We start from the raw sequence: 142416 nt of genomic DNA, 5'->3' as shown, positions 1-142416 counted from the left end.
AGCTCACATGCCAAAGTTAGCAACATTGCTGTAGCCAAGCTGTGCTGAGAGTTAAGCGTGCACTTAAGAGCTTTGCTGGACGGCAGCCATTTACAGATTTACAATTCATCCAGAGACATGTAGGCAGAGACTTCCTTTATTGGGTCCACTGAATTCTCTTCTTGAAGATGCAGACATGGTTATTTTGATTAACATATTTATAAACACAATACTCCTAATTACGTCTCAGACACTAGCACATGTAGCATTTTGCCTGGAGTCCTTTGTTTACCACGCTTATTAAAAATTCAGGGCCAAAAAATCCAAAATCAAATGCAAAAAGCAGCTGGAATCTGATAATACAGAACTCTCCCAGTTCCTGTTCTCTTGCTTCGTCCTTTGCTTGTTTGCTTTGAAGATGCTCGTAGATGCTTGTCTGCATATAACAATACCTACTAACAGCAGCTTGATGGATAAGAGAAGAGAAAGTGGAAGAAAAACAATAGAAAAGGAACTAAGGGCACTAAGTCATTCTTTCTGGGCTGGGCATCAGACATATGCTCACCACTCCAGTCCCCATGCAATCAAAGCTGTCCTGTACCACTGCCAAAAACTGCAACAGGTGCCAAAAGATTACAGTACTGGTTAAATCCACTCCTAAGGCACCAGCGCAGGGACTGATCCAAATTCCACAAGCCAATGAACATCTTTGCCCAGACGTCAATTGTTTTCAAAGAGTTCCCTATTCTTTCCAGTGTGATGCTGGGTGCAGGGGGGCACAAAAACTCAACTGCCAGGAGGCAATCCTCTAATTTCACCACTGCAAGTCTGGACAGATGCCAGAGCCACACACGGCCTCCGAAACGCATTTGTAAGGTAATTAATATTTTATATTCACAACAATGAGAGATCTTCATTCATGGGGAACTATTAAGCCAGTTTCTGGTTCCATTCTCCCCAGCACAGTACAATGACAACTCCATGCCAGCAGCAGCCACACGGCCTAAAGGTGCCAAGCTGGCAAGGATACTCTCTCTCAGCATTTGGCATCTAACCCCTTGGCAAAGCCCCCAGCAGTTGTGCTTGGCTGCTTTTGGATCCGTCATGTGGTTAGGCTGCTGATAGCAGGGGAGGGTGCTGCGTCCTCTGGGCACCATTTCACTTTAACACCTGTCTGATTCAGAGGAATGCGCGCACATGGAGAGCAAGATCCCCACGCAAATCCTCCCAGAGACTCAGAGCACATGCTCCATTTGTTACTGAAAGGGGTCGTTTCCTCAGCCCCACAACTGCTTTTTCCCCCCCCCCCCACTTCTTTTCCCCTTCACATATCTGTATGCAGCCCTTAGAGGGTCCTACATCCTGCCATGCATTCCACATGTGTTGGAGGTTTGCTCTGTGAACCAGGAATACAAAACATAGCCTTTTTGTATATAATGAAATCTCATATTTTACTGTGCTCATACAAAGCCATTTCTTTGTGAATAAGACTTTTTTATTTGTGACATTTTAACGATCTACAAATGTTTGGTATAGATGAAAGGAAATGATTATTTCCAGGTCACCTTGCAGTAATACTTTTTGATAGACACCATAATTCCAATTAAATTGAGTAATAAGGGAGGGGGGAAACCCTTCAAATATTTAAAGTGCCACTGAAGCAGAAATACTTTAAAAGGAAAACATAAAAAACAAGCATACATCATTTACCACAAGCCACAAAATATCAGAGAAGAGCATAGATAAGAAAATTCAAAGCCCTTTTTCCGGTGGGGATTACTCAAAAAACCATGGCTCTTGCAACTTGCTGACTTTCAGAATATAACCCTGTGCCCCACAAACACTATGCAACCTTCTAGGGAATGCAGCAGTTTTTCACGTCACAGGATTGGGTCTGACCTGGGCCACAAACTTAGGGAAATAATCCCAAGCCTGGTACCCGAGGGGTACTTGTCAAAATCACATCCCAAACTCGGCAGAGGCAGCTCTGCGGTGGGGCCCAGGAGCGCTACGGCAGAGGTGCGGTAGGCGTGCGGAGAAGCGCGTTGAGACTTCGCATAACGCCTCTCCAAATCCGTGCCTATCCGAAAGCACTACATCCACCTCACGTTTGCACGAACAACGGCCTGCACTGATTCATCTGGTACATTCTGACACTTCTGAGCGCGGTTATCTCTGGATCAGACACTCTCTAAAGCCTGTGAAATAAATGCAAGTCTTCGGTTGCTAAGCTCGTGGTCACAAAATAACTGCTATCGCTCGCTCCAAGGGAAGGCTCGGTGTACTCATTTCACCTCAACTGGAATGTACAAATAAAAGCCAGGACTCCTGTGTTCTACTTCAAGCCATACCATTTGCCTGTCACGTTGTTACCGCGATTTTTGTTTTGCATCGAGCTTACGGCCCGCAGACACCAGCCAAGGCCTCGCTGTGCCAGGCAGAGTACGAGCACAGAACGCAAACGCTGCTCGCTGCACGTAGCTTTGCATCTATCAGTATTCCCATGTTTAGCCATATGAGTTATTTTATGTAAATAAAATTTTTAAAAAGCAAACAAAACGCAAAGAAATTGCTACAAAATATTTGAGATCTTCAAACTAGAAGTAATAGAAGGTTAAACATGACACCACTACCAGAAGGTCACTGGTCTGCTCAGATGTAAAATAACAATTTTAAACTTGCTTGAACAGGAGATAGGATAAAGTATTTAAAAATTAATCTTCTTATACTCTACTCTAGCATCAGGTAAGAAACTTACTTTATTTTGAGGGAGCTGACTTTAGTTTTGCTGTTTTGGTGGGGCTTTTTTTCCCTCTCAAACAGTTCTTCGTTATTTATTAGGAAAAACATGTTCTCTCCCTCCCCTCCTCTGAAACACGTGCTTTCTTCAGAACTCTAGGGTGACGTACAGGATGGACACTGGGACCATGACAGATTTAAGATCCAGCATCTTGGAGGCTTTCCTGGCCACAAGCCAAACTTGTCTGGAATGGAAAAAAGCTTTTCAATGAGGCATTTTCAGTAACAAATTCAGTATTTAAGTCTTGGGAGGTAAGGAAATACCCCAACTTAAAACTGTTATTTAGTTAAATATAAAAAGGCTATTTCAGATAATTTTTCAGGAGTTTCTGTAATTACGTTATTTTCTTTTTCTTTGTGACCTGGGCAGTTGATTTCACTGTGATTAAAGCACCTGGCTTTTGGAGGAAGGGAATGAAAAATAAGTACCAAACAAACATATAAAAAACTCTAGCAGCATTCCTGGAATAGTTTTTCTGTAAAGTACATGGCATGTTCAGAACACATGATTTTGTAGTACAAAGATTTTATTGGCTTCACTGCTCAGTGTGGTCATCTCAGATTCATGCCAAATAAACTTACCGCACCGTATCGTCATTTATTTTCTGTCTCTGTGTACATATATACTCCTTCTAAAAACCAAGTTCCCAATTTCTGCACAAATTCACAATCTGAATGCATGTTGTATTATCTTCCCTTGAAAATGATAACCTAAGAACAGGGCATTGTGTGTTACTCTTGGCAACTGAAGCAGGAACGAACAAGTACAGGATTTGAGAAGAGCCAACAAAAGAACAACGGCCGAGGAGGAGGATTTGCCTGCGACAGGTTCCTTGCACCTCCTTTCTGCAGCAACCTGGTGTTTGGTACGAGGAGCAGACTTGTTCTCATATGAGTCTCAGCTGGACTGAGCGCTGGAATTAATGTACCATACAGCATGGCTTATACACAAATTTACAAGTTAAGTCAAAGACCAAGAAAATAAAGAAATTTAACATCAAAGTCGGAAAAGCCTCCAGTTTCAATTACATATACGCAAACCTTCTACATGAATAGACCTTGCCAGATGTTTCCTTATCATAATACACTTCCCCTTATTAACATGACTAAATAAATACAACTTACCCAAATCAAATCCTGACCATTTCCCCATTTTAAACTTAATGAATTCTCTCAGGTTTATGCACTTTTTCAGCATGCAATGTAAAACGCAGAGCATCTTCATGAGAACATGCCTGATTGGGGATTTATTTATTTATTTATTTATTAACAGTTATTATGCCATGACATAAGGGTAGAACACTGTTTTAAAGGGCTGCTGACTCTGGACAATTTATATGCTAATTTCAGAAATGATTCCTCCTACATTAAATAAGGAGCTAAGGAATGTTCCAAAGGTCTAGACAGACCACACCATTAACAGATTGGGTAAATCAATGCTAATACTGCCCACAGCCTATTACACCATGTGAACTTTCTTCACTGCACACACTTTACTAATTTTAGTTCCACGTGGTTCCTCAGCTGACTGGCCAAAATATAAACGACACCAGCTCCCTAAAGCCTCCCCGTGCCCATCTTGACCTTGGTCTTGCCTTTAATATTAAACTCGAGGGAAAAAACTGAATGGTCACACTTTTTTATTCAGGGTACATTTATAAATGGTTTATAAAGGGTTAACAAATGATTAATAGTAACGTATGGACAGCTATGAACAGTAAGGATAGCTGTTACACACCTGATACTAAAGAATGAGCATTTAGGAAAGTACAAGGCAGACCCATGGCCCGAACTCCAGTAGTGTAACAATTCTAATATCTTCAAACTTTTTTGAGCACTGACAAAACCCCCAGCATTTTATTAGCAGTGTTCTGAGGCTATTATTGTTTTAAAGGAGAAGTCAAATCTGGCTCCAAATTTAGACTTTGTACAAACAAGTTGTTATAAAGCCTTAGAATAACAGAAATATTTCCAGTTTTTATTTTACTCCCAATAAAAATGATCTCTAAACAAATTCTCATATGGCTTATGTAATCCTAACAACGCAGAACTGAAAAATTTAAAATGAAACAAGCACCACTAAATCAAAACAGAATGATCATAAAATACTAAGATCAATTGAATTTTAAAGATTCTTCTGGTTTTACATCCTAGCTTACTAGCCATGCTGCCGAAACAAGGCATTGATGCGAAACGTGATGCTGAGTCTAAGCGCTTAGCTGTCACAGGGGAAGGAAAAAAAAAAAAAAAAAAAAAATTAAAATAGTCATGAGATTTTGGTTTTAGAAATTAACTCAAATCAGAATCCAAAGCATTTACAGCATCTTGTACACTATCATGATGTGACAAGTTCTTGCAATCTCACTTACTGGTAAGCTCTAAGGAGGCTAAATACTATGAGGCACCTTCCCATGCCAAAACTCTGATGTCTTTTCAACTGAAGTAAGAGCTTCAATACTTCGTTTTCCTTCTTTCTTTTTTTTTTTCTTTCTACTTAACTGTCTGAGGATTATACAAGATGCATATAACTCACAAAATCTTATAATATCTGTTGGATACTGTAAAATTTTGGGGACACAGAGTTGACTATTAAGTCAAGACAGCACTGGGTATGCACCTTCTCTCGCTGAATTCAATAGCTGAACTTCCACTGAGTGGCAAGGAATTGGATTAGGTACTCTGTTTATAGTGTGGGTGCCAGGAAACTCTTCCCTCCATCACATACCCTCCCCTCAACTAATCAGTGCGCTACAACTTAATTATATCATGGGAGCTCTCTCTCAGCAAACTTCAATCAGTTATGAAGTGCAGCCTTCCGTAAACCAGTACAAGCAGGACCCCAAGACCTGGAAGAGCTAACACATCGCACACAGCCAAGAACACGCCTTGCTATACATCAGACACCTCAGTCCAATGACTCCTGATAGTGATCAATGATGGTAAATTGGCAGCTGGGCTACAGGAAAAATTCCAAACTTCACCTTCCCGCTGCAGGAATGAGGAGGGAGGATCTATGTGAATATGATCTTTGGCAGGGAAAGGTACATTGTTTCACTGTTGAGGGAAAAAAAGCTTAATGCTCAAACATTTCCTTAAAACAAGATTACAGTGAAATGTTAGACTGTGATGGTTTAGCCCAAATCACCACACAGTTTTCTCGCTCACTCTCCCCCTCCCCAGGGGGATGGGGGAGAGAATTGGGAAGGAAGGAGAACTCGTGGGTTGAGATGAAGACAATTTACTAAAATAAAAGGGAAAACTACAATAATAACAGAATATAAGGATATTAAAAATATACAAAGTGAACAATATGTGTTTTCTCACCACCCAATGTCCCAATGACCAATACAGCCCGTCCCAAGCAGCCATCACGGAAACAAAACCGAGCAGCAAGCAAAGGAGCAAAAGGGAGCCAGCAAGGTAGGGGGAACGATGCCAGCAAAAACAAGCAGGAAGGATGGATGCCAGGAAGGCAGATGCCCACCCTCGCTTGCCCCCACTTATATACTGAGCATGACATTTATGGCATGGAATACTCTCTTTGGCCAGTTTGGATCAATTATGCTGTCTGTCTTCTTCCCAGCTTCCTGCATCTGCAAATTAGCGAGACTTGGAAAGCAGGACGGTGTCCTTGGTCTCATTCACAACAACTGGTATCATCAGGGTGTTTATGAACATTCTTCACACACAAAATCCAAAACATACCAGCTACTGAGAGGAAAAATTAACTCCATCCCTGCCAAAACCAGGACATAGAGGTAGCATTATTAATGATAATCAACTTTTCTGGCTAAGTGAAAAAATAACTCCAAACCCATCTCCAATCTGCTGGGGAAAAAAAACAAACAAACAAAAAAAAAAACAAAAACAAAACAAACAAAAAAAAAACCAACAAAAAAAACCCCCTACTGTTTCACGTCCTAGCTTTTTTTTTCTGAGCACTTCAGCAGAGATGCTTATTGCAAAGAGAATAGGCCCTTGTGTGCTTTCATTTTTGAAACTCAAGAAAGTTCCCAACTTACCTGTTCTTTTTCCCCCAAGAATGAATGAGGAGGAGATTAATCAACATTTTAAAGTTAGACTACAGTACTTTTGACATATTGAAAACAAGAACCCTTATAACCCAAATTTATTTCTGCATGGTAAACCTTGTCCAGGAAATAACATGTCTGAAGAGAGATGCAAAGTGTATACAGCTTTAAAAAGTATTTGGGCATCACAGAAAGCAAAGTTGTTGCTGAACTCAGAAACAGACAGAAAAACTGAGCTGGCTTTATAAACTTGGTGTCAAAGCCATTGCCAGAAAATATTCCGTTGCCTTACACCAAGTCAGGACTTCCCCGCAAACCATGAGATATTCCACCACTGACCATGCTGGAATTTTGCCTTTGCTACTGTTGGATCAGTATTTCACCTTGCGCCACAACACAAGAAGCACTAAGGAGGCACGATATGCTATGGGAAGCTAGGTTCAGAAAAGCATGTTTCTTGGATATTCTGTCTTTTATGATTTTCCCAATAAAAGAATAAAAAACTAGGACAATGATAAGAATGTTGCTAAATATTCATACAGATAGGCTTCCTGAGAAACCACAAGTAAAGCACACACAGACAGATGTCTGCTATTGAGCGCACACGTGCATAAATACACATAAATGTATCTATAAAAACACCCCAAGCTTCTCAACAGAAAGAAAAGTGAGCTCCAGTCAGATCACTCAGGGCCTCTGACTCAGTATTGTCCACGCAGTTTACAGTTACCTTTCTCCCTCTTTTTCTCATTTTCTTCACCTCAGCTTCATTCCGTCATCCATTCAGACAGTTCCTTTCCTTCATCAATCCATTAAAAGTATCTTCTGGGGGAAACTACCTCAAAAATAAAAAAAAAAAAAAAATCACTGAAATAAATGTTATTTTGTTGTATCATTAGTATCATTACTTCTCTGTATGTCCCTTTCCTCATGCTGTCTTTTTAGATCACAATTTCTTTAGGACAGCTATTATTTACTGTTGCGTGTACTAACACAACACAGCCTTGGTCTTCACCACTCTCTAGTCTCTACCAGAAGAAGTTGAGAATAAAAAAAAACCTGCCTTTGCCCTTGGTAAATGCTCTCCACAGTCATATCAATCATATTTATCCATCTTTGCAAAAGGAACCCCAGAAAGCACATTAAAAAAACCCAAACATGCCAAACATTATAAAACCTAAATCACTAATTATTTTGAAAAATACTTATTTCAAATAAAAGTTATGCCATTAAAAGTAATCACACTTTTATTCTAGGCATCTCTGAAATATTAAGTCATGGTGACTAATTTGTTTTTATTCAAGTCTTGCTCACTTATCTTTTCAGGGTACTTAGGAGTAATTCATACCTGTTCACAGTCACTCCTTTCTCTTCATTAAACTGCCTGGATACAATTAGGAAAACATTCAATTTGTAAAAATTGCCCTATCAGAGACCATATCTGGATATAGAAGTATCTCAAAAGACTCAGGAAGACGTCTGGAAAATAATTTTTAAAAAATGTTTCTGAACATGTTCAGCATCTAAGTATTTTTTACTGATAATTTTATAGCAAATATTTACTTAATTTTCTTAGTGGCAAAGGACTTGGAAAATATGAAAAGCTAGGCTATAGGTAGGTTGCAAATCTGCTTTTAGGGTCAAAAAAACCCACAGTGACATTCTCTGCAATTTTCATAATATATTACATGTCTGACCAAAGGCCACTGAAACCAGTGGAAATATTTCAGACTCTTCAGTGGACTTAGAATCAACAAATAATTCCTTCTTCTGCAGAACAGCTCAAAAGCGACTTACCCACAAATTCTGCAGAGTAGTAGATTCATTTCTACCACTCTTAGGAAAGCAGGAACTCTGAAGCCCAGCCTTCTAGTCAGGAGAAATGTACTGGGTTATTGCAAGGACTAACCCATTCCGAGATGCCAAAAGGGTCTGTTTTCTTTCCCATGAAGTTCAAGTTTCCACCTTTGGCTACATTCTCAGAATACAAAGTCCTGTTTTTAACCCAACTCAGTAGGGCATGCAGCAAGGAGAGTGGAAGAACTTCCCTGAGCACTCACCGAGCAGTCAGCCAAGGCTGCTGCAGAAAGAGACGTCAGTTTCAGATTAAGATGGGCCATTACAGCCACCTTATCTAATCATCTCCCTCACGCAGCCCACAAACTATCAGGCAGATCTAAAAAGCTTAAAATGGCACATTCCAGAAAGGAATCCACTTGGCAGCTCTGAAGTAGAACAATAATGCTTCAGAATGCCATACTGCTTGAAAAGGGACATTTGAAGTTTCTGCTGTGAACGTTACTCAGATACGGAGAGGATGTACCTTCTAGCTTAGTATGGTATGCAGCATACGTCAGGCATCAGGCACAGAGTGTTTTAGATCTATGGTCAAAACCTGGCAGGATTAGTTCTTTCAGGAGGAACATTTGAGAAGTTTACCCGCGAATTTAAGCTAAATTAAGTAGGTGGTAAATCCTCCAGCCCTTTTCTGGTGAATTGAGGGGGAGAAAACAGATAAAATTATGGAAATGTTATTTTATGAATAATACATAATTATTAATTTCCTATAAGACCACATGAAATTCCAAAGGTCTGTGGTACACTGGAAAAGAGACATAAAACCCTGATTTGTAACTGGGCCATCAATTTACCACTGAGTCAGGACTTAAACAAGAACATTCAATATGCTGAAGAAAAAGAAGCTCAGATGCTTCTTTGGGCATCTATGACCAGAATTTATCTGAAATGTCCTAGACTGTATTACAGCAGAATTCATAGAATTATTGTAACCACATGGTTTATTGACAGCTATTTACCATGTCCAGAGATAACTGCACCACTACCTGTCAACATTTTAGTGCATACTCAGTGTAGATTCAAGCAAATTACTCCACAATTTTTAGATTTCAGTTTTCCTGGGAAATCATGTCCACCATGAGGACAGTACAGGTACTTCAACACTAGAGCACCTCAGACTGCCAGATGCTACTAGTGCTCATGTGATCACATGTATGTTGCTTTCCTGTCTACACAGAGATGTCACTGCAGAGTAACTGCATTTCACCTCAAATTGCCCCAAAAATACACAAATGCTTTGTTGACCTAGGTTGCCCTTCTTCAAAATGACAGTACCTTCTTTCCTCTTTGTTTGCTCAAGTATTTGTGGAGAGTCTTTTCTCAGTACCCAGTCAGAAGCTTCCTAGCTAAAATGAACTTTCCTTAAAACAGGCAAGTCATGGAGCCTAAAAATCACCCTTATAAACACGTGAGGTTTGGACGCACTTTCGTTGAATCCAAGGCAGATCCAAGGGAACCTTCAGGAATTCCTGCCGGCATTACTAGCAAATCTGACCTTTGGTTGCCGTCACTGAGGCTGTAGGTACTCTACACACTAGTCAGCACTTATCTTACAGTCCTCATGCTATTACGTTAACATGATGTTTTTATGTCTCCAAGAAATTTGCCTTAAGATACCGTCCCTTTGCAACAGCCTGCAAAGGTACACATGCAATTATCAGCCTGCAAACTGCCCTTTTCCACCCACTGGAAACGATCAAATATCTTTGACATAGGGAAGCTTAACTGGGAGGAAATGGTGGTTATCCTCTTGAAGTAACCACTAGAGAAGAAAAGAATGTCACTGCCAAGTTGTGGGAAAAAGAAAGTTTTTCCATTGTCAGCGCATAAAATAGGCACAGGACAATAGGCACTGTGTTTTTTTCTGCAATCAGGTTGACAAATCCCTGAATGGGAAGAAAATGAAAGCCAGGGGTGATTTGTTCCAAAAAAAAATGTTAATTAACTAAGAGTTATGAAGTTGAGATTTAGAGAGCTGACTTCTCAGAGACAGAAGCAGCACACAGTCTTGAAAAGGACATGAAACATCAGGACTAGAACATCTAATAAATAGCCTTGTAAGTTTTTCCAGTATCAGCCTCTTTCCTCAACCAGTGTCTTCGTCCAGAAGAAAATAAGAAAATTCTGCTACATGTACTACAAACAAAAAATTGACAGTGCTCCCATTATCCACTTTCATTTTCAACCACTAATTCTCTTCATCACCACAGGCTGACATAATCCCAAAGTAGCTTCAAATAAATTCTCTACAGATAAAAAGCTCAGTGTTGTTTCTACCATCATGTTCTCACTGGTGACTGCATTCCTAGTACGCATGTTAGTGCCTAAGAGGGGTATCGTCAGAGTTTGCACACTTGGCCTTCTGCACCGTAATTCCTGTCATTTGCGGTCTACACCTTAACGTTCTGCAAAAGTTAACACAAAGCACGGAAGCAAAAAATGAAACACTGCATGAAGGGACATTTTCCCCCATATAGGCAAATACAAGTTAGGCACAGAGCTGTGTGGATGCAACAATTAACAAGGGAATTATTTAAGCCAGTAAGAGAGAAAACTGCAGGGATGAACTGAATTCACTATAGTTAAATCACCGCAGATACAACGAACAAGATCGTCTAATGAAATTACCTCATGACATCTGATCCAAATACAAGGAACAAAGTCTCATTGCCATCACACCATCACTGCCATCTTTCCCCATTCTCTGTTTTATGCCTTCCTCTACGCAGCTCCCTCGGTTATAACATCAGCCTCCTAAGTGCTCCTTAAGTGATGCAGTAGCTTACGTTTCTCGCAGAAATCGCGTTACATCATTATCAAAGAGATGTGCTCATTTTAACCTACCAAATCAGTGCAGATGCCTCAAAGACTGCCCCCTCCCATGTTACCATGGCAGTTGAGGTCACCTGAAACATTTGCACTTGCTCTGATGCACGGCCCTATCTCCTTCCCGAATTCACGCACAAACACACAGAGGCAGGGTTTCATCGTGAAGGATCAAGACTGGTCTTCACTTGGAGAAGAATGAAACTGTGGAATTTGTTTCCTGCTCCATGTTTTCCAAAGTTCACTTCCATGCCATGTCTTCTTGCCTGGAATGGGTGAGTAAAACTAAATAAAACAATAACCAGAGCTTCCTATAATTGAACAGATTTCATTTCACACGTTGGTTCTTGCCTAATTTTGTAAGCTTTCCCTTTCCAGGGCAGGGGACACCTAATATCTTTGTCAACTGATGTGTTAACTTCTAAGAACTGTCTCCAGCAGTAATACATACAATGAAAATAATATAATTTTAGAGACATCTTTTTTTCCAAAGTTGCCAGCAGTACTCAAAATAGAGTGTAAAAATAGGCTTTATTAAGCTCTGCAGGAGTTAACAGCCCTTATTCCTTGAAAAGGTCACGTGCCACCGGTGAACAAGGGTCTAAGACTTGTAGGGAGCTGGGATCTGGAAAATGCTGCCTCTTACTGGTACAAGATAATAACTTTTGGAGATGTAGGAGCAAGCCCTGAATTGTGAGCTCAGTGAGAGCTTGGAAATAGGGCAGCTCTTCTTCAGATGCAATACCATTTTTCCCTGGGTTGGGAGCCTTGGCTTCAGCAAGGTCTCCCAAGTCCAGACAAGTCCTGAACGAAACAGAAATCAGTGTAGCTCAGGAAAAAAAACCCCAACCACCACCACCAAGGCAAGATCTTGAGTCCAGAGTGTAAGGATTTGGCAGCTCACATTCAGCTCAGCAGGAGCTGTGAACTGTAAGTTCCTCCCTGTTGCAGGGGCGTGCAATTCTCAAGCCAGCCTGCCCGTGATGCCTGTAGGAAGTCTGCAGGGCCAGCCTCTTACACTTCCTTCGAGTATTCTAAGTGTGGACATTTGCCCCCAAACTGCTTATGTGCTTATCTTCAAAATAAAATCGGGCTCTGTAGCATAGCATTGCACACATTGTAGTTCAATCTGTGCTTCTTGGAGGATTGCTTCCAGCATAAATTTTTAGTAGGACCTTCCAAACACAGAAGAAATTAAAACCTGATTGTGGAACACTTCTTTTCTCCCAGGCAAAGTAGCAAAAGATAGATGTTAAATTCCTTTCAGTCACCAAGTTTCCGCATTTGCAGTGATACTGCCAATAGTGTATTAGGTTGACAGCATTTCCGTGGTGGTGACAGTAGAAGGGGCAGTTAGAAGGTAAGATATTTATTTACAATAGCAGCAACTCACAAACAACTTCGTAAAAGCTAGCAAACAAAGCTGTGACTTCATAATGTGCATGAAAAAAAGGAAACATGCATGTTTGTACATATACATGCTACGGTTTGTGCCCTCCTTAAGGCCATAATACATTCCTTTGTATGAACTACATCATGAAGTGTACAGCATCAGCTCTCTCCAGGGCTGATATTAAACACAAACCAAACAAAACCAAAATTATCTATCTCTTCATGGAAATACGCTAATATTATATCTAATATACCTAAAATATGCTTAGCTTCTAGTCCAAAAAAAAAAAAAGACTAGACAGTATTTTCTAAGTCCTTCAAGCACCATCCACATCATTTAGCAAAAACCCTCAATATTTACATTGTAGAACAAACATGGAGAGGTAAACTCCTTCCTAAATGGATAATAAATACTAACTCTCCTGCTTCTCATACTTTTGCTACAAAGAGCCAGACAAGACTAATAAAAATTATCAGTTTTTGTGAAAGTGGATATTGCTGGTCACATTCACAGAGCCACTGGATTCCTTCCAGCAGAAAATTAATTTAGAACTATTACATGGCTTTATTCACACTGGCACCAAGCTATATATCTTAGGAACAAGCCTGAACCGTCAGGGATATGGGATCTAATTCGGGAGCTGGTGGTTGTAGTAATCACATTAAAGCTCCTCGCTACTCTATCACAGAGCTAAACCCTGCAGACGCCACACAGAGACACAGTTTTTATGTGAACATGTTCATATATGTTTATAGCGTATATGTACACTATAGTGTATAGTGTATATGTTTATACACTAATATATTGCATATATGTACATATACATATGCAAACTCTTTTGGAGAGAAATCTCTTGTCTCAAACAGAGTGCTCTCTCACCATAGATACCATTTTGAGACCTCTTTTTCAATTACCTATATCAAAATCACGTAGAACTACAGCCCTTTCTGCCTTTATTTGCTGGGATGCCTTGGTAAGTGTTAAATGCTCTGCTGCCACCCAATGACTTTTCCCGGTATTGTCCATTTCCTCCCATTCGGTAACTAACCAGATTTTGAAAAAAAAAAAAAAAAAAAAAAAAACCCAAACAAGGTAAATTAAAGGCAGCACTGAGAGCTGAAGGTCTGTGCATACCTGCGGTGCCTTGGCTTCTGTGGAACACGGGACTTCGCCGCCTTTCTTCACCTGTATGCAAATGGCCCCCGTTCTTTTTATCATTCTGCCAACAGAAGCAAAACTTTATCTGAATTCCCAGTCACAAACCATCATTGTGCTCTGGCAGTTAACTTTTACTGGTTTACAATGTACTTTCCTTTACACAAGAGATAATGCCAGGAACCACAGCAAACCTTTCACACAACTGTTATGCTTTATAGTTGATCAAAGCATCGATTTCGCAGTATTATGTCAATGCCAGACACGCTGATTCCCCTCACTGTTTCCACTCAGGGACTGTTCAGTTCCTTTCTTTGGTCTCTTTACAAAGCACAACTTGTTTTAGTCCTTCCTACTACATCTAAATTAAGATTGCAATGGAATATAAACACAAGTGGTAGCCCACCAGGTTTAAGTGAAAAAGGGAAATGCTCTTACTTGTATCTTGAGATTCACCCCATCTATAATTAAGTCTTCAAACATTTATTTGTGACATTAGCAGAATGCTGATTTAAAGAAACTGAAGAAACTAGCAAAGAAGTTTTTGTCAACATGTATTTGCACACGAGAACAAGCTTCTCAGTTCTGAAGAATTTGTGCAGATTGCTAGGGCAGCAACATGTGCGTCGGCTCAAATGAGCATAATTTAAAATTTGCAAGACCAGCTTATACAACAAATTATTTTAAAATGTGATTTAGATTTTCAGTTATCATCTTGAGATGGTGTAAAAGACCCTGACTGCTCAATGGATGAATGCTCAGTTGAGAGCTTGTTGTCACAGAGGAACCACAATTATAGGTTTAAAGGAAGCCCAGCAGCGCTTGATTTATTTTCATGTATTTAGTTATTATTCTTGTTTTGGCACGTAAGATGTAGCAGGAAGTCCCTGCCACCAGAACATACAGGTTCTAGAACATATACTAAAAATCTAAAGAAGGAATTAACTTATTTCCTGAGAACTGTCTAGGAAAAAAAATTGATCGCTGTATTAAAATACAGAGATTATTTTCAAAATGTTATGTCCACTGCTGCTCTCTGGGGTTCTCAAAGATCAGAGACTGTTTTGAGACTCATATGCAGTTAATGGTTTTTAATATATTTCATTCAGATGAGACCATAAAACTGGACTTACCAGTTTATAAGTTCCTTACTTCCTTACTCTTACATTTTCATACTCTATGCAGAAGTGTTCAAGATACAAATATTTTGATACAAACAAATGTGTATTAGTGATAATTCGCTGCCTCAAAACATACCTTTTTACTTTTTGCCAGAAAAAAAACCAAACAACAAAATCCGTTTGTATTCCAACCCCTTGATTCAGGCCCCAGCACTTAACTATGCTGAGAATGTTCCATAAGTGCATCCAGAAGTGCTGGTCATACAGCCCAACCTGCACGGCTGGAGCCTAAAACGGGGTCTTGAACTCCCTCTGCTGGCTACAATCACAACTAGAGAATTTTAAAAATCCTGTCATGCCCAAAAAGAGGAAAGGAAAAAAAAAAAAAAAAAAAAAAAAGAAAGAAAGAAAGAAAGAAAAATAGTATGTAAAAAAACTTAAATTAATAAAAAAAATAAATACTATCTTTATATCTTCTTTCAGGATTTTAATTTTTTTACATTGTCCTGGTTTTTAACGTCTTCTTTCTCCCTGCTTCTCCAACTTCTGTAATAGTTAGGGTTGAAATTCAGCTTACAAATACACGTTAAGTACAAACTCACAAAGCTAAGCCTTAAGTCCTCTATACATCTGTGCTTTCCAACTTCTACAACCTCACATCTCCTCTCACACCCTCCCAAAAAGCATTCTGCCACTCCTGTGTTCTCCTGCCCACAGCTGGCCTCTCCTCTCCAGCTTACTGGAGGCTACGGACATCTTCAGTGCTGCTAACTCCCAGGGGAAAGACTGTCCTGGGTTCCTGCCTCTCCCATGGGCAAAGGAATGCATTCAGATGCACTCGCACTCGTGTCCTGCTCCCCAAAGCTTACCAAGCTCTGCAGGTTGGTGTCTCAAAGTGAGATTACAGCACCTGAAATGAAAACTCCTGATCTCCCTCTGTACTGCTCCCATGAAGCACCAATCTGTGACTGGGAAGCTCTGCAGATGAGTCCTGTACAATTTTCTTCTTAAGCAGTGTCAACAGATCACAAAAAGCATGGTATCTGTGATGAGACAACCAAGAAAATGAGAGGACCTTTACAAAAAAAAAAAAAAAAGGTGAGAGAATAGCTGGAAAGAAATCCACCATCACAGCAGCAAATTAAGATGAGTTTGCCAAGGATCAAAGTTACAACTTTAGGTCAAGCTTACTGAGGAGAATGGTCTACTAAAGGTAATGAAGTGGTAAATGTAGGATTTGGGTTCAGCCCACACTCCTGAGAGAAATTCTTGTGTCCAAAGTCGTTTTGTCTCAGTTTCTTCTCTGGAAGGTGTTCTTTCTTTGTCTTCTTCCCTTCCTTTTGACCGCAAGAGATAAGATTGCTGCCCCAAGGAGCTTACAGAGCAGACTTGGTGCCTTTTGTGATAGGTCACATAATTCAGCTTTTAAAAACTTACTCCAAAAGTATTTTTAGAGCACTGTGTCTGACCCACCATGATCTTCCACAGGACTATTGTGGACCTTCCTACGTCACAATTAACCAGCTAAGATGATACAGTACAGATAGAAAGACTGTGCAGTGCTGTGACCATAACCTTGTGAAATGACTTGAAGCATAGCAGATCATGTCAGTCAGAGGGCTCCAGTCCCATCAGTCTCACTGGTGAACCCACGTCTGCAGTAAGGTACCGCCAAATTCAAATGGCAGCATTTTACACGTCTTACTTGAGCCTGAACACCATCACAAGGTACAAGACAACCAGATCTAATGACACAATAGTCATTCCCTACAATGAGAAGCTGTTTACCTCAATCATATAAGGTAACAGTGGAGCCACCAGCAAAAGCCATGGAAAAGCAGTGTCAAGGAAGGCCATGGGGCACCATAACACCCCTTGATAGTCCCACGTAAGGGCACAAGCTCGTGTAAACTTGCTGAGGGAGAAAGCAACTGTAGCAATGAAATAATAGGGCTAGATCCTCACAAATATTCCATCAAGAGTTTGTTCTGTAAAATGACACAGTACAGTGTTCTGTAAAACATGAGTTCTGTTTTCTGGTAAATCTGTTAGCATATCAACACACTGGTGGACACAGAAAACTAAGACATAACATAGTTGGCACAAATCTTGCAAAATTCCTTCTTAAACAATGAAACGGCCTTCCTCTCAGTGGGATTCTTACATACATTGATGGGTCTCAATCCCTTTTATCTGAACCATTTATCTATATGGGATTTCATTCAACCCTTCGTCATTTAGTAAGCTAGATGTGGTCCTCCCAAAAACACCTGCTCATGAGTGTCTGGTGAAAAGCTAGGTAACACCTCTCTCTGTGCAAATCAGAAATCTCATGCATGGAACTTTGGGGTTGAGCTGAACATAAGGTTCCAGATCTAAAAGGATCTGGATCTAAGGCTCCAGATCTAAATTTCATAGTGGCCACCTCTACAATGCAGGTAAGTTTTAGTAAATTTAAGCCTAAACCTGAACCTTCAGCCCACACTTAACTTTCCAGTATCTGCACAATTAGGAAGTGCAGCAGTCTGCTTTACAGATCTCTGGAGGACTATACCGGGGTCCCTCAGGAGACTAGAAGAGAACCAAGGACTTTGGAAAATGTCAGAGGCAAAAGCTTAATAGTCACTGTGGAGGGTCTCGATCAAGCAGATGTTTCAAATGCATGCCTAATTTTAAAGTTGCTGAGTTTGATGTCAGTAGATATTACAGTGGGCACCAACCCAAGACAGAGTTAAGGAGGAAAGTCTGGTGGACAAAACAGGAGGAAAAGCAGAGCATGAAAAGCTTTTTTTTTCATGTGGTCTGTATCATCTACCCTACAGAGGCCTCAGCAAGCAAGTTAACTTCAGACTTCAATTACAACATGTGGGCAATTTTATTGCCCAACAAAAAGTACATTAGACATTTATTATCTCATTTTATTAAATTCTCGTACTTATGACAATCACTATTGGGTGTGTATGTGTGCAAGGGTAATACAAAAATCTATACTATATTTGTACATTAACAAGTCTAAAAGCTCACCTGCATGGCAGGTGTTGCTGTGGCCACGTACTTGGGTTATGGATTAACCAACTCCTATCAAAAACCAGGGTCTATCAACCAAGTCTAAAGCAAGAAAGGCAGGTGCTTTTGCTGCTGATCTAGCTAAGGGCTCTGATTGAATTACATCAGGAAAGAACAGCTTTGCTTTCTTCGTGAAATTTGATTAGAGAGAGGTGCACCTTACACAACATGGTGAAGCTTAAAGGACAATCTGCTCCTCTTATGGCCCCTTCTGCTGGCTACTTTGATCTAGGTTTTATTGTCTGAGTTTAACACCTTCACCTTTGATTTTACACAGAACTTCTTTAGAGCTGTTTTTCTATACCAAGTAATTGTTCAAGTCTTTTCAGAGAAACCACCAATTATCCAAGATGCTAGAAACCAAACACTGGTAGTTTTAGTGAAATACAAGATTATTCTCACTGGTATTAAACAGGTAAGGGAAGACACGTTAAGACTGAAGTTTTACTTTCTAAGATCTTTACTTAACAATAAAGAGCACTGGCAACAGCTCAGCACATTATGTGTGGAACCAAGTCATGCCTAAATGCAAGAAGACCTAACATAATAAAACAATACAGGCTAGACTGGCTTTTCGGCTCACCTCAGCAGGATGCTCGTTGTACAAGGTCATTGTTCTACTACCACTACCCAGTTCAATGCTATAGTGTTACAGTTTTGCATCACACACAGAATTGTAGTTCTTTTCTGGAAGCTTACCGAACCCAGACTGATTTTAGCCAGGTTATCCTACACGATAACCCTTAACACCAGAAGCTATTTTGATTTTTATGTTTACCTGATGTTACAGGCTGTGTAACATAATCCTTACAATTTGCCTCAGTAATTTCTGCATCCAGCCTGGCAACCTGTAGTCATATTAGAGATTGTATTTCACATTACACAGGCATACATCTGCTATATGATACAACTTGGTCTTAAAACGCACTCCATTTTCTATTTTGACATTAATTTCCCTTCTTTCAAATGCTGATGATCCTTTGTCAGCAAGATCATGCAGGGCAACAGACCTCTTGGACAGTTTTCCAAATGCAATATGCTGTTGCAAGCACCCACCAGCTCTGAAAAGTCGAACCGTTCACTCATCTCAAAGAACAAAATACAAGTAGTACAAAGGAAGATGAGGCTACAGAAAAACTCGAGCATTCTTGAAGTGAGTTTCGGGTCTGAGGGAAATGAAAATTGAAGCTGTCAAATAACTGCTGTTTAGGATGGTCACTCTATTTTTGTACAGCTACCTTATTTACTGGGGTCTAGCAGTCTACTTATATTTATTAAACTTCCAGCACATGTGCTAGCCTCAAATCATCCCTGCTAAATACTTATAAGTCAGATGGCAGATCAGTAATAGTCCTCCCTCCTCTTTCTATAAGGTGGGAAATAAGCAGGGCTAGAAGTTCAGAGGTTCCAGGGTTTTTTCTGCGATTTTAAAGCAAAGTAAACAAAGTTACATACAAGAATAGGCAGTAGCAAAATTATAAACCAACTGATGTGGAAATGTCAACATCATCTTGTAAACATACAACTGAAGTTCACAGCTGTTGCAAAAAAAAAAAAAAAAAAAAAAGAAAAAAAAAAAAAGAAGGCAGTATTGTCTCTTAGCAAAGGCAGTAAGTAGGGACTGCAGGTTTTATTCTGAACTCTCCCACGGATTTCAAGCTCGGCTGTGGGCAGATCACCAAATATCTCAGCTGATCATCTACAAAATAAGGATAGTAATATTTTCCTATCCCACCAGGATGTTTTCAGAAAAGTACTTGGGAGGCACTCAAATAATGCAATGATAGGGGCCATGAAAGTATCTGTAGAGAACAAAGACAACACCTGCTCAACTCGCTTAATGGAAAAAAGATGACTGAGACTGTTAAAAGGAACTTCTAGCATTAAAGAAAAGGACAAGCTGCAATTGTCTTCAACTCACAGTTCGAAGTTAAAAAAAAATCAGCATCAGTAAACCATTTTTTATACAATCGCTGTGGAAAAACTCTAAGTATAGGACTAGATATGAAAATCAATGCAAATAAACTACATAAATGGCTGGAACTGTAAGTGCGAAGACATTTCTTTAAGTTTTCTCTTACAGTAGGCAACACGGGTAATTCATGAAAAAACATCATTGTGCTATCTTTGGCAAACAAGTGCATATATGATGGAGATAACTGTATACCACAGTTTTTCCTCCAGAATTGCAACAATTTCAGTTAACAAAGACACTTTTTAAAAACACACACACTTATTACGTCTTGTAACTCCATTTTACACACAGTCTTGAAGTTCTTCTCATATTCTTTACGGGAGATAATGACAGGTCACTCCTCCAGCAGTTTGCTGTACACATCACTATACACTTAGCATTTGAATAACATCATCTCAGCCTTAAGGTTTGTTCCTAAACATTTTCTCACACATTATGCTGCAAAAATACTGGTTCTACAAACGTAGAAGAAGATTTAAGTACAGGGTGAAATATGAAGTTTATGATTAAGGAAGTCTGAGGATCTGGTGTTTATGCCTGAATTAGCAACAGACTTCCCATGACCTTAACTTCTTCATTTAGATACTCTGTGATCTATTTTATCTTTTAAAAAAGTGATGGTATCTCTGGAGGACACAAGAAAGCAGAGTTCAGAGTTCTGAAACACATCAGTCCATACTTCTACAAAACTGACTAATGATGCAGAGCACACATAAGTCTCTGGACCAGCTCCTTTTCTCCCCATTGGAGCCTAAGTGTTCAATTCTCATTGAAAGGCTTCAGACCCTATGCTGCTTTGGATCCAGTGAAACATTAGACCAATTTCAATTAACATAATTCCCAGCAGTACAGCATTACCTTTCGTAAGGTTTTCCAGCTGCTTCTAGAAATTACACAGCATCTGTCCCCTGGTAATAACTTAAATTCATTCACCAAAACAAGTCTGATAGAAGATCTAAAGTGTCAAAGGTTTAAGTGTCACACATTTTGTGACAACTGGTAGCAAGTAGAGCAGAGCACCCAAATTAAGTGTTCTTGCCAAGGGAAAGATCAAGTTATCGGATCTGCTAAGCTTGCCAGCGAGCAAACAAAAACTGAGAGAAGGGCAGCACGTTCCTCCTCTTGCCCCAAAAGGTAAGGGATGTAGAAATGAGATTAAAGGGAACCCAGTGGAGATAGCTGCACGGAGAACTACAGGTGATAGCGTAGGGACCAGGGGATACTGGTCGAGTATTAGCAACAGAGCACATACAAATAATCCCATCTTCCTGTTTACAACGGGAAGCTGAAGGAACTTTTTTTTTTTTTTGCTATTCCTATTTGTAAAATGTTGTAAACATTTGTAAGCCATTAGCTAGAACCAACAGCAGATGCTGTAAAAACAAAAGCAAGGTTTGTTACAGCCATGGGAATTCTTCCCAGTGAAAGCACAGAGAGGTAGGCGGGACAGGATCTCAGGGATCAGCTGAGGCATCAACAAGCAGAGACAGGTTCACAAACATCCAGACAAAGCTGTAGCAGGTGACTGTCAAACCCTTCCCAAAAGGCCACTCAAGCAAAGGGGAGTCTGTGACCTCCTCAGAGGCAGGAAGCATCCGTCGTATCTAGCAACTCTTCTTCCTGAAATCCAAACTACAATTGGCACACAGAGATACAACAGGAACAGTCCGCTCCTCTCAACCATTTACACACTTGAAGACTGTTTAAAAAAAAAAAAAAAAAAATTTGCCTGAACAAATTATTTCCTTCAAAGGTCTTCCCAACTCAAATCTTCCAAATTCCTTAAGACTTCTGTTACTGTCCTGTAACAAACACCTCCCCTCACCTGATTATTTTAGCATGCAGAATTCAAAATGGGAACAGTGGGGCCTAAAGGGAAATACTATTACAAATTACAGCAAAGCAATTTCCTTTGATCTCTTTCAGCTGGTGTTAGCTCATTCAGTTTATAGTACATTGTAAGTCCTAAAATATTTGTCTTGTAACACCACTTACTCCGTTATGTACTTCCACAGTTTATGCTTCTGAACTGTAATGATCCACATTCATCTCTCAGATTTTACTTTGACAGTTTCCTGTAGTTTATCAAGGTAATTTTGAAACAATGTCCTATATAGTGAAGTGCTTAGAGTTGGATCAGAAACTAAGCCTTATCCCTCCCCTCCCCCTGAATTATTTCTACTCAGAGTTCACATAACAAGTGGCTCTGAATGCTTATAAAGACTGCAGATTAAGTCAAAATCATTTTATTTGTGGAAAGCTCCCACCAGCTGAATGGGCTTTTAATTAGGAAAAAAAAAAATTAGGGAAATAAATATCATCAACACTTATATAAAAAAGCAGCCAGACACCTATTCTTGTTTTGTTTTCAATAAAAAGCCAAGACAGATGTAATACTGAAATTACTTCATCTGTCTAAATAGCAGAAGCCATGGTAACACTAAATACTGCCCATGACATACTGGCAGGTGAAAAGATAAACCATCTAACGGGATAAGAAATACCTTAACCTCACATTTCAGATACAACTAATCGATAAGCTGCATCAGTTTCCTACAGGCCCCACTTTTTCTTATAGTTTTGTATGCCCCTATATTTTTGTGCACATTAAAGAGTGCCGGAGGGATGAAAAACCAACATTCCCTGAAATGTGTCAAGATGTACAATATCACCACAACAAAGAGAGGCCAAGAAAGCAGCTATTGTCAGAGACATGAGAAAACTTAAGCTTTTAGCTTGACTCAGAACTGATTTTGTTCTGTTCTTAAAGAAAACATCTTCTAAACCAGAACGTGTTTCAAAACAATGTCACGGACTGTGCTGCCTTATATATGAAATCTGTCCCACTTGAAATGCTTACTGTGCTAATATTTTCAGAAAAAAAAAAAAGATTAAGAAATACCTAGTTTGCAGATGCAAAGACTGAAATGCAAATAGAAGTAAAGCTGCTCAATGCTCTCAGCATTCAGTTCCAACAAAGCTTCACCTTAAAAATCAAGCATATCAAGTACCTACAGATAACACCATGCATCTCTAGAACTGGAGAATAACAGAGCAGCATACTTTAGGTCCCACATTTTGAAACCAGGCAGTTACATCCCGCATGTAATCTCTTCTGTGGGCCCAGCCTTCAGCTAGTAAAGATAACAGGAGCATAGATGCTGAGCACAACAGAAATCAGTAGCAGTGGGAAGGGAAAAACAAACCACAAGAATAATTTCAACACCCCAGTTATTTTCATATTTTAAGAAGAAGGAACTTTTTTAATAATGCAAGCTTCAAATTTTACCCAGTTACATACATCCATTTTCATTATTTATACAATTATTGCATAAGACTTGTGGTCATTTACATCTTCCAGTACAAGTGACATCAGGTACCACAATTTTGTATTAAATGCTAGTTACACTTTCAGTCAATTACACAAATGTGAAACCAGAACCAGACTGAGACTATTCCCTTCAGAAAGCCTTCTTCACATTTGTCCAGATGCAAAGACTGCGTAACGGAGACATTGGTGATGTTTATGACAATCCCACACCAATTTATGTTGTTTTGGTAGATTGTAGTGGAATGTAATGACAAAAAAAAACCAACCCAAACAATCTTAAGAAACGAAAAAAAATTAAACTTCCACGCGGATAAGAACTGGCCACTTCCTTTTCGGCAAGGCAAAGCTGCTCCTCCAAGTATTCAGAAAAGTGGAAAAAATATTTTCAAGTAAATAGGTAAAATAGAGTCTTGAATGTCTTGTTAGTAGGTGCCAATGACAGTGGTTACATCATGCTAGAAGCAGCAGAAACCATCCTGACATAAAACCATCTTGGAAAAACCAAACGCAAACCAGCACCAAACTGTGTGCTGATGACTTTATCTACTTGCCATGATGTATGTTCTAAGCGTACGACTGGAAATAAGCATGGTAATGCCACTGAAACCAGTGCAGATGAGTTACTGGGCAGATTTTTTCTGGAACAGAGACAGGAGCCTGAACACAGACAAGAGCATGGCTTAAGAGACAAGATTACAAAAGTAAGGAAAGATTGCTGGAGTGGCTCAGAGCTCAGTTCAGATTTGTCCTACACATATGCAAGCTACAACATATATTTTGTTTCACAGCATAATGAAAATATAAGCAGAGGATAAAGAAATAGACAAGAATCACTACATAACTTCTAAACAAGCAAGACAACAATGCAGAAATATGCTTTTGAGCTCAAATGCACCATCATCCCAGATATTTTCCTCTCCCATACTCAGGAAAGAAAGAAAAGACAAATGACAGAAAAAAGAGGCGGAAAAGTATACAGGATGACTGCTTGGCACTTTTCAAAAATGTTTTGTTTTCTAAAAAGGAAGCAGTAGCAGTGTTTTATGGCCCATTACCTTCCCCAAACCTTTGTCAATGCAGAGATGAAGAGAAGAGCACAACATCATCTATTTTGGCGACAAGTGTCTCAATGACAAGGCAGCACCCAAAGGGTAGTTTCATTTTCACATATAAGAAGAGCAGTTGAGATTGACTCTATTCTTTGTAGTGATTTAGTAGTTATGTGATAAAGATTCAAACAAAATAATCTTTTTTTAGAGGAATACTAAGGGATAATGAAAAGCATGTGGACATGGCTTACTGTTAATTCTCCACTTCAGATTTGTTGACAAAGTTATTTACCCAAAAAGTATTACTCAGGTGAAAATTAGTGGTACAGAGCATGTGGTCATTAAGCCATAAAAGAATGTGATCTTGCAATACTAGTTGAGCACTTTCAATTCCCACAGACTCGAATGAAAGTTTGAACTGCTAAGCACTTTGATTATCCGGTTCAACCTTCCCCACCCCCCTTTAAAGTTGGAGACAGTGATCACAGTGCTACATTCCGGTCAAAGTTCATTCCCCTCAGCTTTTTCGTGGAATATGATATAGTGTAGAACAGGACTTGGAAGAAAGTAAACGGAAGAGGTTCACTAAAAAGCAACATGAGAATATTTACTCTAAAGAAAAGCTCAATTTTACCGCATTGAAAACCACAAGTGCAATTGCTCCATTCAGAGTTATAACTGCTCTCAAAGTTACCAGCATGATGCAACCAGCATCAAAAACAAAGAAAAAGAGAGCATGTGCGAAGTAAGCACTCTCTGTTACTAAATTGAAATTGATTGTGTTCTGATGTGATTAACTCCTGAAAATTTGGTAAGATATGCTGGTGTCATATTTCAATAAAAATAGTTTCAAGTCTCACTACAACAAGATTAAGGATTTTGTTCTGGTCCTGCCTAATCCATTCATGAATTGCAGGGCACAGCCCTTGCCATGCTTGCCTACCAGAAAAAGCAGTTCCATTTTCTTGTGCTGAAAAAAGTAGCAGGCTTAGTGGTTACAAAGTTCATGTTTTAAAGTGCACTGTCATTTTAAACACACTCTCCCTTCTTAAAAAAAAAAAAAATAAAACATTCTGACATCAACAGCTTATAAAAATAACAGCTGCAATAGTCCTCTAAAATTGCAACTTAAAATCAAGTCAAATTAGCAGGATTCAAATCTTTTTCAATAAAAGATATGAACCAAAAATAAAAAAACCTCTTTCTGCGGAGAACTGCCAAGCAAAACCCCACATACTGTCCTCTCTCCTAACAGCACCTCACAGAAAACCCGTTCAGTTTCTTCCAGCTGACAACCTCAAGAAAACAGAGGTCTAAATAAATCAGTCCTTCCCACCAGTCACCTACATAACTGCAGGTGTGGATGCTGGTGCAGTTTTTCCATCAACTCTTCCTCTGTAGGTTCTTCCAAAACGTCTCTACAAAGAAAAAGTATGAGTTGTTAGGGGCAGCAAAGGGAACTTCGCAGCATTTGTTTTTGCAATGCACGTACTGAGATGTAACGTGTGTTTGTTTCAAGAACGAAACAAGGAATTAGTTACAATAAGTTGATGCTCCCTAAAGATGTATCTACTTGCAAGTGATCCATCCTTTACAGATGTGTCACGGAAACCAGCAGCTGTTTTCCCATAAGAAGCAAGGAAGCAATTTCCTGCATACAGTACAAAATACAACTGAAGGTCAGTAGATGTTTTCCTGAAAAAACTCCCAAATGAGAACATGTTCCCAATGCTACTATTGAATATCCAGCGTGCACCAGAAGTTCCACTCGTGCATGATCATCAAGTATCAACTCACCACCCACAATTTTGCAATATGCCAAGAATGTGTATCACTTTCCTCATCTTCCCTTTTCTTCTCCCTCTCAGCACAGTCTCTCCCCCCCCAGCTTCTAACATCTCTTCTCCCATCATGCTGTGAGCAGAAAGCATATAAAGGTTAGGCCACCGAATCAGCTTAAAGCATGCCTAATGAAAGTACTTACTGAATTCCTCCAAGCTAACAGATGAAACAGTTTGCTTCATAGGGAGGAAATAAAAGGCAAGCCTTTCATCCTCTTGAAGCCAGCACACTTCCTTTCAAACAGATGAACATAAATACTAAGATTGATTACCAAGCCTAGTTCAACCCACCTGAACATTAGCTCCACTGTCCTCTGGTATTCAATGTCTGAAACTGGCTCTCGATGACAGCGCCGGTCCCACTTGTGAATAAAGTTCTGGAACGTAGAAGGAACAGGAAAAAAAAAAAGAAAAAGGCTGCTTTCTAGTGATATCAGAAAAGAGGTTATATCAGCTCAATATGTTTGGCGGTAAGGTTTGGGAGGGGGGTGAGGTTTGTTTATGACACAGGGTGGCAGAGCAGGGATTTACTTGGGCATCAGCATATTTATTGGTTGCAGGTCACTAGTCTATTCAAGCTTGTTCAGGAATGAAATAACTTTCCCATCACACACTGAAAGAATAGTAAAGGAGAAAAGAGTCCTGCTGCCTTCAACTCCTAGCAAGGACTGCCTCCCCAAGATACCGTGTGAACTACCCACAAAAGTTCACCTGCTTTGAATTTTTTCCTCTTTAAAAAAACCCAATAATATATAAGCATAATCTTAGTCCAGGCATCACCACTTCAACTCAGCTTCTGTTTTTGTCATGTTCCCTTATTCATTTTGAATTAATCTGACAAATCAATATCTAGGGAGTAGACAGACAGCTAAAAGAAAAAAAAAAGAAAGAAAGGGAGAAAGAGTGACATCCTGCTCTCTTGCTACAGAATCCTACATCTTGGCTCTTACATCAAACTTTGGCCACAGCCCTGTGGAAGTAAGCAGGCAGGAGACTTCACAGGATTAGCCTCCAGCTAGAAAAAAAAGTCTTTGCTGAAACACTCGTAGGCAAGACTGAGGCTCAGCATGAGACTCATACCTAAGTTTCAGTCTAAAAGTTCATCATTCTGTCTAAAGTAGTAAATTCTAGTTCTCAATGCAGTCAACGAGAGCATCTCCAAAAGAAGTTTCCAAAAGTTTTAAGATGGGGTGAAGTGCCCTCTACAGGTACTCCGTTTCTTCCATTACTTGTAAGAGAAGTGTAAAGCGATTAACCTGGAGAAGATAGCTATGATGAACATTTCCTTCACCATCAAATATTCAAAAGATATTTGCATTTCCAGAGAAGTATGCACACACAAAAAACCAGCAGAACTACATTGCTGAAGTATCTACATTTCCACAGCTTCTAAAATAAAAAAAAAATTCTAGAGGATGATCTCTTCAAAGTAACCAATCCATTCCACTCTTGTACTGTGGAACTGAGCAAAGGTAACAATTCATATTGGGGTTGGAAGAAACACAGGACAGCCAAATCAAACAAATGTAAATCTTAAAATGCTAACTTCATTTGCTGACTAAATCAAAATGCAAAAAGCCTGCAGCTTGAACAACTAATGTTGAAGTTAAATGCTAATGTACAAGAGACAAGCAATTTTATAACACTTATAATATTTTTCATCTTTATAGAGAGTTGAGCTATAATGACAAATGTACACACCCAATTAAATGCAGACAGATTTGTGACAAAGTTGCAAATAAAATACACAATTGTCTAGGAAAAATAAAATGCTTCCTCAACATCTCAGAGGAAGGAAGGCAAGGAGAAAGATTAAGTAAGCACATGCACAAAACAAACATACTTTTCCCCAAAAAGCTGTCTAGGTTATTTCCATTTCCCACACAAATTAGAACTTGTCTTCAGGATCTAAACCAGATAAACACATTTCCTTACCTCTAGAAGTAAAGCTATGAAGAGATTAACCCAGATGACAGAGGAGATCAACCACCAGGCTACAAAATAGATCTTTGCCCACCTGCAGATCAGATTAACAACAATCAGTAAAGTAGGCAGTAAATAATGTCAGCCTGAAGGTGACCAAAGAGAGCCATGAAATCACATTTTTCCTTGAAATATAATACTATTACTTTCTTAATGTAGAAGGAGGTCTGGGACAAAAAAAATAATGTAAAAAAAAAAAAAAATTTAGCCTTTCATTAAGCTAGACAAACAGACCTGCTGCCCCCACTTAACATACGTAATTGAACTCTGAAAGGACAGAAAAGCATCCTGGCAGGTGTTTTACTGGATCACGGCAAAAGATCCATCTAGGCTAGTATCCTCCCAGAGTGATCAAAAGCAAGAAGCACAGCAAAAACATGGCAAAATACCTATGATGCTACCCCTTAAGTGCTCTCTTAATCTCCCACTCTTTGCAGCTCAGAGATTTCTTGAGCTAGAGGTAGCTTCCATTCATTGCGATCCCAATGGATTTCTCTTTCACGATTTGTTCAGTGATCACCAGGCCACGTTAAACATCTATCGCATACAACAGCCTATAGAAGAGCATTCCACAACTTAACTACATGCTGGGTTAACCAGCCACGGATCACTGGAACAGTTCATCCCAGAGGCTACCCAGTTTATTCAAACATTCCCATAAAGTAATTATATACAAATGAAAGATATGTCCAAGGTTTTAAGTCTACAAAAAATTATTCATCCACAGGTAAAATACAGAAGCAGCCTAAACTGAATTACAGCAATTCACTAATATCCCAGTTCTGTGAAAGTCATTCACTCTTTTTTGGAGCAAGATGACTACGAAGATAGTTTCCAATCCCTTTTAAATGTGACCACAGATTTTGTGGCATCCTCCAAGTACAAGACCAACCATCAAGGTACACAAGCTAAAGAACAGACAGAGTATTAACTTTATTTCCTATATACCTGATTTGACCCAAAAGAAAAGTAAACAGCACTCCTCTCCCCAAACAGTAGGAACCGTGCTATGTGTATAATTCCTACTCAGTTACCTTATAAAATACATTTAGATGGGACTTTTTCAGTATTATTACTGCTACTTACGGACTTGAATATCTTGAAAACGCTTCCAAAAAGACTTGCCAGTTGTTTACCACCATCACATCCCAGAGGGTCACCACTGCTGCCTAAATAACATGAGCAAAACAGAAATTGATTGGCTATATCACACACGTAAGCCTCAGAAAATGAGGGGAAGAGACAAGCAGGGAGGGAAAGAGGAACGGATTCCATCAATCATCAGACTCACAGCAAAGTCATCGAAGTTGTTCGGCCAATATTCCAGCTGTTCGTAGGTCCCACACTGCAGAGTGCCATTGCCATACGTTGTATTGACAGCACTATAAGAGAATTAGAGAGGCTGATGGGAGCACAGCTTTCTACACACTATACTTGAAAAATAAGATTCTTCTGAGTGCCTTACAGAAAGTGTCTCAAACTGGCAGAAAACAAAGGAAATCGTTTAAGTATTCAAGCTACAGCAAGGTAAAATTTCAAGCCACAGATAAGCATTCCTGCAATTTCAATACAGCAAGAAGAAACAGAAGGAGTAACAGGTAAAAAAAAAAAAAGTCTGTGTGATTTAACAGTAAAAGAAGAGTGGCTCCAAGAATAAGAGGAAAAAAAAAGCCAAAACAAACCAAGCACAAACAACTCAAAGGTACTGAGATGCAGATGCTTTTGAAAAACAGATCAATTCTGAGCAGTGATGTTTAAAACGTTACCTGGTATTTCCCAAGGGAACAACAGCACCTTTAAATAGCATTATGCCAGTTATAGCAAATGCATAGAAAACCACCTGGAAGGAACACAAGCAAGTATGAGTTTTGAATATTTCTGTCACTAAATAAGAAAACAATGTACTTAACATGGAATTCACATTAGTACCACAGTTAAAGGAATTTGGTCAAGAAGAATGCCTGAAGCTATTAAAGTTACAATATTTCCTAATGTCTGTATTACTTAACTGTTTGCTCTTGCTTTTTCATATTCTATTTAACTTTCAGTTTTTAAAATGCATTAAATCATTTTACCTTGGGATGTTTTACTTTTCTGTGTCTCAGAATGCTGATATTTAACTATTAACACTGCAGAACAGGGACTTAAAAAACAAAACCAAAAAACAGTACCTGTATTTACAAGGAGTAATCTAAATACCTAGGGAGCTTTCTGCTACATTGAGTGAAAATAAGATTTACTAAACTTAACTGAAAGACAAAATTAAGTCGGTATTTTATATTACATCAGCAACTTCTTTTAAAATGGTATATCAGTCTAAAAATAAAAGTTTCAGTATCACAAAGGATTTCTGTCTTTTACTTGTTAGAAAAGTAAACCTCTTTTTAAAGAGATACCTTTCCCAGTCTTCAGCAATTGCCTAGGTGATTTTGCAATTTTTATCCTAAAAAGATTATTCTAGAAATAACCTACAACTTCCCTCTTCTGAGTAAAGAGCCATTTGTCCTAGGACAGCTTGAAATAAGCCAAGTTGTCAAATGAAAATTTCATTAGTCTTATTTCCATATTTTTGCTACGAACCAGACCCAAGAGTGAAGTCTGGGAGAAGCAGAAGAGAAACTGCCCTGATCTATGGACCACAGCACTTCAAAAGCTACTGGAGTAAGTTGAAGCTGACATTCCACAGCCTGCCAGAAGATGGAGTATCTGGCTTGGCAATAATAAAGTTAAATCTATTCTTCGATAAGGATATATCTCGCTATTTTCTCAGGCAGTGCATGTTTTAATCAGTTACATTACTTTATCAGCACATGTTCCAGGCTAACATTAGGAAAGATGTTTTGCGTCAGCTGGTAATGGAATCAGACTTCACTATGGTAGAAGCTCAGTGACGGCTTCTACGTAGCCTCAAGTAAAAGCAAACTAACTTAATGGAAGAAGCAAACACCGTGGCAGACTTGCCTCACAATTGGTTCAAAACCACAATTCACACTCCCAGTACTAAGGACAATCATCAGCAGAAATTTAAACCAGTTCAGGAGCATTATATCTTACAAATATGGGTAGGGACACCACATTGAAACTCTTAATGCGTAATTCTTAAAAATAAAATCATGCACATTACTACAGGTTCTTGCCAGCTTAGCTATGTCTTTCAGGAATGAAAAGAGCTTCCAGAAGAACGCTACAGCCCAGGTGCAGCCACGCCAGTAGCAACATAGCTTTGGGGCTCCTAGTGTAAAGCACAAAACAGCTCACCCCGTAATTACTCTCTCCCAGGGCTCTGATGAACAGGCTCTGTCAGATCCAGCAGCAGCAGCGTCAACCGCTGCCTCCCTCACCCACCCACAACACAACCCTATCAGTCTCTGGCAGGGGTGACAAGCAAACGTGTGATCTTTTTGCATGGTAACCACAAACTGGTAAAATTAGCAAAACTGTAGTCAGCCTTTAGACAACTCATTACATTGATTAATGGAAAGTTTTTCATTATCCTAAAACTGTTTCTATCATATGCAAGATTCGCATTTAGGCTCTTAAGATGTATTTTCAAATGCAAAGGCTAACTTCCCAGTTTGTGCACCGCCAAGGTATTTCTCAGTTTCCAGAGTAGCTTCCAGTGGCAAGTGTGACTTGTACAGCACAACAAAGTTGTTACCAACTTAGCTTTGCACAAAACAGTATCTTTATTTCAAAATGCAACATAAACCTTTCCAGACTGCAACTTGAGGCCTCTCCCCTACACAGCAAATCCTTGGCCTCTAACCACGACCTCAAACTAAGGGATCCTAAACAAAAAAAAATCCACAACAACCAAACACAAACAACAACAAAAAAGCCACCCAGGCACTCATTCTCAGTTCCAGGAAGACATCATTGCAAAGCCAGAAACTCAAGAGTTGGGAAATGGAGGATTTATGTAATGGACATCACGCACTGAGATCTACCCTTTAATTGCATGTTTACAGACTACTGCTCCACACAGACACACCAGGCTTCTAAAAATCGCGTCCAAACATGCCATCTCAAGACCTTCTCCACTAAAAGCAATTTTAAAGTTGTTTCTATTTACCCTAACATAAGCAAGCCAGGGTAAGGAAAACCAGGCTACTTACAGCATCAGATAAATTTTTATCTGAAACTAGATTATGCAGCCTGAGGCAAGCACTCTGAGGAAGGTTTAACAATCTTCTAAAGGCACTCCTAAAGGAAACTGATAAATGAGGCACTGTCACTGTGCACAGCCCACAACAAAACACTACTTTGTTTCAGCTTTGCAAGACATGCTCTAGAGAAGAACTGGCTGATTAAGATGAAGTGTTACTGTTAATGGTGATTGTCAAAGAACCTGGTTTACTTTGTGGAAGACATTTCCTTTTTATACTGCTAACCATAAGAAAGGAAATTACAAACTTGCATCATGACTTACCACAAGGATTCCTGCAAAGGCTCTCAAGTTTTTTACCAGATCCAGCAATGTGGTAACAACCAAAGCCATGAACTAAAACAAAGCAGAATTTTAAATGCATGGCACTCATCACACTTCCAATCCATATCAAATTATTTTTACTAAAAGGAGAAAGAAATACCCATCAGGAAAGTGAGCCACACCTAAATGTAGGTCATAGTTTATACAGTGGTATTTCCATGGGGTACTTAAGATGAATGAACAATGCTGTAGTCCTTTTCATGCACAGACATTATGGTAAGCTTTAAATATACACACACACTGTGACTTAAAGGGCTATGTGCCTAGTAAGTCCAGAACAGGGGAAAAAAATTTAAAAAAAAAAAGGCACCCCACAGCTCCAGATTGATTGCTTCATATTTGATCTACAAAATTCCTAGTTTATGCTTTCTGCTAACATTATGACCTCTGATTACGTAAGGCAGATATTTATGGTATATTGAACTAAGATACAAGTCCTGCACCTGACATTAACTTGGGCTTAGCTTTCAATCAAGTCTGAATGTAGGATTATAACAAACAATCAAACAAATCAAAGTGACTTCAGATTCAAGTGCAGGTATTCTGGTGGAAATGTCCACACTTGGAAAGTGGGATCCATTCCAAATAATCCTTTGTATAACCAAAACGTCTGGCAGTATCTAGTAAAAGCAAGTCTATCACCTCCTGAGCACCAAGTTGTTCAGGGATATCATATCCACTCATCCAATTAAGACTGAAGCACTCTGCAAATTGCAGAAGTGTTTCTGGATGCATTTGCCCACTTTAGAACACCAGCATCAATTGCAGTGACATCAACAGAACTTCCCTGCCACCTCAAGGGAGAAAACCAGCTAAAGAGAGAATGAGTTTGTGAGGTGCTGTGCAATAGTCTGGACAGTTAGAGTCGAGTTATAATCCCATCCCAGCGGAAGAGAATTGCAATTTACATGTTATTCTGAAAGGCTTTAACAAAATTTATAGTTTGACCAACAAAGAAATCAGAAGTGTGGAGGGATAAACAATCACCTTCATATTAGGAATAATCCGCAGGAACCTGAACACAATGAACATGTTCACCAATCGCACCATATCCCACAGGGATAACAAGCCCATGAACTCAGGTCTCCTAGGAAAGGTGGAAGAAAATAATAAATCAGAGAAACAGCCCATAACAGAAAGACACAGTTAAAGCTACTGGGCTGCAGGTAACAGTAAATTCCCCACAACCTTTGGTTAAGACAAGACATCATTTAAGACAACACTTCATTTAAGACAAGACTGCACAGAACACATATTCTAGACTAGTAGCCACATCTTAGTCCTGTCCTGAAGATGTTACATCTACAGACAAAGCAATATCTCGGTTATCATCTGTTTGCAGTGATTGACACAAAGATCTAACAAGCATCACTAGTGCTTCAAGATACTACTATAGTGTAAACAATTGTCTACATTGAAGAATCAAAGCGCAGAATCAAACCCAAATATAATCAATTGCAAGTTAGATCAGTAGTTAACATCATTAGATTGTTAACAATTAATATCCTTATGGCAACCATCACTTGTGAGTGATAGGAGTGCAAGAAGTGTTCAAAAATAAACTCATTTCAAGCTGTAACATCTACCAGGTCTCTTTACAGATAATAGTGCAAATTAAGTTAACTTCTAGATGGCAAAGTAACAAATATCTTGAAAAATTAGAGAGAGACAATGTCTTAGGAATGAGCTTGTATAAAGAAACAAAGTATCAGAATGTATTATGAATCACCCCTGAAAGTAAGATTCAGGAAATCTTCTCAAAGTCCTTCACCTTCCTCTTTTGTTGTGGCAGCAGTTTTCAAATTTAAAGAGCTAAACCAACAATTTTTATGGTTTTGATCAAGATAGTTATCCAAGAACTGTTTGACCTTAAGAAAATCAAAATACAACTGCTTGTTATTCCAGTATAGATAAGTAGCCTAAGTCCAGGGGAATTTTTCTACTAGATTTTACAGCACAAAACAAAACTCAGACTTCATTCGACATACAGGGTTGAAGTGGCTTCATCAGCTGTTTAGGAATTCTTATATTTGGGTTTATAGACAAATCTGATACTTGAAACATATTAGCACACCAAATTTCCATTCCTGCACCTTTAGAAAGCATAGGTCTGCTAAGATATTATTTTACATCAGATTACAAGTAATACATCCTTCTCAGAATAGCTAAACAGAACTCCAAATTTTATGAAAAAAAAATTTTCTTTCACTTATCCATATTGCACGGCCTCTAGTGACTACAAGGGCGAAAAACTCTAGTAGGTTTGGTAAATTATGGAGTGGTCTGACAATCATAGTGTAATGACATAAGCGTGAATGAACACGTGTGTATACTCCCCTGACCCACCCCAGACACCGAGCAAAGTGCAACAGTTCGCAGAGGTTACATACCAACCAGGATGAGGAAATCCGTACACAGCAAAAGTGGCAATCTCCAAAATCTTTAATTAGGGAGGAAAAAAAAAAAAAAAAAAAAAAAAAAAAAAAGGTCAAAAAACTTACTTTGTAATTCTGAGTTTCAAAACTTATGTAAGTTTCTTGACAAGAAGCACTTTCAGGAGATTTAAGCTGCTAATTTGACTCACTTTAGGCTCTGAAATTGTCTTATTTGACTAGGAATTCCTCAAATGAATCCAATGGCTTCATCTGCCATATAGGTTTCAAGCATTTACCAAATAATGATAATAGTCTTCTGCCACGTTTTTTTCTGTTAAATTCAAAATGCAAAGTGATTTTTAACTACGTAATAGAATTCCTCATGTAATTACTCCAAGAGCCTAATGTTTCCAAATAACATTAAAAAGGCTGCTTATAAGAAAGCTCACCTTTTCCATCAATTTAAAAAAGCCTGCCTCCAGAAAGGACAGCCTAAGAGAACTATTTGCCACCAAAACATTGCCAACAAGCCACTGAAAACCACAACACTGACTCAAGCTATTTAACTTGGCATATTAGTGCTGAGTAAAAAGCAATTCCACTAGCTCTTGCAGTTACTAATCATCCTAGTCAACAAATCCAGGGACACAAAAATTAACAAAAAGCTTACCAGCAAAATTACAGTCAGAAGTCCATCAAATCTATTGCTTGGGTATGACAAGTATCTTTTCAAGCCCATTGCTATGATTTTCAGCAACATTTCCAGCACATAGTACAGGATGAAGAAGCAGTTGATAGCCTTCACCCCCCAAAATAAAAACAATTATTAGAGTTATTGACACCTCAGGAAACAGCAGTAACTGTAGGAATACTGTTGCATCTTACCCCCAGGAAGAAGTCGTCTCTTTCAGATGGCTGCTTATCTGCATCCATCACCAAAACCACCTTAAACATAAAAAAATATTTTATGAATCCACTGCTTTACTGCTACATAAACCAGATCTTTAAGCAGAAGAACAAAACACAGTCTTTCATGCTTTGCACAGTTCTTTTCAAGCAGCTCAGAATGTATTGTTTAACTGCAGGTATTCTCTCCTAAGACTTTGCATGACTAAAGCATGCCAGACATGGACATCTGCTACAAAAAGTGGTTATCGGGACAGAGACTAAAGAACAAAAATAGAACCGAAGTTTGTAGCACAGTGGGGAAAAAAAAAAAGAAACAAAAAAAATAAACAAACAAGAAAAAAAAAATCCAGCGAACAGAAAAACCTTTTACTTACACAGATAGAAACAATGTTTGCAAGGGCTACAACATTCCCCAAGTAGCCGAAGTAGGGATGGCCAAAGACAAACTGCATTTTCTGCATAAAATGGGATTGGTACTCTGGAGTGGGAGGATGCTGAAAAGAACACAAAGGATTTGCTGAGACACAACACGTAAGCATTTTAATAATGATGCAGGAAAAACAAATCCAATCTCAGATTTAAGGAACCGACATCATGAAAGCAAAACTTCAAGGCCACGTGCTAATTTTGACATTTCAGTAGGAAGGTGTTTTCAACCTCTGGCTATTAGCAGCAAGAGATCGTTTCTGATTAGCAAATGGGTTGAAGATTAAGGCACAACACAAGATAATTCCCTGCTCCTTGCAGGGGGGTTGGACTAGATGACCTTTGAAGGTCCCTTCCAACCCTAACCATTCTATGATTCTATAATGGCAAAGAAGGGAGATATTCCAACCTCAGTCCAGTGCCCCAAGCAGGTAAACTAAACACCAAGCTATTAATCGTACACTTTCCTTCCCAACATTTAATCTCCCCTTGAAAGATTCAGAAGTCTTAGTTACATGCAAACATAAAAAAAGAATATTTCCTAATCCTCAAAAAGGTTGATTTTTTTTTTTGCTTTCTTTCTTTCTCCAAGTGGAAAAGATTGCTTTCTGCCCATCTTCATCTGAGCACTTGAAGAATCCACATTGCATTCTTCATTCAGGGACTGAAGAAAAGACTTTGCCTGAGTACACTTAAGTGTTACCCTGCAAAGACTAATACATAGCAGAGATGCATTGCTTTAATACAGGACTGTCACAACAAGACAAATCCCCTGCATTTAATCAAGAACAATACACTACTGAGGTACTCATTTCTCCACAGCACTCTTCAGAAAGTGTATGCTATAAGTCTAACTCTGAGTTCTTGTTTCCTTGTAATGAATCTTCCTATTAAATAAAATACAAATGCAGAGCCCTCATCTATTTTATCTAGCCAAGGTGCTTAAAAACGCTGACAGAATAAACAGTCATGCATTTTGTATATTTAACACTACCTGGCCACCCCAAGCTAATGCTGTAAAAGGCCCCAACGCAGTGTGATTTGTGACTATAAGAGCAATTGACAAACAAAAATCAATAACACTTGACCATGCCCCACATTCAACAAGTTGTGAAGTTTGTTTATAAGCTTTAGAGCAGAATACTATCCCTTGTTTTTGCACAAGACCACACTTAACTCATGACACTTTATAAATGATTGTCAGATACATACTTGCTTAATGGCATCTTTGTCTAGTTCTTCGAAGAGTTTCTGAAACTGGGCAGCTGACAACTGGTCACAGGAGCATATTTTGAGTGACTTCACATGAAAGAGAAACATACACATCAACACCTGCAATAAGTGCATCTTCAAACAGTGCCAACACCCTCAGACTATCTTCAAAGTCTAGGAATAGAGATGTAATATCACCTACACTGAGGAACTGGAGGGAGCTTCAATACTGCTTTGCTTTAACACAAAACTGCCACGTGACTCTGGGATTTGCCTCACCTTTTCTATTTTCCCCCTCTGGGATCACATGCTGCTTAAGGAGGAGTACGGTTTTTTGATATATTTAAATTTTGAGTCTCATCTAGTATTGCATCATTATGCTATGATCCAAGGAATGAAGATACTATGTCTGTTATCACTGTTCTGCAGAAGTTACTACCCAGAGGAATGGAAGTATTTTACAAACTGTAACATGAGGAAGACGCTGCCACAGCATGCTAAACACTAACTGCAACTGTAGCACACATAGCAACAGAAAGAAATGGAAAAAACCCACCAGTACCAAGAAGAAAAACTAAAACTTGGATTTGCATATCTATCTAACAATGCAGTGGACAGCTCAGCATAAATACAGAGCAACATGTTTATTTTCAGCCAACTCTGTTTACACAACCCCTATTCCAGACAAAGGATACACGTATACCTCTTCATTCCACTTCCAGCCTTCACGCTGTAGCCAGTCAACAGCTGACGCTATAACCATCAGCTCTGAATTGCCACTTCATTTTGGCAGAAGATCTTACAATACACACTTCCAAATCCTGCTGCAATGTTGACTTAAATAGCAACATTACTTTTAAACAGATTTTCTGAAACCACAGTAATAACCTCCGCATCTGCTACTAGAGTTAAGTAACTTCACTAATCTCTGAAAACCATGGCATGAACTGCAATGTTAATTAAATCTTGAATTAAGCAAAACCACTCTCCCTGTAGCCTAATACAAGTATTAACACCTAGAAGGAACAGCATAACTAAAAATCCAATTAAAAAAATATACATCTTCAAATGGTAGAGGGAAGCTGCTACAGACAGCAGCTCACAGTGAGAAATGCTTTACTTCCAGAGAGAAAGTAAAGCAAATGAAAAAAATAGCTCTGCAAAATAAGACTTCTCCTTACTCTGCACTTCTCTACAGGTAAATGCATTCCTCATCATACCAAAGAGGTAGCAATCTTGAGCCAAAATCATTGCCTAGAGACAGTTCTTGTTCTGAAGACCAGAACATAAACAATGAGCTGGGCCTCAGTTCACACTTAAAGAAAGCAGCATAAAGCAAGCTGACTTGAAAGCTACTACTCCTAGATCAATGGTGTGATTTAAGGAAATTTCAGTTTCCAAAGCTGCCCCGTCAGAGGGTTTCATAGTCACCAACACGAAGTCTAAGAAAAATCCAGTTCTTACTCTTATGATGGCTTGCTTGCAGCGAGAATCCATCTCAGCTTTCTGCAGCACTTGTAGTAATGCCCCAGCGCTGACATACGACCTATTTAAAAGAAAACAGGATGGGCTCTGAAACAGATAACTGTCTTGATGGCAAAAACAGCTGTTCCAAATGTATTCTTGCCTCTTTCTTTTTTCGGAAAAGCAGATAAAATTAGAAGTAGAAATAAGAAGGAAACAGACCCCATAAGAGTCCCAAACAGTGTGTTACAAACAGCCAATTAAAGAAAAAAATACAACATGAGCAATGAACTGTCATTTTTCAAAAAGGGATTCTCAGTAAATATACTAAACAAACAAGATGACCAGAAATCTGCTGTTTTCTCCTAGATTATCTCCTGTTTCAACATTTTTCACTTACTGTTGTGCATTAGCAGGAGTCTCCTTCAGAGAGGACAGCACTTCAAATGCAGCCCGGATTCCTAGTCGTCTCCTGAAGAGGGAGGACTGAACTGATTTCTAATAGAAAAACACCACAGAGGAGACAATTTACTTACACTTGTCTAAAGAAAATACAACTAGAGGATGCAAATAAGACCTGTAAATTATTTGTCCAGCCCGTAGACAGAAGCTACTGCAAGCCACAGAAAGGGCCAGATCTGTTCAACTAAAATAATTTTTCAGGAAGGCAAGACACTGTTTTCCTTCTGCCACCACCAAAGTCCCCATCATCAGCCAGCAGATCTAGCTGTCAAGGTATCAGGTCCAACCGGACAGACAGGGCACAGTTTAAAAGGAATACCAGAGAGTCATAGCCTGAAATCAGTCAAGACTATTCTGACCAGAAGGACTGGGGGAAGATCAGGCTTACTCAGCTCCTCAGGCAGTACTATATCCTATGGTCAGATAATATACTGATCCTCTGGCACGCACCCTAGATGTGTGATTAGAGATCAGGATAGGAGACTTCCCTAGGCCTCCCTCTCTTCAAAAATTCCCTGTACAAGAAGGAAGGAAGCAAAGAAACAAGTCTCTGGAGTTCAAGTAAACATCCATGTCATAGTTTATGTTTAATTCTGGATTGCATAGGTACATGTCTGCTCTGGAGACAATGGCAAGAGCAAAGCTCAAGTATTCACAGAAATTAATACTGCTGCGGAAAGAGAAGAGTTAGACAACTAGTCCAGCTCCAGCTTCTTGCCAAAAAGGAGAAAGTCAGAGCCACAGTTTTTCGTGCTTCGTTTTTCTCACAGTAACCACTTTCAAACTCAGCTACTTTTTTGAGAGTCAGATTATGGCATGCTGTCAAATGGAAAAGAGGAAAATGGAGAAAGAAGGGAAGAAACAGAGCAGGAGGAAAGGAAAACAAAAATTCCTCATTGCACATACTACATTTAAACACCCTTCTCCCACAAGAGGGTGGGGGCCACTCCTTCTGTCTAATGTTGCCTAAGGCTTTCTATCCAATAAACTTTACCTTCTCTCTGGAGCTCTACTAGAGCAGCTATTAGTTCACTTTTCCCTCAAGCCCTCAACTCCCTTGCAGGGCTAAATGAACTATAAGACTAAAGAGGAAGGAACTATAAGACTACATGTAAGTAAGCGGGGAATTGCACTCAAAGTCACTGAGTTTCCCCCACCACCAAACCTGAGGGAAACAGTGGGCATGAGAAAAGACCAGTTGGAATGTAAACAACTGGGAATCACCATTCTTTCCAAGCTACAGAGGCTGTCACCATACTGACACAAAGGGAAAAGCGCTAACCTACAGCCCAGACACTCAGCTGTCTAACTCCAGTGCTTTTGCATAGCACTACCTTGACTCAGCTTTACCAAAAACATTGCTGTTGAGCTGTGAAGTTTTTGAAACATGCAAGAGGAAAGTAAAAAACACAGATGGAAGTTAAACTGTCAAAGAACTAACTCAAGAGGAAAAATTTCACCATGGAAGTTACAAAGATCAAAAAAAAACTCAAGCAGTTTGATGGCATCTCAGTAAGATCAAGATTCAGCCTGTTCTGAGGAGCAAGAGATTGACAGTTCCCCCTTTGACTGATGACTGCCTGACAAAAGGTCCTGTTGTGTGCCATCAGTGTGATAACCACTAATACTTAGCCTAGCATTGTGTTATTTCTACTAATCTACTACATGTGTTAACTGCTAGGTAGCTGTGGTGCACCTTGGATGTTCTGTATTCGTTGCTGGAGATAAACCCAGTTCTGGAGATCTCCAGCTGCACCCATGCAGCCTCTTCCTTCTACTACCTATTCAGTCAGTTGCTCCTTTTTGGAATAGCAATAGGAAAGTCAAATTTAATCTATTGGATGAAGTGCATGTTATTGGAGTAACTGAGATGATCTCTCATTTGACTTATCTTGTCTCTGCTTTCTAAAATCCTCTTGCCTTAGCTCATTACAATTCCTCCCAGATTGTTCAACTTGCACTATCTCATACAGAAAACAAAAGCACTTACACTATTTCCTGCTAAAGCAATCCAGACTACATTCCCAGTTGAAGACTAAACAACTGGTGTACGTAATGCAACAAAGCACATCGCACAGCTTGTTAATAAAGGAAAACGAACTTCTGGTGAGGACTTTAATCATCACCACAGACTGCATGCTCCTTGAACAACATGCAAAAGTACACTTACTTTATCAGTTTTTGCTTCTCCAATATAGACACCTGAGTCAAAAGAGGTCATTACACTACACATCAGATCCACATTGCACAAAATGGAGAGAATCACACTTGATCAGGCATCCTCCAGAAGCACCTTAAATTATTACACAAATGAGACACTGCACAGAGTAAGCACAGGTTCCTTTTATTTGAGACTGAATACTACCAAGAATAACTACTATACCTACCGGCAACTGCTTCTGGTACGAGCCAATCACAAGGCTAAAGTCATTCTAACATCACACCTACCCATGGCAAGGATGAATTAAAAAATACCAAATGTGAAGATGTTTTAGTCAGTGATTCTTTTTTATTGAAGGCTTCTAATGCTGTTCTACTCAGAGAAAATTAAGTGCTAGGATTTGCAACAATAGCTATTTAAATAGTACAGCATGTTTTCTTCAGAGAGACAAAGTTTAAGTTACTTGTTCACTTGTCTTGTTCACTTTTATAATAGTTTTTTTTTTCCCCCTCTGTAATAGTCAAAGCTGCAGATCCACAGCATATATGGAAGTATACAAGCAGGTAATTTTGTCATGGAAGGAGATCAAGTTACAACAGGATGTAATGGGAAAATTATCTACATCAAAGCACCTTTAATATCTTAAAACTCTATCTACAACCAGGATGGGCATACTGCTTTAACACACAGTTGAAACTTTAATAACCAGGGCTTCACAGTTTTAAGGTTACGGTAGAACACAGAAATTAGGAACGCTTTACTCACCAGAAGGTATCCTCGAAACTGGTTGTATATTATTGCTGTAAGCAAGTTCATCAAAAACAAGTTGCCTATTGGAGAAAGAGTGGCAGTAAGAACTACTGAAATACATGTCTGTTTCTCAAAGAAGTTCCAATATACATAGTAAAAGTTCAAAAATATTCATTTTCTTGTGTTTGATTTTCAAAATGCTTTTAACATTCTATATCCTGTAATGTATCCATTCCCCTATGATACATTATTGGAAAAAAAAAACAACCAAACCATAAGTATCTTTCATGAAAATTATCCAAGACAATACACAGTAATTGGAAGCAACACAAAAAGAAAGATAAATTTATCATTAAACTTTCCTAGAAATATAAAACATTCTGTACCTGGCATGCACAAGTATTAAAGTGCATTTAAAGTACGGACGACAGGAGGTAACTTACCTAATACAGTGAAGAGTATGAAGAAAATTGAATATGCTCGATTCTTAGAATACGCAGGAATCATCACTGTAACAGATTTAACAAAAAAAGGAAATAAGAACGCTTAAAATGAAAACTGGAGACCTCTATCAATTTTGGACAATCGGTAAAATCGCTTATATAACTACTTCAGAGCTTCATATATAATTACACCAAAGGAAAGGCAAGAATCAAGTTACTAAAGGCATGAAAAATCTTTACATAACCTTCCTCTGGCTGTAGTAAGAGCTATCAGCTGAAAGAATTGTTATAGTCATCTGAAGATAATCTTACTCTATTACTCTCTGAAAAGAGAGATAAGAGTTATTTCTGAAAGATTGCTCACCATCAGGATTATTTGCAGTAGTTAACAGGACTAGCAGTGACGTCAGCGCATCTGGTAAATTCCGGAAATACGCCACCCACTCCTTATCCTGCTGGCCATCCTAGTCAAAGAGATGTTCATTGTTAGATAAACACTGAAGAATCACTAAGACTGTCTTACTAAGGAAGGGGGAAAAAAAATTAAAAAGAAATATCAGTCAATAATCAATTTCTTACACACTCAGTCAAATCTACCCATGAAAAAAGCACGACACAAGCATAAAAATTAGGACAATGTGTACGAATACAGTGCAAGCACTTCACTTATTAACAGCCATTAAAAAATATCAGTAAAAACAGCAAGCTAAGACAGACATAGGAAGTTCAATATAGAAGTTACGTCTCGCTAACACCTCAGACCCAGGAAGAACACTGTCAGAAATAGACAATATAGGAATCTGAAGCCACCCTTGATTGATATAAAAAGCATTACCTCTTACTCTGCAAGAGTGTATTGGAGTTAAAAGGACTCCCTAAACACAAATTAAAAAAATAAAATATACTAAACCGCAAACAGACTAATACCAGCTTCAGTCTCAACTTGCATCATAAAAATCAGTGCAGAGCAGAAGCTGCTTTCTTTGTTGTTCCAGCTACACCATGCTGTACCTCAGCACAGAAAGAAACCTAATCAGCCTGAATTGTATACTCCAGGACTTGTCCAAAAGTAAAATACAACTTAAGGACAATATTAAAATAGATCTATACTGAAAAATAGAAACAAAACAGCTTCCTCAGTAATGAAGAGCTGCCTCAATTACTACTGTGTTACAAGAGATCCTTGCCTATAGATTATGAGCTCCTCTGAAACACCTACAGCTCTACTAGCATACTCACTGAGTGTGGAATGTGTCTCTCACTTCCTCTTTCACTTGCAAATAGAAAGCTTAACATCCTCTGAATTAGTTATTTGCACAAAAGTTACTATCACTACTTGGAACAGAAGTTTTCCCCTTCCTCCAGTCATTCCCTTACATACTCAAGGGCTTCTGTTTAATTACAGTAATATCAACACAGAACACACAGCCAGACAACTTTTAGGTCTCTTTTCAATAACGTATGTGAAGATGTACTTAAAAATACGAGTGCAAGGAGAGTCCTCATCTTACTTTAGAGGAAAGAAATATTTACACAAATAAGAGTGCACAATATAAAGCAATATGCTATAGCCAGCATTTGTGTACATTACAGGAGTTGTCGGGCAGGTGGAAAACATGCAACTGTGCTGTTTTGAAAAGAATGAAGATTCAAAATGCTATGAACAATCTCAATGAAAACATCACATGGAGCTTAAACATCTTGGTGGGGGTGGGGAAAGATCAGTGCTACAGTCCCCAAAAAATATTTGCAAATATTTTGGTGACTGAGGTCATAAAAATTATTTTGTGACTCAGCGGAAACATCAGATGATCTGCTAAAGCTCTGACGGTATCAGAATGTTCAGCAAAAATACATTGGGTGGCTGATCTTGCATCACCCACATATTTATTTTTTCCCCAAGTTCAAGCAGAGACAGCTAAAAAAGGCTCAGAGTGCAAACAATGCAAACATGAATCATGCAGTACCGAACAAACAGCCCTTGAATCTCCTGCAAAGACTGGGAAAATGTCCCTCCAGAGGACAAACACAAGACAAAGCAAAAATATAGAGGTATGAATTTCATTACCAAATGTATTTTTAGAACTTGCTTTCAGTATTTTCCCTTGTTAAACACAACTACTTCGCATGAGCATTGGACTAGTAAATCCAAAATGGAAAGAAAGACTGCTCCCTAATTTGTTGTTCTTCACCTAAATATATACAAAATTGGTTCAGGTATACAAGTTACATTCCCACCTGCTGGAAAAGCTCATAACTGAAATTAGATGAGACATACAGAAATAATACAAAGTTACAGTATGCATCTAAACAAAGAGGAGCTCTGCTTCTAATTCCAGAAATTCTATAACATGGGAATTCAATGAATTTGCAAATCATAAGGAAGACTAAAGGCAGGCTCAAGTGCAAACTGCAGTAGGAATGAAGCTCCAAAACTGAGATTAAGGAGAGGACTAAAATTACTGGGAGAAGTACGCAACAAATCATGTGCTCATAGGAACACATTTATGGAAGGCCTTAGAAAATAAGGACAGAAAAAAAAAAAATTAATCTGAGCAAGACACATTAAGATACAGGAAGTTTAGGAGAGAGAGAACATACCAAGTGAGAGAATACAAAAGTGACTTTAACCACAAAAATTCAAATTTGCTTTTCGGAAGCAGGAAGAGAAAAAATAAAAGAGATTAGAAACAAAAACATCGGAGACATGCAGGCAAAACCAGTCAAAAACCTACCAAGGCATGGCCAGGGATACCAGTATTGGAAGATAAGAAAACATAGAGGAAACTAAACTTAGCAAAGAGCTAGATAAGGAAAAGAGAAAAGAAATGAGCGATAACGTAAAAAAGTTACAAGATTAAGAGCTTCAGACACAGAACAGCATAGCAGGTTTCAACAAAAGCAGAGGAAGTAACTCAAAGGATTAAATTGGAGAATAGTATAAGGAAACCTTTTGTATAAACAGACTTCAAGTTTCTCTTCTGTTACGATGGCAGTAACACCAGTAATACGTAGGCCCATTAATAAAGACATCGACCACACTTTAGAACAGAACCATATAGCTTCGCTCTGGGCCATAGAGCTAGACCAACAAAACAACATGGCACGGCTTACAGCAAGAGTGAAAGATTTCAGTTGTGCAGTAGGAAGGAGTGTTATCACTCAAGAAACAAGGTGCAGTCCAGAAAAAATTCTTCACTAAAGGATGAAAAGATTCTAACACTATTCTGAAACACCTTCTAAGGCACACTTAGATAAATAGCATCACACATGGACACTATGCACACATTAAATCTCTCTAAAGGGACTTGAACTTATCTTGGTAAGTTTGACAAGGTAACATGACTTTTTCAGGGGAAACAAGCTTCACCAGTTTGATTATAAAACTAGACACACAGCAGCTATACGACTAAAGAAAAAAACAACACCAAGATCCACCAAAGCATAAGTACAATGGGTTACCTTTGTTCGAGCAAACAGCAGCATGGCAAACATGGTAAAGAGAGACAGATGAACAGCTAGTAGTAGAACAACGCTGTTGGAAAAAAAACATATCATACACATTAATACCAACTTTATCTTACTCTTAATATCCTTTTGGAAAAGCGCAAAAGGATGCCACATAAAGAAAACCAGGAGTCTTTTTAAGAAGCTATATGGCAATAGCAGAAGATTATCTAAGTTTTGATTCAGAATAAGAATCCCACTTATTCAGGACTCCTCAGCACGAGCTTAGATAGTTGTGAGGTCAATGAAATTCTAATACTTGTTTTTTTCTAAAGTTAGGACCATATTTATACCCTCCAAACAAAATACAGCATCTTGACTTGCACACACCTTTGATTCTCCCGGGACTTGTTGGTTATAAAGTAACAGGCAAGGACAGTGAGTTCTATAAATCATAAATATACACGACGCCTGTCACAGGAAGAGATATCTTTCAAAAAGCATCATGCTGTCTTCGTTACGACTTCACCAGCGGGGCTTCCAGTTCAACATTTTTAAGGACAGTAAAATTTAACACATATATTGCTAAAACCATTTAGAAATGAAAGAGCTGAAGTAAAACACTCTGAAGGTGTAAAGAAAGAGGTGTCTTCTTGTGTGGCACTCATGACTGGAAGATAAGCACATGTGTCTACCCATACGTCTGAGAGGCTACCTTGGAGAAACGCAGCATAGACCTCTGCCCAGATGATGCCTCAGTTATTCCCTTACAAAAGGGCTGTATGTAACATACACAAAATTAAAAACTCCTCTCAACTAGCATCAAAAACCTTATCTGCCACACACAGAGTCACATCACATGCTTTCTAAAGAAATTTTACGGTTGAAAGGAACGAAAAAGTTAACACAACGCCCCATTCATTACTATCTGATCTCACCAACCACTTAGCTAGACCATCAAAAGGGAAACTACTGAGACGCCACACTCCAGACTACTAAGGGTAACTACATGCTTGCTGTGAAAGAATATTTTCTATGCTATTACCTACCTTGCCATTTCAGGCAATGTGCTGTTGATACTTTTTAGTGTTTTCTTCATCATAGAAGAATTCTGAAGGAGAAAGAAAGGACGAAGGATTCTTCTTATTCTTAGATCCTGCGAAAAGCAATGGATCAGATACTGAGTTCCCATAAGACTAGTGCCACAAATATTTTTAATACAAGTCTGTCAAAACACACTGACACACAAAGGAACAAAGTCAACAGTGTAACATGAAAAGGTTGTACTCAGAAGCTAAATTTGTCCCACAGAAGTCACAAAAGATGCAAAAGAGATTTTATACACATGGGTGCCTTGTTAAAAGAGTGAGAGATTGCTTTCAAGATGCATATTGACATTTCAATAGCCTGACCAGACCACTCATTATAAACAACCTAACTTTACTGCTGGGAGGACACAACAAGCAGGTCAAGAGGTGGCATTTTCATATTTTTTACCGAGGTCCATTTCAAGAAGGGAGGTAACAGTGAGGTACTTTCAGTAAAAACACACACACATTTTGAAAATAAGTGCTTGATTTAAATTTTCAGCCTTTTTTTTTTATAATTAAAAGGTCTGCTAATTACTAAGCATTTTCTGCTTCTGATAAGACTCAAACAGGTGATTGTCTTTATTTTCCTTAACATAGACTAACACGATTAAGCTGTTTGATTCTTGCATTCAAGACACTTGCAAGCCTTCAAGACATTTCTGTGACTTATCAGCTTCCAGTATTTCAGCATCCTGTATTTCAGAATCAGTCTTCTCAGGGCCACACATAACAGCAAAAAATAACTTTCTTCCTCCCTATTGCCTTGTTCATAAATCTCAGCAGTTAAAACTGCTCCTTCTGCCACTGCTTTGTATGAGAGGCTCCTGTTCAGACTACTTGTCCACTATCACATCTAAAGATTTTACAATCACTTCTTCCCAAAAACACGTTCCCCATGTTGTAAGCACAATCTTCATCCTAAATAACTACATACAATGCAGCTGAAAGAAGTTATTTTGCCTGAATATGAAAAGGACATATGTATTTTTCTTATAGTTAAACACTTATAAGCCTTTCTTACACTCACTTTCTTAGCCAAATTGATTTCACTTATTCCACACAAACAGGAGTTCATGTTCCTTTGGTTAAAAAAAAAAAAAAAAAAAAAAAGTGACGCATGCTTTCAACATTTTAAGATCATCTCTTTGATGCTGCATCACATCCTGTTCAACGGCGACCAGTGGTCAGCGATGAATGAACACTGAAGCATGAACAACTAAACAGTGGGTTACTAATAGCAACAACTGCACCCAAGCTAATGTCAACTAATAGAGATAATTAATCTGAAATAGGTTTGAAAGTTATCTGAAGGCAACAGATAACGGCTTTGACACAAGAACTTACACAAGAAGCAAAATTCAACATCTCTGCCTCATTCACTTCCCAGCATTTTTACCACATTCGTATATTCTTAATGATGATTGTAAGCGAACAACAACTAACTTCATGCAGATTTATGTCACGGCAGAGAAAACCAAATGGGAGATTACTATTTGAATGTTGACAGACTATAACAACAAAGCTTTATTTATTTTTACCAATGAACTCTCATCTTATATTAAGAATCAAGCAGAATCCCTTGAGAAGTTACATTACACCATTTTCTGTGTTTCAGTGTATTATCCAGCTATAAAAGACCAAAAGTGAACCACCTCACCCTCCCCCTGTTAGTTCTCCAATATCTCACATAGGCCCAGCTGACTGTCCCTTTGCAGGTTCTTCTCCTCTGCCACTCTCCACAGCTAAGCTGCTGATTGTTTCTGCAGAAAGCAGTTCTTACCTCTGCACAGAAAAAGCTCAGCGACACAATCCAGTCAGTAAGGGAAACGATTAATGTCAGTATATAAGCCATCAGCCATTTATTTTTCCAAAATTCTTCCCATCCAATTAAGTAACTCTGGAAAGCAAAGAAAAAGCAAATGAACAACTTACTTTAATAATAAATTCCAATACTCTAACAAGTCAGTACCAATTGTTTTCCAGGTACTTGTAGTTTTACATCAGTGCTCACAAAGGGCTCCCAGAAATCCAAACAAAAATACACTGATCTGAGAATTTTTTAATGAGAACTAAATAGAGGTCAGTAGAAGTGAGAGGTGCACACAGGGCGCGAGAGAGGAATCCTTTGAATGCAAGAAAAATGTCCATTTAATAACTGCAAAAACAGATTTTTCCAGAAATAAATATGCAAAGAGTTCTGTTTCTTATCATTTTTAGTTTGCTTTGTTTAAATAAACTGGCATATTATTACTATATATCCCTATTTTCATAGTCTATACAAGCAGCTAAGCTAAAATCATTGTATTCCTAGCCAAATTTATTTCACTTATTCCACAAAAATAGTTCATATTTCTTTTGGTTTTTTGTTTTGTTTTGTTTTTTTTTTTTAAAAAAAAAAGTGATGCTCACCTTCACGGATACATCAATGGCAAACACAAGAAAGCAAAGCAGCTCAATGCTTTCTGTTAGGCCACACGGAGGATTCCACGCAGGAAGGCGGTATCGTACATCTGACGTGACAGTAAGCGAAGAAGGCTTTTCAATGAAAGCCAAAGCCAGGATTATAGTAATGGTTAAACCCAAAATCCTGTTTGCATAGAGATGAAATTAAAAAAAAAAAAAAAAAAAAAAGAAAACAAAAGCCAAACTCCAAAAAACACCAAACCCACAAAATGATTCAGAAGAATAACAATATACTTAGAGTGAAGATATTTTCTTAGAAGTAAACCAAGCTTTATAATATCATACTTAACGTAAACGAGTTAAACCACAACGCAGCATTTGATTAGCATGCTGTTGCCTGCATTATAATGGTGTAACTGCTGACACCAAATAACCTGAGGTGGTGTTCTCCTGAAACTAACATCAGCAAACCATCTTGCTACTATTTAACATGTTTAGCAACAGACACTTGGAAAACTCTAACACACAGTGCTGTAAATCATGCCAACAGTCCATTCACGCAACAATCTTGAGGCTGTTCCAAAGAGCCGCCTACGCGATCACACTGTCCTGTATCTTGTTGCTTTCCACTTCTATCATGTTCACAAGCAGTCAACCCACTTGCCTCTTACAGTAAGTTCTTATAAGGAAAAAAGCCACATTTATCTCATTATTTAACAAGGAAGAAAGATGAAGAACATGATTTTATAAACACTTACTCCTAAACAAAAAAGAATACCAAGTTCTTACCACTGGCAAGTCCTTGAGTAGTACCATCGATAAAGCCACAGGGATTTGGAGTCCACACGGTGATTTATAGATCGATACTGAAGACAGATAGCAAAAAGGATCATTCAAACGTTACATTCAGTCTGTCCCAAAGACAAAGAGCAAGTTACCAAAATAAACTAAGTTCTAATCAACAAAGCTCAAGTTTTGAGACAATTCCAGTTTCACAATAAGAAAAATAAATTATTGTACAAGTTATTAATGATTAAAGTGTCAGTCACCAATTACCACAGCTGTAGCCTACATGCATGCAACAGGAAAGATTTTAATGAAGTTCTCCTGATCTAAAGACCATACAGCTGCTCAGATAATCAAACTGTGTGGCAGTCATCTGAAGCAAGCATTACCACCATTAACAAATAGCAGCATCTGTAATAATACAGTGCCTATTCCATCTACTCACCAGAATGGTCCACCCATTTAGATTACCTGTCTAGCATTCTTCTGTCTCTCCCTTCCAAAAAGCCGTAAGATGCACACAGTTTAATTCTGAATATAAGAGACCTCAACCTAGGTCTTTAAACAAAACGTGCTTTGAGTTCAAGGAAGCACCCACGACTCTTCAGAACAGGCCTGCTTTTGCTAAAATCTGCTCAGCCCCTCCTCAGCAGCTGTTCCTGAGCTGCTGTTAGTCTGCCTCTGCTTCCAGAAAGGCGTGCACACCCTAAATATATCTGATCCCCAGAAATCTCCCAACCAAAAGCTATCTGAATGCAGCAAGAACGCTCAAGAATTGCCCTCCAGCATTCCCACTGCCTGCAACTAATAACTGGGAGATAACAGGATCCAGGAATATGCAGCAATGGCCAGGAAAGGAGAGACAAAGAGAGAATGAAGGCTTTCCAAGGCACCAAGTTCAGCTGAAGCAAAGCAGTTACAGCTTCTCACTTGAAACTAGGCTGAAACGCTACCAGCTCTTAAGCTATGCAACTAGTCAGATCTATAGGCAAATTACACGGTTTGCTCAGATAGCTTCTCTTAGCAGTAAGGCCAGTCACTCTCAAAAATAATAAAAAAAAAAAAAAACGAACCAAAACAAAACAAACAAAAAACCAAACCCAAAACCAAAAACCACTCCACAAACCAGTATCTCTTCTGACAATCTTGAAGAGAAGACACTCTCTATTTCGTTGTATGGAAAAGTATGTTTCTCCTGGGCAGAAGTTCACTGAAACTTGCATACCACAGGAATTTGGAATTTTTATTTTGCTCTGTAAATCAAGACAATGTTATATGGAAGTTGCCTGAACACATAAAAATGTAAAAGCTATGGGAAGCATAATAGCTAACAAACAAGTATATATTTACCTGTATCGCATCTTCAATAAATACTATGGCTTGGTTTATATAAAGGTCATTATCAGCTCCAGTACCTACGAAATTAAAATGAAATAAGAATGATTTGCTGTATTTTGGATAAAGCCTAAAGCTTCTCTTAACTAATAAGCAACCTCTACAACCATGGTTCTCATGATAAAGGCCACTGTACACGCACAAAAACGTAAAGAGACAGCTCCTGCCATGTTTGCTCTGTCAGCAGCGCTGTGCATTAAATTAAACAATCACCTCAAACACATCATGCGTCTTTCTATATTTTGTGAAAAGGTTCTGCCTTACATTTAGCTTAAGCAGCTAATTACACTAGTAGTTAAATAGCTATCACAAGACTGGAATAATTCCATACAGAGACAAGTCTTAAGTAACACGCATCATAATGGAGCTTCAATCAAATTATTCTTTGACAAAGTGTACAGTCAAGTGAAACTGGAAAAGTCAGACACTAGTATTCTAGGCATCTTTACTTCTGTTTAATAAAGGTAACGAGGTGGAGCTTGACGTCATTCTCTTCAAAACCAACAGAAATCTCCAGTCAGATGAGGACAAAATTAAGTCCTTTTTTAATTTGTCCTGAGAGTTATTATTACCGTATCAAACAGATCAGAGTTCAAAATACAGAAAGGGTTGAAAGTACACGAGGTGAAGTAAAATACCACCAAATCAGTTACTATACAGCATTTCAAAAACCATTACTAAGAAGTCCATATGAAGACATATACATAAAGAACAAAGGGCAATCAATTGCGTTCACCTGAATGAGGACCTTTGAGCAACTCACCTGGCAATTAAGACAACAAGAGAGACAAATGCAGTTTAGGCCAAAATGAGGAAGGAAAAAAAAAACAAGGAAAAGGAAAAGGGGGGAAAAAGGGAGCTAGAGATACAAAAAACAGGTGCTAGTGTAACCTTTCCATAGGGAGGAAGAGGCCCAAGGAGCACTTCATACCATCTCCTCCCAGGAGATGGCAATCCCAACATGGGATACAATGAGACTGAGTCAGTCCCAGTGCTAGCACAACATTATCCAGGCTCCAAGAAACGCCAGAAGCACCATTGGTCTGAGTCCCAGAAGATTTTATGTTCCACATGATTCAGCAGCATCAATTTCCTACAAAGACTGCAAACAGTTTTTAAATGTCACCATTTATCTGAACATAAGCAACAACACAGTTTTGTACTGATTCTGATAGAAGCCACAGTACAAGACTGAGCATAAACAGGACACAAGCTAGGCTCATGCACGAAACATCTTATCTTTTTCAAGACATAGCACACCAGTGAGATAAAAATAAGGTTGTTTTAAGGAACAGTATTACTTAAAAGGATAGCAAAGACAGCAAAAGCTTTATGTCCTTGGAGCGCACAGCAAGCCTAGCGTTGATCTGAATTATTTTAAAAAGGCAGAATCTAAGGAACTGTTCTCAATATAAAAGTAAAACAGGGAGATTACCAAGAAATGTTTACTTTAGCAAAAAAAAAAAAAAGAAAAAAAGAAAAAAACCCAACAACAACAACAAAAAAAAAAACACAAAAAAACCAAACCTCACATTCTCCATACATGCCACTGAGGAAATTCAACTTATTCTGCAACTCTTAGTCACAGCAAGTGACACTTAGTCACAAGCAATGATTAAAGTACTGTTCGGTTTGGGCGGGCAGGATCTTTCTCAGACCCCATTGCACTTTTGACACTGAACAACCAGGCGACAAAAAGAGGAGGTTCATTTAAATGATGTGATAACCTGAAAACAGGGAACCTGAGGTCTCCAAAGGAGCCTTTCCTGGGGGAACTGAGAAGTCAGACCTCTAACGGGTACCGAGTTAGAGGAAAAAAAAAAAACAAACTTGTCAGCACCTTAAAAAATAATTAAAAGAAAAAAAAAACAAAACCAATGGAGCCTCAGGCTGAAGCAGCGCAAGGTTTGCACCCAAGGTCAGCGATAGCGGCTCAGTGTTCCACCAGCCAGGGCGGCCGCAGCCGGTCCCTCTGAGCCGGCTCAGGCGCAGCTGGCAAACGGCGGCGGAGCGGCAAATCCCGCCGAGCCCCGGCCGCTCGGCAGGCTGAGGGGATTCCCCCTCCGGTAAGACAAGCTCCGAGGGAAAGGCGAGAGCCCCGCCGCCCGCCTCAGGCACCGGCTCCCGGGGCGCCGGGCCCGGGGGACGCCGCCACCACCGCCCGCCCCACGGCACTCACCGGCCTCAGCGGCGGAGCCGGCACCGCCACCGCCCCGCCAGAGCCCCCGCCTCGTTCTCCAGTTCCGCGGGGGTAACAACGGCTCCGCCTCAGCGCCAGCTCCCGCCTCCATCGGCAGCGACCGCCACGCTCCCTCCGCGCCGCCGGGATGGGACGGGGACGGGGACGGGGACGAGTCCAGAACCGGGGCGGGAGGGCTGCGCCCGCCCGGGGCGCCCCCGCCCTCTGCACGTGACCGGCTGCCGGGGGAGGGCGGGAAACCGGGCACCGCCTCGCTGCCCGCCCCCGCCCGCCGGCCTGCTGGAAACGCGTTGTTCTTCACCGCAACGCGAGGCAGCGGGGCCCAGAACGTCCTTTACGATTTTTTTTTTTTTTTTTGTAAATACCCCTGGTGAGGAATTGCAGATTTTTTTACCTCACGGCAGCGGTGAACTCAGCGTCCTCGGCGGGGCGCACTGCGGGCGTGGAGGGCTGGTTTTGCATTTATTAGGAAAAGTAACGGCAAGGACCAAAATTGCTGCTTCCTGCTTGGATAATCCTTTACAGCCCTCGTCGCAGAAAGTATTTAATTTGTATTTAGTCAGATCCAGCCTTAAGATAAAAAGGGAAGACTCCATGATATTACTTTTACTGTAAGAGTAATCACTAGTTAAAAAGTGAACATCGGCAGCTACACTTTACAGCTATTTCCCATGGAAAAGCAAAGCACTGAGGAAATTTGAGTTAGTATTGTAACAGTTGAACTAAAGGCATCAGATGGAACAGGTATAGTGAAAATTTCAGGATCGTAAAAGGAGAGTTGGGGTGGACTGGTACAATCTGTATTCAGCACTAACCGGTAAGAACAAAAATGCAATTTGCACACATGCTGTAAGTGCCATTGCTAAGAAACAATAATATTTCACTAACTGTCTGAAATATTCACAGTAAGCACAGTAATGGCGAGCACCTGTAAACATTGTATTATTCTTGCTATTATTTTTTATTTGAACAAAAGCAAATGTTTCTTTCTTTCCTCTTCTGTGATTGTCAGGAAAGAATCATTAACTTCAGGAAGAAAAAAAAAAAATAAATAAAACACAACAAACAAGAAAGTAGCAGCCTTCACATATACAATGGATTCCTGGAGCTTCTGTTCAAAACGCATCCATGTCCTCTGGCTGGAAGAGGAAGTGGAAGTGCCCAGCTGACGATGAAAGCAGGCAAACCTCAGCCGGGGGTTTGTCACCAACAAACATCCTTAGTACCAGCAACATCCACTAAGATAAGTTAGCTATGTATTTCAATGAATACCATATAATAAACCCAGCAAGAACAATGCAGCATCTTTAACTCCAAGGGAATCAATTCTGTTTTTCTGGATTGTGGAAAACAAACGTGGAGAACAGGCCCTTTAGCAGACATTTTCCATTAACACAAGGTACAAGCATTTTAACTCAAGTCTTGTTTGGTCTACGCTCCCCTGCTGTCACAGTTACAGCATTGTTAGCCCAGACATGGATACCAAACTTGTACCCTCTCTGTTCAAGATACCATGCACCAGAAGACATTTCTTATTTCAGGTACGCCAAGTTACCCTTTCACATCAAAAATGCCAGGAGATAAAAGACACCATGCCAACTTTATTCAAAATCCTTAACATACAGCTGAGCATCTTGGAGAGCAATAACCATTAAACAATCCCTGAACAGCCTGATGAATTAGGTATTACTCCTCTCTGAGAAAATTAAGTCAGAGATTTTAAAGTTAATTGTCACAAGTTACACAGCAAGTCGATGCAAAACAAGAAGCTGAACTCTACTTTGAATCCAGCTAACAACAAGATTACACATCTGCTTCAAGTTAGAGGTGCTTCTAACACCTTGCTGAATTAGATCTTATGTGGCCATTCAAAACACTGGACCAGTCTACATAGCCAATGCTAGATAAACTAAAAAAACACGTAAAATAAGAACAGAGTCAACCAGAATTATAAAATTACAAGTTTATTGCAAAGTAAAATGAATTTTTCCCCTCAACAGCACATGCCAGAACTGTTAAATTTTATACTTTCAGCAGAATGTTACTCAAAATCATATCCAAATTATTAGAACCAAGCTTAGTGTTTCTATGTGTATACACTTTCACAAAAGACTATGCATTTATTTATGACTGATGGGCTTATCCAAATATTTTCAATTACAGGCAACTAATTCAAGTAGTCAAAGGGAATCCTTAATAAATGATTCCTTAGCCAAACTACAGTTTAAGTATACTGGGAACAGAACAAGGAGGAAAAAAAAAAAAAAAAAAAGATACTTGATTTACATTTACATTGGTCATTTTAAGAATTGTTTGGGTCATCTCCGCTCATTATCACAGTATACTCCAGTTTTGAACATTCTGTTTAGCAAATTAATTACCACAGTTAGACAACAAAGCAAATCAGTCCACGTCTTCAACTACAGGAGTTCCTTCCTTTTTTTCTAGCTTTGATACCTGCAAATTAAAAGGAAATTGATTCAATAGTAAAAATAAGTTTGCATTTAATGTCTCATCTTTTCAGACTTCCACCCCAAAACAGTGCAGAGCCCAGATTTGTCAGGACTGACAGTGGGACAAGCTCTATGGGACAACCGAGCTGAACAGGCTGCTTGTTGCAGCCAAAAAGAGAGGGTCAAACTTTCTTCCCACCCACCCCCTAAACTCCCCCCAGCTGCATGCTCCCATCAGTTCCTATGTTTGTGTCAATTTGGTAATTTCATTTGGCTGTTTAAGCAGTGAGACAATCACCAAAGCCGCCTCAGAAGCCAGGAGAGACAGGAAGGAAGGCAACACTGCCCCTTTCAGTGACAGCTGTCAAAGATCAGAGTGTAACCTGGAATGCTGCCCACAACAGAGCCTAGAATAATTAAAACAAAGACAGGAAACACTTTCCATGCACACACACGCAATTTTATGAAACTTACCTTTACTGTTCTTTAAACTTAAAGTAAGGAATTACCTTATATTAAGCTAAGCTGTTGTTAAGACTAACAATATAAACAGTTTCAGAAAGGATTGTACAGACTCATGGAGGACAGACCAAGAGCACAAACTAAACACGATGTTCTGCACGTTCTCCTGGAAATTTAGTTTTATGTTCCCCAAATCTATAGGGGATTTATAGGGATGGCTGTACTAGAAATTCCCTCTTCTTATGTTCTTATTTCAACACCTGCTACTGGTTGTAAAAGAGATGCACAAAGATACTCAGGTTGATAAGTCTTTTGGTATGGCCAAACACAGCTAAATACTGTGGTACGACCAGTAAGCACCAGAAAAAGCAGAAAAGAGACTGCAGATACCTAATCCTTGAGGGTAGGTATGCCAGCTTTCTTCTGAGCTAGCCATGTCACAGTTCCTTCAAATTACACCAGCTATTAAAATCCCAATGAACATTTTGGCACCTGAAAATTGTTGAAGTGTGTGCTTTGACCACACATCCTTTACCTCAGATGTAACTCAAAGGCAGAAGCTACAGACAGTGCTACTGGAGTTCCTCAGGTTCCTCTAAACCACAGAAATTTCATCACCCAGGTGGAACCTTCAGCTAGGTAGAGCTGAATGACATTAAGACTCCAAAGCAAAATCTGGCAATTCCCAGCAAACAATATGATCTCAGCCTCCTCTTACTCCTGTTCCTTCTGCAGCAAATACAGAGGGAATTTTGCACTTAAAAGAGTGGATAACAAAATTGGCTTGACTACACTGCAAACATCCAAAGCAGAAAAGTACTTTCCACAAATCCAACAGATTTCTCTATCATTAGCACTCCCAATCATTTCCCTTCACAAATGAGCTCAAGCTGTAACATGACTCTTGTACAGGAAAACCTGGCATTACCTAACTAAAGGTGGGTTTTTTATGTCTTTTGGAGTTTATGCCTTATTTTCACAGTCCTGTTACTATCCCAGAAAAACCTTAGGTGCAGTTTAAGTCCCAGGAGCATAATTATTGTGAGACACCATCCTAGAGAGTGATTCTCTTCAGAATTACAATTGTGCTGAATATGCACAATAAGTAGAAACTCTCACAGTATTCCCTTTCTTGAATAGGACAGATTTGACCCACATTGTTGCAAGTCTTATTTTCAAGTCTTGCAAAACGCTTATCTGTAATAATGAGTCATCAGTTCAAGTTACTGCTGAACTCTATTAGTGCAGGTTACTGTTGCCTACGTAACAGATTCCTCCTCAAACTTGACTCACAGTTTTCAAGAGTAAGTTGCAACAGCTAGTACCCTTGCACAGCACAACTGCTACTACATACAAATCTAATTAAAGAGTGTGACAATACCCTGGATTAGTAAAAGATCTTAATCACATTTGCTGTAAGCATAAAATAATTACATTTTGGTCCAGACCCTACAAAAATATCTTACCCAACTCCCACTAAGGCCAAAAGAACTTTTGTCCTGGACTCCAGTGGGAAAAAGTCCAAAACGATAGGAAAAAAAAAAAACCAAAACACCATACAGACCTACAAAAAAGCGCTACACGTGGTAGCTTTTGTCCTAGGTTTCAAAGTAATAAAACACTATTACAGCATGTCTGGCATTTCACAGACGAGGGAATTAACATTTTATTATATATATAAACATATTCTTAAAAACAACTGAGGTGTAAAATCTCTGGCAGAAAAAAAATTAAGGTGCTAAGATTTCCCAACCCAGCACTTTTGCCATTAAAAATGCTCTAAAATAACACTGAAGGTGTGACTAAAAACCATAAAAAAGCTAAGCATGGTTCCAAGAGTTGCTTGAGCCCCTCCACACCTCACAGCGCTCAAACTAAGCAGTGTACCATTACTGCTGCTGTATTTGAGCAAACATGTATTTGCGAGTCAACTGACTTGAGGTTCAAAAAAAAAGTATTGTTGTAGAAGGAGGTGGGAGAAGCACGCACAATGAATTGCTGCCTTACTGGATTATCCCACACAGATGTAGGTCAAGTCTTAATCCTGCAATTAAACAGATCTCTTCAGGCAGGTTCTGAACTGAAACTGAAACACAAAAGCTTGTGGCACAGGACTTCATGAGTACGGGTACACTTATTAGTTTTATCCTAAATGGTAGCCATCTTTTGCTGGACATAACTGGAACTGGGCTTGTCCCATTGTGAGAGCTTTAAATATAAAACCATACAAGAAGTAGAGGGCATTTACCTGTTTATCTATGCACCTAAATTGCCAGGACCACGTGGTGTTATAAAGGAAAGGCCTCAGGTCAAACCGGTTGTCATCTGGACTGTAGTTTTCAGCATGGTAGGACGGAGTGAGGGTGGTCATTTTATGTCTGTTAATGGAATACATCCTGAAGAAATGCTTAACCTTTGATGCCACCTAGTGTACAAAGAACATAGCTTTTAATCAGATGATTCTTAGCATTTAAAAACTTAGCTGAGAATGTGTTCTAGTAATTTTCTTCCATTAACGTTTACATAAGCAAAGGCGTCAAGAGTAGTTAGCCATGTCTATCTCGGAGAGTAATTTTCCCCTGAAGGTATAGTTCTGGAGTAATTGTTTTCAAATTACCCAATTACTGTTCTAACAATTTGCAACACAGACAACAAGCTCCATTCATGTAAGAGAGGCACACCATTTTTTCAGCGTGTTTTGCTACAGCTGTAGAATAATTTCTAAACAAAATATAATTAAACTATCCCATTCAATTAAAGGGAACTCCAGTTGACCTTTCTCCATGGCAGACATTACAGGATTTTTTTTGTTTGTTTGTTTTTTCATATTACCTCTCTTGGAGTACAAATTTCCTTCCACATATTAATCAGTTTACAGAACATACTGTATGGTCCAGCCTTTGCAATTTTTCTTAATTTGCCGTAGATTGAGAGCTCTGCATACGTCATCCCCATATCCTCCTGAAATCACACACGCAGAAAGTTACTGAAAATCTCAACTATGCAAGTTATAATTAATAGTTTTATGGAGCAATTACAATAACCTAATTTAATCAGAGAGACATCAAAATGAAGTTGCCAATGATCAAAAAGACAAAGACATAGTAATATTATGAGCAGAAGAAAAAAGTGCAGTCTCTCTGAAATGGGAGATTCTAAATCCTTCCATGAATATATTTGATTTGGCCAGTGAAAATATTTCTTTCCTGCAGAAGACTTATTTATTTTCCCTTCTAGGTAGCTTAAACGTAGTGTATATCAGTAAGGTAAAGCCAAATGAAGAAAAGCACCAATTCTTACCCCTTTGGTTTATCATAACCAGTTTTACAATACCCTACAGTTAAATATCCCACAGCCCCTAGAGGCAGCTGCTAGGCTTACCAGTCCTCTCTTACCCAAGTGGGTAGCAAGAGAAGGGCAGGGGGAGAAGAGGAAGGGCTTTGCCACCAGTCATTTTAATAGCAGCAAAGCCCTGACTAACTCTCTTCTGCTATTAAGAAACTTTAAAACAAACTGGACTTCAGAACAGCCATCCTTTTAAGTGCCCAAAATATAAAATAATTCAAAAAAAAAAAAAACAAACCAAACAACCTTAATTTGCTGTTTTGGAAACTGTTGTCAACATAAATAAGGCTTGTGTGGGATCTTAATGACTTGTTGGTGGCTTTAAGACTGTTTCAACATGCTTGTCAATAAGCATGGATACATACAAGAGCAAGCAACAGTTATTGGACAACAACCAAATTTTGGGATAAGGCTTACCAGAGCATTTAAAGTCACTGCCCATTACCTCATCAGTTTGAGCCACTTGTCCATCCACCAGAGGCTCCAACTCTGCTGTCGGTGGAGCCGACATGATACTGTAAGGAAAAGGTAAAATGAAAAACATGAATTCTACCCAGCCTCACGAGTACTAGCTAACAAACAGCCTGGTTTGTTAAAAACCAAATGCTTTGTTCAAAACTTTTCCAGGGCATAAGTTGTGAAATTATTACATAACTCTAAAAAACTGGTACTTGCAAGTGGTTCCAGGTTTAAAAAGCAATGCTTATATAAAAAAACAAAGCATCTGGTTCAAACATTCCCTTCAGTGGAAATAACAGCACAGATGCAGTGACTCATAAGGCTGGCGGCATTTTCAGCACCCAGCCAGCTACACTGTAAAAGGTACACAATCATTTAAAAACACAGGGATGTGCAAAAGACTTCTCTTTATTAGCTTTGCAATATTACTGCAGCTTAGCTCTGTTAGTAGAGAAAACCAAACCATGAAGTCCACAACAGGCTGCATATAAATACAGTCAAATATCACTGCTTCACTACTCACCTTCTGAGGGCTGTGAGCTGAAAATTTTCAATGCAGTATTGTATGAAATTCTTCAAATCAGTCTTGCTGATTCCACCAATGGGATTGATATCAGCGCTTGAACAATCATACTTTGTCAAGTAACCTCGGAGACTGAGCAAGAGAGAAAATTTTATAAGTAATAGTAAAGAATAACATAAACATTACTATAATAGGTTATACTATACAGAATATATATGTTGTATAAAAACAGGGAGAAACAGACTGCTTATTTTTAATGTAGTTATACGTAAGGGGCAAATAGGTGTTCAAATGCAAAAGGGTTATCCTACAGCCACCAAGATGGCAGGAGGAAGACGATATTTTAAACAATTAAGAAGCACTGCAAAACTGCCCATGCTAAGGTAATACATTTGATGCAAAAAAAAAATTAACATACTGTCCTGACCAACTGAAAAAAAAAAAAAAACATCCCAGAACACCCATAGAATCAGCACACACTACTCTCCCAGCTTTTGAGGTTCTCAGTCTCACAATCTTACCGTAATTGCTTTAATCTTCAAAGACTCTAGATTTTTAAAATAGATTTTTCAACTCAAAGTTCACAACTTAATTCCTAGTACAGTAATTGAAAATAAAACAAATAACAAATTGGAAAATTAATCTGGTAACTGCACAGGCAAGCTCTACCAAAAACAGCTTAGGAAGAAACAGCATTTTATCGGAAAACTATGACAATACTAAATTTCTGAAAAATACACAATTTTCCGTTCAAGTCGATTCAACTATTTTAACTCACTTCACTGCTATCAGTGCATTCTTAGCTTGTTACCTCTTCTGAGTTACAATGTACACTGAAATTCAGTAGAGTTGCAAGGAAATGCAGTGACTTGTTCCCACTTGACCAGATTTTAAATTTCACCAACCTCTCATCCACATTGGCTGATCCTAGCACCAGGAGTCCCCCTGGCATCCCACGAGTCCAAAGTGTTAGCTGAGCAAACAGGTAGGCAAGGACCATCCTTATTCTAGCCTGTAAAGCAAAATGAAAAACAAAGGTAATTCACAAAGCAGAATAATTTCTCCCCAATCATTTTTATTAATCTACTCCCTAAACAAACTCATAAAGAACAAAATGTGAGAGGGGTAACTGTTAATGCAAGAAGGATGGTCTTGTGCAGAAGATGCCAACCATAGGTAGAAAAGCCAAGTTCAGCATCTGCTGCTGCCACAGACTTCGAAGACCGGGCAAGTTTATTCTACTCTGAATTGTAGAATAGGGAGTAGCTGCCATTTTCTACCTCATAAAGCACTAAAAAGGATCCATGAGTGATGAAGTAGGCACATAAACAATCTGTCTACCATATCCTTTTACTGAGTATTAGACTAAAGGGATTTACTTACATAAAATTTGTAAAAGTTCTCTTTGCTTTCATTGCCATTCCTAAAGTCTGCTTTTTCTAAGGATGGTAATAATACCAAACAGATCTGAGATTCAACCTCCAGCTCTAGCCACAATTGTGTGTGATGTTAACCAAACCACCACACCCCTCTGTGACTAAAGCCTATCTCATCAACAAAAAGCTGATAAAGGATTCAATGGTTGCTTCCAGAGGAGATAGCTGGAGTTCTCCAGTAATAGCAGGGAAAGAAAGATCAAATCCTTGGCAAAAAAAAAAAAAAAAAAATTATCAAACACGATAATCAACATTTAGCTAGAATTAAAACAGAGTTGCTGGTTAGGTTGGAAGCTTTTAAGAACAGAGCAAAAAGAAAGCTATCAAGATAACAAAAGGTACAACTGGAGCCATGGATAAGAACTCACTAGGCAGCTATGTTTTCTGTGATTATATAGGATACGTATACCAGCACTACCCAGTTACAGCAATCTGTTCTGACATAACGAAAATGTGTAACAAGAAATGTGTATTTGAGCTGCGATTTATAAGCCTAGTGAAGATTAAATACATTCTGATGTAAAAAAAAAAAAAATTAAAAAAATTAAAAAAAAATATATTCTGCCTTCTAAAACTGAGGACATCCAGGAATTGGAACAAGTAAGTTTGACATCTCACAGAAAGCCTTTTAAACGCTGCTAACATTCACCAGATGCAAGTCTAGTATACATCGGCAACATTTTTGAGTCTTGCCCGGACTCAGACCTGTCTATTAGACTACTTTGCTGCTCATTTTCCTGACCTGGCAACTTTCTGTTGGGATGCTTTTCTAAACACCAGTGCTATTGATGAGATACAGGCACGCACTATTTCCTCCTGACCAGGTTTTAAAAGTCACAAGCAGTAATTATCTTGGTCTTCTCCTGAGTTATGTGGGATTGTAGATTTCTACTGCAGACAAGCATTTACTGGAAGCCCAGGAATCTTCAGGGACACAAGAAGTTCAGGTTTTCACAGTAATGCAAAAGGAGGGCCCCCTTGCCACTTTACCATTTTGTACTCTTTCAAAAAAGAAGGGTCTGACCTGATTCAACCTACATGAAACACACCTGCACATTCTGGAGTGCCAGGTTTTCTCTGCTGCTCCCTCCGTAGACAGAAAAACGGGGAGTTCGACCTGTCACCACGCTGAAAATTCCCACAATAGCTTTCACAGCCGCATCTATGTTCAGATTGATGTGATAGCTGAGAAGAATTCAAGCAGAAGTGACTCAACTAGCACAATCTGACCATATAAAATAGCATTAAAAAAAAACAAAAAAAAAAACCCACCCGTAAAATGTTTTAAAGGCTACAGTCTCAAATCTGGTATGAAAAATAACACTTTCCAGAGTCTGTTTCCAAATTTCCTGTCCTTCACCAAACGCTTATAAGCTTGCCTCACATTTACACACTTAAATAACAATGTCTAATACTCCTCCTTAACACACCTACTGTTCCTCCCCTACTTTTTCCTATTTCAAAGTTTGAAAGTTTCATACGAAAGTCTTTGCCAGAACTCTTTTTTTTTTCCTAGCACTTCTCAATTTGTACCTGCCTATTTGCTCAGCCAGAAGTTTAGCCCTGTTGCAAGTATCCTGGGAGGAGTTCTCACTAGCCATATAGCAAGTGGTAAAGATACGCTTGCAAAATTCTCGAGGATCCTCAGGGAGATAGGTCTCATCATTCACAATCTTGCGCACATCAGCCAGCACATCTGCATCTGAGGAAAAAGCAAAAGAAAGAGAACAAGAGTGGAAATTGTTGCACTCCTGCTATCCAAGATATGCAAGTATGTTGTATGTTTCCTTTATTCCAATAAAGCTTTACACTGACCTCACAAGTAAGATTTCTCCATCATCTAAATCCCCAAACATATTTTCGTATATAAAAATAAAAGAATCATTGACTTTGCTCCTTATTTTGAACATGGAAATATTAAATCCTTTTGTTCTGTGCTTTAAAGAAACTTCATAGAAAATATGATCCAATACATACAAGGCCCAGCTAAATGCACAGTCTACTTAAAACCAGTTTAAGAGCTTGAACCACGCCTAACCATGTTTTGTAGTGCTGAATTCAATACAAGGAGAAAATTCTCATTATTAACTCAAATCCCAAAGCTACATCAGCCAACATTTTGAATGATACTCTAGACAGAAATTAGTCTGAGTTCCACATCCAATTCTTAAACCCAAAATGAAAACTATTGAGCCAATTCAAAGAACCTGAAATCTGGACACACATTTTTGCTGGAATTTCTGAAGAGATACAAAAGGATTACATTAGAACAACTGGGCAAGAGTCTACCATTAATGACCTCTTGCATCTATTGCACCCAGCTCATTTTAACCTGTCCACAGCCTTTAGCAAAAGCATGGCTAGCCAGACATGCATATCTACTTACTTCCATTCTTGACTGCCAGACAAACCTGGTGACACATAGAGAACACTATGCAAGCTGTAGCAGAGCTGTCAATTCCACCACTAAGAGGTAGGAGAAATCCTGCCTTAAAAACAGAGCAAGGAAGAAGTTCCAAATAGCAAAATTAGAAAAATACATATTGTACCATTCCAAAAACATACTCTTGTAAGAATTACACCTGCACTGCTCAAGTCTGCTTCTATTCTACTGGGGAAAAAAATCAAACAAACCAACCAGACGGAGCAAACCCTCTTAAACTGTTATCAACTGGATACTCAAACAAGTGTAAACCATTTGACTAGAAAAAAATCCAGTATCTCTATCTTCTAGTAAGACAGAAAAGATAACAAGAAGGATTATATTCTTAACATATATTTCACTATTGAACTGAATTACTAGTTCATGTTACTCTGCTTCTTTTAAACATCTCCATTATGCCATTAAATATTTTCCTTCCTGAAAAAAGGTGTTTCAAAGAAAAAGAAAACCCCTTTATTAGGTAAGCTTGACTGTTGCTTTCAAAGAAAGCACAATCCCTAAGGAAGAGGTCTGAAGAACATACTGAAGTCACACTTTGCATACAGGTTTTAAGTCTGAATGAGCTACCAGTGAAAAACTCAAACCTTCCACCTTGGGCTATGATCACTTTGCATTAATGGCAGCACAGGATAGCATCTGTACTGTCCCTATAACACAGAAGAAGATCTGAATGCCAAGGTAAAGAACAAAACCGGTTCTTACCTGTTTGCTGCGCCTTAAATAATCCCAAAGCCAACATGCAGGACCGAGGCTGAAATTACAGAATATGCTCATTCCAAGAGGGTTATGGAATAAGACAAGTCAACATATTTACTGTGCTCTTCCAATTAGATACTTCCTTGACTTAAATAATTTTTTAAATTCTGTTTCTCTCTTAGTTTGTTTTTTTTTTTTTTCTTTTTTTTTTTTAAATCAAAACAATTTTCAAGCAGCAGATTCAGTATGTGCTTACCTGATCTCCTCCTCAGGACTATGATGTCTCCACTGGATTGGCATACAAGTAGGTACAGCTACATCATCAGAACACGACAGAGTAAAATTCACTTTTATCCTGGGATAAGGATCCACTTTACTTGCCTAAGCAATAGTACAGAAGAATTGGAAAGACATCAATTTTAATGTAACACATAAAACATCAGATCTGTAGAATATTATGAAAATCAAGACACACAAGTACTTTTAAAATTCAGTAAGCATTCAAACTCGGCAGTGTTAAACATAACCTCTCTACAGAATTCTTACCGCTAAGTTACGGGATGAAATCTCTGCTCTGTAACTTCGAACATCCTCCAAATCCAGAGTGGCAACCAGCACCTCCTATGGAAAGGCCTTCAGCATTAGATTGATTCTACACAAACACAAAAACTATTTGACATGCCTGGACTACAAAAACGTTGAGGAAGAAGAATGCATGCAACTTTTTCCAACACCGTTTTTTCAGCTCACTTCACAAGTAATTTCTGACTCTGAATTACCCATGGTACAAAGTGAGCACAACTGACTTGCTTCACTGAGTACACTGGGATGCTCATCAACTACAACAAATTTATAGCACTTGTCAGACGGGTGAACAATAGGTTCACCATCAGTTGGGCAAAGGACAAGGAAAAAAAAAAAAAAAAGAGAGAAGCATACGAGGGAAGAGATTAATTTGGCACATAATGTGAGGAAACCTACAGCTTTGATGATAAATCTAGTGAGAAAGGGCTTTTTGAAGTAAAGCTTGAACTGGCACACCTGTTGTCTACCAGACTGGGTCATACTTAGAACACTGCAACCTTTGTCCTTTTTTTCTTAGATAAGGAGATACAAATTAACAGAGCCCCTCCTAAACACGGTGATTGTATATGCAAACATTTTCATCGCATTCTTCCACTGGGACAGCTCTTCCTCGCTCACAAAAGCGGGAGAGCTACCGTAGATCAGGTCTGGACAGTTTAACTAGGAAAAACCTTGCATCTAGTTGAATAGCATAGTCTAGAGACATGGACCTAGTCTGGAATGCCTGGAAAGTGTTGAGCACAAATGTAGCCATACTAACTTCAGCTGTAACTAGCAGCTATAGATTGAATATATTACCACGTCATCGAGTGAGAACTGAGAACCTTGTGCAACCGTTTCTCCGTTCATCGAAATCATGGCACAGCCGTCATAATACAGACGATCACCATCACAGCCTTTCTGGTTAGCTAAAATATATATTCCACCATTCTGGGAGGAAAACAAACATGTAGATTAAAAAATGCCTTTCAGAAAATAGCACCTGACAATGTTAAAAGACAAAATATTATTTCTCTGTTCCTGTCATTCTTATAATCTTCCTCTGCCACTGGTTCTTTGCCCCTTATGCAGAATGTGCATTCAACAACACCCTTTCAAGCTGGCTATTCGCTGTAAGCAGTGGATTCAACATTTCATACTGCAATTACTGAAAGTCAGTTTACAGAAAATGCTACGTCCTGTCACAGGAGAGGAGATTGTTTGGGGTGGGGGGGGGGTGGGGGGGAGAATCATGTGCATAACAAAAAAATTAACTATTTTTTTAAAGCATATACCTTTGCTGTGGCAGAATTCACCAAATCCACCCGGGTGTGCGCCTTCCGCAGCACATGGTGACTCCCTGAAGAGTTAGTGAAAATTTCCACGCCGTCAAGTCCCATTTCAATATGAGGGCTATCAAAGCAAAAGGCAGAAAAAAAATTCAGCTGGCAATACTATGCTGGGAATACTGCGGGTATCATTCGAAACCACTGACAAATAAAAACATCTATGTCATTGCCAGTTTTCTGCACGTCTTAGCTCAAACAAGGATAGGATTCTCAACAACATCTGTTTTCTTGCTGACTCTTCTGTCAGAGACCAGTAGTGGCTGGAGAGGGCAGAAGGGCTTTTGCTCCTTCTGTTCTAAATGAAACACCTTCTGCTTTACACTATAGAGGCTCAGGTCCCAAAGAAAGAGCAAAAGACAACCTTGGTCTGTAAGGGCAATGTGGAGATACTCTTGCGTGGTCAGTTGTCCCATTTCCCTGCTCTCTTAGTAAATCCAAAAGCAGAAGGCAAACAGAACTGTAAGAAGGAGACGACTTTTACCGTTTTCTTTCTCCAATATCAAAAGAAAGAAATACTAAAAAACCACATCTTTGTAACATACCGTACCTTCTACAGTTACAAGGAAATGAATGTCTGTAACTAGGAGATTGGGAAAAATGTTGGGAATATTTTGTTTATTTTGTGATAACTACAACAGCATTCATGCAACCATATCTCCACTTCCAACCCACATCAGACCTTTGTGAAAAGGGATCTTCTTTGTAGTTGGAAAGAACTTAAAATTGTGATAGGAACTAAAATAAAAACAGGAAATACTATTTAAGGGTACCAGGCTTCACTTTCCCTTAGTGATCTTTTGTTGTTTCCTTCTGCATTGTCTGATGCTGGTTAAAAAATAAAGCAAAAGGATAAAGCTAACAGCTGAATAGAAAAAAACATAACTGATACATGTCAAAGCGATGTTGCCTAGAAGCCTATGCTCTAGCTTGTCAAATATAAAAGACAAACTGAGCTCTCTTAAGTGGAATGCTTTGGAGGAGTTGGTCAAAGCTGAAGATAAAAAGAATGAAGCAATTAAAATTAAAAAAACCTACTGGTATACTCAAATATTTGAGACTAGGTACAGTAAGTGGAAATAATACAGGATTATAATTACTAGACAAAGTTGATACTACAAAGTGATACAGAAGTAATGTGTCACTTTGACCCTAGATCAAATTACAGACATGGATCCAGAGAGGACATTTCAACCTCAGGTTGAAATAAAAGCTGAACAGCATCTGGAATGGGAGCACTGGAGTTACCTGCCATTTGTCTCCTCCGGTCACCTTGACCATTCTGCTTCTCTTCTGCATTTCTCTCCTACCTTCTGTTTCAAATGAATTTAGCTTAACCACCTAAAACTGTTCTTGCCATCCTGCAGGTAGCCTAGTGAAGTCTTTCCCAATGCACTTATTGCTCCTAATTATGTTTTGGCTTAGTGGCACTTTTTAAAAGATATACCACATGGAAGAATAATAAGCAGATTTCTTCAAACATTTACTTTGAGCAAAAGATCCAGGGATGTTTTAGTTTACTTTTCATTTCTTCTCCTCCCATACCTGTTTGGTGCCCAGAGTTCTTCGCATATTTCTGTCCCTAGGCAGGTATCTTTTGTTGCTAGCACTGCATCCCCAAAAGGAACAGTTTCCTGAGAAGAACCAAGAACACCCTTACACACATGCAACAGAAGAATCTATTCCATTCAGAAAGTTAACTACAAATCTAAAAAAAAAAAATAAAAAAAAATGAATACTCACTTATGTGAAGTGACACAATATCAAATCACATTACACCTTAATTTTATACCAAGTTTAAGTTAAAAAAAAAAAGCTCTAAGCTGCAAATGTCTGAATTGTACTGAAATTTTGTTGTACTCTCAAGCACCAGAATTGTGCAAAATAAGATAACCTTCAGAGTCCACTATATATAAATAACGGAGGCAAATTTAAAATTTATTTGCTTTGCTGCCAAATATTAACATAAACAAGGATAAACTATTCTCTCTTTTTATGTAACTGAGCACTATCACTGAAACCTATGTATATTTGCAACATAGTGACTGACAGTAGAATTTGGTGTACTACAGTTCTGTGCCACAAATTTTATTCATCTAAATTGCTGAATGTGAAAGATACCAAGTTAAAAAGAAAAGAAACAAATTCTTTACAAACTTACTTGTCCAGTCACTTCCTGAATTATCCTGGGTAGAAAATATTCCTCCACGTGCCTAAAGCAGGTTTACAGGTTGTGAATACATCGTTATGTAAATCACAGCATAAAAAAATAACTATAATCTCCACATTCTGTCACCTTGTAACATTGATTAAAGAAATTGCACTTCAGTACTACAGGGCTGTGTTATGTTTAAAAAAAAAAAAAAAAAAAAGGCCTTCATACTTTCTGTGACACTAACCAGAAATGTTAAGATTATAAACTAACAACATCCCACTTTGCTTCAAAAATGCCTGGTAAACAATGCTGCAAACTAGGCCTAACAAAGAACACACCATGCAACTTAAATACCAAATAAAAGTTGCTCTTTTTGCAGTGTTACTACCTGAGTAACTCGGAACTCATCTGGAATTGACTGGGGTTGAGAGGACAGATGCTCGGAGGCTCTCTCAGAAGTACTTTACTGAAACCACCAAATCAGAACCATTTCTCTGACTACAGGACGAGAGCATGGCATCAGAGATGAGCATCAAGTGTACTCTGCAGCATCATAAGGTAGGTAGCTTTCATCCTCTGCAGCTGTTGAAGTTCTGACAGAGCTCATCCATTTCACTTTCTTTTCCAATTTAGTACTGAACAGTAAGCAGCAATTGAGCAGATAAACACAGGCTCTTCCAATCCTGAACTGCATGTAGTTAGAAAGTAGGCAGAAGGAAAATGACACTGTTACAGTGGTTGCAGCATCATTCAGCCACACTTTTCCTTGCAACTCAGCAATTCAAAGTCTGATCGTACTTAATAAACTTTCTAACTGAGCTTCAACTACATCGCTTAGGTGATTCTGCCTTGCTGCTCGCCCTGTAGCAGCATTGATGGGTTGCTATAGAGACTTCAGTCCTTCTGCTGTGGCTGCAAACAGCAAGCTGTGTTTTTAAACAGAAGTAGCCATCCTACCTTGCTTTGTTCCACGGGGTAAACCATCTAAGTTCTCTGTAGTTCCCTGCATTTGCCAATGATATTTTTGGTCTTATCAGAAGAATTTTTCTTAAAACATAAAAGAAAACAGAAAGGGTGAGTTAAGACCTGATGTACAGCCAAACAAGACTAAATAAGAACACTGATTAATACCAACTCCTTTTTTCTATTATGATGTACATTTAACAACTACTACATACAATAATTTTTAAAGTTTCTGTTTGCAGACTTAACAGGTTTTTTCCTGGAGTCTTTCAGAAAGCAGTGGAAACTTAGTTTCTACAAATTCAGAAAGGAAAAAGAGATAATGGAAAACATTAGTTGTCTCTCTATAGTTTAGTAGATACAGGAAGACAACTCCATCACTCTACATAGCACTGAAGAATCTTTCTTCAAGGCCAAACAGGTCTCTGAAAGGATACACTGATGTATTATCTCACAAAAAGCAGAAAGAGCTACTTACTTATTCAAAAAGATCACTCGACAATTGTAGCGAACGTTCCTGTGCAGAACAGGCCTGTGAAAATAAGAAGCAGAGTTAAGGGGGGGGGGGGCTGGGGGGGAAAGCAGCTACAGAATCTACTTCACTACACAAAAACTACTTTTAAGACAACACTTCTATACTGTGTCACTAATGGGAATCAAACAAAACAACATATCAAGTTTTAGCTTCTACTTTTTTAATTCAAATAGTTGTTTGCAAAAATCAGAATAACTGACCATTCTGTCACTCTCAGTTATATCGACTACAGCCAGATCACTGGCATGCCTGAGAAACACAAGCAGACCAGAAGAATCTCCCTGTTGCGCTAACTTATTTAATCAGTCCTTCATGAACTGCTCTGGTGTGGGTCATTTTCCACAGGGTGCAGTCCCTCCGGAACAACTGCCCCAGGACAGGCCCTCCACGGGCCACAGCCTCCTTCAGGCATCCATCTGCCCCAGCATGGGGTCCTCCACGGGCTGCAGGTGGATCTCTGCTCCTCTGTGGGCCTCCACAGGCTGCAGGCGGACAGCTTGCTCCACCATGGGCTGCAGGGGAATCTCGGCCAGGAGCAACATTACTGCTCCCCCTCCTTCTTCACTGACCTTGCCCAAACAGCCGCCTGGCAGGAGGCAAGAGGGTGAGGGCCGCAAGGCCCACAAGGCTCACGCCTCCCCCTCTCTATCCCCTCCTTCTGCTTCTTCACATCTTCTTCCCTTTTTTTTTTTTCTTTCTTAAATACATTATTGCAGAAGCGTTATCACCGAACACTCTGTCATCAATGGCTCGGCCTTGGCCAGCAGCAGGTCCATCCTAGACCCAGCTGAGTCTACTGGATAAAGGGTAAACTTCTAGCAGCTTCTTGCAGAAGCTGCCACCATAGCTCCCACCCCCCCAGCCCCAAAGAAAACCAACACAGTAGCTGTTCGTAAGATGTGTTTAAAAGTTTGGTGCAGAGCCCTCACTATCCAGAAACACAGCAGAGGCAGGATTCCCTAAAGACCTACACCTTTATCATACATACACACAGCAACTTACATTCCCACATCACAGATAATATCTTGAGTAGCTGGCGACTCCAAAAGCTTTGCCAGAACTTGAAACGAATGCAAGAGCGTGTCCGACTCATAATAGTGATCCGAGCAGCCGTAACCACTGCATACAAAACCATAAAAAATAAAAAATTCAGACAAATTACCACCAGAGCCAAGGGACCAGAACTCCCTCAGACAGGGAACAGCTCATCCACAGGCAATTTACACAGAACATGCAGAAGCACGGCTGCCAGCATCGTCCCTACTGACAGCATTTAACGCTTTGTGGCGCCGCTGGGACAGTTTTCATGAGCAGCAGCCCGGGCCTAGGCAGAATTCAAAGCACTACAGCTTCGGTGAAGGACGACTCGCTGAAATACGTCAAAGACTACCGGTACCAGTCACGTTCCCAAGGCATGAGGACCAGTCTTGTGCTCACAAATACAACGTTTTTCTTTGCACCGACATGCTTTAAGTGATGGTTTGGGCACTGGAGTACAACATGGCTGCTTTTCTTACTGATTATTCTTGAATTATTATTCAGAAACGTATCAAAGCCAGAACCAACCAAGCGCTCTTACCAGATTTCGAGCTCTGGACCAAGCCGGTACCGGGCTCCTTGGCTCTTTGCGATGTCGATACCTGGAAGAAGGTTTGGATTAAACAGCAACCGGACGCCCAGGCCCGGCCTGGCCCAGGCGGCTCCGGGAACCGGACTGGCACAAACCAGGCACGGCCTCCGCTGCCGCCCGGGCGAGAAACGAGCGGAAAGAGAGGAAAAAAGGACGCACTGCTACCCCACTCACTTCTTAAAATCCTCGCCAGGTTCCCCTCAAAATCCAGGGCCCACTGGTTGAGGGCGCAGGCGGCAACGCTCACCGCCCTGCCCATGGCGGCCCCGCCGCTTCCGGGGCGGCGCCGGGCCCGGCCCCCCAGGCCAGGCCCAGCCCCCGGGGTGGCTCCGCCACTTGCGTTTGCTGCAATTTTGTATCCCCACAGCCACCCCCCTTTTTTTTTTTTTTTTTTTTTTAACCCTTCAGCTTCTGAGAGGCGTCCCTCAAAGGAAGCTCAGGGCGCGAGTACCGAAGGTAACGGGAGCAGAGCCCCGGTTTGCGCGTTATTCCGGTTTCAGCGTCACCGAGGCAGCTTCCAGGGCAGACAGTCCCTGACAGTCGGGTTTATTCTGTACTAAATTGTCTCCGTGGACGGCAGCGCCCTTTCTTTCAAAACCTGCGCTCTTTTGGGCCGCCCTCCCGACGCGGCGCCTGAACCGGACCCGCCGAGCCCTGCCTGCGCGGCGTGCGGGCTCTATTGGCTGTTCTCACGGGAACGGCCGCGAACCACGCCTTGCAGCTAAAACCACCCTGTGCAAAACACCCGTGGCTGTCACTGGCGGGCTCAGGCCTGCCCGTTGTCCCGCGGAACCGAGCCGAGAGCCCACGCACGGCTCCCGCAAAGCTCCCGCAGAGGGTGCGCACGGCCCCGCCCCCTGCCGCCGCCGCCACGCCCACTCCGCCTCCTCAGCCCATGGGTTGAGCGCGCTCCACCAATGCGGTGCCGCGGAGTGGAGGGCAGCGCGGCGGGGATTGGTCAGGGCGGCGGGGGCGGGGCGGGGCGGAGAGGCACCGCCCTGAGGTGAGCGGCGCTACCGCCGGTACCGGGTGCGGTGCCGCTTCTCCGTGGGTGCGGTGCCGCTTCTCCGTGGGTGCGGTACCGGACGGGCGGTGGTGGCGAGTTATCGCCCGTGGTAAGTCGCTCCTGCGCCGTCCCCGGGGTGGCGGACGCTAAGCGCTCTCTGACGCCGGGAGGGGTCCCCGCTATGCTCCCCCCCGGCTACCCGTGTCTGGCGCGGGGGACCCGGCCTGCGGGAAGGTGCTGCCCTCCCCGCCCACGAGGGTCTGCTGACCCCTCCTCCGTGGGCAGCCCACGGCGCTGCTTTCCTCCTCTGCAAATACACGGGGCTGGATGCAACACCGCGTGTTAGCGAGGGGTTTCCCTTTAAAACATTTATTCGTGGGCGGGATTCTGCCTTATTTTTGCAAGGCAAAATTTAAAAGTGAGCTTTTTTGGGTTTTTTTTTTGTTTGTTTGTTTGTTTTTCCATGCTTCTACTTGATCAGGATTCTCTCCAGTAAGTCCAGAGCATGCTGATGTACTCGCTCACCTACATTATTATTGCTTGCAAGGGCTTTCTCTGAATTTTGTGCCCTGTATGTCGGACACACGGCTTAGGCTCCAAATGGGGAGATATTCCACGGGAATTGTGTGGCTGGTGTGGATATTTCTTTAGCACGCTGCGAGCAGCCGTGCAGTGCTTCATCGCTGAGCCCCGGAGTCCGGACTCAGAGGAAGAGCGCATCTCTGGATGCAGGTGATATTTGGATTGTGAATTTTGCTTCAGGCTTTTGTGAAAGAGCTGACTGAGGGTTTAGAAAAACAATATTTGGGGTGTGTTTAGTGGGGTTACAGGAAGCTTGGATTTATAGAAACTGAAGTAGTTACTGATAGGATTTCAATGGGAGTCTTGACCCAGAAGCATTACCGTGTCTTAAACAACCCGAGGATTGTTCTGAGCATGAGAGGTTCTTACCGCCAGCACCGTAGCTCTCTGCCAGACTGGGGTTGTATCTATTTAGGGGAGTAACCCTAAGCAGGCACTTGTTGTTTAAATTGCTCTGTAGAAAGGCAAAACTTGGAGGCAATCAGTGACCTTTAAATAGGGGAGCAGTGTGGATCCCTTACGCAACCTATGGAATGCCGGCCTTTCTCCTCTAGCCAGTTCCAGTGACTGGATGATTATGCTGTTTCTGCACTGTCTGGTAGGATTAACGATAAACTGGGTGTGTGTGTGTGGGTCTTGCACAAAATCCCAGGTGATGCCAGCTGCAGGCAGATTTTTTTTTTACAAGCACTCAGCAGACTGAGCAGGGTGTTTTAATCTCATCTGCTGAGCTCTGCAAAGTAGCTGGGCTGTTTGGTTACCAAAGAGCCTAAAACAAAACTAGACATCGTAAAAACTCTTAACCTAGGATTTATTTTCTGGGTCTCTTTGAAAACAGGCCAGCTTTCTCAGTAGGACTCACAAATTCTGTGGGATCCTTGGAAATATTCAAAATTGAACTGGGCAAGGCACTAAGCAACCTGTTCTGAGCTGTCCTTGCTCTCAGCACAGGCAAGAGGGGTTGGACTAAACAATGCCAGAGGTTTCATCTGACCTAAATATTTTGAACTCCAATGATTCCTGAATAAGAGCCTTTCTAACTTGGCAAAATTCTTAGTAGTATTGTAACAGTTCCTTGTAAGATTTTGCACTACTATTAAAAGTGAAACCAATGCAAATAACTGTAGCAAGCTCCCATGCTCTAACCTTGGTACAGTGAATCTCCTGTCCTGCCTCTTTCTTCTTCTTGTGCATGACCAATAACCTCATCTTGAGGCTGGTTCATTACTTGCTTTAGAAACCTTGTCGTGGAAGTATTGATGCCTGGAAAGATACAGGCTTCTGGCTCAAGGTCGGCGAGGCCCTGGGCCAGGCCAGGCAGGGACAGTAAGGCCTGTTAGCGTCCTCAGGGCCCTGAGAGTGTGTTGTATTATCACTTCTGTTTCAGTGGAAATAACTGCTAGTTTCTGCTTTGAGTTAAAATGTCAAAGTCTGAAAAGGCACAAAGCTCAAGACTGTTAGCAAATTCACCCCCAGAATGGCACTACAGCACTCTGTGTTTTAGAGTCTGTGTTTTCCCATGAGACCAAGTTCAGGAAAAATACCTTCTTTTTTTTTTTTAGGGGGAATTACCAAATGTTCTGATTATGGAATAATGATCTTTAACAGAAGTATCTGAGCAAAGCAAAAGAGAGCTATAATGCATGTTCCACAGAGAGACTTAGATGTTGCCTAGTAAATCATTCTCCACGGCCACTGATTTCAGATTTAGATGGGATTATAAAATGTCGTCTTGTTTTCTTTGATGTAGCTAAGTAGATAATTAGCCAAGGTCCAGTACAGATAATGTAGCAACAGTAGTAATTTCTCTAATTAAGAAAGGCAATTAGTTACAGAACTTTATTTTCAGAGGTTTATAAGAAGGTGTCAAAACAAGTTTTTCCCTTTGCATCTCACGTGTCAGTAATAAGCTATATACTATACAATGTATTTTAAAAGAAATTTCCAGTTAGCAAGAACTCTAATTAATTACTTTGACATTAGTGTTTTGATTATGTTCTGCTGAATGTAAGATCATAAGGAATTGGCAAGGATTTTTTCCAGCCTACTGTCCTCCCCCAGATTTCTTCTAATCAGAAGGCTATATAATAGTTTTTAATAACTTCTGTTTGTGTTTCTCTTCTGTAGAGCCATAAGAATTACTAAGAACCAGCTGGAGTAATACCATGAGTATTTTCTTTCATACAGGACACCATGGCAGCCCACCAGGAGAAAAAACCTTCTGAAGGAAGAAATCCCAAAAGCACCCAAAATGATACTGAAACATCTCAAGTCCAGTGGGGAAGAGCATGGTGAGAGAAGCTGATGACCCTAAACAGTCACTGTATTTCAAATTGGTTCATATTTACTCGTATAGATGCTACATTCCTTTTAAACTTCACTCTATTAATAACAGAATGTTGCATTGCCCTTCTGTTGAAAGCCGTAGTAACCAATACCGAAGAAGAATTCTTCAGGATTTTTAAGATAGAGAGCTTGCCAGGTGGCTTAGGTTAAAAGAGTCCTCCTTGTAAAAAATGATAACAAATCATAAAAATCAGTAAAATTTGTAGTTCCTTCAAGGGCTGAAGAAAATATTTCCTGTGACTTCGTAAACAGGCATCCATCTGTGGTATTGCCAGCTGACATCTGCTGTAGCGAGATTTATGACTCGTATCCCCGTTCCCAAGGAGTTGTGCAAGTATTAGTGAAGAATTGTATTGCAGCCGGAGACAGCCATGGGTGTTGACATGGCTTGCCACCACAGACTGTGTGTGGCAGAGTGAGTTCAACTAATGGCTCTCCAAGGTCTGGCTTTTCTGTGTTTCCAGGCTTTGCATAATATTCTTGTGATTCTGTTTCCACTTTCAGCTGAATACTCTACCAATTATACCCATGACTGCCATCAAAAACATGAAGGCTGTAATAATAATAATCCGCTTTTTGGAGGGGAGGCAGTATCTCTTCTATTGCTCTGATCAACTAGCATAGTTTTATAACAGTTTGTGGTACAGTATGTAACATGCTATGTTTTTTATAGCTGTTTGACCCAAATAAATGTATATGTGCCCTGAAAACATTTTCAGTTTTCATCTGGTTAGTCTTTTCTACTGAAAAAAAAAATTACCTGACCTAATAAAATTACTGTTCTAACTGAAAGCTGGAAAAAAAATGCTCTGGTTTGGATTCCAGGGAGGTGGACTGGTTTTCCTTGGCAAGCATCCTTTTCCTGCTCATGTTTGCGCCACTTATCGTCTATTACTTCATAATGTCCTGTGACCAGTACCAGTGCTCTCTGATTGATCCACTGGTTGACTTGCTCACGGGCAATAAACATCTGTCTGACATCTGGAACAAGACTCCTACACTGACCTACAGGGCAGCTGGCATCTACACCCTTTGGGTCACTTTCCAGGTACGTTCCTGAGTTATGACCTAAATGTAGTGGCTGATTTTTAAAACAGCTGTTTGATTAATCCTTTTGCACAAGGGATAATGGGATGTCACACTGACTTTTATTCTTTGGTGTTTCTCACTTTCCATGGCTTTTGGGAATCCAAATGAAGCTTATGCACTTGAAAAATAAATATGTAGGGAGTATACACAAATATTCCTTTTGTGATATTCCTCATATTCCTTTTTTAAGAAAAAGCAGCTATATAACAGCAATACTAATTTGTTTTAAATTAATACACAGTAAATATATAATAAACTAACACTCAGAAGGGGTGATATTTTCTGTAGGCAGATATTGACATATGAAATATAACTTAGATTTGCAAAATATCTTCAAACTTACCGAACTTCTCCTAATTTTTTTCCTAATCAGAAAACAACATAACACAGAATAACTTCAAAATAAAAGGATAAGGAGCTGAATCTAGTTACCAACTGTCCAGCCTTCCCACCAAAAAGAGATGACAACCATATATGCAGTACACCTTTAGAATTGTTTAGTAGCTTGGACGCATTACTAGTCTAAAATCACAACAGCTAAATCTTGCCATATTTGCTTATCCAATAATTAATTGAAACTGCCATGGTATATGTATGGTATATGTATGAAAGGGATAGTGGTTTTGGGGATTTTGTCTTGTCTGATTTTGCTGTTAATACATTCTCTCTCTTCTAGGTGGTTTTGTATGTGTTCATTCCTGACTTCTGCCATAAATTTATTCCTGGATATGTAGGAGGCGTACAAGAAGGTGCTGTCACCCCTGCTGGTAAGTTCTTCCTTAAAATATATGCACACCATACAATCTTTTAAAATGATAGTGTTTCTGTACTGGTTTGTATTTGCTAGTATTTGTCAATGCAGTGGTACCTGCTGAAGGTAAGTTAACCCACAAGACTTGAACAAAATGCGTTGATGTGAACGAAGTGTGACAAAGGGTAACTTGTTACCTTAGTCAGTTTTAGGGGAGACTCCAAATTCCCTGTTTTGTGAAGCGAGAGTGAAGAGAAAAACTCAGCCTAACAAAGCCTGATGGTTACAACAGAATCTAATGAGACTTTCAGAGAAGTGCCACAAGTTATTTAATTGGGAGGGTGAGGAGAGTGAGGTCATTTCATGAGCACTTGATTGAGCTTCTGTGTATTGTATGCATATTAATAAAAAGCTGTAGTAATGCAATGTCAGTAACATCAAACTTTTTCTTCCTGTTTTAGGTGTAGTGAATAAGTATGAAATCAATGGACTTCAGGCTTGGATCATTACCCATGTGCTTTGGTTTGCGAATGCCTATTATTTCCGCTGGTTCTCACCCACCATCATTTTTGACAACTGGATTCCTCTCCTGTGGTGTGCCAATATCCTGGGATACGCAGTTTCCACATTTGCAATGATTAAAAGCTACATTTTCCCTACCAATGCCAAAGACTGGTACGTGGTTTTTAATAACGAGAGAATAGTAGGTAATCAGACATATAAATTGAAAGCTGCACAGAATAATAATGACGGACTATATTTTACTGGCACAGGTAGATAGGCCAATGTTTGACTGTGGTTCTTTGCTCCCTTAGCACCATCCTGTCTCATGCCATGCGTCATGTTTCTGGCAGCCTTGGTGTCACAGATACCTATTTGTCACAAAGAGGATGGATGTAAGGTTACAGCTAGGTTGTTCTGAAGTGTTACCAGAATAAACTAGGGTACTTCTGAGGCTAAAATTCATCTATACTAATGTAATCTTTTGGTTGGATCAATTTCTGTTATCTTGCACAACATTATATGATTTTATGATTTTTATTATCATTACATCAAATGAATCTGAAATGTGTAGTCAGAATATTAACTACTTTTATTTGTGTATACCTGCATACATTTCTCTTTTTTTTTTTTTTTTTTTATGCTTTCTAGCAAATTCACTGGCAACTTCTTTTATGACTATATGATGGGGATTGAATTCAACCCTCGAATAGGAAAGTGGTTTGATTTCAAGCTGTTCTTCAACGGGCGCCCTGGTATTGTAGCCTGGACTCTAATTAACCTCTCCTATGCTGCTAAACAACAGGAGCTGTATGGTCAAGTGACCAACTCCATGATCCTTGTCAACGTCCTTCAGGTAAATTCAGAGGAGGAAAATAAGGAACCAATTTGGAAATAAACTACTGTTAAAGTAGAAAAAAAAAAAAGGTCCTTGCATTGAAATTGAACTTACAGAGTTTTTCTGGGCCTGAACAACCTCATTCAGTGATTACGCACTCGGACTTGCTTCTTTGGACACTTGTATTCGTTCCGAGTGCCACTGTAAATACTCTGCTGTATTCATTCACAGTGCCACCAGTGGCATGGTCGTGTCTGCACCAGCAGATTTCAGTGTAAACTTAATTTAAGAGATACTTTTCTGAGCCTGAGTTATTGATGGAGTGTATTTGTGTGATATGTTCCTCTTCATACCCTATTTCTGAGGTGCTGAAATGAAAACACAAGTCACTCTTGAGATCTTATCACAAGCCAGCACAGAAAGGTTAGGCTGATTCTGTTAAACAGGAGAACTGGCTCAATGCTCTGTTACTTACGTGAAACTATTCTGTTTCAGGGTATTTACGTTTTGGATTTCTTCTGGAATGAATCCTGGTATTTGAAAACCATTGATATCTGCCATGATCATTTTGGATGGTATTTGGGCTGGGGAGATTGTGTTTGGTTGCCTTACCTCTATACTTTGCAGGTAAAAATGAGGTACAACACGTGTCTGGGCTACAAGGAAAGTAACCTCGCAGAAACATTCCCCCCAGCAGTTTGATTTGTATCTTAAATTGTTTCTAGACAGTTTGAATACTGAGTAACTATTACAACATTCTTTGTAACAACTCACTTGTAGGAAGTCTTACTGTCCCTGCGTGGAACTGACATCTTTTCCTCTCCTTCCCCTTCTTTTGTGCCATTTCCGTCACTGTCTATTGCATCTGTCTATTTTTCTAAATCCTTTCAGTCCCTTTTTTGTACCCCTGCATGTTGAGGGGTTTTTGGTGGGTGGTGGTTTGGGTTTGGTTGTTTTTTTCCCTTCTGTCCTGGTTTGTCTGCATCCTTGCAACTTCTCTCTTCTGGTTCCACCTAAGAAATAAAAATTTGGAGAGAGAGAGAGAAAGGAAATGTAGGATGCAGGGTTTTCTGAAAATTTTCCACAGTTTTACTGTTAGGGCAAACATTCTTATTCTTTCTACTCATCTGTTCTGGGTCACTGTAGGTCAAGGAATTAGTCAGGCATCCTGAGCATATATTTAAAGTAAATCCCTGATTGTTTCTTCTTTCTGCTCCCCAGGGTTTGTATTTGGTTTACCACCCTGTCCAGCTAGGCACAGCTAATGCCGTAGGGATCTTGCTGTTGGGCTTGATCGGCTATTACATCTTCAGAATGACCAACCACCAGAAGGACCTCTTCCGTCGCACAAATGGCAACTGCAAGATATGGGGGAAGAAACCAGAGTATATTGAGTGCTCCTACATGTCTGCGGATGGCAGCAAGCACTACAGCAAACTGTTGACCTCGGGATTTTGGGGATGGGCCCGCCATTTTAACTACACAGGAGATTTGATGGGCTCTCTGGCCTACTGCCTGACTTGTGGGTTTGAACACATCTTGCCTTACTTCTACATTGTTTATATGACTGTTCTGCTGACCCACCGTTGCATTAGGGATGAACACCGCTGTTTTAGCAAATACGGGAAGGACTGGAAGCGCTACACTGCCGCAGTGCCTTACCGGCTCGTACCAGGGATATTTTAAGGCTAACACAGAATACAGGGGAAAGCAAAAAGAAACTTTTTTTTGGAGGTGAAGAGAGTTTATCCACATAGTCAAACTAACAAAAACATTCTTTAAAGGACACTTACATGGTTCGGAAGGAGAAAAGGTGGCTGGACAATAATCCTTGCTGTACTGAAGGAACATGAAGGCAGACTGTATTTAAAGTAAATAAAATGAGGCACTAAACCTGGAACTTCCCCCCCCCCCCTTCCCAAAATTAACTTGGAATTGAAGAAAAATTTCATATATTGAGGCTCCCAAAATCTCCCAAAGATGGGAGGAAGCCTTACCCTTCAGAGTAGCAGGGTTCTGGAACCAGTTGCCAGTTACGTAGGAGAGGAGGAAAATAATTGTGTGATCTCTTCATGAAAGAAATTGTATGACATGGTTGCTTGTGACAGTTATAACCTGCAGTCAGTAACTCCCCAAAGAAGGTTTTATTGTTTATTGCTTTTCAAGAGGTTAACTGGGGAAATAGTGAACTGGGGAACCTGATCCTAAACTGGTGTGTGAGAAGATTGTTATAATCTAAGACAAATGTTTGTGAAAGGTGGTATAAATTGGTATAGGACAAAAGTTACATTAGTTTACAGCCCCTGAGAATATGGTGCATGACCAGCTGAGTATTATTTTTATATGGAAACCAAACCTGCTTTGTGAAGATACTGAGCGTACATGGATTTCTTTAGTGTGAATAGAAAACCTTGTTCTCTACCATTTGTATAAAATCATGTTTGTAAAAATTTAGGAAATAAATTCTTGGTTTCAAGACAAGTAAAAAATACTGCTAATATTCCTTTCAGCTATTTCTTTTCTTATTACATAGTTATCCTTCAAAGTTACAGGATCCAAAAGGAGCAAAGAGTCTAATTCCAAGAGCTGGTTCAAGAATGCATAAAGGAGAAACAAATAAAAAGAAAGAAGGATCACAGTATTAACAGTGCATCTTGTAACTAGCTTGGTAGTTATGTTCAAGGTAAAAGACTCAATATTTTTTTTTATTTGTACACATAAAATGCAGTTAGTTTTTGCAGTAACTAGGTAACTCTGTAAACTGTTTTTTTTTTTTTGTAGAAGCTCCTGAATGCACTGATCTTCATAGCAGATTTGAATGAGGTGTGTTGGTGAATATGTGTTTTGGTTTTCCTGCCATACTCCCCGAGAGGATGGTTTTGGCAGGAGAAAAAGGTTCTCTCCAAACCTAGAAAACAAATGTATCTGGTAGTTTGGCTTTGTTTCAGAGCTGGATGTACAAACATGTATAGAGATGCCTTCTTAGAGAAAGTTCTTCTAAACCGAGTTGTAGCACCAGCACTACCTGTAGACCTCTTGACTATTTTATCACCATTTTGCAGATGACAAATTCAGTGTTGTTAGCAACAGTGTTTTCATGGAGCTGGGAGAAGCCATATCTGACAATTTCCACTCTCAAATCCCAAAGGATTCTCATGGAATAAAAAGCTCTCTGTTAGCATGTCTCATACCCAAATGTCGGGTTACAAACTTCATAATGTCTTTATATTGCCAGATATTGCTTAAAACCTGTATGTTTAAGCACACTGAATTGATGATGCAATTGGCAGTACTAAACTTCATAGAGGTATTCATAGTTTCAGTTACATTGAAGGTCACAGTTCAATCTTTCTGTCTGTGACGCAGTTCTGCACTGATCTTTGTCATGTAGGAAGGCGTCCTAAGGCTCGTGTGTTGCTTTGAGGATTGTTAGCGTTTTGGATAATTAATACAGTGGAATAAGAGTTTTATATAAATCTTGGACATCAAAGGTCATTGTAGCTCACCTTCCTACAGCTCCTGATTTCATCTGAACTTTGAAGTTTGGAGGGGACAACAGCATTTCTTGTCCATTGGAAGTGAAAAGCAGAATCCCTTCTGTGTAGCACCCGGTAGAAAACGCTGCAGCAGTGTGTCTGGAAAGAGCTGTTGGTGGGCTGTCTCAATTTAATGATGCTTTTAAACATGTTTGCATCTGTAAACTCGTTTAGATGCAGTGGCCAATTCAAAATGGTGCCATGGGAGAAGGAACGATGGTGGTGATAATGGCAGGCTCACTGGCAATAGATGCATTGCTGTGGTAGAACACTTCAACTTTGCACTCCTATGAATGAAGAGGACTTTTCATACAAGTGCTGAAAGCAGCAGAAAAAAATCAATGCCTCTTGCCTGTACTAAAAGCCCCATATCTTAACAGTTCATGAAGGGGCAATGCTTGTAAAATGGTTAATTTGAGAAAACTCAGTTTGGAGGAAGGGAAAACTGACGTGTGGGCTTCTAGGACTGTTGGACCCCATCAGTTGCTGGCACTTCATTGCTTTAGGCCACCCCTGACTTTGCTGGAGTAATTGGATAGTTTCTTTTCTCAGCTTCCCTAAGGCCCCATACTTGCATCCTTTTCTTACGTAGCCTTGGAAATTGCACTGACAGCTTGCTGTTAATGCCAAGGCTATTTAAATATTGCAAGATAATCTGGACTCTAAATCACGGTAGCCTTGCACGGCACAGTATGCTCCCTTCTTTTCACTGATAAATCCTGGGTGATTAGTGGAAGAAATTTCCCAATTAAGGCCAATAAAAATATCAGCATTTTAAAAATAAAATTGGGGAAATTTGAAGAGAAAGGGTAGTATTGTGAGTAACGAGAGCATTATGCATTCAAATGCTTCTTTTAGGCAATTTCTGTTAGATCTAATATTACTCAAAAATATTTTTTTTGTACTGTCCGGCATTGGAGCATGGAAGCGCATTTACCCATTTCATTCTTGCAGATCTCTGCTCCTGCTAAGAATACTTTACCCTGCAGATAGCCTAGCCACTGCAAGTGAGAGCTCTTCATCGGCCAGATTGTTAAACTCACGGTAGGAAGCAATTAGTCGCAAGGTTTTTCAAGCAAGAGGCCATCGCTGGGTTAAACTCACATCCTATTTGTTGTAAGGATGACAGATTCTGCTGCTTCAGGCTTGCCTGCTGTTCATACAGATCTTTTTTGTTCCATCTATGTGGCATACAGAGAGAGTATACTGTATGTATACAGGGGCCTGCCTCTAGCTGGAAAAGAAACCGCTAATTCCATTCAGGTTTGTATTTCTTATAAATAAATGATTTTTAGAGGAGAATGAAAAATATTTCTAGCTATTCTGTAGCCTCATCCTAACAAACAATGCGTAAGCAGTGTCCAACTAATGCTGCCCTTTAAAACTGAATCATTTAAGGACTATCAGCTTGCTCATTTTCAGAGAGGGTGATGCCTGCATCACATTTTGTTGCATGCATGGCAGTGCTGTTAAATTTGTTATCTCCAGAATGGAAAAAAAAAAAAAACCTTCTTTGAAGGAATTGTGGATGTGTGTATTAGATTAATTTTTGCCCTGATATTTCATATTTATCAATACTATGCTGTCAGTATCACCTATCAAGTTTTGAGAGTGTGTGTGTCTGTGCTGGGACTTTCAAACACAGAAATGCCAATATTTGTTAAATGGTACTTCTCTAACTTGGGCTATAACTAATGGGAAAATACAGCAAAAGCTTCTAGTAATTATTTGGAGCAGTAATTAATTTTTTTGTTTGGATTATTTTAGGAAGAACAGTAACAAATTCCTACTTGAGCAGGGCACAACAGGCTGAGCAAGTTCCAGATTGTCATTGACCTACCTAAAAAAAAAAAAAAACCAAACAAATAAATCACAGTCTTCTAGCGTACAACCATTTTAGACTGTCAGTATCCAGTCTACGGACGGAGAGGAGTGGGGAGAGGGGATCTTCGAATACCTACAGGGAGGGAGGATGCCTTCCTACATTTAACACCCCTGTCACCAGCGGGCTTCACGATGCAACAGCATTTCTGGGATCCGGGTCCACCTTTAGCACAAGGACGGTTCCTCATTGATAACTCCTGGTGCAAAGCTGCAGTTCATTTATTCCCATCCAGCCTGCCAGAGTGCTGACACAATGCATTGGAGGACTACAGCATACATAATGCATTTGGGCTTTAAACCTGTTCATAAATAAATAAACTCCCTTTTTTAAAATCTATACCTCTGAGCAGTGAGATTCGGTGACCAGTCTAAAAAGCTGTGCTTGGGGTATAACGACGTGTGGTTGCTCGGTTCCAGGTTGACTCAGACAATGGGAATGACAACAGAAGTGCAGGCTGTTGCCACATGGTGGCAGCCACCAAGCATTTTCTGCTCTAAATTACCCAAGTTCTGATCATGTTTTACCCTGAACGTAGAGCTGCGCTGGGTTATTTGCTTATTTTAAATAATGCACTATCTTTATTGAAGGTTAAAAGTGATGTGTCGTTGAGAATAAAACTGGAATAGTTTGTTTTCCTGCTTCCGCTCATACAGTGGTAAAAAAAAAAAAAAAAAGCCTAAACATGTGAAATCAAAAGGGGAGAAAAACTTTTTTTTTTTAACTTTTAGATTACAGATATGGATCTACTTTATGGCAACTGGACAGGTAATGCAACTATTACTTTTTCTATTATGCTATTCAAACTTTCATTTTAATATTTTCCTTTAATTATGTAACACATTTGGAAATCCAAGTAATTTAAAATATATATTTCAGTTCATCTTAACATGGTATAAAACCAAAACAACAAAAAACCTAATAAGTATACATTGCAACAGCCACATCTGTTCTCTACAAAGTATTCTAGAAGGAGCAGAGTATGATTACGAGAATTAGAAGAACCACAGGAAAGCTCTTCTGAGTAGAGGAAGTGAAAACTGGAAAAAGACTAGTTTAGAAGAGAAAATATAAAAGGGAAAAAATCCACCATGCTTTTGCAAAAATAAAAGCTAACAAATAAAATATATCTTCTGTAATTACAGTGTGAAGCTTGTAGCTACTGGAAATCAATAAATTTTTTAAATTTTTTTTAAATTGTAAGTATTTATCTGGATACATATGGTTTATAATCCAAGTTATGAACTAATAATAGAAGAATTGCAAGAGCTACTAAGCTTAGTCAAGTTAAAGGTTTTGACAAAAAGTTTAAACAAATTTTTTTGGTCAGTTGAAAAGAGTTACAGAAGAGTAAATTAATTCATGGTTGGCCACTACAGGAGTCAACTTCTAAAGCCTTTTTTTGTCAGGCAGGATATTGTAGACCTGATTTGATCCAGTCTGGTAATTCCTAGATTTTTTTTTTTTAAAGTGTTGTGCAAAACTTTTAAGTCAAGCTACAGTTGCAGATCTTATATGTATTAACAGAAAACTGAACAGTCTTTTTAACCTCTGTCCTGGCTTTCTTTTTAATGACTTACAGATGTATGTCTCCAGAAATAGGAAAAGCTTAAGTTAGCAGCTGAACAAAACCTGTCAGTTGTGACTACAGACATGTTTAGTGCCCTTGTTTACTGGGAGTCAGGAGCGCTTGGAGAAACATTTAAGGCAGGTGCAGTGGCTTGGGAGAAGAGAGTGGTTCTGGGTTTTCCAGTTCTGTTACAGTAGAGCAAGATAACTGCTTTCAGGACAGCAAACTGAGAGCTTTCCTTCCAGTAGCACTCTTAAAGTTCCCTTCTGCGTTATCAGCTATCAACTATACATTCAAAGAGACTGACTACATGAAATTAATTCATGCTACTGTGGTTACGAAGAATGTTAGACTCTAGGATATAGTTCTGACAGTGATGTGAACTCAAATTTATGACTGCTGAATTTAATCTTATGACGTATGGTTAACATTATTAATACAAATTTATCTAGTATGAAAAGGGCTTCAATCCTCTGGCTACCGAAATACTGAAAGAATCAAATAAAAATAATTCATTCTTCCATGACTTGTCTCAGGCTTTGTACTTAGATTAGCTAATTTTCTGTTAATAATCTCCCTTTGGGAGGTAATGCGTTAAGCACTGTAAGTCCCAAATATTCACAGCCTGGTTCTGTGAATGAAGTCCTGTAATAAGTACCTTTATTAAGCCTGAGGTTGACCTACAGGCAAACTTAGTACACCAGGAAACAGGACAGAAACAATCAAGAGGACAACAAAATATTTTTGCACACTATGTAAGTACTGGGATAGAGAATAACTAAAAGAAAGCTTACTATCCATTTCAATGTCAAGTCAGAATTTATCATTTTATTATGTACGTAAAATTAACCACTCTCTTGAGAGATAAACCCCTCTGCAGACAGAAAAACAATGTACTGGTGGAGGGGAGCACATTGAACCCTTCACTGTCTAACCCCTACTGTCTGCTTGTGAGGAGAAATGGGCTATCATTGCCAGAATTTCAGTTGTGCTGAAAAATTAATCTATTGAGCAAATGGCTATCAAAATATCTTGAAATGTGCCCTTTCTTTTTTCTTAAGGCAATAATAAGTAACCATCTCAGTGTCTGGAAAATATGTTTTATTGTCACGTCTGGCTTTCCAGCTGGCATGTTGCAGTTACTACTGAGGATCACTCAATGACTGCTTTTCTCTACAACACTGCTGGTTGCGTATCAAAAAGCCCTCCCCCTGTAAGTCAAAGGTAAGCAAAGTTTTGATGCAGTCATTGAGCGCACCAGGCAGTCCTGAGCCGGTGGTGGCTAAGGAGAAGTGTTTGGCAACTGTTTTGTAATTAGGTGGAGATGGAGAGAAAGAGAAAGGAAATGGTTGTTCTAGCACTGAGGACAATTATCAGATGCTTATACTACGTAACTTCCTTCTGACTTATTTAATTTCCTAATGTTTTCTTTATAAAATTACATTATTGGAGTGATGCCTCCTCTTGTCATTTCCTGAAGTATGCCTGTGTTTCCTTATGAAAGAGTTTCTGAGCATTCCTCTGTATGTTTTAGCTTGAAGGGTTTGTAGGTGTTCATGTATAAAATCCCAGCTGACAAAAAAGACACATCATGGGTAGGAAAACACCAAAATAGAGATGGCAAATTCGAGAAACTCCTGCACAGTTCTACCTGAAAGGTTCACACTACCACAACTAACTAGTGAACATCTCAGCTCCTGTCAGTGAGGAGGGATGTTCCTTCTTTGCCCTTTTTCCTCTGGCCAAAATAAGTGTCAGCTTTTGAATGTATAACACATGCTCACCTCTGCCTCCTCTGGAAGAGAAGAAAGCAACAAAATGAATATGTGGAATGCACCTAAAAAGAAGGTAGCTCATGGCATTCAGCAAAATCAAGTGTGACTGTGGGATAAATTGGTTTTGATGATGTTAACATTCAAAGTACTGCAGCTGAAATGCACAGTTTAATACAAATTACCAGGAGCAGGACATCAATGTTCTGCAATTCCTGGTTAAAACTCTGTCTTCCAGGTTGTATCACACATGCCATGAAGATGGTACTTGGCTTGCTGTTTTATTGCACTGATTTCGCTTGTTTTAAGGTACGACCAGTAAATACTTCTTCTTTTTTTTTTCTCCCAGATGAGTTGCTTCTGTTCAGCATAGCTCTCTTCTAGTTGTTTAGCTGTGTCAGTGCTGCAACAGCAAAGCTGGGTAGCCTAAGAGCCTGGCATTTCAAAACATGTATGTATTTTTATCCTCTAAAGTTAAACTGATGTGACAGAATAAGTTCTGTCCTCAGTTACACTATGCAGTTCCTTATTTTGGATTAGCTAAGTTTCTCTGACCAACAATGAACTATATTATTTCTCTGGTTTCATATCTTCTGTTGTGTAAGTTCAGTGGAAATTCACAAGGCTGAACTGACCGATTGCTCCTACACTTGGTTTTATGCTTTTCGTAGCTGGTGATGCAAATGAAGTGGCTCACTGCGGTGATGTGACAAAGTCACACGATTCCAACATAAGCCACAGCTATAGGAAAAGCAGACTAAGCACAGACTCTAAACGTTTCACCTACTTTTTAAGATCCAGTATGGCCAGCTACAAGGAAGCAAGACTGCTCTGAAATAACTTTTGCATTTTCATAATTGTTCCGTCCTTATGCCAGTAGTTTTGTGTTTGAAAATTTTAAAAAAAAATAAAAAATCAAGTAGCTAAGGGATCATGTTTCTAATGCAACTTACAATACTGAGAATCGGAAAACGCGTGTGTTCTGGCATCTGTGCCAGTTGTGCTGTGTGGCGTCGTGTGGACATCAGCCTGCTGGTTCTGGAATGATCTGAGTCTCTTCAGGCAACACAGTCTCTATTTGTTGTGTGTGGAGAGCATAGGAAAGAAATTGCTTTGCCCCACTGAGTTATTTTGCTTTCTAGCTGAAAACACTCATCAGATCAGGAGTTTCCTAACCATAAATATATCAGTTCTCCTAAATGATGGTCTTATTATTTAAAACTCAGACAGCACTATGATATGTGCTTAGCTTTGTATATGAAACACTGGGAAAGCCGTATGCACAAGCCAGCAGTCAACACATCTAGTTTTCCTGGGTGCTTTTACTATTTGTGTGTCTTTTCCTCACTTGTTGAGAGCCACTGAACTGCGTTCTGTTTTTAACTGCCTTATAGGCAACAGCCTAATCAAAATTAGTACTTTTGTTTGGTGTTCTTGTTTACATTACATTGAGAGACTTACATACTAAACATTTGGAGAATAAAATAACAGTATTTCAACTTCATGCTTAAGCATCTCCAAACTGTACTTTTCTTGGGGGTGTATGGCATTCTGGTTTTTGTCTAAATTTAGAAATCTTCCCTGAAAAGAAATCTGTCTCTGAATCATATGCACAGGCAATCTGTACATTCCTAGCTAGCTGGTAGTTCTGTTTGAGTGGCAATGCAGAGCCCTCGGCCAATGCTCATGGACTTCTTTTTTCCTGAGAACTTGCACAAAGGAGGACATCCGTTGTTGTCTCATTCCCCAGTGCCTCTGTGCCACCTCTGGCTGCAAGTGGCTATGCACAAATAACATAAAAAAGGAATTTAAATCATTCTGAAGATATATTTTATCCAAATTTCACAGATGCAGTTGGTGGCTTTATTTTAGAGGTGTAAATGGAGGTAGAATTACAATGATCCCTCTGTTGGCAGAACTGTGGTGTTATTCCTGTGGCTCCATAGAAACTCATTGTACAGCAGAACTGTAGAAAGATTTTTTAATTTTTTTTTTTGAAAGATACAGTAAGGACATAGCTTCTAGAAGTAAACTGAATTCTATCTGTGCCCTCTAATTTTTTCTTTAGAAAAGGTATGTGCGAAATCTTATTACTTATAGTACTTCATAAAACAGCATCAAAAGCAATAAGGAAAATGTGAAATGCATAATATGATGTTTTGCCATAATAATAATAATAAAAAATTACTATTTAAATTGCAATTTTAATATAATTTGATCTGATTTAATGGCATTTTTTGTGCTTGCTTCTCTATCATTTATCCAGTGAATTGAATGCAAAATGCTATTTGAAAGCTGCTAAACACCTAAGTATCTCTTTACCATTATCTAATCAGAATTACTCTAATCACAGGCATAGTCACTTTAAAAAAGGCTGTTTGGGAGGGAGAACGATTGATTTAGGACTTTTGAAGACAATGCACTTAATCCAAGTCTTTTAGTCTCTTAAGGATTATGAGCAAGTAGAAGTTGTTCTTACTCACACAAATTCTGAAGTACTTTGAGCAAATTTGCTCACCAAGTATAAATAAATGGGATGTGTTAACACTGCAGCATTAATAGCACAGCAAAGTGCAGGGAAATCTTATAAAACTGTTCACTTCTCCCTCAATTTATTGCCCACAAATACTTCAGCAAAGCCTTTGTTTAAGCTTAGTTTCTTGCTATATACTGTAAGGTAATAGTGGCCAATTATAAAAAAAAAAAAAATTAAATCAGTAACCACTGTATGTCCCCAAACTCACAAATATACTAAAGATAGTACGTAGTTTTTAAACAGAAACTTGTCCATCTGTTCTTGGCTCCCTCTAGGAGCTTCGCTCTAGATTTCAGCAATATCAAATATGGCTTCTTTTGTAAAGCCAGCTGCAGGTGTAATAGAAGGAAAGCTTTATTTTTTTCCTACTTCTGGAGAGGTTGGGGATTTTTTTTAATATAAAAAAAACATGCTAGAGATAAGATCCATAGGTGACAAAGATCTAAAAGAGATGGAGTTGAAAATTGCCTGCATACTACTGTAACTACTGCTATGAACTGTCCTACAGTCACACAATATCATATAATCGAGTGATTTAAGGTTTGTGTACAGTCTCAGATAATGCAGAAAGTCTCTATCAAACTAACTTCTATTTTAACAAATCCTAACTTCTTGCATGCCAAACTCTCAAACTGGAAAACACGAATTCTTTCCCTTCCATTTTATTTTGCATTTTTGGGGATCCATTAAATACCCAAGCAGCAAAATGCCTACCAAATCTTTTTGTGGTATCTTAGAGTTAACACAAGAATGTTTTTTTCCTAAGCTTCCCCAACGTGATTTCTGGATTCAAATAATATAAAACATTTTGTGATATTGAACCAAATTAAAGCTCTCAATATTTTATCAACTAGAGCTGCCTTAATATCTATTTCTGTAGCAATTCTGCATATGGAAGGAAAATCTGTATTAACCTGTCAACTGGAATTTGATTTTGCATTCATTCTGCAACATCCTGATTGCCAGCCAAACTTGCAGATTAACAGTAACCACACTTGCTCTTCCACAATAAGGCTGGGAAAGAAAACTGCAGTTTATGTGGAATAAATAATTTTTTTTCCTAACGTACTGTAAGCAGCCTTCAATAGCCACGTTCAGATGTTTTTTTTTCTGGACTCATTCTAAATATTCTTGTGAAGGAAATATTTTATATTTATTTGCATTAGGTTTCTATTATTCACCCACTTTTTGGTGACCACGGAGGACAGCAGATGCCCACAGTATTCGCAACTGCTTCCTTAAGGTACTAGCTTTAACTGAAAATTCATAACATTTACAGTTTCAGCTGATTTAAACAACAACAAATAACAGTTGTTGTTTCTTTGATGATTTGAACGTGTTCCATGGCAGTTAATCCTTTAATTATCCTCCTAAAATTAACAAGAACTTAGACATAAAAAGACTTTAAAATAATCTAGCCAACTTTTCTCTGGTAGTGGAAAAACTGCTTATTTTTGTTCCTTTGTCAACTTGGGGGCCTAAATGACACAATTTGGGATATTCCAGCACTAAATGCACAGCATGAATAGGAGGTGCTCAAGTTGCACCATTGCGGGGTCGTGGAAGGAGAGTTAGGGCAGTGCAAGCGTGGCTGCATGACCTACAAAAACAAGCACAGCACAGGCCAGAGAAAGAACCTTGTAAAGGTTCATAGCTCATAAAAAAAAAAAAAGTGTGATGGGGAATAGAGCTTACCAGATTGATTTAGCATGCTCATGAGCGTCGGGATTCCTGGAATATGGTTTTCTAAGTCTTCTTTTCAGCAGTTACTGTGGGTCCTGATGTAGCTGTCTGTTTCCTTACAGACAGTAAATAAAGATGAGAGAGGGGACTGGGACTGGGGGAGAAAAAAAAAAAAAAAAAAGAGAGAGAGTAGAAGGATGAAGCTGGAGAGACAAAAAATCAGATGGTAGAAACATCAGGAAAAGCAAATAAAAGCCAAGTACATGAGAGGAGTGCTCTGAGCGCTGTTTACCTATCTCATAAACAGTTTACTAACATATTTAAAACGCCTGAAAATCTCAGCTGAAGTTTATATAAAGTACAAGGTGCTATCAGCAGCCATAAAAAAATGAAGCCGCTTTCATGTCTGTGAAGCATTTTGATAGCCACTCTATCTGTAAGGTAGCATCACTCTTCACTTTACCCTGTTCTGGTGATTTTTGTGTATCCCTGCTGCTGTGACCATTTTCAGTGTGAGATTTGACAAGCCTAAGTGCTGTAGGATGAGAAAGAGTTTCTTTCTAATTCTTGCAACTAACCAACCAAAAAAAGAGCATTTGAATTTTTTTTTTGCCTAAATTTTTCATCTTCTCCTTGAGACTAGCACGCCTCCAAGAATCTTTAGTAGCTGGCAAACTTACTAACAGGATATATACTTCTTGAAGAACACAATGAAGAACCCTCCCTTCTCCAAGCCAACAACACTGAGCTGAAAATACCTGTGATGTGCCAGGCAGGCTTCCTCTTACCAGATCAGGAATCACAGAATGGTTTGGGTTGGAGGGAACCTTTAAAAGCCATCTAGTCCAACCCCCCTGCAAGGAGCAGGGACATCTCCAACCAGGTCAGGTTGCTCAGAGCCCCATCCAGCCTGGCCTTGAATGTTTCCAGGGATGGGGCATCCATCACCCCTCTGGGCAACCTGTGCCAGTGTTCTACCACCCTTCTTCCCTTATATCTATTCTGAATCTGCTTCCTTCTTTTAAAACCATTGCCTCTTGTCCTGTCACAACAGGCCCTGTTGAAGAGTTTCTCCCTGTCTTTCCTGCAGGCCCCCTTTAGGTACTGGAAGGCTGCTATAAGGTCTCCCCGCAGCCTCCTCTTCTTCAGGCTGAACAGCCCCAACTCGCTCAGCCTGTCCTCATAGGAAAGGTGCTCCAGCCCTCTGATCATCTTTGCGGCCCTCCTCTGGATCTTCTCCAGCTGGTCCGTGTCCTTCTGATGTTGGGGGCTCCAGAACTGGACACAGTACTCCAGGTGGGGTCTCACCAGGGCAGAGTAGAGGGGGAGAATCACCTCCCTCGACCTGCTGGCCATGCTCCTCTTGATGCAGCCCAGGATGCGGTTGGCCTTCTGGGCCGCAAGCACACATTGTCGGCTCATGTTGAGCTTTTTGTTCACCAGCACCCCCAAGTCCTTCTCCTCAGGGCTGCTCTCAATCCATTCTCCGCCCAGCCTGTATTTGTGCCTGGGATTGCACACAACCTGCGTGCAGCCCCCCAGACCTATTCAGATCTCCATCGGTTGACACTGCATTGAGCAGGACATTTTCCACGGATCGAGGAGGTACAGGAAGAAGGAAGGAACATGGTCTGACACCAGCCCGCAATGTTAACCAACAAGCATTTTCAGTTCTCTCGATAAGTTGATAACAGCTTATTTTGGCCATTTGCTGTCTACTGAGGGGTCTTTTTTGACTGAAATGGTAGATATTCCTCTACTGATAAATGAGAGTCTTGCTATGACTATACAGAAGAGAAAATACTCTTTTTTCCCCCTTAAAAACTAGTTGCTAGAAACTACATACAAAGACATGCCAAATGAATGTTATTAAGCTTGCAACATCAAACCCTTGAGCATTAGAGGATGGATTTATGATTGCCTTAATAACTCTTCTTCTGCCCACGCTGTACATGCTTTATGATACAGCCTGCTCGCTCCTCCTCTCACCCTGCTGTAACCAGCGCGTGGGCAGCCATAAATGAGCCATCGCTTTTCTTTGGAAATGTGCTCGGCATCAGGATAATTCTTCGGGCCTTTCATGTTGTAATGTTTTGCTTACAACATTACCAGGTGTCAGAACGCTTACAAGCTTTACAAAGACTGGAAGCTCCTTCTCGTGTCTCCATATCGAGCTGTCAGCCTTGGAGCTCTGTGCTGGTTCCAAGTGTCCTCTCATCTCCTCCTGTTGTACAAGGCAGCGTGGGGGGGACAGGTGGTAACCCTGGTAAATGGTTTTTAGGCAAGGTGTGGGACTAGGATTGCCTTCAGCTGAACCTGTTTGCTGCTACCTGAAGAACAGCCCCCCCCCCCCCCCCCGAAATGGAGCCGGTCCTTGCCCTCCACCCTGGAAGGGGGATCCTTGTGTGAAAGGTCAAGCACGCACCGAATGAGTTTTTCTATGTTGTTACCAAGGAAGAGGGGAAGGAGGAGTTTTGTGACAGAGATGAAGAAAGCTAGAAGCCGTGGGGCTCGAGGGAGCTTAGGGACGGCCCCATCTGCTCCCCGGGGCCCGGCCCCGCTACCGCGGCCTCCCGGGCCGTGTGGGCCCTGCCCCCGCCCCGCCTTCGCGCTGCCGTTGCTCCCCGCAGCCGGTCACCAGGAAGCGGGAGCAGGAAGCTGCGGCGAGCGTGGAGCTTCGGGCAAGGCAGGATGGCCGGCGGCGGCCCGGCGGTGAGGGGAGGCCCCCGGGGGAGCGGCTGGCGCGGAGGGAAGGGTGCTGAGGGGGCCCCCCGGCCTGGCCGGTGAGGGGAGGCCGCGGGGCCCCGTGAGGCGGTGGCGGGGAGGAGGAGGAGGAGGTCGGCCGGCGGCTCCCGGGGCGGGGAGGACAACGGCGGGCCCCGGGGGTGAGCTCTGGCCCCCGGTAGGCGCGTTTAACCGAGCAGGGAGGCCTGTGTCCTGGCTGGCGGGTTCCCTTTCTGGTCGCTTGCGTCTGGTTTTTGGGCTGGCTCTCGAGTGCCCTTGCGTTTGCAAATCCGCTAAAAGACACGGGTTGTCATTTCTAGCATAGCAGCGTTGCCGTGTGCGGAGCCAGCTCTGCAAAGTGTTCGGCGCCTTTGTAATTGGGGCCGATGGAACCTTAACCACATCCCTCCTGTCCTCCCCTGTCCCTGTTCTAACTGTGCTTTACGTTAACTTCCTTCTTTTTATGAACACAACTTGGCAAGTGTAGCATGTGCGTCTGGTGGTGCAGTGTACAGTCTATAAATAATGTTTGTTGATAGATACTTTGTCAACCAACAGTGTAAAAACCATTGCCATGGCCCTCGTCAGCCTCATATGCACAACTGTCATAGCGCCCGTGGGGATAAAGACCTACCAGTGCTATCGGGACCGTATCCGATTGTGGAAGACCCCAGCACCTGTGATATCGTCAAGGCTACCCAGTAAGTGTATATTCTGTGTGTGTAAAATGTTGAAATAGATGGGAGTGTCCTCAAATGTGAGCCAGGCTGGGTATTTTTACAAAGGAAAATTTTATAGTTCCGTTTTCTCCCTGTACTGAAAGAAGAACATCACTTAAAGGTATTACTGTTATCACAACCAGGTAGGTACCTGGTTGTCAGGTAGAAAATTCTACTCATCAAGGCTCAGCCCAACTCCTTTTGCAAGACTTCTGTTGAATGCAGTGTGGAATTGCTCAAGTAGAGTGGTGCTTACTGAGACTTATTTTTTCTTTAGTATATGTGTGTCTCTAAACTGGAGGATACTTAACAAACGAATACTAAGTAAATCGATATGTTTGTTTTTTCTCATTTAAGGTATGGCATAATAGAGCGATGCAAAGAACTAGTAGAAGCAGGATATGATGTTCGACAGCCAGACAAAGAAAATGTGACTCTTCTTCACTGGGCAGCGATAAACAACAGACAGGAGCTGGTTAAGTAAGCTCTACAGTCCTTGTGAAAGTAACACAAGTATTCTGCTAATGTTATTTATAATCACTTTGTTGCTATATACTTTAAAATGAAGGAACATGCTACTTGAGAAGAAAAGCATAAAATTCAAATTTTAACCCAGTTACCTTTGTGAAAATGTCACTGGAGTGTAAAGTTGCTGCGGTTTCTTTATATGTGAAATCATGTAGTATGTTAAATCAGTAGATTTTCCTGGGTTTGTTTTGTTTTGTTTAACAAAGATTAAAGCTGATTTTATAAGTGCCTTGCTAATTACTATATTTTTTCTTAACTATTTTCTCAAAACAATATCCTTTTCTTCAAAAGTACTCTTATCCATTTGCTTCTCTAGTGAATTTTTAATATTATGATCTATTTTCTACTAGAGCTATGTTATCCTTTGTATAATGTTTTAATATTTTATTATGTCTATTCTTAAACTTACTGTGTTGCTGTTACCCAGATACTATATTTCCAAAGGTGCAATAGTGGATCAGCTAGGTGGAGATTTGAATTCAACTCCTCTTCACTGGGCCATTAGGTATGCTGCTTCCAACTACTAATTGTAAATCTGTTAGTATTAACAGTTACAGTAGCATTTTGTGTAACACGGCAGTGGTCGTCTTAAATAAAATTCTGTGGTGTGTTTGTTTTATTGAGGTATGAGGAATTTCACAGCGTATCCATAACAATGCTGAAATCTATCCTCAGATTCCTGGCAACTTTGCAGGACACAGAGTTGTGTTATGCGTGTATCTGTGTTTTAATCACTTCAGTCACATTTTGAAGTTTCCCTAGGGATGAAACATTCAGACATTGCCTCCTAAGTCCTGCCTCGCTGGGCAAAGAAGACTTGGCTGTGTTAGGGCACTGAAGTTAGCTTACTTATTAGGTAGGGCACAGTTTAGGTCTGAAAAAGTTGTGGTCACGGTTCCCCTCAGACTCAGCCTGTCTGGCTGGTGTGCTTTCAGTTGTTTTAGCTTCTGCGCTAAATTCTCTTGGTTTGCTCTCATGAGATTCAGTGCTGCCAGTCCTGGACTCTAAAGCACAATCATGTCCTACTGCTGTAGGACCAGTGTAAGATATCTTGTTTTTCAGAGGCGTGTGGAGAGGTCTTTGGCCTTCTTCCCTCAGAGGCATTAGCTTTTCCTCTTGAGCTCCTTATAGCTGACCCCACAAACATGCCATACCTCTTCCTGGGTGAGGATAGCTGTTGCTGCTTGCCGGTGTTTAATGCCTCTTTGCAGCTGCTTTTTCTACATCTACATCTGTTTGACCTGATACAGTTTTAAATCATCCAACTTTGGCTTCTAGGACAGGACTTGAGTAAAATGCTCAAAAGGACAAGGCACTACTCATCTGGAAAAAACATGACTTTAAATGATTATTATGGGATAACTTCTCTGAGTGCAAATTCTCACAGTGGAAGATCAGTGCTTTCTTCTGGGCTGTCTTAGTCTTCTGCCAAAGTTAGATACTTCTGAGAAAGACTACTCACAGGAGAAGTTACTGTAGAGTAGCCATTGTATTGTAAATTAACAGTTTGCCTTAGACTAACTTATTAAGGTATATATTTAATAGAATTTTCTGATATAAACTTTTAATTAAAAAAAAAGTAATTTCCTGAATAAAACCACAGGAATATGAAAGGAATTTTGTTGGGGGGGGGTGGGGGTTATCTAGGAGAATTATTAAGGCAATGCCTTCATTAAAATTTCCACCTTTTTTGTCATCTCTATAGTTTCATTTCATGTATCGTTGCAGACAAGGACATCTGCCTATGGTCATGTTATTGTTGAAATGTGGAGCGGATCCCAGTCTTATTGATGGGGAAGGATTCAGCAGCATTCACTTAGCAGTGTTGTTTCAACACATGCCCATTGTAGCTTACCTCATATCAAAAGGCCAGGTATGCTGTTGGTGTCCCAAGTATTGTTTTCTACTTAGAGTAACTGCCTGTGTGTACGATACATTTCCGAATTAATTGTCATGTTTTCTAGATGATAAGCAGATGTTTGACAACTATTTCCCGTGCCATAAGTTTAGAGAAACTTAGATTTTATTTTTTTTTTTAATACTCTCCCCTCTTCTTGTCATCCCTGTACAATTCAGAGTGCTTAAGGAAAGTTGTTCAAGCTATGCAGGTTTGTGGTGCTGTGTAAATAACAAGTGGCTTTTAAGTGTGATAACAAAAAGCAGTATATGAAGTATATACATCATGAAGTGTTTACTATTTGATTAGAAATTTGTAACTAATAATCTGTACTATGTCCATCTATTGAAGCATGCAGAACAGATGATCAGACTAGGTCTGAATTTTTAATTAGAAATGTCTGTATTCTATATTTTCAGTAATTTTATATTGTGTCCACTCTAGTTGATGTCTGCTTAGCTTGCATCTGAAGTAAGCAGAATTAATGACAAGTGTAACAATTTACTAATAAAAATGAGAGTTCTTCTGTGATCTAGACTGTTTCTTTGAAACACTGTGCATTAAGACTTAAAGATTTGTTAAGTTTATTTTCTGTCTGATAGAGCTCTCTTTAGTAGAGTAACTGATTTCTGAAATGTAGGAATAGGTGGTATGTATAAGAGACTTAAGAAGGCTTTTAGACTACCTACCTTCTACTAAAAAATTCAAATGATTAAACATTTAAGTAAATCTGTTCTAATATGATGGGTGGAGGTGGGGAAGAAGGAAACCTTAGTTGTGAAAGAGGAAGATTAGCTAACGCAAGTTAGATGTTTAAGTAATTACATATTGAGGTACATAATCAATCCTTTTTTGTTGTTTTAGTAAACCAGTTTTATGTACTTGATTCTGTTATGTACCTCTGTTTACACAAGGAGGATGGTTGACATTGCTTTCTGAGGTACATTATGTTTATAGTATTTTTGTGCAAAAGTGGACAGGAAATATGGTTAACATGGTTCCATTTGAAATATCTTTAGTGGAGACTCTCCCTGAAAAATATCCTTAGTGGAGACTCAGCATATTGTGGAAGGAGTGACATGCAAGACTCAGAGAGGGGACATTTTTTTTTTTTTAAATTAGCATTTGTTTCTTGGCTGGTATGGTTTGGTTTCTTTCCACTACTGCGATGAAGCTAGGCCTGTTTTATACCTCTGAATCTGACCATCTCTCTGTTTCCTGAAATCACTGGTAATCACTTGCTTGTTATCTTTTTCTTACGCTTAGAACATAGATACAACAGACTTCAATGGACAAACACCTTTAATGTTAGCAGCACAAAAAACGATTGGGTAAGTACTGAGTAACTTGAAAGTAATTAATTTTAATATACCCAAGAAACGGTGAGGTGAATTTTTTCCTCTGAAAACTTTTTGTTAAACTGACATTCCTTTCCATTTTAGTTGTGCTAAACTATGCAGTACTTCAGAGATGGGGAGTTAAGAAGTAGCTAATTGGATCTAACAAAGAGAGTAAAAAGAGTTTGTAAAAGAAGTTTAGGTCTATGACTGAACCAGCTGCAACATTATTGTGCTTTCCCAGGAATGAAAATAAATGGAGGTGGACACAGTAAAATGCATACAGAATAAATAAAATGTGGCGTTGTAAGCTTATACACAGTGTTGTAGAAAGATGTAATTTGTCTATATACCTTATATTTGTTAACGTGGTAAGATAACATAGTCTGGAGAAAAGCCTTCAGGGCAGATCCTGAATTATAAACTTGGATCTCTCGTTGATGAGCTTGTTCTGAGACAAGGCGTTAAGTGTCTGCTGTTATTTCACAGATGGGAACACTGGTTTATATAAGGCATTCAAAAATTTCATCTCCAGTACAGATTATCTTCTGTTTGTTAACTTTTATACTTTATTTTCATCTAGACCAGACCCCACGAGGTTTCTCTTAAAGTTTAACCCCTCTCTCAATGCTGTAGACAATGTTCAAAAGAATACTGCACTGCATTGGGCAATAACATCGGGAAATACCAGTGCAGTGGATCTGTTACTGGAAGCTGGTTCTAGCCTGGACATAAAAAATGGCAAGGTACAATTTCTTTCATAATACTTCATTCCATGTGGCATGAATGTGTGAAATTAATGTAAAGAAAAATCTGAGTCCTCTCCCCTTTGGGTATCCTTTGGAATGGGGATTGACTAAGAGCATTTCCTAAAAGGAGTTAGCGCCTTGCTTACGGTGTGGCACAAAGTGTGAATAAAGAGATTGTTTGTTTGCAACGTTCATTCAATGAACAGCCAAGCTGTTCGGTCACTCTGAACATCATTGTGTCCTTGGCACAATGTCCTTTTTTCTTTAAGTTGACTGTTTTCTACTTCAAAACACTGTCATGAGGAGTCATGACTTTGGACAGACTTTAAAAAATAATGCTGTCTTTGGTGTCCTGTGAAACTCAAAGACCTTAAGAAGATACATATGTCATCCTGTGAAGACCACTGTTTGACAGTGCCTGTTTGTATGTTCAAAAGGCCTCGTCACATGTGAAAGTCTTCGTCCTAATATTTGTAAAAACTGATAGTGAGAAGTATAAATACTGAAACTATCGATTCCTCTGACTATATAGATATGTTTGTACAGTGTTGTTACAGCGATGTTTATTTCTTGTTTCTGTTGAAAAGGAAAGCATTTATGTGCTAAGTGCATAAAGAAACAAACATTTCTGTTGTTAAAGGGAGAGACACCACTTGATCTTGCTTATCAAAGCCAGAATCGCTTCGTGGTTTATATGGTAAAGGAAGAAGAAAGAATGAGAAGCAGAAGAAATAACAGATTACTGAAAATAGTAGAGAAATATGAGGTAATTTCATGAGTAATAACTAATGGAAATAAAGCTACAGCATTCCATGTTTAAAACAATAGGCAACTTAACTCTTTTCTAGCAAGAGGATCTTCTAACAAGAGTGCACTCTCCTGAAATTGAGTGCACATCAGTAAAATTATTTAAAAGCATGTAACAGTGGTTTGGGTGGGGGGTTGTGTGTCTTTTCCCCGCCCCTCTTTGCAGTGTTCGTGTGTCACTTTGTCTTACATACCTAGTCTTTCAACATTTGTTATTACATTACACGAATACTTTTGAACTAAGTCCTGCTTGAATACTTTGTCATATTTTAACAATAGTAATTTTAATAGCTCTTCCTGCTGTTGGCATCTTCCTTGACCTTGATGTGGGCCATAGGATACGTAATGAACTTAAGTTCTGATTCTTGGCTTTTGAAAGGAGGTCTGCTTCTTCTCCTGCTGTTTGGGATGGCTCTATTTGTGAGGTTCGTGACTCTTTCTCTCTGTATGTGTATGTATTTTCTTATATATGCCATATAAGGTATCTAATGCTGTATTATTTTCAGAGTTTAGTCTGACCTAGCGTAACAAATGTGAAGGGTTTAACGTATGTACTTTTTAGAATGACTGTAGAAATCAAGTGTTTTTAGATGTGCGAAATGATAGTTTCTCATCACTGGAAGATTTGAAATAAAACAAACCACTGAAGTGTTTAAGCAGTATGTTAGCTAATGTTAATGATAGAGAGTGTTATTGAAGGTCTGCACGTGGTGGATACTGAGATATCCATTCGCAATGCTCAGAAATGTGCTTTATCTCAACTTTTCCTTCTGTATTTGTGACACAGAATGAGTTTTAATGAGCCATTCCCTGCCTCCTCTGCTCCCCAGACCTCCCAGTGTTATCCTAAGCAGTTTGGCAGGTTTCCTGCTTTCTTCAACAGTTTCTGCAGCAGTCAGTATTCACTGAAATAGCAGTGCTATCAGTGTGCAAGTAGACAGAGATGGCACTTTTCACTTAGTGCTACAGCACTTCTGATATATAGCATTAGGCTGGAGCATTCTTCAGTTTTATTTTTGCATTGTTAACCACCTATGTATCTGGCTAAAGAATGTTTTTGAATGACAATTCTTGATTGCTTTAAGAGAGACTTGAAGTATACTGAATGTGTGAAGTTTTTAAAATAACAAAATAGGTAATTTATACTCTATGGAGTTATGTTTTAAATACACTGTAAAAAATACTCTTTTATTTTAATATTCTTTCAGGCAGTTTGTGGGACTCAAGAATTTAAGGTATCTTCCCACAGTATTTCTCCTAAGTTCAATTTTTTGGATGGCCGTGACATGGTTTTTCTGGTTCCTGCCTGATATCCTTTATACTCAAGAAACGCAATAGAACTCTCCTGACAGTTCCTGGTAAATCTAATGTGCAAATAGTAATGAGCTGTCCCAGATAACTGCACGTGCCTGTTAATGTCTGGTAAGGTTCATTTACTTCCCTTGGACAGGGGTGAAATAACTTTAGGTTTAAATTAAAGTTGTATGTGGGCTAAAAATCTGTGCTGTCTTTTATCTTTAGCAGATGTTTGTGTACAATTCTGAACTATTTCCTATGTTACTGGAATATCAAAATGAAAACGTCTTTGTTCTAAACTTAATTGTCTCTGTTACCATCTCCATGCGTCTCTTTAATCTTCCTCACTGAGACTCTCGTACAAGAATGTATTTTGTCTTGTAGTGTAACTGGATAACACATGCATTAATAATTTTCAAAGCATCTTATCTTTCTGAAGTGGTGAGGATTTGACAGCTAGTGATATTTATGCTTCTGCTCTTAAAAAGATCACTTTCCTCCCCACCCCCCAAAAAACAGGGAACAAATTTCTTCATGTCCCTCCAATACAGATTTTTCCAGTGTCCTATCTTTATTCATAGATTATACCGCGTTCCCAGCGTACAGGACATTAATGCCTACCTTTCATTTACTTTCTTTGAAGAGGCTTTGCACTGATGAGTACGAAAACGTTTTAGTGGTTTACACTTGCTTTTCAGTGCCCTGCTCTTTTTTTACACAAGAGGCATCTATTTATTTTTTTATTACGTTTGGTGAAAAACTTACAGAGATACTTAGAACTGTAAATAATTTTCTACTAAACCAGCTCGAATATATTGCTACACAATTTTAATTAATTTTTAATTACTTCATCCTTTAAATGGCATTTTCTTTTGCACTGTTCCCAATTAAGATGTTCTTAATAGAATTATCAGGATTAACTGTGATGAGGTGATTGGGTATATTCCAGCTGGGAATACATGTATATGCCTGTCACAGTGAAAATCATGTTATTCAGTGTTGTGTTGTGAAGTTTTAAGGTTTTCTTAGTGTCATATAAATTAAAAGAAAAAAATTCCAACGATAGAGGTCTGAGTCAGATGCTTTGCTGAAGATAGTGAGTGTGGCAATCTTCTTGAAGGTCTAACTGTAGCTTAGCGAGATGGGCAAGTGGATAGTTCAGTCTGGAGAAGAGAATGCTCTGGGGAGACCTTCCAGTACCTAAAGGGGGCTTATAGGAAAGACGGGGAGAAACTCTTCAGCAGGGCCTGTTGTGACAGGACAAGGGGAAATAGTTTTAAAATCGAAGGAAGCAGATTCAGACTTGACATAAAGAAGAAGTTCTTCACTTTAAGGCTGGTGGAACACTGGCCCAGAGAGGTGATGGATGCCCCAGGTTGCCCAGAGAGGTGGTGGATGCCCTATCCCTGGAAACATTCAAGGCCAGGTTGGATGGGACTCTGAGCAACCTGATCTGGTTGGAGATGTCCCTGCTCCTTGCAGGGGGGTTGGACTGGATGACCTTTAAAGGTCCCTTCCACCTGAACCATTCTGTGATTCTATGGTTTTTCCATTTCACTATCCAACTCTTTTTCTTATGAAGGTGTTTTCCTTCTGGAGCTGGTCACAGATCTGAGTGTTATAAAAGCGTTCAGTATGTTATTTACCTGTATTTATGTATGAATGAAAATCCAGCCATTGTAATTAAAGTCTGCTCTCGGCTCCAAAAAAAAAAACAAAGTGCAAGTAGACCAGCAGTATCCACAGGAAATAACTTTGACTTATGTAAGTGCACCCTGCAATTGCATCGTAACAAACACAATGATAAGACTGTTGATAGCACCAATATTTCATAATTTGTTATCTTGATTTTAATTAGAGCTACTTTGCAGTGGTTTTAGTTCATAAGACAAAACAACCTTGGGGTTGCAGTACTTGATTTTTAAGAGTTATTCACACTATACAGTTTATCTAGTGACTGAGCAGTCACTGAGGATGAAATTCAGGCTTGGGCTCTTTGCTCCTTGGTGGCATTATGGACTGTTCTTTAGGAGCCTGAGCTCTTGAGTTTGACGCTTGAATTTAATTGGCATGAAACTTGTCCCACTCCACATTCCTCTGTTGCTGTAGTTTAATCTTGACATGTTTTTTTCCCCTTACCCTGATGTGTAGATGTTTTTAGTACATAGTGTGAAAGTTATGTCCCTAATGTCTTCTCCCTCATGTGTAATAATAATTTGTCTGCTAGAGAAGTTGCAGCACGTAACTATATGTAAAAAGTACTGAATTTAAGTCTGATTTTCTGAACTTCATGAGAAATTAATACCCTCCATATACAGTCATTAAAACAGTCAGCCACTGGGTAAAAGCAAAGGGTTTGCAAGAAGAAAAATACCCAGTTAGACCAGAAATTTGTCACTTAATCATAATGGTTTTTCTGGTATATTTGTGAGGGAAGAAGGGTTCCCAGTAGCTGCACCTTACCTTGAGAAGTGTTTAGCAGTGTGTGCTTGTTTTTTAAGTGACAAAGGTAGTTCCAGGGTGACTGAAATTGCGTTTTTCTATCTAAATTTATGCAGTTGTCTCAGCTGAAACAAACAAGAGAGGGCAAGTCTTGGAAAACAGTCTGAGTAAGAGCCTGTTTGATGACTTAGGGGTGTGTGCAGCAGTCAAATAAATCTCACAGCTGCTGGAAGCTTAGTAACTATGCATGTCTGATTGGTGTTGTTTAAATAAAATAGGAGAAACTTCAGAGGGTGAAATAAATACATTTGTAACGAGTCAAATGTTCCTTAACTTGAATATTACATATAACCAATACAATTCTTGAAATCGCTGTCATGTTCAGTGTGGTGGGTCTTCTTTATTATTTCTATAAAACTTGGAGAACTGATCCTGGCTATATTAAAACTTCAGAAAAAGAAAGAAAAGAGGTAGGTAAAACAAATGGAAGGGTTGACCCAGTGCAACACATAAGTACTTTTGTGGATTTGTTTGTCATCATGTGCAATTTTGTTAAACTTGAAAGCAGTGAAATACTCTTAATTTTTTTAAGAGTTTTTAGTTCTGTCATTGAACAGCATAGATCATAGATAATTTCTCCTACTACTGCTTGTTTCTTTATCTTCATCACCCTGCCGTAATTTCCTTGTCTCCATCTTCTCATTGGTATGTGAGCTTTGGCCAAACGTTGTACAGATCTTTTCATTCACATTGTATATTAATTTTGGCAACATAGAGATAATTTTCCGAATAATCTTGCATGAGTGAAGTTGCCTTAGTCTGTTCTGCTTCTCCTGGACCTTATTAAATAGCAAGTACTTATTCCTGTTGGTGCTTGGTGGTCAAAGTGCTTATGAACTCCAAAAGGCCTAATGTAAAAAATGTCATAGATCCCCCTCAAAATGTGATCCAAACGCAAGCATGAACTACTTTGTCTTTCAGAACATTGTAGCTCTTGCAGAAGCAGGTTGCTTGGACTTCCGATCATTTTGCACATCGTGTCTTGTAAGTGAGACTAGTTTTGTTTTCTCTTTTTAACCTGGCTTTTTTTCAGTAGTGCTGTAAAAAAACCCTTTTCCTCATAGCTTGTCGTGCAAGTATTATGTGCACAGTTTGTTCTATATTACTTAAATTTCGTTTTTGTTTTTGTTTTGTTGGTTTTTTTTACAGTGACAAAAGAGATGCTTTGAGATTTTTGGACTTTAGTCTTAGTAAAATTGCTTTTTTATTATTATTTCCATCTCTCTTTTTGTAAAACTAAGGTGTGTAATTCTCATCTATTTTCTGTGCTGTGGGGTCTGTTATACAGTAACTGTACAAAATATGATGGTACCCATGAGAAGATGCTTTAAACTTTGAGCAAAGTAGATGCTTTTGCTGTGACTGTATTCTTTTCCTTCATCCTCCACCAGGTAAGGAAGCCTTTGAGATCTGTTCATTGCCATGCTTGTGATTTATGTGTAGCCAGATACGATCAGCATTCTCTGTGGATTGGACAGTGCATAGGTGAGAGTTTGTTTTACGAAATTTGAAAATACTACATAATTTAAAAGTTGCAGAAATCATATTTGTCTCCTTTGAGAGAAAGCACACCTGGTATAAGAATACACAGTTGATACTGAAGAGGTTACTGATAGGTACCAGAGGGAAATTAGTTCGATGGCAGAGAGAAACACAACTAAAATTATTAAAGGGATGGAGTGGTCACCCTAAGAGGAGAGAGCAAACAGCTTGGGACCCTTTTCTTTTGAGAGAAGAAGGAACAGAGGATATGATTGAGACTTAAAAAGAAAATAAATGGTGACTAAAGTGAATGCAGAATTGTTATTTGCCAAGCACATCATACTAGAATAAGGGGGGCTCACTGAGAATAGCAATTGGATTTAAAATGGGTAAGAAAATATATCTTTACATTGCAGGTGGAGCTTGCTGCTGTAAGAGTTTGCAAATGTAGGCAGGGTCAGTAGGTTCAGAAGGCATTAGACAAACTTCTGGACAATGTACCCAAAAGCAAATACTAAAAGAACTAGATAAGTATGCACACTCTGGCATTTTAATGCAGTAGCTGTGGGTGAGGAGAATGAACCATAGAAGCAGCCAAGCTCGTTAATCCTCCTGAGCTAACGTTGTCTGTTGTTGCTGTTAGAGACAGTATGCTGGAGCAGCAGCACCACTGAGATAACCCCACAGGACATTTCTTATGTTCTTCTGTTCTTTGAGAAACTTCCTCTTTCTTCCTTTCTGTCTCATTCCTGGTCATGTTCAAGATAGAAAGGTTAGAGCTTTACATCTGTAGCAATGTATTTTTAACATTTTTTTTTTTGCCAATAACTTTTTTTTTTGTGAAAAATTTGTGGAAATATTTTTACAACGTTTGCTGTTTACAAGGTGGTGAGACGTCCTTCAGATGCATTGTTTCAAAGCTTTGAGGAATGCTGATTGTGATTTAAAGAGAAGATAATTGTATGTCTTCACATCTCTTCTCTGACAGAAGTCTAGGGTTTTTAATGGGCATATCTTCAATTCTGAAGCACACAAAGGTCAAACAATTAAATTGAATAGCTTAGATTTTTTAGTCATTTGAGAGAATTGTAGTGTGCGTGGGGAGAGTTGTGGTTGCATAATTAGTCCTCATCTAGCTAAAACAGCTGAAGGCATGCTCTGAAGAAGAGACAAATCCTGTTTGACTTTATCAGAACTAATTCTATTATATAAATTAGGATGGCTTACAAAAGAAAGTTGAGAAAGAGATCAGCATTGTCAAACTCCCTTGAGTATAGCAGAGGTAATAGTAAGAAGTGGTTTTGATTCTTTTTGTTCCTATTAACTTCAGGACAAATAGAAATATTGCTGAATTTTAAAATGTCAAACTTTTTTTTTTTTCCCTTTCCTTTCCTCAAATACAGGCGTTGGGAACCATCGTTACTACTTATTGTTCCTGTCTTTCATAACTATGACCAGTGTCTGGCTGCTTTATGGAACTCTTCAGTGTATGTATCCGTGAATTTATTTTAATTTAGCTTTCAAGGATGCGTGTGTATGGTTCTTATTTTTCAGCATTTTGTTTCTAGCAGGTGTAATTATGCCTGCACAAATAAGACCATATTTCAGCAATGTTGTTATCTTGTAATTCTGTCTTTAAATGAAAACATATCATTTTTGAGTCTTAGGTCAAATATCTGATTACGTTTGTTTTGAGTAGAAAGCAAGATCTAGTGGGATGTCCATTGGAAAATACCGTATCAGAAAGCATTTTTGTTAAGAGATGAAATAAGCCATGTGGAGGAAAGTCAGGTTACAAGTTCTGGTCTGGATACCTCTTACTACAATAGAAAATACGTTTGTAAATAAATTATTGCAAAGCCTTTATTGATTTTGTTATTTGGAAATATCTATACTGAATAATTACAGAAGTTTCTTTTTGTTTTTAATGTGGTGATAACTTTGAAAAGAGGAGACCTGTATATCTAATTAATAAATCCAAACTATTACTTTGGAAAATTTAAGAAATTTTTTGGAGGCGAAAGAAGAGCCCTTATAATGTGGGTCCTGAGGATGAATTAACATAGCACTAACCTTTTAAATAAAAAGTAGAGGGAGTTCATCTTATTTTATATTATTTCACTTATACTGAAATGAGTCAGTATTCAACGTAGAGTGAAATGAACCAACTGTGGCAGTGGAGGACACGGGACATGCATGTGAACACAAGTTCCTTTCCTGTGTTTCAGTGGTGGTCTTATGTATGCAAAAAGCGTATTTTTTCTCCATTTCCTGTGTGTGAAGGAGCATGGGAAGAAAACCTCTATTGTTCTGCTGACATAGAGGCAGAAAAAAGTTGCTCTGCTTTTAGTTGTTTAGGTTTTTTATAGGTTGAAGACGTATGTGGTAGGCTTAAGTATCTCTCAAGAAATATACGGAAGTTGGACATTGCCATTTGCATCTATTGAATAGTGGTAGAATACTGTTTTCTTGTCGTTGTCACCATAATGTCTTCTTTCATTGATGATGATGTTTAAGATAAATGATAAATTCTTGTCCTAAAATTACAGATAATCATGAAGCAAAATTTCAGTAGTCTTGACAATGAGACATGATGACTTAATTCAGTATCGCTAGTTAACTTTTTAAAAGTGCCTAGCCAGTGCCTTGAATATTCCTACTGTGGATTCTGAATGCATAATGCAAAGATTATGCAACCAGAATAGCAAGCAGTCGTGTATCTCTGTGGGTGCTTTTAGTGGGAACACGATATACTAGACGTGGTAATTCTACAGGATGTTGCTATGTAATAGTCATTCCATGCAAACAATCTTTGTTCAGTTCTTAAGTAGCCTATATTAAAAACATAATTAACCGATTATCTGTCTTGTCAGATTGGTCAAACCATTGCGCAACAAGTTATCATCAAGATGGAGCGTGGACCTACTTCACACAGATCGTACGTTGTTCTCCCTGGGTTTCCTACATCTTCGCAGTAGCCTGTTTTCATACAGTATGGGCTTCGTTGTGGCTCACTGTTCAGCTTTATCAGGTATTATTTTACTTCAGTTTATGCTTCTCTCTTAAAAAAATCATCATATTAAAACTTTTCCTGAGATTATTTACTCCCATGAAAACGTTGTGTCTGCTTTCCTTGACTAATTAATGTCACATGTAGGTGCTTTTCTTAAATCCCAGGGCAGTCCTTTAAGTTTCACAAGTACTTGTGCACTCAGCGTTCCCATGATAAAAGTAGAATAACAGTCTGCAAATCACTCTCATAACTGAGTTTTGGGTTTACTACTCATGAAAAATTCCTAACCTGTGAAAAGATGTATTTGAAGGCAAGAAAGTTATTTGACTAATAGAACTGGTGTAACTGCCCCCGAAATGGCACATGACACACAAAGTCCTGAGTTGAAAGTTCTGCGGCAGAGCTCAGCAGTGTGTCGTTGGACTGTATTAAATCAAATTGTTACCAAAAAAAAAATCAATTACTTGTATTTTGTTCTGATGAGGACTGTCAAAATTCCTGTTTATGTTTTCCTTGGAGAGACTTTGGCTACACAAACAAGATTAAGAAGAGCTGTCTTAAAACATCTAGGAAACAGCTTGTTTAGCAGCTCTTAGGAAAGATGTGTCATTTGAATATGTGTTAAGCATACTGAGCTGAAGACTTGGTTTGCATCTTGTTTAAAAAAAGAGAAGAATCCACAATTTTAAATGCTAGGTTTCTGTAGTGTCCAAGACACTGAGATGTGTCTTTTCTTTTCGGAAAAGAAGTATCTTGGTAGGATATTTACAGTTAACTACTGTGTTTCATACACAGTCATTTGTAAATGTACTGCTTTATGATATTTGGTGTATCATGCAGCCATTTATAAGGGCTTGTAAGATTTATGTTGATTAAAAAAAAAAAAATGGAAAAGGGAAGAGGTAAGCAAAAATGCAGAAAAAACCTGTAAGTCTCATTTTGGAACTCAACGAAAAGACATAGAATGAAGAAAATGAAAAAGTTATTGTTGAGTCTGATATCTACTTCATGGTTTTTTGCTCAGCTACTTTATCTTTATCACGACATCTTTTTTCTATGAGTTTATGTGGTAGAATATAGACAAAATCTGAGGATACAGGTGCTTAACTGCTGTAGATCTTTAACTTCTACTGACATCTGTAAAAGTACAGTCTTCAGTCATCCCAATTAAGCTTGCTTCTCAGTGGAAGCTTTACTGTTACAGATTTCTGTGTTCTGTTTTAGTCCAAGTGACATTTAAAAACATACTCTTCAGTCATTAATTATGACAGTAGTTACTTATTTGTTAGATACGGCCAACCTTTGCCCCTCCCCCCCTTCTCAATGGTATCTTTTGGTATCACCAGAACTTTAATTTGTGCTGTTCACGTTTTAACCATTACTTACATTTTATTTTCTGTAAGATTACATTCCTGGGATTGACCTCCCATGAGAGAATGAATCTCCAGATACAGAGAAAATCTTCTAAGCATCCTATTTCACTCAGGAGAACTCCATACAAGTGAGTGTTAATGAACAGTGTGTTTTAAACACATATCTTTTCAGTACTGATTTGCTTCACTCCTTCATAAATGCAAAAAAAAAAAAAAAAAAAAAAAAAAAAGAGTGGTTTGTGGATGTGCTAGTCATGCCTGTTGTGAGTTGTGCTGAGGGGAGGAAACGGACCTCATTTTCCTCGCTGAGAAGTTTCTTTGCCCTAGGAAACAGGGCAGCGTAAGAGCTGCTGGGGTTCTTTCTGCCTGGCTGTGTATATAGGAAAAAGACGTGCCAAAACAGGTCCATAGCTCTAATCAGTAGACGCTGTTTTGGAGGTGGGGATGTTGTCCTTTAGTTTGTTCATCAGTCTCTGTGTCTGTTATGTATCAACTGGCCCCTTTCTGACTTCTCTGGCAGTATTTAGCTCAATAGAGAAACTAGTACCAAGGTTTCCCTGTTACACTAGAAATCTCTGTTTCCTCCTGTGTATTAACAGTTGAGATCTTACTAAGTACTAACTTTTAAACATCTGAGTTGAACTTAATCTCTTCTCACTGTTAAATGTAATACAGGTTGTAAAAGTTCAGCAAAGGAGTAATGCTCAGTAGAGAACTGTTCTTATGTTTCTTCTCCCAGAGCTGTCTTCATTGACAGCTTCCTATCTAAAATACTGTCTTAGGGTGAAATTGTATTTTTGATGCCTGCAGTCTTTTGCTAGACTTATTAATGTATATTTCTCTCATTTTCAGTCTTGGATGCTTCCAGAATCTTGCAGACTTTTTTCAGTGCGGTTGCTTTGGTATGTTCAAACCCAATGTAGTTGACTGGACCAAGCAATACAACCTTCTTCATCTGGCAAAAGAGAAAAATGTTCATTCTGTATGAAGTTTTGCTTACTTTCTAAAACTGCTGAGCTGAAAGCTAAATAAAACTGGATATTTTATTAATTTTTACAAATTCTTCTGAATTTTGCTTGTTTTTATTTTAATTATTGTTTTAAATATTAAACCTATCTTGCATAAGCTAGCGCAGGTTTATATATGAAACAATCGCTGTATGTCTGTGTATATATAGTTTGAGCTGAAACTATTTGAAATTTTATGTGATGAGATGACACTAAGAATATATTTTTTTAAAGGTAAGTTTGTACGGCAGAATTTCAAAACCGTGTTGGTACCCGTTGCTTTATATTGCAGAGAAAAAAAGAAAATTGCATTTTAAAATTAAGGGGAAGGTTCATATTTTGAAATATAATATTACGATTACCCTGTTATTTTATTGCTTATGTTGTGAAAACTTCTATTACGTCTTTGTATTTGGAGGGTTTACATGTAATAAAACAGAGCTTTTATGTTTCTAAGTGTGTTTTTACAGACTGAGATAGATTCAAGGGATATGTGACCAGTGAGGTACTTAAGAAGAGGTAAGCACAAAACCGTAAAGAAAAGCCCGACTCTTGGCTTTCCCTGTATATATGCCCTGTTTAGTGTGTGAAAATGAGTAAGTTGATGATGGAAAATAGTGATGTGTATAAAAACAGGGAGTTATTCCCTGCTGTCAACCAAGTTCCCAAGAAAAGGCTGCAATGTCAGTCTGGAGTGGCCAGCTAAGCAATGTGGGTTTGAGTGTAAGCTGATGTAGGTAATAATGAAAACCAGCAGGGAAACAGATCAAGATCAGAAAAGTAAAGTAAAATAGCATCTAGAACTGACAACAAAAGAGTAAAGTAGTGTCATGGTACGGATTTTTTGTAGTTAAGAGATGGGGGTTTTCATACACATCAGTGAAACAGATTTATCTGTGACATTGTAGAACATAAAGCACAAGCAAATTCAAGTAAAAATAATGTGAAGCAGTATCAGTACTTTATTGTAGCTTGAAAACATACAATTACAAAACTTAACAACACCGTATTCTAAGAACATGGTGTTTTTCTTCAGAAATATCTGCCTTTCAGAGAAGGAATTTCAAATCCTTTTTAATTGTCTCAAAGGGAATAACATCTACTTTGCCATAACACATAATGTCAAAATGTTCAAAACTCATTAGGGGATTGGTAGAAATATAAATGGCATAATATTCTGCGTGAAAGAAAATACAGCCTCAGTCAGAACACCTTGACCCTTGCGCTCCATGAGGTATGTCTCTCTTAATGGGACAGTATGCTGAGTCTTTAAAATTCCGATCTAAAGTGTGGTGAATACTAGTTTAAGAAGCAATAATGTTCTATGAATAATGTTCCATGGGGTTTTTTAGTCTTTACTTACTGTAAAACAAACATGAGTCTAGTTCTATCACTGTACCTTTTTAAGCTATTCTAAGAATTTCTTAAGATACAAGCTCACAAGGTTTTCCTGCAAGGTGGAAAATATTAAACAAATGCCCTAGGTTCTTAGCAATACGTGGTATGTTTTACATATATAACTGTCACTTGATGGCATCAACAGCAGTTTGGGTCTGTTGCATTAATTTCTTCTCATTCGCACTCTTTCTTTTCCACTTGAGTGAGGCCACCAAACCCAATTCCTTTGGGACCAAAATTTTTTGCGTAGCAAACTGCAAAAGAAGGAGGGAGGTAAACGGTATTCTGCATGACTTGTATGTATTTAGGATCTAAATAATATTTCATTAAAGCTACTTTCCTGCATGAAAATACTCAGTGAAACTTGGTCTGTATGAGTGATACAGACTGAGTGATAAGTCAGAAATTTTCAAAGGAAGTTAAAAGAACTACAGCATAGTCCCGAAACTGTTGATGGCAGTTTAAACCATTCCGTTCTAACTCTGTTGCTATGTGTGTGCGTAGTTATTTGTCACAATTCTGCTACAGAAGTAGTAATGGTCAGCCTATTTCTCCAGATGTGCTAGTTGTCAGACCATACCCAAAGTCACAGAACTGAAGTATTCCTCTTTAGGATTGTCTGTAAAGCTTAGCCTAGGAGATAAAGCTTTGCATGTTTTTCCCCGTAAGCTATTTTTAAGAGTCAAGTCTGTGAACTTTCGTGGTCTGAGAGGAAAATCTGGATGTATAATTTAGCATTAATGTGTTATCTTCTGTGCTACCAGTATAGTAGAGTTATCTTTTACTGGCAAGAATTTAAGTTAGTACCATGACTTTAAATGGATGACCTTTGAAGATCTAGATCCTTGTGGATTTCTTCTTTTGTTTTTTTTTTGTTTTTTTTTTTTTTTTTCCTTTTGTCTAAGAGGATGTCCTACTTGTAGTAAAATGACAACTTTAAAATGTAAATGTTAATAATAGAAGATGCAACCGCAATGTTTTCATAGCGCTCTCCTCTGCTTTCAGGAATTTTTTAAAAAAAGATAAAATGAAACTTCATGAGGTTGGTAAGCATGCGGCCAGGTAAATCATGATGGTGATACTGGGTCTAAAAAGAATAATTTTAGATTGACTCAATAACCCAGTTCGCTCATTCCAGTTCTTACCTTTACAGTAGAGCTCTCCATCTTTGTCTGTAACGTTTGTAGATTCTAAACTCTTTCCACAAATAGCACAGCGGAAGCAAGTCTTATGCCAAGGCTGAGGAAATGAAGACAATTCGTTGTATATTACAGAAGATGCACAGCTAGCAGATGCAAGAAACAAAGCACTGTTGCTTTTTATGGTGTGAAAATGTTAAAATTGTCTTGTTGGTCTTACAGCTTGCATTTTTAGTCATTCTAGATCAGTCTTTTTTTCATTTACTTTATTATCCCATATCAAGATCTTACCTAGAGACATTGTTATTAATAGAGATCTAGTAAAAAGCAGAGTGCTGCAGATGTTACTCTTGTCTTGGCCATTGCTTTGATGTGCAGAGATAATTTTCTAGTGAAAGTTCCTAGAGCAGAGAGCTGGCATGTCATGTGAAACAGGCTTTTGTTTTTCTAGTCACAGGATGTCTTTAATATATCTGCAGTTGCCACTACAAATAGCTGTTTAAATTATAAATATCCTCAGAGATGTTAGTAGGATGCCAGTGGTAGAAGAGCCAGCTTGCACAGTAGCCAGGAGTTGTTCTTCAGGCATCAACAAGGCACAGAAAGTTGAAGGCAGCTTACATAAAACACATGGTTTTAAACCTGGAAGTACATCAGACTCTCTAGCAATTTGCTAGTTCATCCTCATATTTTCTTCATCGAGACTGAGTAAAAGTTTAAAAGATGTAGGACCTATTAGCTGTGGTTTATCACTGTTATAAAAGCGTGTTTTGTTTCTGGTGCTGTAGTAACTACTTACTTTTCCTCCTCCCATGATCTTCTCTGCTGCGTACACTGATTTGCCACAACGGGGACATTTATCCACATCTACCATCTTTTTGGCAAACTTTGAAGGATTAGTTGGTGTAGAAGGGCGAGCAGACTTTGGTGACCCCCTAAAACAGAAGTTTTCAGGGTTTTTGTTTAAAATGGTATCTTCATTCTATAAATATGATTCTTAGCTGGATTCTTAGCTGGCCTAGGGTCAAAAGCGTATCAGAAAAGTAGCTTTGCTTTATATTTCTGGACTTTGTGCTAGCTTAAAGCCTTTCACAGAATGACTTTTGAATTACTGGGTTGTTGGACCGCAACAGGTCACTAAATGTACAGGATGTGACAGTTTTTGATACAGGACTCTGCCTGTAATGGCTTCATATCTTATAAGGAGCTGCAGTTAAATACATCATTTGAGCTTTTATTTCCTACACAGCATATTGGTGAATTGGTTTTCTCATAGTAATACTAGAAAGCATCATTGATTTGTAAATGTGCAGCTTTAGAATTGTAGAAAAATACTATAAAAACGTACTGTCAGAGATAATTGTGCGCAGCTGAGGCTTTTGGAAGATGGTAACCCATTAGAATTCCTTTGTTCAAACATGTTCTCAGTGTGTAATCCTCCACAGGGAGGATTTAGAAATGTTATTTCCCCCATTGAGAGGAGAGTTATCAGTATATAGTAGTGTGATTATTTCTCTAACAGTAAAACCTAACTGTATTTTAGCCCCTGAGAGGAAAAAATTCTCATGTTCTATGGTGGATGTCCCTTTACCCCTGCACTACTAATGGCAAATTACAATTGCAGTGAATATTTACATCTGTGGTGGCATGTAAAGGCTGCTTCTGCAGAATAATTGCCCATTGAAGGAGGAGATAATTTACAAAGAAGGCTTGAAGACAGTGAACATCATTAAAAACTGGTAAATTATGGTGTCCACTGCAGGAAAGATTGTAGGGAAGTCTGATCTGCTACTTACGCTAGATGTTGTTATGGAAACAGAATAAAATACCTAAAATACCCCACTAAGTGACAAGTAGTCAGTGGGGTTTTAACTCACTGTTGCAGATTCAAGCCCAGATGGTCACCGGTGTCAGTGCTGAGACATCCTGCCCCTTGCCCAAACCCGATGCCTTTGGGGCCGTATTTTCTCCCGTAACAAGTTTTGCAGTAGATTTCAGATTCGTGAGCCGCTACTGTGGTACTGTCCAGAGCTTTTCTGCACGCCACTGAAGACAGGAAAAGAGATGCACAGATAATCATTTGTGTGTTCAAATGTTAATTTAGAATCATAGAATGGTTAGGGTTGGAAGGGACCTTCAAAGGTCATGTAGTCCAACCCCCCTGCAAGGAGCAGGGACGTCTTCAACTAGATCAGGTTGCTCATTTATATGGTTCAGAATAATTACAATTAGTGTTTATTTTTGTTTATCTTTAAAAATAAGGGGAAAGGAGAGTGTTGGCCTGTAGTCAGTATAAAAATTCCCTGGGCTGTTCCTAAGCAGTTGTGCATGCACGCAATGTGCTCTTGCCACTCCAAAGTTCTACTGTAACCCTAGGAAGATCATGGGTTTGTCAAGACAATTTATCTAGATCTATGAGGCTCAAGATGGATTTGAGATCATCATCCTAAACTCCCAAGTCTTAAAGAGGAAAAAAAATAAAAGGGAGGTTGCAGGGGTGTTAATTCTGCTGTGGATCTGCACCTTTCAAAATAGTCACTCTGAGTTGGTGGTGGCTTTCTCGTCTCAGCCCGTGCTATTTTAATGTGGTGTGTTTCTAAAAGAGGATATAATGTACATACCATGTCCAAAGTCAAGCAGGACATGGGTTTTTTGTTATTTGTTTGAGCAGTAGTGGAAGGCAAAGCAATGATTGCAAATAACTGGTAGTCTCAATTCTTTTAGACTTCCTTCAAGATGGCAAGAGTATGACTGTAGCCGTTCCAAAACCCGAGACCTCTTCCTCGTCATGCTCGTTACAAAGAAATACTGCTTGGCTCAGCTCTCTAGGAAAGGTGTGGGAGACTTTTGGGCATTCCTATGGCACCTTCTGCCCAACTTTCATAATGGAACACAGGTTTTACCCTCTATAGCACTCCTTTAACCCTAACCTCAAAGTGGAAGGACCAAAGGTAAATGAGTGCTAACAGCTGCTTATTTGGGCATCTCAGTAAGCGAGTGTCCACGTCTTGAGAAGCACAAGCCACACTTAGAGCTAATGAGCGTTGCTGAGGCTGATCTCCTGTGTGGTTATTCTACTGAGAGACCGTGGAAGCTGGATTACTGCCTCCCCAGTTCTTCGCTCATCTGAAACCTGGTCGGTGTTTAGAGAGGCTAAATTCTGTTACCGGTCCAGTGGATCTCCTTGCTGCTTATGCGTGGAAACTGGACAATAATGAATGGGGAAGAAAATAGCTATGCTCCTCATCTGCTTGGTGGCTGTGTGCTGCAGTTTTGGGAACTCAGCATGAGGCAGCCCACACCCCGTTGAGCGAGGAGGAAGCTTTCACTTCAGAGTGCCTATAGAAAAAAAAAATCAGGGTTTTGTAGTATACTTAAAAAATAATATTTGAACACTACTTACCAATTGTTCACTGTGTCTACAGTGGTTGATGGTGGAGGGGGGCGGGGAAAGTAGGGAAAAACTTTCTCTACAACTTCCCTGGGACAAGCGCACGCCCCACAGAGGGTTTTAATTCTGTCGCTGTGCTGTGTAGAGGGGAAAATAATTTGCGAGGACCTTTATATTTAATAGAAATAAGATGAGGGGCTTCTATCAATGTGTGAACCTGATGCTACAGTCTCTTCTGCTTTGAGATGATGATTCTGTTTGCTTAGGGAGTTAAGGGCTGATGGAAACTCTAGCAGTAGATAAAGTGCTTCTATTTCTGGCATCTTAGGGATAGAGTATCAATTTGCCACAACAGATGGAGCAAAAGCCCTTGGAGTGCTATTGTTGAAATAACTCTGAGACCTGTCATCTGCCAACAGATACCGTCCACGAGCCAGCACAGAGACGTTTCAGGTTGATGGCGTGAGATCCTGCCAAATGTCCGTCACAGCTGTGGTCTAAGTAAAAGCTGACAGGGAAACAAGGTAGGTGACCAGCAGTCTGTATGGGAAGGAGGGTTTGTTGGAAAGAAGTTTCTCTCTCGTAATGTTTGTAGGGAAGATAGTATGGAGTGGAGAGAGTGTGATTTATAGTTTGGCTTGTCTGATTCTTATTGCGTTAACAGCTTGGTTTGAATTGTTTATAATTTTGCCCAGATTTACCTCTTGGTTGAAAAATGCTGATCTGTTTTGTGTGTCTGGTCAAATATAATGTAAAATATAAAATATATATTAAATATATTTAATCTAAAAACATAGAAAAGCTCAGCTGAATAGGTTAACTGTTTCCATACCTGACGTTAGGTCAGGGAGGATTGCTTTTCTTCTGTTGAGAAATGAAATCCTATAATTGGTTCATTGAAAAGCCCATGAACATGATACGTGATACGGAGTCGTCCAGAGCTGCTGATTAGTGAGTGTGAATCATGGAGAAGTAAAGCCAATTAACATACCTCTCTCATGCCAGCTGGGCTTAGATGCATCTTCAGTTTTTGACCTTAAACATACCTCTGCTGGGAATACTTTTTTTAGTATCTAACCCATTAATAATTTAGTTCAGACCTGCAACTACAAGGGGCAAATAAAATAAACAAACCTCCTGCAAAATGCCAACCAACAAGCCAAAACCAAACAAAAAAAATCCCACAACAAACCAAAGGAAGAGCTGGCAGAGCTAACGTATGGATGTTGTTTATCATGAATGACTAAAAATTTAAAAAATCAATTATGCTAAGAATGAAGCTTAAACTTGCTCCAGTATTAGGTGGAAGAGAATTATTATTAATTATGCCCTGTTAGGACAACTGTTTATTTTTATTAGACACTGGAGAATCTACTCCTTTGTCTTCTTTTGCCGTATCATTTTCTAGCATTTGATGAAGCGCAAGCATCAGTTAAAGCTTTTCTTGTAATTACCACATCCGTGCCCCCCTCTCTATAGTTTCTCTGAGATCTGGTGTTAATTGTTATAGCAGCACATGGAAGCAATAAGAAATCTCTAGTTTCAACAGAACTGAGGCTTTTACCATTCTGTAAGAACTGAAGGTTGTCAATAAAAGTAATCATCTCCTATCATCGCCTAATAAGACATACTTCACTTTTACAAGCGCTGTTTGTTTAGTTCTTCTAGGCTTTTTAACTTGAAGCAAACCCGTAATTTGCTATGCTGTGGGACAGAAGATAGGGTTTCTTGGAGATTGACCTAAATACTGTGGTTCTGTGGCATTCTAGTGTCCCTAACAAAAATAATCCAATGTGTTTTTGAAAAAAAAGAAAAGCCAGGAGCCTGACAGGCAGATTGCTTGGGCTAAAGGGCTAGAAAACTGGGCTTGATTATTAAGAGCTGCTAAAATTGGCACATTAGCGTTTCAGAAAACTGAAATTTTTCATGCTTCAGTTACTAAAAGGATGGAAAACAGCTTTCATCTTCGGGTTTCTGGAGAGCACCAGACCAGAATCAGCCTCACTGTGCTGTACTTCAGGTCGAATGATTAACGTGTGACTGCCTCTACTTTGAACTTTCCTAGAAGTAAGATGCACAAACGTTACAAATCTTTCCCTGTGAGCAATTCAGTCTGATGCTGGTTGTTTCAGTGTGCCGCTTAGGGTGTTTACAAGCCTGCTGTGGGCGTCCTGTGAGCAAATGTTGGAATTTGGGGAAATTATGAAACTTATTTATTGCATGCAGAGTAATACACAAGTAAATTTACTAGCTGTAATGGAAGATTTTGGCAGAGCTGTGGGGATAATGTCAAGTTAAAACAGCGTAGCGCAGCTTACTGCAGAGGAAGCAGGTCTTGTGGAAACTCCTTCCATTGCACTGGATTTCCTCAGCGTGGTACACGGTCTTCTCGCAGGCACCGCACTTGGCTCCACCTCCCCAGTTCGGCATCTTTATGTCTGAAGGGTAACCTAGAAAATCAGATTACGTAAATAAATACAACAGCAAAAGTTAATTATTTTAAACTGAACAGCTTGATTGTTTTTTTTCTTTAATTATTATTTTTTCTCCGTTTCCAGTCAGCTGCTGTTGCATATCTGGAGTACACTACATACCTGTGCAGTAGCAGGAGTGTATCCTATCCATGGGTGAGCGCGCTAGCCTGGTCTTCAGGGGACAGGGGCAGTCTAAATCCTCTGTCCTCTGCGACCCTCTTGTGTGAATAAGGATGTTCCTTAGCTCAGTATATTGTGAGGGTAAATATGTGAAATGATTGTGAGCCGTTTCAGTAAAAAGGTGCCATCATCACTCAAACCTCTTATGAAGAAGTGGATGTAGGATTTATTTTTCAATAAACAGTCATTTCCTTTCAGCCCTGCCCTTCCCTGTATCCCAGCGTAGCCTTTTCATCTCAGTTTTTGCTTTATGTGTGTCGATCTGGTTTTGCGAGGCAAATTTTAATGGAGACTTACAAACACTCTGAAGCTTTACTGGAATTTAAGCAAAAGTGTGGATGGTATTTGGCATTAAATTTCCCACAGAACAGTGTTCTACCTAGACTTTCTCTTAAGAGAGCGTGTGGTACTATTTATCCCTTTCCAAAACAAGTGCTGGTTCATCCAGTGCCGCGTGGCTTCCCTACTGACATGTGTAACGGCGATTTTCTGTGTCAGTGTGATACCATTTTATACAATTTACACCTGGATAATTCCACCTCGAAGTTTAACAAATGTACGGTGTTCTTTCAGAGGATGCTTTAGTTGGAACAAGTTGTCTGTTGCTTTTTGGACTTCCTCCTAAAAGAGGTTCAAGAACACTGAGCTGTGCAGCCGTTGTAACATAGTAACAGGTAAGTTCCTCCAATGCTTAAGACGTGGTTTTCTTTGACAATTATTTAAAAAATCTAAACATCTGAGGACAAAAAAAGAGCAGTGCTTACTGTTCCAGTTCTTACTGCTGTGGTTACTGTTGAAGTGACTTGCCCAAGGTCACACAGGAGGGCGGTGTCGGAGCCAGGAGCCTGGCGGCGGGCTCGGCAAGCGCCCTCTCTGATGACTGCACTATCGCGTATCTGAAACAAGCTCAACCTACGGTTTGCCCTTCTGCTCTCTTGTTTGAGTCATTGTTTCTGGAAAGACTGAGACGTCATCTTGTCATCTGCACATCGTATTATCGGGTTGTTCTGAGCTCCTGGCGCAGACCTTCCTTCTCCTTCTTGGAAAACCAGTCACCTTCTTATTATAGTCCTTTCGAAGCCTGCTTGTGCTATTTGTATTTAATCAAATTCAACATGAGAAGTTCTTAACTAAGAAAAGGATTTTGAATGCTGAATCAGACCTGCTACCTGAGAGTTTTCTTCTGAAATGAAGTGAGAGGGGAATTTATGACAGCAGTGATAGAACATTGCTAGTATTTTAAGTGGCTTGCGTTTTAGACTTATCATTTAACTATGTCTGTACACTGGACACTAATGCCCAGTGTTTATCATCATTTTAGTGACTTCTGTACTGTTTCTTCTGAATTTCAGAACAGAATTAACCATTTCTACACGCCAGCTCTGCAAGCTGAACCTGAAGGGAATTCTTTCTGGCTGTTAAGACTGAAACCCATGCAGTGGTGTGAAAGACGTGGCTGGCCAGCAACGGGAAGGTAGCATGGGAATGTGTAGACCCGGTGAAGCAATAGTATTGAAGATGTAGCAGAGTGGGCACGTTTTAACAATCAGTGTTTGATAACAATGCAGATACCAGCATATCCAAACATCTCCGCTGTAGTGCTGCGGTTATTGGCGTTTCCTAAACCCTGTCTAATTACATACTCACTGCTGTGACTGTTACTCGTGGTAGGCAGCATACCTGTCATCCTCACACAAGATCCGATCTCTCCTGCTCTTTGTGGGGCTGATTTCTGCTCGGCTGAGCAGCCTCCCCGGCTCAGTCAGCCTGCTCCTCTGCTGTCACACAGCAGCGCCATCGGTAATCGCTTTCAGACTCTATCAGCTCTCTTGGGAGGCTGTTCACGAGCCGAACCGCTCCGACAGTTAGAAAACAGTAATGATGCAAGAAGGAAAAGAAAACTCAGCTTGCCTCTAACTCTATTTATCTGTAACATAACGAGTAAGAAGCAAAAATCTGATGTAGCTAAAATAAGAAACAAAAATAACTGCATGCAAGGAACAGACTATGAATTTGGTCCCTTCTTATGCAGGAAAGGCTTTCCTGAACAGCACTGTTAACATCTTGTTTCAATTTCTTTTAAATAAGTGATAAAGGAACAGAGAGAAATCTTTTGCTTAGGTAAAATGGTATTGTCTCATCCTACCATTCTGTATTTTCTCCTTTATATATCGGTGCCATTTTTTTCTCTTTCAAAAATAGTTCAAGTAGTGTTTCAAACATTTTGAGAGAAGGAAGAGCGACGGGAGATAAAAATCAGTTTTGTGGCACTTTCTTGAAAATTAAAATGAGATTTTTGTGTTCACAATTTTGTGTTCCCTTTCAAACCAAGTTTCCAGCTGAATCCTTTTCCAGCTGGAGCAGCACCGACAGCTGACTGGGGGGAGCGGGGTTTGTACCTCCAGTCTCTGTAAAACTCCTGCTGCTGCTGTTGCAGTTCCCCTCAGAGGCACAGCAAACACTTCAGTCCGTGGCAATGGGCTACTTGGTGGAAAGTAGCTCTAATTGCATCGTTAGGTGAAGGCAGAAAATAATCTCTGAAAAAGTCTGATAACGCGTGATAGTGAACCTTGTGCTGTTACGGGCTGTGGTCAAAGCTCTTAGAAGAGCCACTGCTCCTGATGCTAAGTATAGTAACGTGACTGGGCATGCATACACATTTTCCATGCTTCTTTGGCATCACCTGATGGGAAGCTGTAGGAGAAAGAAGTCACAGTAAAAACTTTCCCGTAAGGATGCCGGCGTAAGAATGGCAGTGTGTGCGGTGATGCCTGTGCTGGCTGACTGAACAGCTGGGTGAGGTACAGGGCAAGCCCTTGCTCATCTTGTCCTTGCTTTTCGTCTCTCCAAAAATTGAACAGCTGTGGCCATCCCTGCGGACGCTGCCTGTGCAGCAGTATTACCATGAACAAGTAAATTCCGCAGGGTACGTGGCTTTCGTAGTTTTCTGCTCATCTAAATTATAACAACGGATAAAGCTCCATCCTTACAACATGCAAAGAGAACTTGGTCTCCTATTTGTTGTAAGAAAAAAATGTACCCAAAGTCTTAATTTCACCTAATTTTGTTGGGTGTCAGTATCTAAATCCCCTTGAAATGCCCTGAACTTTGTTATCTTAATCTGGTTAACTGGCAGGGACTGCTAACAGCATGGTACCAGTTGTGTTCTGGTGATCTAGTGGGAAGTAGAGTGGTCGCACTCTAAATGTATTAACCATGTGACGGAGAAGCTTCTGAGGGTTGGCACTGCGGGGTGTTGGCAGGTGCTCACGGTACTGCTGAGCTGGAGGAGTGTTCTTGGACTCGCTCTAATAGCGTGCAGCAGCTTGTGTCGTTCCGCTTCAAAATGCAGCTACTGTGTGGAGTAGAATTTATACACATGGGATGTGCAGCCAAGGGTACGTGCTTCTCATTATTTGGGGCTTGTAACGCTACCATCTAGGCTAGCCTCTGACCAAGGAAGCCTTTGAAGTGTTTCTGTGCTCTGCAGAGGCATGAAGAAATGTCAGCCGTCTTCTGTTGGGCTCTTAGTCACCCCGTACAGATCTGGATGTCACGTACCCGTCACAAGAGTGTCTCACGGATCAGAGTGCTATTGATAAGAATAAAATCCAACAGTATATTTAGATCCATTGATCTGAATGGGAAGAGGGTGCAGTAATTGCCCCATGAAGTTGCATGGAGGAGTAAAAGGCAGTGCTAGTGCTAGACAGCGTGGTGCAGGTGAAGATGTTGAAAGTGATTCTGGTGTCTCCTTGCTAAACACGCGGTTTTCCCTTCTAAAGGCTGACGCATTTGATAATCTAGAGCTTAGGTCATCTCTGAATGGACTGCAGAAGTCACGTACTGCGTGGCTGGCAGGATTATCTCAGGGTGCCAGATGTGTTACGGGCTGGCTTTGAAGGGGTTAAACAGGATGGGAAACGTCGGTCTCCATGAGCACTGGTAGAAATGGGGTAGAAATGCTGAATCGGGGCTGAGGGGTAGGATGTGCCTTGCATCTCTGTGTTTCAGTCCCAGCTAGCGGTTCAGGCTAGGCTCAGTTACAAATCTAAAAATGCTGATTCCTTACCTAATAAGCAAACAGTAATAATGTCAAATTAAATCGCTGTCTACATTGAATCGCAAGTGTCGAGCCTACGTTTGAGATTCTTTTCCCAGCTGAAGTCTGTGGGAAATGCCAGCGCAGCCACTATCTAATCACAGCTCCGCTGCTGACCTGTCCTGTGACCAGCAGTGACTCACGCGGCCGTCCTTAGCGTTACTCGCCTCACCAGCGCCGGGGGGATAACGACACACAGCTTCCTTTCAAAAAGCAGCAATAAAATGCTGCCGTAGTTTTTCTCTTTCTCTGCACCTACCACCCGCTGCTAGGCTTTATCTTGGTGTGTCTGCAGCGTGAAGCACAATTCCTGCCGCTGCATCTCAAAAAGCCTGGAGGTGTTTCTGTCAAAACCCAGTCCACTGCAGAAGCGTTCTCTCTCAGCAGAGAACAACAGAGAAAAATGTTTGTGTTGGAAGATTGAGCTAATTTAATGGAGATGCAATATCATTGCGTGTTTGTAATCATATTTCTAATATTCCGATGCGTTCAATCAGCTAAGGATGCAGGATAAACTTTAAGTTTATCAGTTCCTGTCATACATTCAGCTTCCCCCACCGTCTCATAGTGACCAGCATTTTTCTTTTATTTCTGCAGTCAACCAACCTGTGGAGATCAAGGGATGGGAATCTCCACGCGGGAAAGTAAGTACTGATTTTTCGTTGATGCTGACCTAAGTTACACAAGCCCTTTGGAAACAAAAGATTTTAAGTGGCTTGGTATGAAGCACGTAATGAGCAAAGCTGATGATAGAAAAATCCGGAGTCCTGTGTCGGTGTCCTTTGCTTTCATGTCTGTCCTTCCAAATTGTCTGTTATTTTCTAGCATAGTAATGCCACACTTCTTTTAAAATTTCCTTGATGCCCACTTTTGCAGAAATTTAAGATTACGTCTCCAAAAACTACAATACCCTGGCACTAGAACAAGGTACTTTGTTCTGACTTAAAAAAAAACAGTGACCCCACACGCATGCTTACCTGCACCTACACACTCGGAGTTCAGTTTGATTCATGTGGCTGTGGGAACCTGTGTCCTGTACAAATGACCCGTTCTTTTTTCCAGATCTAATCCTGGGCTGTCGACTTTCACTTTTCCTTCCACAAGATCCTTCTCTAAATCCTTATCCGTGCGCTGAGCCTTTCAGCGCCAAGCAAAACCCTTATGGACTGTGATAATTAAGATCAGACATAAATTCTTTTATCTACATACAAGGCTTTATTATTTGAAATATTTTTACTTTTAGGTAGAAAGCTTTTCAGAGTATTTTTTTTTTTTTTTAAACTATTGGGGCTTTTTTGAAGACTTGACCAGCTGTGCTGTCTTGTAATGCTTGAGTGATGGACGTGTGAATTCTTATCTAGCCATTTTCTGTTGAGTCTGCGTAAAAGTTTTCTTCTCATTCAATTCAAAACCAATTAGTCACTGACATGAAATATTTTGAGGATTTTAGGGTTTTTGTGTTTGTTTTTTTTAACTTCTAGAATATTATTATCTGAGAAATTATGAAAGCACATAAATTTGGATGCTTTAAAAAGTGTATATTCCACCTGCTTGTGGAAAACAAAATTCTGTAGCTTTGTAACAATATTTTTTTAAAGCTTCTGAAACTCGTGTTATTCAGTCTTGCTGTAGCCAAAACGTGTGTCTCATTAACGAGGATCCCCACAGCCCCGTTCTTGTAACACGAGCAGCTTCTCAACAGGCTGAGAAGCCCAGAAGAATCTCTCTCACCAGCTGGCTACTCCAAACCTGACACGCTGCTGTCAGCTCTGTAGGACTCACATTTTTGTGCCGTACCCACACCTTTTCTTGGTTAAGCAAGAAGCTATTTGTACTGTCTTAGGAAAAAAAATTAAAAACCCAACTCCTTCTATCAGACAGTCTCAGCAGAACCCAATATTCTGTACTCACCAGTGTCACTTGATGTGTCTTCCTATCTTCTCAGGGCTTGAAGAGTTTGAAGGCGAGGGATTCCCGCACTCTTTAAGCGTGGTGGCCGCCGCTGTCGGCCCTATAAGCTGGAAGGGGAGGAGAATGAGAGCGAGTTTCAGGGGTCTGAGCAATGCCATTGCTATCGCCAAGCTGAAAATAACTCCTGACAAAAGCCTGGCATTTTGTTTCCTTATGTCCACTTGTGAGTAGGTGGACAGCAATGCGGCCCCTCAGATTACACCTAGAGAGCGTTCCTAAATGCGGTCTGACAGATCAGAAATAAAGATTGAAGTTTTATAGTTCCTAGCACGTTGCTGAAATGTGACTCATAAAGTAGTGGTTCCTGAAATGAGGATTTAGTCATAAAGGGTCACCTTGCCAAAAATATTTTACCAAAAATGATTATTAAAAAACCCCAGACACCTGTGTGTAGGAGCCTCTGGAGCTCAACAGTTTTAAACCAAAGAGAATTTCATTCAGCAGTTCGTGATTGGATGGATACAACTGGTTTGTCTTTTACGGAACAGAGGCTTTTCACTCCAACCTTGAAATTGTTACTGGATTTGGGCATTAAATGGCGAGTTGATATGTGTGATGTTAGCATGTCCAATCACTGCCATTATATTGGCCGTGCCTAACTGAGCCCCTTGGACATGGATGCTGCTGCCGACATACTAAAGATGTTCACGTTTTACACAGTGCTCTAAAGATTTAGAAGTTAATTTTCATTTTCTAAAGCAATATCTGAATTTAGAAACTTTGATATTGTGGGTTTTGCTGTGTGTGAAAGGGCCAAGCCCTTACAACCTACAGAATTCTGAACCTGAGAGTCTCAGCTCTGGACTTTCACAGGAGCGTAAGGAAATGAGATGCCAAATCAGACTTAAAGGTTGGTCAGGTGGCATTTCGTATAATCCCTGGTCCAGCGTGGTTATCAGGACCCGAGACTGGAAGAACAGACTTAAAATACGCAGTTGGAACGTACGCATGCGTGAATTTTTATATTCCCGGTGGAGTGGGAATGTAGTGTTTCCTAGAAATAAAAAGTAGGGATCAAAAAACGCTGCTGGGAGAACTGGAACGCAGTTGGATCAGAAGAGAAGCAAGCCCGAGGATCGGGGGGCTTTCCTAGAGCTTGGCAACAGAGCACGTGGAGTATTCGGGTCATGTTCGAGGAGGAGAGGGGCAGGCGGAAAGAGCAACGAGCTCGAAATGGGGGTATTCTGGGGAACAGGATACTTCGCGCAGAGGAGCGGAGGCTTTTCAGCCTGCAAAGTGAACAAGAAGAAAGTAAAGTGCTAGTAAATCCTGTGAGAAGCAGCAAGCTGCTGTGTTTTGACGGGAGCCGAGGGACATTAGGCAGCAGGTCAGACTACGTGTTCAGGTTTTCAGAACAGAGCAGCTTGTGAGAAGACCGTTTCTCCAAGCCTAATTGCAGTAGGTTCTCACTCTGCCACCTGCCTGTCCAAAAATGAAAGGTTTGTAGTTTGTTTCCTTCGAGTAACGCAAGTTTCTATAGAGTTCTGCCTTTATATTTCTAGAGTTAAATTGGTAGCATTTGTAAGGAAGATCAATCAATTACCACTGTGGAGAAAAGAAAAAAAAAAATCTACTCTCTGCTGCGGTGAGAATGTCCCCATTTTCCAGCTTTTATTCTTCTCTTCCCCTCATGTCGGAGTATTTCAGTAGTGACCCTATTCTGTCAGGTGTATTTTAAAATCTCAGGTATATGAAAAAATAGTTTTGCATTATTGAAGAGCAAGCCAGTTCGTTTTACTGTGGTGTTAGCTAAGTAAGATTTTTTACCCAGTCCAAGCCTGAGTTGTGGACTTCGCCAGTGTTTCTCGTGTCCTGATTTGGACAGCCGGGCACGTGTCACCTGGGAAGGCACAAACCCTGCATTTTCCCTTGATTTGTTAGTTATTCCTTGTCACCTAAGATGAGCGTGAGCTGTGCGAGGAGACTTCATCTTTCTTCTGCTGGACATATTTAAATTCAGTTGTTTAACTTAACCTGCTTGATTTGAAATTGCAGTAGGGGAGAAACAAGTTGGAAGCTGACAATCTTGGCTGGAAAGCAGAAACCAACAGCCCAGCCTCTGTGAGGTGTGGGTATGGCCGAGGGACACGGGGCTCCCTCCTTCCAGGAGCCAGAGCTTACGTTGTTTGTAACAGGGAAGGGCTTGTGCTTCAGAGGCTGCACATGTGATTTCTGCCACGGCTCCGGGGTGATAAAGACACAGTGGGGAAGTCTGGAATGCAGAGTATTTTACTCTAATTGTTGTTAGGAGGAGATGTAACCTGTAGTGATGGAATTCAGAAGTTAGATTGAGTTATTTAAATCCCTTTCTGATGAAACAGCAGTTTCCCTTTCTTCAGAACACAGACACATCCCTGTCTGACCAAAAAAATAATGAAGAGATGCCACTGAATGTACAAAGTGTTACTTAACTCGGGTAATTTAATTTGATCAAACAAAAAAAGTCAAAATTTCAGTTTGATGTAAGTTTAATACAAACAAATTGATTTTTTTAAAAAACAGTATAAATAATTCTTAACTTATATAAAATTTGATTAAGAATTCATTTTTTTTGTAGGTTTTTTTTCTAACTAACTTTACAAAAGAGCATTGTTGAACACAGGAGCAAGACATTTGAACGATGGCCTTTTTGTAAGACATAAAATATGTACACGCTCACAGTACTTCTCTTTGTGCAAAATACGTACTGACGGAGAGACTGTACCTTTCTGTACAAAGACAATTTCAGCTTACTTTGCATAGCAGAAAAGCAACACAAAAACCACTACATACATAACTTTGTTGCTATAATACTTCAGGTAAGCCTTTTGGAAAAAAAACATTAGACGTAAACTTTCTCATTAAAAGCCAGTTCTAATTCTAAAGCATTAATTAAGGCTGTTCCAGTACTGACGTCTTGCCAATTCATGTCCAGAACACACATTGTCCATACAATCCCAGATATGTGCAGTGTGCTACCAGTAATTATGCCTGCTAACACATTCAGCAATTGGATATCCTAAAATTAGTCTTCTGACACTTCAAGTTTTCGTTGAGGAATATACAGAGTTCCTTGAGAGACTCTGTAGGTACCATCTGAATTTGCAGATAGTGGAGATACGGTGTTCGGCCCTCCTGGTGTGCGGAAAAAGTTTTCTGTAACTGGGTGAGGCTCTTGGGGTTCCTTTGAAACAGAAGGCTAAGGAGAAGAGACAAAGTTACTTTCATTTAAGAGGAAGAAAAAAAAAAAAAAAAGAATTCTAGTTTTAGGTCTCTACTGGGTACTGTTAATTTTCTTCCTGAAACTAAAAATCTTAACTCTTTACTGAGAAGAATAGACTTTTATTCCTTGATCTAATATAGAAATATTAATTAAATAAAAATCTAGTTTCCCTAATCCCCTCCTATCTCCTTTAATACAAACAGATCTTAGGTGATACAATATTAGTATTACACAAAATATACAAAAGAGAAACTTTCTATAGAAAAAAAAAACTTTTAAAATCCTCTACAACTCCATCCTGTAAAAAAAAGCTGAAACACTAAAAGGCAAGAGCTTGAGGGTGGATTAGGAGAGTACCAAGAAGGAAAGATAAAGTAACAAATGGACAATTTGTTAATAAGTGTCCTCTCACATCTATGCAGAATCCTCCCTTTAACACAGTTTCTCTTCACATCCTGTCATCTTCCAGCTGGCTCCACTTCCACAACAAAGAAGATACTTGTGCTTCCTTTTCTAACGTCTCAATTATATTGTGCTTATGCTGCCCTCACTGCCAGCTCTTTGTGGGCAGTGCTGATTTATAAAGATAAAAAAAAAATGTTTACTTAAAAATTCTACCTGCTGTATACTTCTCACTCAACCCATCACGGTCAAGAAGTTGCAGTGTATTTTTTACTTACCTTCTCTTCTTGCGAGTTCACGTTTTCGGAGCGAAGGCTAGCGTTCCCTGCTTGTGAGGAGACTGGCGTGTGCTGAACAGGATTTGCAGGAACTTGCAGGCCAGCAGGTATTAGTCCGATGTTTTGCAGTGTAAAGTTCATAATGGCAGAACTGGGGTTTTGGGCAGAGCTGGTATTGCTCGAGTTGGGACAGGAGTTGCTCAGGACAGGTGCAGCAGCGATAGAAGTTGGTGACAGCATTATATTCAAGGGTGTTATATGAAAAGCAGGAATGTTAACTGCTTTCAGTTCGGACGCTGTCAGTGGAATGACACCTGAAATAGAAAAATAAAGTGTTGAAGGGGATTGAAAACAGAGACTCAAGCCATTGCGTTGTGATTTCGTTACCTGCACGCTTGTTCCGTGTAACACTCACCAGCAATGGCGGGGCTGTAGGTAGTGTGCTGTACTGAACATATCCCAGCTTTCTCTTTATTAGAAAAGCCTGCCTTGTTGCCATGGGTGCACTGGGTGAGAGGAATCAGATAACCAGACGGGAAAAAAGTCTGAAAAAGAACAAGACAATACACCTTTACCTCAAACATGTAATAAAAAAAAAAGTTTTTTTCCAAAGTTGTATCCCCCTTGCCTTGTTCTTATTCTCTATCCTCCGTAACCCCAGGATCCTGTACTCCATGTCTGTGCTACCTTTTGTCTGAAATTAGACACAAGTGACTCAAGGACACGCTCTTTAAAGATGGCCCTACTATGCAGAAGTCAGCTGGCTCCATTTCCAGCTGATATCCTCAGCGAGGAACTGGAAATCCATCTGGGATTAACACAGTGCAATTAGACAAGACAGAAGAGAAATCCTGATAGTGAATACTATTTTTTACCCAGAAGAAACATTTGGACCCCGTAATCATAATGTCACCTCATTCCTGGATGGTGTTTTTCATAAGACAAATACTGGAAGACAATCCTTTTGCATTTAAAAGTCCTGGTTTAGCCAATGGAACTGTTCTTTATTCAGGTTCTCTACAGCTCTAAGTCTTAATTGCAGAATACCAAATTTTACTGATGAAGAGAGTTTCATGTGATTTGGTTGTAAGTCAAAGTATCTGAGACTAAACATACACAACCAAAGGACTGGGGAGGTAAGGGATCTCAACACTGCCTTCATTTGCGTAGCCTTAGTTGTGATCTTCATCCCAATGAAAGCCTGCAAGTCGCTGCATGGCCTCTCATATGTGTACTTAATGCAGAAACAGAAGTCCTACATTCCTACAAAGTAAAGTTTTAAAAGCACACTAAAGAGAATCCAACCAAAGACAATCTGTGCATGTGTAGCTCACTATAGTTCTGTTTTTTGTGCGAAGACTCCAAGTGGTGTTTTCCCAGGCAATGGCAAGATGTGCTGTGGTGTCTGGCGAAGCTTACCTCAGGAGCAGGAATGGCAAATGCTACTGGTACGTCCTGTTTAGTTTTGGTTTTGTCCTCATCTTCCGCAATATCTTCTCTTTTGCATTGGTCATAGCAACTTGCTGTGTTTTGAGCTAGTATTTCAGTTTTGTTATGACTCTCTTCCTGGGAATTGTCCATTTGGTGATTCATTTGTGAGCTATTGGAAGGCGGTCTTTCATTTTGAATGGAATCTCCCTTTAAAAAAAGCACGTACAAAACCAAAGGCAGATGTTGTGAGGCTTAACATTCTCAGTTACAGAACTACCGTGATAGTTATACATATTAAAAATTAGGAAAGCAAACTCTCTCTTTTCTCCTGATCCCCAGTTTGTGCTATAAAAATTTCCAGTCAATAAGACAATGTCGTTTCATGTTATCGCCTCTTGCTCCTTCACAGCTAGTGACGTTTGATGTCTGACACCACACACTGTCACAGCACGCTGATAACATTTCACGACTGTTTTGGCAAGGATGACTGAAAGCAGCCCAGTAATTTACAGAGACACTAAAACATGCAGCAGCTGAGGAGAAGAAAGCAATCCAGTTTCTCCATATGCATCAAGGGTGTCCGAACCTCTTATTCTCTTCATGTGCTGTATAATTGTGCCTACAACAGTCCAACATGAACAATGTAGAAACTGGGTAGAAATATTTAGCAGGTATCAGGATTCTGGAACGTTCCCTGTCCAGCACCTTTTATGCATCCACTTACCCTCCTAACGCCTCTAACGCCAGCAGCAAGATGAGCAACCTGAACTACTCCAGAATGATTCTATACATAGGGAAGTCTTGAAGTAATGTTCTGGGAGTTGTTTTATTTTGACTCACATCTGTACACTCTGACAAATCTTATTGGAAATAAATATTTGAAGAGGGAAGAGAGAGGAACAAGGAAAGAAGGAGAAAAATGCAGCCTGATCCTAGGTTGCCTTTTCAAAGACAGGTATTATGTTGTATACTGTATATTCTGCCTGGTGCTTTGCAAACACCAGCAAGATTATATTATATTTATTTTTTATATATTTATATATATAGAACCAAACAAAAACCAGCCTCCCTAACATCAGCAAGCACAACAAAGGAACATCACCCCTTCAAGTGGAAGGAAGGGATGGGAATGAAGAAGGTACCTCTGGAAGGGTGGGTATGAAGGACACAAGGTTCTGCAAGTCTGCAGCACAAATGCTCTTAAAGTAAGCTAAAGCCTTAAGTGTTTACAAGCCCGGCAGGCTTCTTTACAATTCATTTACTAATTTGACATCTGGTAGGCTCTTAAATCACTTTGAAAAGGAGTAGATGGCAACATCATTAATCTATAAAATGGTATTTTAAAAATAGTTTAACTTACCAGAGAAGTATCAAGGCTTTCCTCATCACTTTTATACCTTTTGATCGAATTATTCTCCTGTAATTCTTGTGATCTTTTAAGGCACCTCTGTGATGAAGTTTCTGATTTTATAGGCAGTCTTTCTTTAGCTGTCAAGGATTTTGTTGGATCATCTGTAGCCGCCTGATTGTCCCCTTCCACAGTGGTTATTTTATTTAATACATTTGAATTAATACTCTTAATTCCAGTTACGTTAGCACGCGGTAGAGGCTGCAACATGAAACCTGGGTTGTATGTTGTCACAGTGTGGGCCTGGGAAGGTTGCAGATACACTGCGTAGGAAACACCAGAATGAGTGTGAGGTAGTATGACTGGTGAGACCGAACTGTGGCTTGGAGGACAGACACCCAGTGGCTGCGTGAGAGCTGCGCTGCGAGGAGGTTGGGGCTTGGAGGCTACCTCAGAAGAGGGTAAGTTACCTTCCAAAGAAGATCCTGACAATTTCATTTTCATCTCTTTTTCTTTCCTTAAAAAAACAGAACAAAACAAAAAAGCCCAAATGAATTTTTATAGCTTCGTACGGAAATGAATGTCCTGACAAATTATTTTCTGCAACACAGAGACTCAACATGAACTTGTACTGCTCAATCCACTAAACAGAAAACAATGAGTGAAAAAACCAGCCTGCAGTATCAGGGGTTACCGCTTTTTGCTGACTATTGCCCAACTCAGCCTAAGCACAGCTTTAACTTAATGGCCAGTGACAAAGCTTCTCACCTTAACGACTGTGCAAACTTACTTTGATTGTCCTTCCAGCTGATGTGCAGGGATTGCTGGAACCTGAGCCATTTGACTTGGGGAAGCTGATAAATTTTCATCAGTACCTGGTTGAAGGGGGAAACAAAACAAAACTGTTAGTACACCAAACATAGAACTTAAATTTTGTTTTGAGGAGACCGCATTGTTTAGTGTGGCATACACTTTTACTGAGAAGACACTAAGACTCCATGTTATCCTCAAACTGCAGCCCAACTTGATTTGATCAATTGGATGATAGCTTGCATCAAACAAACTTTCAAGCCTCAGCTCAATTTTTTTTTCCCTCCGAAGAGACTCCCCAACAAGAACACGATAGGTAATTTTCTGACAATTTTAGGGAATACAGAACTGCTTAGATAGTAAAGCACAGTTCCCACAACGAACCAGGGTTAGAGCAGTTCCTAGAGAAAGAAATAATATCCAGAGAATTGGCTGTACTACACAAACAGAAGTTTGTAGCCAGTAAGACATGACAAAAAGTCAAGATGGTGATATGGAAAGAGGGATTTAATCTTCTTCTTAAACCAAGTACAGTAATGTACCACTCCTTGTTGCAACTGTGCAAGCTGTGATTGGATTTGGTCCACCAAACTGGAGCTTCTACCAGTTGCAGAGCTTGTGCACTGAACACGCATCCCTTTAGCTTTGTTTTCACTGTCCACCTTGTAAAGCCGCAGATTTCCAGGCAACATGTATTTTCCCCATCTTGTCTATTTTTGACATTTCTTAAGACATGTTTGTTGTAATGAGGCATACCCACACACCTGCATCTCCTATGAGAAGACGGTAAGCCTGAATATTTAATGCAAGAGTACATCTGAGTTAAAACCATACTTAGAAAAAGACACAGAAATACATTTTTCAGCTACTTACTTGCGCTCATTTTAACTGGACTGGCCGGAGCAGACTGGATCATTCTTCTGTCATTTTCTATACTTCTAACTAACTTTATCAGAGAAGGATGCCGAGTGAAGTTTTGCTTTCCTCTTGAAGGAAAAAGGTTTTTTGAACACTGCTCTTTGGAAGTGATGGATTCTGAAATAGGTGGGGGACAGGTTGTAGAAGTCATTTCAAATTTTGTATCTAAAAAGCAGAAAAAGCCCCCAAAGAGTAAATACATATCATATACAGGTTCAGTAATTAAAAACAGGTTTTTGAGCCTGGCTTATAATTACTGAAGTACTAACAGCATCAAAAATGGAAATGCAAAAGTCTCAGTACGAGTATATCCAGCATGTGGAAATACATACTGGTGTGCTATGCTGTCAAGGACCAAGGACAGTCCTGCTTGGTTTACTCTGTCTTTTGGTTAAAAAAATTATAGCAGAGAAAACAAAGAAACAATCAAAATCATCAGCAGAGCAAAAGGAAATGATACACACACCTACCCTGAATATTTGGCAAGACGCTGGGTCCTGTCCATTTGAATGCTGGTTTTCTACCTCTCTCCTCTGTAACGTGAACTTTCTTGATAAGCTCAAGGCTACTGAGAACATTTGCTATGTCATAAAGTCTCCTAATTTTGGCTGAAATAACATAAACAAATGTAAAGTATATCAATTCTGATTAACAAGTTAACATATATCAGATTAAAAATGTTACAGTGTCCTTTTAGCAACTAAAAATAAAAACTTTGTTAATTTTTTGTAAGAACAGTTTTGTGGGACAGGTATTTATGCTATGAAATAATGTATCTTATCACAATGTGAAGTTTACATGCAAAATAGAATGACATAGATACAGATCTGGAGAAGAAAATACTGCTAGGTATATTACGCTAAATATAGAAAAAACATTTTCAAAACAAGTTAGGTTCCGTGCAATGGCCAAACTTCTATCAATTCTGTAGTGAAAATAAGTAGCTTAAAAGTGAGGTACACACACGCACTGGTGGCTATGGGAATTAGGGGGAAAACACACTGAAATCCAACAGGATAATCACCCTGCACATTCTGAAGTGTTTCTAGGTTTAGCTGTCAGGGGCAAGTTTTAGGCAGCAGTGAAATTACAAGTGACTGCTGGACTGACAAGTGAATGTCCTTAGGCCAGAGCTTCTGCTACTGAAAATTTAAAGTCTAGCAAGTCATTGAACTTTGGACTATGCTTCTTAAGAAAGAACATGGTAAAACACGACCCCTGAAATACAGACACGGGGATGGAATGCCCTGAAAGTGCTTGTGTCAGACAGATGTTATGGAGGAAGAAGAAAGAATAAAAACAAACAAAAAAACCTCTCCTATTGACTACCCACCCACCCTTCCTCTGCTGCCATGGTGCAGTGGAAAGGAAACGATGAACTGAAACCAGCGAGGACCAGTTTTCTTCTTGCATAGGTAAAATTCCACAAAAAAAAGCAATGGAGTCTGCCTGAGAATCAAGGAAGGGTGTAATTTTCAATGAAACCTGCAATTAATTCTTGATCCCTCAAGAGCAGGCACATTTTTTATTATTCTAGATAGACAGGCCTAGACCTAGAAGTACCTTTTCATTTGAATGGAGAGGAAAAGGAGGAAGCCTGCAGGGAACTGAGAGCAGGGTAGAAGAATGAAGAAATAATTGGCAGTTAGAGCATTGGGTTTCACTTCCTCTCACATGTAAGTTATTAACAGGACTTTTACAGAATTTCTTTAGATTTCCAACAAGTGTGTTATATGACCAGAACACAGATTTGCATGATTCTGGGGCACCTTTGCTGAAACGATGCTGAGATGTTATGACAGATTGCTTGAGGAAAAAGAAAGAGAAATTATTACCAATAAGCAGCCCTGTGACATTACTTCATGAGAGAGGATTTAATGGACTTTTCCTTCTCTTAGATGGTCACTATGTCATGTATCAATGACTCTGCACAAGTGGGTCCCTCTTAAAAACTGCACAAGGTGTTTAGTGAGTTTTTGGAGGCTCAAATATGTTTATGGCAGGAAGAAGATTATGGTATTTTACACTACATAACCTTGTACTAGAATAGTTCATTTAGCTTCCGCTTGATATTTCTTTTTAGAGTCAAAAAGAAGATAGCAACAGCAGCATTTTACTTACTTTTAAACTTGCTTTTATCTAAGTCTTCTAACTGGTCTTCTCCAATCAAGATTTTAGCAGCAACTTCAAGGCTTACTATTTGAGGAGTCGATACAAGAAACAGCATCACAAATTTCTGACTCATCACTCGTAAAGACTTGTCTTTCCTGCTGTTTACTGATGCTGCAGCAGACAGGAGAAAAGATTAAAGTATTAAGTGACACAGCAGCTACAAACATTTTTTAAAAACTGAAGAAATTTGTCATTAACAATTATTGTAAGAACAAACAACACCGCAAGCAAGGAGAGCCTTGGACTCCAGAATCGTGTCTCTACATGGCAAGAATCAGATAATTAGGTGGATACCAAGTTTAACTACATAGAGAGAGTGTGATGTTTCCCCTTGTATACACTTCTTATTCTCTGACAACTTGTACTCTTAAAGATGCTTAACTGCAGGTCATACAATGTATTTAACAATCCTTAATTCACATTTCTTCCATGAATCAAACTTAAATTTAAAAATAAATTAATGGAGTAATGTGTACATTTGTCTTCTGTAACATGCAATGGTAACAAATCCTGCAATCAGACTGTATGTTGGGCACGTTTGATAGTTTCACCTGATCCCCCCTTGTTCTTGCACTGTACAAACAAAATATGCGTGTAAGAACTGAATGAGTAAGAGAACTGAAAGAGTGCAGAGCACTTCCTCTCACCACAAACAGCTGTGGTGCCTTTCAGGCAGTAGCATATCAGAAAAAAAAAAAGTCCAAGAAATGTTTTTTCTAAGTTCACAGATATTTATCATGACAAGCACATATTATTCTTGGCGTTATAGAGAATTATTACCAGCACGAAATTCCATTCCTGGGAGCTCGACAAAAGACATTTCTGAATGCTCGTTTGAGAAGAAAGATCTTGCCGTTTCTTCATTTCTTTCCCCATCGAGATCAAATTCATGCTCGTACTCTCTTTTCTTGATCATCTGAATTTGCTGTGTATATTTGTTCTCTTCTCCAACTTTTTTCAAAGCCTGCAGGGTTTTGGAGAGGTTGTGTCGCCCATGCCAGACATATCTGTTTTTGGCAAGGCGGCTCACCATGTGTAGGCTCTCTAGCACGTTCACAATGTCATATATGCGTCTACGTTCAACGTCTGGGAAAAAAGAAAGGTGAACATGACATCTCTACTACATTAAATAGGTTTGGTCATACATTTATCTGAAACATGGCTTGCACAGAGAAGGGATCAGTTTTCTATACTTCCCTCTTCTTTTAATATACTTCTAAGCCATTTTTGCCAATTCCTCGTTACAAAGGTTTTTGAAAATAGCCCTCATAGATCTTGCTAGCAAGGAAAAGAAAACAGTTCTTGCTTTAGATATGGAAAGACTTGCTTTTCCACAGTAATACTTGGTTTACAGTGTTCCTTAAGAAATAAAACTTACTGTTGCCAGAAGAGCCATTAGATGGGTTTCAATACAGCTTTAAAAAAAACCCAAAGCGTTTTAAATTATTCATTGCATCAATTTTAGATTGTCTCATTAAATAACCTTGGAAACTCATGGGAGACAACTGTTCCGTAACTTGGTTTTATATGTTATTCTGTTAACACACTGTCCTCTCCTGTCTGTTAAATTTTTGGTTTTGACTACGCATTTTCTGAGAGAGGTTTTATTTTGTATGAAGGATAAATAGAAAAAAAAAAAGCTTCAGCTTAATGTTAGCAACTTAAGACTCTCGGTACATCATTGGTGCGATATAAAAATAGTGATATAAAATGAGAAAGTTAAATTATAGAGAGCTAAAAGTAATTTCTTGCTTTGATGTCATGCTTGGACAGGAAGTTGTGGGTTCAGCTTGAGAAATGCCAGTTCCTGCCACAAAAATCCAACAACTAATCTAAGCTATCATCTCTAGATCCAAAAAACTACAACTGTTTATTTGTGGTATTGGCAATAATTTAGATGTTTAATATTAAGCACAAATTCAGAGTTTCTCAATTCGGTTCACTGAAGAAACTTTAGCTTTGTAAAAGAAATGCTCTAAGAATGAAGAGTGTAAAGTTGGGTTTAAAAAAGTTTGAGAGCACACAGTAAAGATTCAAAATTTAACAGATCAAAAATGTACTAACACAAATGGTAGGTTATTGGCACATTTGTATGAAGAAATATGTAATTGCAGATACACCAACTTACTGAGCTCTTCAGCTACTTCGTCCAGGCAAATAAAATTATTCTCTGCAGTGCTGGGGTAATCAGGATATCGAGCTAAAAATTTATGACACAGTAATCCTAGACTTTTCTCTTTGCGACTTGGTTGAGATTTTTCATATTCATCTCCTGATAAGTGCTCCTACATGGGAGTAAGAAAAAAAGAATTTCAAATTTTTTTTCACAATAAATATGTAAACATAGATATTTAACAGCTTCATTGTGAGGACTGTCAAAGGTCCAGTGTTCTTTCTTTGTCCTCAACAGTTATTAAATAAAACCAGCAAAACATTACCTGTTGTATGTAACTAGGCAATATCCTTACTTATACTTGGTAAATACTCCAAAATAAAAACTTTAAAAACATTGTAGTATGTTAATGTGTAACTTTTTATACTGAATAAACAGCCTTCAACTAACTTAAAAAAAAAAGTAAATAAAGAAGACACCTTTACAACGTACCTGCAAACAGTGTTTGGCCTGTAGGACCTCCCTTGTGTTGTTTGACAGTTCCCTTCTCTGTTCTCTGCTCCTAATCTCAGGACTAGCTGCGCTGATCAGCATTTTCAGGTTCGAAGTAGGCGTCCATGGATCTGCTGGAAGGATTTCTTTAGGTTTTGGGGGTGTGGTTAGAGGCTGACAGTCAGGCTGTATCTCTGTCAATACCAAAGGTGAGGTAGCTGCTTGTTTCAAAGGAGTTTTCAGTACATTTCTGTATGGCTCAGAAGAATGATTTTCCTGTGCACCAAGAAGAAGAAAAAGTGTGATGTTCAACACCAGATGCACTACAATCCGTTTGTTGATAAGGGATTAGAGATCGATTGCATTTTTGGGTAGCTCAAAGTCAAAGGTTGACTGAAGCAACAAACCCCTTCCTTGAAACCAGTTTTTTGACCGTGCTTTTAGCTTAAGACACAGGGATCGTGATATTCTTAAGCAAATTTTCCTTTTTGTTCCCTCTAGGGAAAATACAGTCAGAGTGAATGTGTATTCGTAGCGGAAAGCTACGAGGAACGAGTGAAACCCCTTTTTATTAAGGATCAAAAAGAAAAGGGGAGCCAGGAAGAAGCACTGCTCGTTACAAAGTTAGCGGACAAAGGTCGTCAGGTAAAGTTTTAGAAACTTTTGTTACGGACAGAAGTCAAAGTGCCGGTGAAACGCCCTCGATCCGCCGTGTTCCGTAGGCGTTCGTTGAGACCGACGCGGTTTCACCCCCAGAGGTGCTGCCAACGGCTGCGAACGGGCTCCCCGGGGCTGTCACCGCGCCGGGCCCCGCCGAAGCCAGCAACCCCCGGGGCGGGACGAGGGGTGGCCGTTTGTTCGGTTTCCCAGCGGAGGAGACCGTGAGGGAGCGGAGGGATTACCTTGCCGCCGGTGCCCATCTCCCCGCCCGCCTGCTGCATTCTCCCGCCGCCGCCGCGCAGCCTCAGGAGCCGACACCCGCCGGTCCCGCCGCACCGCTCCGCATCGCAGGTCCCGCCGGTTCTGCGGGGAGGGAGGAGGGAAGCGTTAGCGGGGAAACCGGCGGGGACTCTCCCCCCGGCCTGCCCCTCCACCCCGTGACGGGCGCCGCTGCCCACCTTGACCGGTTGCTGCCGCCGGGACCGCTCGGCGCCTCCCGCCTCTGGGGCCCGGCCCGCGCCCGCCGCCCAACGGCCCAGCCCCGGCCCCGCCCCGCACCGGCCGCTGCCGGCGCAGCCCCGACCATTGGCCGCCGCCGGCGGGCGGGGCCCTTCCGGGATCCGGTTTAAACATTTGGCGCCACTGTCGCGCTCAGAGAGCCGCTCCGAGCTGCTTCTCTCTGCTCCCGTTCCATCGTCCGCCCGGCGACGCTTGAGACCGGGCACCCACCGGCACTGGTGCTGCTGCTGCTACCGCCGCCGCTGCTCCCGTCCGGTCCCGGCGTGCGGCCGTTCCCGGTGCCGATTTGAATTCAACCGGCCGAGCCGGCGAGGGAGGAGGAGGAGGAGGAGGAAAGGAGGGGGGAAAAGGACGCAACCAATCACCTCGCAGCTCTCCGCCCCGCGCAGCCAATGGGAGCGCGGCGTTCGGCGGCCGTTCCCTTCTCCCGCCGCTACCGGCCGGGGGCGGTCGGGTCTCGA

General features: G+C 39.7%; 6 protein-coding genes across 11 annotated transcripts; 2 read left to right on the top strand and 4 right to left on the bottom strand.

The window, feature by feature from the left end:
- Window positions 1–23442: 23442 nt before the first annotated feature.
- On the bottom strand, window positions 23443–54560 carry TPCN2 (two pore segment channel 2). Of its 3 annotated transcripts, XM_086749460.1 has the most exons (26): window positions 54399–54560; window positions 52175–52239; window positions 51951–52077; window positions 50828–50904; window positions 50045–50170; window positions 49416–49532; window positions 47594–47700; window positions 46560–46632; window positions 43462–43561; window positions 43098–43163; window positions 42670–42734; window positions 39682–39779; window positions 39282–39363; window positions 37818–37904; window positions 36554–36673; window positions 36156–36215; window positions 35941–36069; window positions 35286–35335; window positions 33883–33982; window positions 32836–32907; window positions 30173–30246; window positions 29698–29788; window positions 29493–29575; window positions 28359–28440; window positions 26715–26800; window positions 23443–26000 (listed from the first exon to the last, which is right to left on the bottom strand). In XM_086749460.1, exons 1-26 carry the CDS (start codon window positions 54508–54510, stop codon window positions 25922–25924), a joined length of 2328 nt encoding a protein of 775 aa, XP_086605586.1. In that variant the 5' UTR covers window positions 54511–54560; the 3' UTR covers window positions 23443–25921. The 3 variants fall into 3 exon arrangements, with proteins under 3 accessions (XP_086605586.1, XP_086605587.1, XP_086605588.1); XM_086749461.1 differs by lacking the exon at window positions 51951–52077 and having other exon boundaries at window positions 50045–50222; XM_086749462.1 differs by lacking the exons at window positions 51951–52077; window positions 54399–54560 and having other exon boundaries at window positions 52175–52240.
- A 1803-nt stretch (window positions 54561–56363) lies between these two features.
- NADSYN1 (NAD synthetase 1) lies at window positions 56364–73711 on the bottom strand. 2 transcript variants are annotated; one of them, XM_086749513.1, is made up of 21 exons: window positions 73604–73711; window positions 73379–73439; window positions 72802–72918; window positions 71743–71796; window positions 71259–71348; window positions 70308–70359; window positions 69692–69780; window positions 68096–68213; window positions 67620–67751; window positions 66783–66857; window positions 66493–66617; window positions 66243–66291; window positions 65484–65586; window positions 64631–64799; window positions 64147–64282; window positions 62567–62673; window positions 61662–61793; window positions 61125–61194; window positions 60167–60295; window positions 59583–59759; window positions 56364–56876 (listed from the first exon to the last, which is right to left on the bottom strand). In XM_086749513.1, exons 1-21 carry the CDS (start codon window positions 73686–73688, stop codon window positions 56823–56825), a joined length of 2124 nt encoding a protein of 707 aa, XP_086605639.1. In that variant the 5' UTR covers window positions 73689–73711; the 3' UTR covers window positions 56364–56822. The 2 variants fall into 2 exon arrangements, with proteins under 2 accessions (XP_086605639.1, XP_086605640.1); XM_086749514.1 differs by having other exon boundaries at window positions 64147–64259; window positions 64719–64799.
- Window positions 73712–74478: 767 nt separating this feature from the next.
- DHCR7 (7-dehydrocholesterol reductase) lies at window positions 74479–83045 on the top strand. 3 transcript variants are annotated; one of them, XM_086749879.1, is made up of 9 exons: window positions 74479–74544; window positions 75478–75615; window positions 77205–77308; window positions 78189–78411; window positions 79129–79219; window positions 79665–79878; window positions 80356–80560; window positions 81038–81169; window positions 81764–83045. In XM_086749879.1, the coding sequence occupies exons 2-9, from the start codon at window positions 75589–75591 to the stop codon at window positions 82226–82228; spliced, it is 1461 nt and encodes a 486-aa protein (XP_086606005.1). In that variant the 5' UTR covers window positions 74479–74544; window positions 75478–75588; the 3' UTR covers window positions 82229–83045. The 3 variants fall into 3 exon arrangements, with proteins under 3 accessions (XP_086606005.1, XP_086606007.1, XP_086606006.1); XM_086749881.1 differs by lacking the exon at window positions 75478–75615 and having other exon boundaries at window positions 74489–74544; XM_086749880.1 differs by lacking the exons at window positions 74479–74544; window positions 75478–75615 and adding an exon at window positions 74961–75167.
- A 13105-nt stretch (window positions 83046–96150) lies between these two features.
- Window positions 96151–113321, top strand: ZDHHC13 (zDHHC palmitoyltransferase 13). The gene is made up of 17 exons (XM_086748771.1): window positions 96151–96233; window positions 96804–96946; window positions 97322–97444; window positions 97920–97997; window positions 99221–99365; window positions 100656–100720; window positions 101310–101472; window positions 102116–102241; window positions 102574–102707; window positions 103491–103591; window positions 106366–106490; window positions 107002–107064; window positions 107472–107565; window positions 108966–109049; window positions 110436–110593; window positions 111979–112076; window positions 112801–113321. The coding sequence occupies exons 1-17, from the start codon at window positions 96213–96215 to the stop codon at window positions 112934–112936; spliced, it is 1857 nt and encodes a 618-aa protein (XP_086604897.1). The 5' UTR covers window positions 96151–96212; the 3' UTR covers window positions 112937–113321.
- A 573-nt stretch (window positions 113322–113894) lies between these two features.
- CSRP3 (cysteine and glycine rich protein 3) lies at window positions 113895–127647 on the bottom strand. The gene is made up of 6 exons (XM_010126040.2): window positions 127551–127647; window positions 121202–121333; window positions 117370–117538; window positions 116292–116427; window positions 115499–115592; window positions 113895–114607 (listed from the first exon to the last, which is right to left on the bottom strand). Exons 2-6 carry the CDS (start codon window positions 121311–121313, stop codon window positions 114528–114530), a joined length of 591 nt encoding a protein of 196 aa, XP_010124342.1. The 5' UTR covers window positions 121314–121333; window positions 127551–127647; the 3' UTR covers window positions 113895–114527.
- Window positions 127648–130027: 2380 nt separating this feature from the next.
- E2F8 (E2F transcription factor 8) lies at window positions 130028–141943 on the bottom strand. The gene is made up of 14 exons (XM_086748842.1): window positions 141895–141943; window positions 141679–141799; window positions 140777–141052; window positions 140300–140456; window positions 138952–139257; window positions 138121–138282; window positions 136470–136607; window positions 135955–136164; window positions 135062–135146; window positions 134284–134788; window positions 132912–133130; window positions 131908–132037; window positions 131493–131806; window positions 130028–130788 (listed from the first exon to the last, which is right to left on the bottom strand). The coding sequence occupies exons 2-14, from the start codon at window positions 141715–141717 to the stop codon at window positions 130615–130617; spliced, it is 2715 nt and encodes a 904-aa protein (XP_086604968.1). The 5' UTR covers window positions 141718–141799; window positions 141895–141943; the 3' UTR covers window positions 130028–130614.
- Window positions 141944–142416: the final 473 nt, after the last annotated feature.

The sequence above is a fragment of the Chlamydotis macqueenii genome, chromosome 5 (assembly GCF_036417535.1).
Source record: "Chlamydotis macqueenii isolate bChlMac1 chromosome 5, bChlMac1.mat, whole genome shotgun sequence".
NCBI classification, from domain to species: Eukaryota; Metazoa; Chordata; class Aves; order Otidiformes; family Otididae; genus Chlamydotis; species Chlamydotis macqueenii.
This window is presented reverse-complemented; position numbering and strand designations above follow the sequence as displayed.

What these genes read in the sequence shown, in the direction of transcription:
- TPCN2 (XM_086749460.1), bottom strand. Translation starts at nt 54,510, where the DNA reads ATGGAGGCGGGAGCTGGCGCTGAGGCGGAGCCGTTGTTACCCCCGCGG. An exon ending in ACATTGCCTGAAATGGCAAG is followed by an intron (nt 46,633 to 47,593) that starts GTAGGTAATAGC and finishes TTTTTCCAACAG; the next exon opens with CGTTGTTCTACTACTAGCTG. An exon ending in TACTGCAAATAATCCTGATG is followed by an intron (nt 43,164 to 43,461) that starts GTGAGCAATCTT and finishes AATCTGTTACAG; the next exon opens with TGATGATTCCTGCGTATTCT.
- NADSYN1 (XM_086749513.1), bottom strand. Translation starts at nt 73,688, where the DNA reads ATGGGCAGGGCGGTGAGCGTTGCCGCCTGCGCCCTCAACCAGTGGGCC. An exon ending in GGTCCAGAGCTCGAAATCTG is followed by an intron (nt 72,919 to 73,378) that starts GTAAGAGCGCTT and finishes TTTTGTATGCAG; the next exon opens with TGGTTACGGCTGCTCGGATC. An exon ending in ATTATCTGTGATGTGGGAAT is followed by an intron (nt 71,797 to 72,801) that starts GTAAGTTGCTGT and finishes TTATTTTCACAG; the next exon opens with GCCTGTTCTGCACAGGAACG.
- DHCR7 (XM_086749879.1), top strand. Translation starts at nt 75,589, where the DNA reads ATGATTATGCTGTTTCTGCACTGTCTG. An exon ending in CCCTTTGGGTCACTTTCCAG is followed by an intron (nt 78,412 to 79,128) that starts GTACGTTCCTGA and finishes TCTCTCTTCTAG; the next exon opens with GTGGTTTTGTATGTGTTCAT. An exon ending in CTTACCTCTATACTTTGCAG is followed by an intron (nt 81,170 to 81,763) that starts GTAAAAATGAGG and finishes TCTGCTCCCCAG; the next exon opens with GGTTTGTATTTGGTTTACCA.
- ZDHHC13 (XM_086748771.1), top strand. Translation starts at nt 96,213, where the DNA reads ATGGCCGGCGGCGGCCCGGCG. An exon ending in GATATCGTCAAGGCTACCCA is followed by an intron (nt 96,947 to 97,321) that starts GTAAGTGTATAT and finishes TTCTCATTTAAG; the next exon opens with GTATGGCATAATAGAGCGAT. An exon ending in AAATAGTAGAGAAATATGAG is followed by an intron (nt 102,242 to 102,573) that starts GTAATTTCATGA and finishes TAATTTTAATAG; the next exon opens with CTCTTCCTGCTGTTGGCATC.
- CSRP3 (XM_010126040.2), bottom strand. Translation starts at nt 121,313, where the DNA reads ATGCCGAACTGGGGAGGTGGAGCCAAGTGCGGTGCCTGCGAGAAGACC. An exon ending in CTGGGCTTGAATCTGCAACA is followed by an intron (nt 116,428 to 117,369) that starts GTGAGTTAAAAC and finishes CTTCTGTTTTAG; the next exon opens with GGGGTCACCAAAGTCTGCTC. An exon ending in TGGAGAGCTCTACTGTAAAG is followed by an intron (nt 114,608 to 115,498) that starts GTAAGAACTGGA and finishes CTTCTTTTGCAG; the next exon opens with TTTGCTACGCAAAAAATTTT.
- E2F8 (XM_086748842.1), bottom strand. Translation starts at nt 141,717, where the DNA reads ATGCAGCAGGCGGGCGGGGAGATGGGCACCGGCGGCAAG. An exon ending in AGATGGGCACCGGCGGCAAG is followed by an intron (nt 141,053 to 141,678) that starts GTAATCCCTCCG and finishes CTTGGTGCACAG; the next exon opens with GAAAATCATTCTTCTGAGCC. An exon ending in AAAGCCTTGATACTTCTCTG is followed by an intron (nt 133,131 to 134,283) that starts GTAAGTTAAACT and finishes CTTTTTTTAAAG; the next exon opens with GGAGATTCCATTCAAAATGA.